This window comes from Narcine bancroftii, chromosome 6 (assembly GCF_036971445.1).
Source record: "Narcine bancroftii isolate sNarBan1 chromosome 6, sNarBan1.hap1, whole genome shotgun sequence".
NCBI lineage: Eukaryota > Metazoa > Chordata > Chondrichthyes > Torpediniformes > Narcinidae > Narcine > Narcine bancroftii.
In genome coordinates, this window is record NC_091474.1 from 97,587,422 (window position 1) to 97,709,317 (window position 121,896).

The 121,896-nt window shown below is 40.4% G+C and overlaps 1 protein-coding gene across 3 annotated transcripts; it reads right to left on the reverse strand.

Moving 5' to 3' along the window:
• Positions 1–54,351: 54,351 nt before the first annotated feature.
• LOC138736394 (paxillin-like) lies at positions 54,352–120,982 on the reverse strand. Of its 3 annotated transcripts, XM_069885865.1 has the most exons (10): positions 120,897–120,982; positions 120,429–120,640; positions 101,256–101,452; positions 83,513–83,592; positions 78,744–78,843; positions 77,594–77,776; positions 71,463–71,636; positions 60,102–60,183; positions 56,208–56,356; positions 54,352–54,905 (listed from the first exon to the last, which is right to left on the reverse strand). In XM_069885865.1, the coding sequence occupies exons 2-10, from the start codon at positions 120,604–120,606 to the stop codon at positions 54,639–54,641; spliced, it is 1,410 nt and encodes a 469-aa protein (XP_069741966.1). In that variant the 5' UTR covers positions 120,607–120,640; positions 120,897–120,982; the 3' UTR covers positions 54,352–54,638. The 3 variants fall into 3 exon arrangements, 2 of the variants coding, with proteins under 2 accessions (XP_069741966.1, XP_069741967.1); XM_069885866.1 differs by lacking the exons at positions 120,429–120,640; positions 120,897–120,982 and adding an exon at positions 112,579–112,675; XR_011340254.1 differs by lacking the exons at positions 54,352–54,905; positions 56,208–56,356 and adding an exon at positions 61,360–61,510 and having other exon boundaries at positions 60,103–60,183.
• Positions 120,983–121,896: the final 914 nt, after the last annotated feature.

Below are 121,896 nucleotides of genomic sequence, written 5' to 3' on the forward strand. Positions count from 1 at the left end.
GTAGACAGGGAATAATACAGGGCAAAATAAGTAGGAGGAATAAAATACCTCCGATGACCCACAAGAAGGTACGCCACCAGGTTCCTCCAAACCATTTGTCCATCCAATTAAATTGTGGGAAAGGATGCCAGGTTTGAACCGATACATGGGACAATGTACGAATATTATCAGCGATTTTACGAACGGCTTTTCCATTATCATCAATCTGTAAGCAGCAGTTAGTCAAATTAAGTTTGCCACATACACCTCCTTCCGTGGCTAGGAGATAGTCTAGGGCTAGACGGTTCTGATATATAGCAGAGCGCATTTGACCTTGCTGGGATGCAAGTAATTGCAGGGCTATAGCTGTTTGATTTGTAACAATTTCAAGCACTGCTTGTAAGCGAATTATGCGATTTAACATATATATAGGAGTACGATAACCCCAAGATCCATCTTGAGCCCATGTAGCGGGACCATAATATTGAATTATGCGCTCTGGAGGCCAATCATCTCTCCATTCTCCCAAATGTACCGTGGTAGAGCGGGGTTCACGATGTAATGTATCAAAGACCTTCACGCCTAATTTATGACCGTGATCGTGGGGTAGAAGGAAAAATTCTGGGCGGATTATTCCTAGGAAACAAGTTCCACTCCACTGTGAGGGAAGACGAGTATAAGCTTTATTACCACATACCCAGAATAATCCATTTGGGGATACTCCATACCCCCTTTCCCAAACTCTTTTAAGAACAGGATTTGATTGGTATGGTCCTGTGATGGTGGAAGTGGTACAATTCCAAAACTGAATACTGCTATTAGACAGGGGTAGGCAATTAGTTTTAAAAACAGTGGATAAGAACCAAGTCTGAGGTTTAGGAAACCAAGTGAAAACACCACGCGAAATGCGAATCCATACAGCCTTGCAGGGACTTTCTCCTACTGGGTATTTGCCGGCTCGTGAGAGACAATAAAAACCAGAGGGGACATTAGAGAGAGACCAGGTTTCTCTTGATCTCGTTCGGTTAGTTGTCCAAATGCGGGAAATCATGGTCAATGAATTGAGAGGTTCTCCCCACCAAGGCCATTGTTCTGACATCCGTGGACCCCCGCAGACCCAACAATTAGTTACATTAAAAGTTCCTGCAATTTTAGTTGCCAGATCTACAAAAAGGTTATCTCCCCCAATTACATTACCGAAACTTACATGGTTATTTGGATGGACTCGAACTAAGTCCGGCTGTCTTAAAGGGACAGGCAATTTCGAGTGTGGAGTGTAACTTCTCATTGGAACAGTACGTTGGTGTATGCAAAACCAGAGTCCATCAGGGCATGGTGGGCTTGAGTCACCTTTCCAACCGTTAAGAGGGAAAGGAGTGGTATTAGGAATCTGTATATACACAAGGGGTATATGGATGTTGGGTGGTATTTTCTGCCCAACATTTCTCAGGAACTGAGGTATGGGAAATGAAATTACCTTCCTTTCTTCCCCAAATGTGGTCCTGAAACAGGACCACTGTATCTCTGCATTTCTTACATTTCACACCTGATAAAGACATAGGCAAACTAAGAAAAATCAAAGAACATAACAATAACATTGTGAATTAAGTCTTTTTGCGAAATCGTAAGGTAAGAGGTTTTTCTCCAGGAATACAAGTCCAATCTGAGTTCGTATCAGGGTCCTGTGGCGCCTCTACAGGTCCCTTAAATCTGGATGCGTGTGTCCACCCCTTCTCTCTTGTTCGTGCTGCAGCTTCTGTAGTTAAGAGAACTTGGTATGGACCTTCCCACTGGGGCTGGAGTTTTTCAGTCTTCCAGGTCTTGATAAGAATCCAGTCTCCTGGTTCCACTTTGTGTAAAGAAAAGTCTAGAGGCGGTGTTTGTGCCAATAGTCCTCTCTTTCGTAAATCTGTAAGAGAGCGTGACAGTGCCTGTAAATAGTTCCTAACAAATATATCCCCTTCCCCCAAGGTGGGACACCCCTCAACTGTACTCCAGAAGGGAAGCCCAAACATCATTTCATAAGGGGACAGCCCTACATCTTTTCGTGGGGCAGTACGAATTCTCAATAAGGCTAGGGGCAGACACTTTATCCAAGGCATTTTAGTTTCCACCATTAACTTTGTCAATTGGATTTTTAGTGTTCCATTCATACGCTCGACCTTCCCTGAGCTTTGTGGATGCCAAGGGGTATGTAATTTCCAAGAGACCTGTAATGCATCACAAATCAATTGCTGGATTTTTGAAGAAAAATGTGGACCCCTGTCTGAGTCTATAGAATCCATTATACCATATCTGGGGATTATCTGCTCTAGGAGGAGGCGAGCTACTGTAGAGGCTGTAGTATTTATTGTTGGGAAGGCTTCTACCCATCGGGTAAAGTGATCTATTATCACCAACAGATATTTCCATCTTTGAACTTGAGGTAACTCTGTGAAGTCGATCTGGATACGTTGAAAAGGGCGTATGGCTAATGGTTGACCTCCCATGGTCCCTGTCCTCATTATCTTCTTATTAATTTTTGTGCATAGGTAACAATTTTGCACCTCTTGTTGGGCCAAGGTGTAGATTCCCTTACACACATATTCTCGAAGCACTGTGTCACATAAGGCTTGGGTGCCCCAGTGGCTCTGTTGATGCAGGTGTTTTAAAATATTGCGAGTTATTTCTTTATTTAGAACAATTCTTCCATCTGGTGTTTTCCATGTTCCATCAGGTAACTGGCTTGCGCCCAGCTGATCCATGTTCTTTTCTTCTTTAGCAGTGAAAATGGGAGCTGTCTTTATGCCTTGCCTTATTGGGATTAAAGTCAGCAAACGGACTTCTTGTTGCATGGCTGCTCTTTTGGCTTCTTCATCAGCCAGTTTGTTTCCAATTGCTGTCGGGTTATCTCCCCTTTGATGGCTTGGTATGTAGACCACTGCTATTTCTTGGGGTAATGTTAAGGCTTCTAGAGTCAGAGTAATCATCTGTTCGTGTGCCAATTCCTTTCTTCTTGATGTAATTAGACCACGCTCCTTCCAGATCTTACCAAAGGTATGCACTACTCCGTATGCGTATTTGGAATCTGTGTAAATCGTTCCAATTTTCTTTGCCAGTATTTTGAGGGCTCTCTGCAAGGCATATAGTTCACAGGATTGTGCTGACCAGCTTCCGGGTAGTCTCGTGGATTCTACCACTTTCCAAGTATTTCCTTCTATTATAGCATACCCATTTCTTCTCATTCCGTCAACACATCTGGCGGAGCCATCAATGTAGAATTCATATCCTTCTCCCAGCGGAGTATCGCAAAGGTCTTCTCGGGTCTTGGTCTGAAGATCTGTCAACTCGACACAGTCATGCTCCACCTCTTTCTCTGTTTCACTGCCGTATAAAAATTGAGCTGGGTTGCAGCTATTAATTTTTGCAAACTGTAAATCTTCTCCAACCATTAAAATGGTTTCATACTTTAATATGCGAGAATCAGTCAGCCATCGATGGGCAGTTTGTGTTCATAAAACACTCACAGAATGGGAGGTGTACACAGTCATCTTTCCTCCAAAAGTAAGTTTACGTGCTTCCTCTACCAACAGAGCAGCAGCCGCTACTCCCTGGATACACGTCGGCCATCCGTGAGACACTGGGTCCATCATTTTGGAAAGGAAAGCTACTGGGTGTCGCTGACCGCCTTTTTCTTGTGTTAAAACTCCCACAGCTGTTCCTTGGTTATGAGTGACAAATAGCTGGAAGGGCTGTTTTAAAGAGGGCAGAGTGAGCACTGGGGCTCGTGTTAGGCGATGTTTCAAGTCCTCGAACCATCCCTCCTCCTCCTGGGTCCATTTCAATGGATAGTCATTTTCATTTGTCAGTTTATCATACATAAACTTCACCAAAACTGAGTAGTCCTCTATCCATAACCTACAGTATCCTAAGAGTCCCAGGAATTGTCTTATTTCCTTCTTATTACGGGGTAAAGGCATTCTAGTGATTCCCGCAATTCGTTCAGGGGTAATCCGTTTCTGTCCATTACTTATCTGGTGTCCCAGATATATCACAGTTTTCTCAACAAACTGTAACTTGTTTCTGGACACTCGTAGACCCTTTTTCCCCAGATAATTCAAGAGTCTAATGGTCTCTCTCCTCATTTCTTGTTCCTTGGGTCCTGATAATAGTAAATCATCCACATACTGCATTAGTTGGGAATCATCAGATTGTGGATAGTCCATCAGGATTTGTTCTAGCATTTGTCCAAACAGGTTTGGAGATTCAGTGAACCCTTGGGGCAATACAGTCCACCGAAACTGTCTCCGTCTACCTGTCCATGGATTTTCCCATTCAAACGCAAACATATCTCTACTTTCCTCTTCTAACGGACAAGTCCAGAAGGCATCCTTCAAGTCGATAACACTAAACCACTCATGGTCTGGGGGAATCCGACTCATAATAGTATAGGGATTAGGCACCACTGGGTGGCGGGTCTGAACAATAGCATTCAAACTTCTTAGATCCTGAACTAGGCGATAGGATCCATCTGACTTTTTTACTGGGAGTATAGGGGTGTTATAAGGTGACATGCATTCTTCTAATAGTCCGTCTCGTATTAAAGTCTCAATTACCGGCTGTAGCCCTTTTCTCCCTTCCAAAGAAATAGGATACTGACGTTTCCTTACCGGCTGATGACCTGGTATTAATGTGACATGTAAAGGTGGGATGTCCAGACCTCCTCGATTTCCCTCCTTATACCAGACTCTCTCGTCAATCTGCCGTTCATCCTCTTCCTTTAAAGCGCAGAGGTGGACTCGCACTTCTCCGTCCACAGGGAGAGCACCCAAACCTAGGAGAGCCTGTAAGTCCCTTCCTCGGAGGTTAAATCCAGCCGAAGGTAATAACAAGAGGTCTTGTACCCCTTCTCTTTCTTCCAGTTTCACTGTTACTTGGGGAATTATTGATACCATTCTGGGAGCTCCTTCTATCCCAGAAATTGTCAAATTACTTTTTATAGGCTCAGTTCCGATTGGCACAGTTATTACACTACTTCGTTCCGCTCCTGTGTCCACCATAAACACCACCTCTTCTCCCTTGGGACCAATTTTTAGTTTTACCAGGGGTTCCCTCTTATATTTGGTCCCTAACATTTGGAACCCCTGACACCCCTAATCTTCTTCCATAAGTTCGAGGGCACGCAATTCCCTCTTGTATCGGGGGCATTCCCTCTTAAAGTCTCCTTCCTCATTGCAGTAATAGCACTTAACGAATCTCCGGGGTCTTCCCTCTCTTGGATATTTTGGATTGTTTAGAGGAAGGTTTTGTTTTCTTTCCCCTCTGGATTCAGCATTCATCTGTCGGATAGTCTGTACCATAACATTTGTCGCCTTCTTTTGATCTTCTTCTTCTCTCTGCACATATACTTTTTGTGCCTTTTTTAACAGTTCACTTAGGGGTTTTTCACTCCAGTCCTCCTCCTTTTCTAGTTTCTTTCTAATGTCTTGCCATGATTTGGAAACAAATTCAATTCGAATAAGCTGTTCACCCATTGGTGTACTAGGGTCCACACCAGCATACTGTTGGACATTCTTTCTCACCCTCTCCAAAAAATCAGTAGGGGACTCGTCTTTCCTCTGGTGGTTCCCAAATGCCTTGGTAAAATTGTGACCCTTTGGCACAGCCTCCCGTATCCCTTTAATTGTCCACTCTCTATATTGTCTCATACTTGCCAATCCCTCGGGTGTTCGTTTGTCCCACCTGGGTTCATTTAGGGGATATTTTTGTTCATGGGGTCTAGGGTCCCCAGGTTGTTCATATTCCCACATGAGGAGGGCAGCCCGTCGAATCATCTGCCTCTCCTGGGGTGAAAATAATGTTCCCATTATTGCCTGCATCTCTTCCCACGTATATGTGTTTGGTCCCAAGAATTGGTCAAGCTGTTCAGCCAGTCCTATAGGATCTTCCAATAACTTTTTCATTTCTTTCTTAAATCCCCGCACCTCTGTACTAGTTAGGGGAACATTCACATATCCCATTCCCCCTCCCGGTCCTCCCATAGGAACTTCTCTCAGGGGATTTAGGTTTATTGAAAACTTTGATGGTCCTGGACCAGTCTGGGATCTTGTCCAGGGTCGGTTTACCGGTGGAAGTTTAGGGTCCGACTCCCTTAATTCATCCTTTTTATCCCGGCCCCCTTCGGGGCAATCAGATTCATCACCTTTCCCCTCCGGTAATAAGCTTTCCTCGGGCGCAGTAGGCACCGGGGGAATATAAGGAGGGGGAAGGTTGTCCAGAGGTTCCCATTTCTTTTCTCCTGCCACTCTCAATTTAAAACATTCTGTTAAGGATCCTGGCCAGGGAACCCAACAAAATGCATATGCTGACTCTTCTTGATTCACCTTTGGTCTCGAATTTACATATATGTTTAATGCTTGTCTAACCCAATCCTCATCAGATCCAAATTTCGGCCACCAGACCGAGGAACCTTTAATAGGTTGTTTTGACCAAAGGAGACAATATTGGACCATCTTTTTCTTGTTTTTGTCCCGATATCTATTACTATCCCAATTTTCAAACATTCTCCCCAAAGGGCTGTCAAGGGGTACTCCCAGGAATTGTCCTGAATTTTCAGACGAGCCCTTAGATTTTGATCCTCCCATTTTCCCACCTAGATCTGTTTATCGTTGCTGAGGACCCTCTCGCTCTGGACCCTACTCCCTTCCTCTCAGACGCCTTGTCGGAGGTGCTGTCCCTCCTTCGGTTACCGCTGAGGTTTTCCTGGGGTTGACCCCTCTCTTCTCGGCACTTCGTCGGAGGTGCTGTCCCTCCTTCGGTTACCGCCGAGGTTTCCCTGGGGTCTATCCTAGAGTCCCGCGACAGGGTCCTCACACAACGACAAAAGATCTATACTTAATCTATTCCGTTAGGTTTTTATCCAAACAGGTGTATCCCGTTACACCTGTTACCCAATCCCCACACCACAATCGTAAGTCGTCACTTACCGGTGTCTTCCCGGGGATTGAACCGTCACCCTTCTCCTCTCCGTCTTGTCGTGTCACCCTGTCCGGATACCACTCGCTCAAGCCGCCCGAAGCGACGAGCAAGGGACTAGGAGCCGCTGAACTCAGCGGGGTGCACCGCCTCCGATGTCCCTCTTCTCGCCTCCCCTCACGGCCGGAGTGTAGATCCCGGACGAGCCCCCATTTGTCAGAAATAAAACTTCTCACACATGAGTCTCTTTAAAACTGATGACACGACAAGCTTTATTTACAAGTCTGCAGAGTTGGACTCAACTGGTTTCTCACCAGTTAAGCCCCGATACATACAGTGCATTGATTTTTATACCTTTATTATTTGCCCTTCCCCTTCTTATTAATACTGTTTTAATTGGTTAGTATTACAAAAACATTCTAAGTATAACTGCATTATTAATTATCACGTTCGTTACGTACGCTGTGAACTCTACATTCACTAAATTCTGTTTCTCACACTTCTTATCAATCCTTTGTCTCCTGCATGTCTCTCACTATGACCATGAAAAGATAGGTTAAAAAAACATATTCAGCAGCTCCTTCTGTCCTTGACTGCTAGTAAACTCTCTGTCCGTTCTGGCTTCCCTGTTTATGATTAATCATCACATTTTAACTTAAGTCTTTTTAACCTAAATTCTCTATATCACACAGGTCACTCGAAAATTTGTGTCACGTTAAATTGTGGCATTATGTCTATCCTTGTCCATATTTAGGGTCAGGGATTTGTGGTCACTGTCTACGAAATACACACCCATCGAGAGATGTCACCTGACAGGGTTCATGACCCAAGACCGGTCCCTCCTCTCGGTGGCTTGTCCACAACTCTTTGAGATATCCATCCTGATTAGAGCTGTTATATTCTGCCCCATCTGAACTTCTTCCATTGATTAAATGCTACTCAATATTCGGGAAGTTGAAACAAGAATAGGGCGAGAGTGCCTTGCATAAATTTTAAGTTACTGTAAAAATCCGTTCATGTTATCCGAAGGAACGTTTGACGGCTCTATTCTTGGGACTTGTTGGAATTTACGAGAATATGAGGGGGGATCTAATTTGAACATTTCTTTATAATATTTTTTTTAATTTTTCACACTATGAACCATTTTACCCAAAATAACACACAAACATTTCCCTCTTACACAGCGTTATTTTCTCCCCTTTTCCCCCTCCCTTCCCTCTCATCTCCCTCCCAACCCATTAAACGTTAAACATATAAAATACAATAAACCCATTAAACAATGTAATCACACAATGAAAATAAACAAGAAATTGTATCATCTACTTTTACACACTGGGTCAGTTCATTTCGTCTTCTTCTCATTCTATCATTTTACGGGGTAGAAGTCTGCGGTAGGCTGTCTCTGTTGTGTTCCATGTACGGTTCCCAAATTTGTTCGAATAATGTGACTTTATTCTTTAAATTATATGTTATTTTTTCCAATGAAATACATTTATTCATTACTATGTACCAGTGCTGTACTCTCAGTCTCTCTTCTGATTTCCAGGTTGACATTATACATATTTTTGCTAGAGCTAATAAATCTTTTTTGTGCTTCATCCAGTTCGAGGCCTAATTCTTTAGTTCTTATATTGCTTAGAAGAAAGATCTCTGGGTCTTTTGATATGTTGCTTTTTGTGATTTTATTTAATACCTGATTTAGATCTTCCCAAAACTTTTCTACGTTCTCACATGCCCAAATTGCATGTACTGTTGTTTCCATTTCCTTCTTACAGCAAAAACATCTGTCTGATACTATTGGGTCTCATTTATTTAACTTTTGGGGCATGATATATAGCCTGTGTAACCAATTATATTGTATCATGTCTAACCTCGTTTATTGTATTTCTCATAGTTCTGGAGCATAGCTTTTCCCATGTTTCATTTTTTTTAATCTTTAGGTTTACATCTTGTTCCCACTTTTATTTGGGTCTACAGCTTATTTCATCATTCTCTTTCTCTTGCAGTTTGATGTATATGTTTGTTATAAATCTTTTAATTATCATTGTGTCTCTAATCACATATTCAAAGCTACTTCCTTCTGGTAACCTCAGCCTGCTTCCCAATTTACCCTTTAAGTACATTTTCAGTTGGTAGTATGCAAACATTGTACGATGAGATATTCCATATTTGTACTTCATTTGTTCAAAAGATAATAAATTGTTTCCCAAAAAAAACAATTTTCTATTCTTTTAATCCCTTTTCTCTCCCATTCTCTAAAGTAAAGGTTATCTATTGTGAAAGGGATTAGTTGATTTTGCATCAATAATAATTTTGGTAGTTGGTAATTTGTATTTTTCCTTTCTATGTGAATCTTCTTCCAAATGTTGAGCAGATGGTGCAGTACTGGTGAACTTCCATATTGCACCAGTTTTTCATCCCACTTATAAAGTATATGTTCCGGTACCTTCTCCCCAATTTTATCCAGCTCTATCCTGGTCCAATCTTGTTTTTCCCTTGTTTGATAAAAATCTGAGAGATATCTTAATTGTGCTGCTCTATAATAATTCTTAAAGTTTGGTAGCTGCAAACCCCCTTGTTTGTATCATTCTGTTACTTTATCTAGCACTATCCTCAGTTTCTCCCCCACCCCCCTTTATTATTTTCTTTAGCTCATTGAAGAATTTCTCTGTTAAGGGAATTGGTAACAATTGAAATAGGTATTGTATCCTTGGGAAGATTTTCATTTTAATGCAATTTACCCTTCCTATCAGTGTTAGTTGTAAATCTTTCCAATGTTCTAAGTCATTTTGTAATTTCTTCATTAATGGCTGATAATTTAATTTTTATACATGGCCTAGATTATTATCTAGTCTAATAGCTAGGTATCGGATTGCTTGTGTTTGCCATTTTAAACTTTGTGAAATCCGAATTATTCATTGGCATTGCTTCAATTTTATTTGCGTTAATCTTGTACCCCAATATTTCTCCATACTCCTCCAATTTCTTATGTAGTTCTTTTATTGATATTTCTGGTTTTGTTAAGTATACTATGATGTCATCTGCAAAAAGACTGATTTTATATTCCTTTTATTTTAATCCCTTTTATTTTATTTTCTGTTCTTATCAGTTCTGCCAATGGTTCTATTGCTAAAGCGAGCAGTGAGGGAGATAGTGCCCTAGTTGACCTGCTTAATTTAAATTTGTTCGATATATATCCATTTACTGTCATCTTCGCCATTGGACCCTTATATAATGCTTTAATCCCATTAATATATTTCTCTGGTAGGTTGAACCTCTGAATAAATAATTCCATTCTATCCTGTCAAAGATTTTCTCTGCGTCTAAAGCAACCACCATTGTTGGTTTCTTATTTCCTTGTACTGCATGAATTAAGTTAATGAACTTACAGACATTGTCCATTGTTCGTCTTTTCTTAATAAATCCAGTTTGATCTATTTTTGGTACATGGTCGGCCAATCTGTTTCCTAATAGTTTTGCTATTATCGTATAATCTGAGTTAAGTAGAGATATTGGTCTATATGATGCTGGTGTTAGTGGATCTTTCCCCATCTTTGGTATTACTGTAATTATTGCTGTTTTACATGAATCTGGCATGTTTTGTGTTTCTTCAATCTGGTTCATTACTTCCAGGAGAGGAGGAATTAGTAACTCTTTAAATGTTTTATAGAATTCTATTGAGAGTCCATCCTCCCCAGGCGATTTATTGTTTAGTACTTTTTTAAATATATCTTGTATTTCCTCTATTTCAAATGGTTTTATCAATTTGTTTTGCACCTCTTCTTGCAATTTTGGTAGTTACATTTTAGCTAGAAACTCATCTATTTTATCTTCTTTCCCTTCGTTCTCAGTTTGGTATAATTGCTCGTAGAATTCCTTAAAAATTTCATTCATCTCTGTTGGGTTATATATAATTTGTTTATCCTTTTTCCTTGATGCCAATACCGTTCTTTTAGCTTGTTCTGTTTTAAGCTGCCAAGCCAATACTTTGTGCGTTTTTTCTCCTAGCTCGTAATACTTCTGCTTTATTTTCATTATGTTCTTCTCCATCTTATACGTTTGTAGTGTATCATATTTTTTTTGTCCACCAATTCACTTCTTTTTGTTGTATCTTCCCTTGTTGCTAGTTCTTTTTAATTTGAACATTTTGATTGTTAAAAAGCATGGACAGATGAGATGTAGGAAGATTTAAAGGGGGAAGGAGTGACAGAGGATTTAGAGGTGGTTTAGGATGATTGTTAGAGCAGGTTGCACACAACATTTTAAAACTCAGAATTTTTGCAGGACTTTTGTAGAGTGCTATTTTGCAAAAGGCAACAAAGAAGCAACATACAGCAAAAGCTTGTCTGGAACTGAACTGTAGATTAAAGAAATGGCTTGTGGATATTGTGAAAGGTGAATTGTTGATGAGAAAATGGAGACCTCTTGACATTCCTGCTGATGAAGAGTGGAGAGTGATTCATCAGGTGAATGTTCCTAAAAATTAGCAGAATTAAATATTAAATCTAGCCCACAGTATACCTTTGGTAGTCATCGTGATGCAAAGAAAACTATGAATAAATTGTTGAAACAATTTTATTTTTCTGGCCTGGTTTGAGGAAGGATGTTGTAAATTGCAAGACATATCACTTTTGTCAATTTGCAGGGAAATCTAACAAGGGTCCTCCAGTGGCTCCATTACAACATTTTAGATTGTGTAGGTCCCCTACCAAAAGATAAGTTTGTTTAACAATTATGTGTACATCATCAAGATTTCCAGAGGCTATAACCACTGAGAAATATTAGAGCCAAAATGGTGGTTAAGGCTCTGGAAATATTTTTCACAGTGTTTGGATTAATGAAAGAGATCCAGAGTGATCAACGATTTAACTTAATGTCTGGGTTGTTGCAGCAGTTGATTTATGAGTTGGGAATAAAACAGATCACTTCATCGGCGTATCATCCTAAAACTCAGGGAGCTTTGGAAAGATTTCATTCTACTCTTAAAAATATCATGAGAATTTATTTTCTGGAGAATGGAGAAGATTGGGATGATGGTATTTATTTATTGTTATTTGCAGCAAGGGAGGCTGTCCAGGATTCATTAGGTTTCAGCCCTTTTGAAATTGTGTTTGGACATCAGGTTAGCGGACCTTTAATGTTGATAAAAGAACAATGGGTTCATGAGGATCTACATCTGAACTTGCGGGATTAAGTTTCTAAATTTAAGGATAAGTTACAAAATGTGTGGACTTTGGCTCAGGAGAATTTAGAAATGTCTCAGGGTAAAATGAAGTGTTTATTTGAAAGGATAGCTCAGGTGAGGAATTTTAAGACAGGAAGTAAGGTTTTGATTTTGTTTCCAACATTTGACAATCCTTTGAAAGCTAGATTTTCTGTACCGTACGTAGTTAAATCAAAACTGAATGACAACTATGTTGTTAACACTGCAAATAGAAGGAATAAAACTCAGGTTTGTCACATTAGTATGTTGAAACCTTATTATGAGAATAAGGGTAGTGGAGAACAATCTCATTCAGAGGTGTTGGCTGTTGACAGAGTGGAGGAAATAATGGATCATAAGATTTGGAAACAAAATCTTTTGAGTGTAACCTTAAAGAAACCTTTAAGGTTAATTCAACAATTTTGGAAAATTTGGAGCAACAGATGCAGTTGAAGGAATTAATTTTAAAATAAACAAATCTGATTCCTGATGTTCCAAAAAGGACATCAGTGATGTACCAAGATGTGGATGTCAGCAGATGGAATATATGTAGATAAATTATATTATTAGGCCTTCAAACTCAGATTGGAGGTCTCCTTGTATTCTGGTACTGAAACCAGATGGAACCATTAGGTTCTGTGCAGATTACAGGAAGGTTAATTCAGTAAGTAAAAAAAGACCTTATCCTATTCTGAGAATAGATGACTGTTGATAAAATTGACAAAGCTAAATTTCTTACTAAGTTGGATTTGTTGAAGGGTTACTGGTGTGTGCCTTTAACTGAAAGAGGAAGGAATATTTTGCTTTTGTTACTCCATCCCGTTTATATGAGTATAATGTGTTGCATTTTGGCATGAAAAATTCCCCTGCAACATTCCAAAGAATCCAAGAGTAAACACGTACAGATGACTTGGTCACAAAAAGTGACACATGAGAAGAACATCTAAGGGAATTGGACAAATTGTTTGCAAGATTATCCAAAGCAAATTTAACTGCTGATTTAGCAAAATGTCAATTTACAAATGCCACGGTAACATACTTGGGTTATGTAGTTGGTGATGGCAAAGATGCACCTATTCAAGCCAAGGTAAATGCAATTTCTGCAGTGAGAAGGTTTTTAAGGATGGCAGGATATTACGGTAAATTTTGCAGAAATGTTGCTGAGATTGCCCTTCCTTTAACCAACCTTTTGAAGAAAGTGGAGAAATTTGTGTGAGCTTTCAAAAATTTAAAGGAGATGCTATGCCATTATCGTCTGTTATAATCTCCTGATTTTGACAAACCATTTTCTGTAGCAGAAGATGCCAGTGAGGGAGCAGCAGATGCAGTTTTATTGCAAAAACATCCAGTTGCCTACTTTTCAAAAAAATCAATCTTCATCAAAGGAACTATTCCACTATTGAAAAAGAACTTGTCTGCAGAATTTTGATGTATATCTTAGTACCTCCCATAAACCAATTGTTATCTTCTCTGACCACAATCCTCTGGTATGTTTGAATAAAATAAAGAATAAAACAGAAGATTGTTAAACTGGAGTTTGATATTACAAGAATATAATCTGCAAATTAATCATGTCAGAGATACAAGTAATGTGATAGCAGATTGTTAAGATGTTAAAATTGATCATTTATAAAAATACTCTCAAAATTGAATTACTGTATTATGACAAGTTATACTGTATTATAACATTGTTATCTATTCAGTGATTTTAAGATAGTTTAGTTATAACTGAATTTTAACTTGACTTAAAATTCCTTTAAAGGGGGAAGGAGTGACAGAGTATTTAGAGGTGGTTTAGGATGATTGTTAGAGCAGGTTGCATATAAACATTTTAAAACAAAATTTTTGCAGGAATTTTGCAGGGTGCTATTTTGCAAAGTAGCAACAAATGGCAGCAGTTTGTCTGGAAGAGCATGTGATCTTTGCAGGAGAGGCAGAACAGCTTAGCTCTCAGTGAGAGAGAGAACAGACAGAGGCTTTGGTTCCAGAAGGACAAGCTGGGAAGCTTTGGAAGACTGACTGGTCAAAAGAGAAGACTGGCTGTCTGAAAAGAACTCTGTGGTGACCTGAAAGAATGAGGATCATGTGGAAAATCCTGAAGGAAGCAAGTTTCATTAAAAAAGAATCAGGTGTGGATGTCTTGGAATATAAGCAATCTCTCTCTGAAAACCAACAAGAACCCTCCAGTGTGGTAACCATTTGCCTGTTAAGCACCAAAGCCTGGTGAACTTTATTAATGCTAACTTCTGTGCACAGTAAAAGAATTGCCTGCAACCAGTTGACATTGGACTGTGAACCAAAGAACTTTTCTACACTTATATACACATTACACAGGTGTGTTTAGTTTTAGAGGGGGGCTAAGTAGGTTAAGTAAATTGATAGTAATAAGTTAAAGTTTGATTCTGTTTTCATGTGCAAGGATAATTAAAAGCAACCTTTTTTTAAGTAACCCTTTGTCGTGGTGAATATCTATTGCTGCTTGGATTTGGGGTCCTCTGGACTCCATAACAATGACCTGGAACATCTCTCTCTACAAGAACCTTCTTGAGCTGTAACCATTTACCTTTTGAGTGCCAATGCCTGGTGAACTTTATACATGTAAATTCTGTGGACAGTATATGAATTGTCTGCAACCAGTGAAATTGGAAGAATGAGAAGTGAGATTGCACTGCGAACCAAATTAACTTTTCTAAATTTACCACACATTACACACACATGTGCTTAGAATTAAAAGGGGGTTAGGTTAGGTTAAGTTAAGTAAGTTAATAATAATACATAAGTTAAAGTTTGTTTCTATGTTCATGTTTAAAGATAATTAAAAGCAACCTTTGTCTTGGTGAATATCTATTGTTTCTGGGTTTTTGGGTACTTTTGGCTCGTAACAGGTAAATAGACATATAGATCAGTTATCTGATTTAAATTATTTGTCATTAATTTCTAAATTAAAATAAGATTTAAATAAATGGAAGTATTTACCATTAACTTTGGTGGGTAGGGTGAATTGTATAAAAAATGAATATATTTCCTAGGCTTCAGTATTTTTTTCAAAATATTCATTGTAATATTCCTAACAAAGTTTTTTTTTAAAGGATTTGAATACAATGGTTAGGAAATTTTTATGCACAGGAAAATTAGTGAGAGTTTCTATGCATAAATTGACATGGAAATATGAATTAGGTGGTTTACAACTTTCAAAATTTAAAAATTATTAGAAGGCTGTTCAATTAAAATTTATTAATGGAATGTTTGATTTGGATAGTCCTTTGACTTGGACAGATCTATAATTAAATAGACTCGCTGAAGATAGAAGAGATTATTTTATTTATAAATGGAATGTTAAATAAATAAGTTCTTATAAATTACCTGTTTATCTCATTTGATAGATATTTCGGAAGGGATAAATAAAGAAATTGGTGATCAGGGTAAAGTGTCTAGATATACTCATTTGTATCTGAATAAATATTTTCCTTTTATGGTTAATAATTACCTTAAAATTTGGGACCAGAAAGGGATTAAGATGATAAATGATTGTTATGAATTGTTTTTTTTAAATCATTTGAAGATTGAAGGAAAAATATTAAATACCAACTCATACACTTTTTTGTTATTATCAAATTAAATCAATGTTGTATGATTATTTTGGGAGGCATTTGCTTTTAACTAAGGAGTCAAAATTAGAAATGTTGATTCGTGATGAAGGGAAGAAAGGTTTTTTTTTCAGAAATGTATAAATTATTGCAGCACAAAATGCCTAAAATTCAGTGCATAAACCATGGTGTAAATGGGAGAAAAATTTGGGAGTTGATTTTGATAAGGGTAATTGGAACAATTTCTGTAGAGATAGTATGACAAAAATTATAAATGCTAGATATAGGCTTGAAACTCATAATTTTATACACCAATTGTATTTGACTCCAGAACATTTGAAAATATATAATTTGAGTGTTTCTTATTTGTATCTTCATTGTAATGACCAGAAAGGTTTTTTTTTACATTTAGTATGGTATTGTTTTTTTTTTGGTCTCGGGTAAGAGATTGTTTTCAGATTATTTTGAAAATTAAACATTCTTTAGATTCAAAATTTAAAAAAAAATTGGATATATTAGTGAATTGAGTTTGTTTTATAAATTGGTTGAATTTCATTGAGATTTTTTGAGATTAGCATTAGCAGTGGTGAGGAAATGTGTAGCTATTTTGTGGAAAGATCAGATGGATCAATTTACTAAGATGGCATTTGGAATTAAGGTTGTGTATTCCATTGTAGAAGAAAACATAATTTAAGGGATAAATATTATGTATTTAAAAAGATTTGGAGCCCATATTTGGATTATTTCAATTTGAAAATTTAAAGGTGCAGCGGAGTCTCTTTAATCCACATTAAGTGAATTGTGTTTAGTAGTCTCCTTTTTCTTTTTTTTCTTTTACTTTATTTCTGGTAGTTAGGGGTTTTGGGGTAGATTGTAGGGACGGTGTAGTTTTAGATCGAGGGGGGGTGTGTTGTTTTTTTTAGAAATTTCTTAGTTTTTCTATAAAAATAAACCAAGTTTGAATTTTGATATATTGTTTTATTTTATTGGTTGTTTTTCTTATCAATAAAATATTCAAAGGAAAGATCAGGAATCTAACATAATATCGGTTCCTAAATAATAATCGGAAGTTCATCACAAGGGTACAGTTTCAAATAATTGGCATTTTTTCGATAGATGTAAAATTTTTAATTTATGGCTCTGCGGGTTGCATTAATGTGCTTGGGATACTGGCAGAACCATAATAGCTTAATCGTGTCTCACCAACACTCAGCTCAGATACCTGTGCAGATGAAACGGCGTCCCTTCTCAATCACTGTGAAAGACACATACGGCCTTGAAAGATTGTCTATTGCCCAACCATCCGAGAAATCCGTTGTTTTTTGCATAATTGAATGATCGAAGTCACAGGAGATTTCACTGCGATTAAGAATTGTTCTCTGAATTTAGATTGAAACACCCCATAAATAAACGAATTGGTACAACAGCTTAAATTAAGCAGCATGTACCCTGCCTCCTCGAACCCTACCAGGGAACTATTGTAACCTACACGTCCTGTTTCTGAGAAGGTGTAGAACAAAAATTCCACAACGTAAACCAACCAAAAGAGGATGAAACTGCCGGAAATGGTGAATAGAGAAAGCACTGACCTTCTTCTGCTCCGCAACTCGGGGTCATTGCGATTCTCTCCTCTGCTCTTATAACTCAATTCCTTACGGACTCGATTAGTGACTAAAATATATCTGACAGTTAGTGCGTTGAACAGCAAAACGAAGGTGAATGGGAGCAGTGGAGTTAAAACTGTACTCAGCCAATCGTATCCCACCCACATTGGGTCGGCATAAAAACTTTGTCTTACTTTACAAAACCACGGCACATGATCAACTAACGCTCCAAACTCGTATGCAAAATAAAATGGAATATTTTTAAAACTGAACAAAATGAAGATGACGACGAGGACTATAGTCGCAGACTTGGCAGTGCAATATTTTCGTCTTAGCTTCCTGCAACATATGGCGACAAAGCGATCAAAGGTGAACGCGACAGTGAACCAGACCGAACAATTTATGGCCGAACGAACCAAAACGTCAATTATACGACAAACGGTCGTGATTTTCAGAAAGGATCCCGGGAAATAATAATTGCCAACCTGCCACAGTAGGACTTCCATTATGATGACTAGCAGGTCAGCCGTTAACATGGAGGCCAAATAGATAGTGGTGCAGGTAGACAAGCCACATTTTCCGCGGGATAGCACTGCAATTGCCACAACGTTTACTGGAAAAGGAAGTCAAAAGGAAGAGACTGATCAATCATTCATCGTCGTTCTTACATGTTGGAGATTACCTCCAGTCGGACTTCACGAGTATGGACTGTCTGAGAAACGGCAAGATTGGTAGGATATTGGTAAAAATAAAAACACAATACTGGACAAACTCAGCTGGTTGAACAGTGTAATTTATATAGAAATGATAAAGATACGTTAGCAACGTTTCGTCAAGGTACGAAACAAAAATAGGTAGGTGCCTGTGTAGATGACAATTTCCATTCTCTCCTATTTCCCAATTTCTTATCACTCCAATAAACCAAACTTCGTATTTTCAGCTTTATGCAGCCTTTAATCAGTTGATATAAACATTTAGGATAACTTCGCATCAAGATTTTCATGAGTAAATAAAGCATTCTGTATTATAATAATAACGATATTCTTCTTTAAACGGTTAAATCAACATTAAAATGATTTAAATGAAATAAGATGAATTGAAAGAAAAGTATTTCGATGCCTAGCGTCCTCCATGGTTCTTCAAAGACTGACCATAAACCGGCTGCAGACATATGTCTCATCCTAACTATGGTAACACTCCAAACAACAAAATGTCTTAAAGGGATAGTCATGAAATTAACAAAAATCAAAACACAAGGTTTCCCTCTTCACAGCCCGAATAGAAAGGGGAGGAGCACAGTCCCAAAAGCAGGAGGTGGATAAGGGAGGAGGGATGGCTCTATCAATGAGGTGGCGGGCTGGAGGAAATAAGACAAAGGGAAGGAGAAGGGAGGGAGAAAGGATGGTGTGCTAGCAGAAACCAAATGAGTCAATGTTCATACCATCCGGTTGAAGAATGCCCATATGAATGCCAATCGGTTGGTGAGGGTCCAGACGTCATGACAACGAGAAGTGACTGTTAGTTCCCAAGAAATAATTGCAGAATCACAGAGGATATATTAGGCCCTTCGATCCAAGATTAGAATCAGCCAGGGTTAGAATCCCGCACAGTCTGTAGGCTGCTTGTACGTTATCTGTGAGAATTTCTCTGGGGGCATCGGATCCTCCCACTGTTCAAAATGTACCGTGGTTGTAGGTTAATGGGGTGTAAATTGGGTGGCTCGGATCCCTGGTCCGACTTTCATTTTACCGAGATTTACGTCTAATTTTTTTTAATTGAAAAAACCCACATCCCCTTCTATGGATTGTAGAACATGGCATATGAAGGATGATTAAAAGACCTATAGCATATCTCGAGCAATGAAGGATGAGAGATGAATTTATGGAGATAATGAATGGCACGGATAGGGCAGACAGCTAAAACATATGTTCTGTGAATACATTAGCAAATACCAGAGGGCATGGATTAAGATGAGTGGAGAAACGTTTAAGGGCTATATTAGAGGTTATGGATTTTCTCAGAGAGTGGTAAGTGAAGCTGGAGACTAGTACAATAGAGATTTTTTAAAATACTCTTAGACACACGGATGCAAGGAAAAGGGAAGATTACAGGTGTCCGGTATGCAAGGTTTAGTTTGTTTTGAAGTATATTTTCCGGGGGCGTGGCAAGATGGTGTAAAGTCTAGACGTGTAATCTCGACCTCTCTAGCCAGACTTTTAAGTACCTGTTTTTTAACTCTTTGTTTTAAAGTTTAATCTTTTTAAATTTTAGTTTAAAGTATTAAGAATTATTATGGCCACTAATGGTAAAAATATTAAACCTCAAGTGCAGAAGAAGTTACATTTTCGAAGTGCTGAAGATTTGGGGCCTAGATGACTTGATATAGCCTCAGGCTTAATCTCTTCAGTGTCTAAACCTCAAAGACTGCCTGTGGGAGTTGAAAAAAAAATGTCTATTACTCACCAAGTGAAGGATGGCGCTGGAATTACTTGTTCTCTGGAAGAAGGTGCGTGTTCCCAAGAAGTGGACCCTGATTTGGAAAGTCTTTTGATTTCAACAGAGGGAGCACACAGGAAGACAACTCCATTGTTGGAAATGCATCAGGAAGTACTTCAATCTGAAGAAATTGCTTTTCTTCGTGATTTCATGAAAAAACAACGAGATAAGGGGGGGAGACCAGCGGCGACTCCCTGAGGAAGTCAGAGTGCTGCCACTGGGTGTCCAGACCCACAGTAAAACTTTGAAAATGCCTTCTGTTGAGTTGCAGCAGGAGCTGCAGTTACCTTGTTCTGTCATTACATCAAAGAGAGCAGGGCTGAGCTTTTCTGACCTACAGTGTATGCAATTAAATGATATTGTTCAAGCTGTTATTAAACCTTTGACATCTCAAATGAATGCTGGTATAAGTTCAGAATTTAATATGGTTAAGACACATGTGGGTGCATCTTATGAAGAATTTTTAAAAATTCAGACTGCTTTTTTTGGACTGTAAACAACAAGTGGCTTCTAACACATAAAAAGTGTTGTAGGTTGAAAAATCAGTCATAGAATTGGGAGAACGTGAGAAGGAGCTAGAGAGGAAAATAGCTACTTGGAGAATAAAAGCAGAAGGATTAATGTAAAAATTGTTGGTTTGTCAGAAGGTATAGAAGGACAAGATCCTCTTTGTTTCTTTAAAGACTGGATCCCACAAGTATTAGGGCAAGATTTCTTTTCTTGGGGATTGGTACTGGAAAGAGCCCATAGAGCGCTAACAAGAACACCCTCAGCTGGTCAACCACCGAGACTGGTAATAATTCGATGTTTGAATTATTTGGACAGAGAAGCAATACTTCGACTAGTAGTGCAGAATGTGAGACAACGACAAACTCCGTTATTGATTCAGAATAGCAGAGTTTTCTTTTACCCTGATTTCAGTCAAGAGGTAATTCAACGTCGACGTTGATTTAATCCAGTTAAAGAAGTTTTGTGGTGTAAAGATTATAAGTCTACTTTTGGCTACACTGCAGAGTTGAAGATGTTTTATGGAGACTATCAATTTCGGTTTTTTGAAAATGATTGTGAAGCAATGATTTTTGCTGATTCATTGCCAGATATAAGAGGACAAAGACGTAGTCCACCATTATCTTCTAAATAAAAATCTGGTTGTTCTGGAAATGGAAGAAATGCCAGAAATGGGAAAAACGGGAATGAAAAGTGTCCAAATTCTTCTGAAATGGGATCTTCGAGATTGGAATCTCTTGTATGAAAAGAAGAATTTTTTTCTTACTCTTTTTTTTGTTATTATGATATTTTGATGTTATTGATTGTTTGGCTGGGGAGGGGGAGATTTGCCCTAAGTTCTTTACTAGTCATCAGCCACTGGTGGGTGACCCACACCCAATTTTTGTTTAGGGATTACTACCTTTTGGTAGGTTTTTTTGGGGAAGGTTTTTTTAAATTTTTTTTATTATTTTCATTTTATTTAGCTTTTAATTTGTGATTTTTTTTCCTATTGGAGGGTCTATATACGTTGATTTGAGTTTTCATATAAAGATATTATTGGTATTTAGTAACAATAGTAGATATGTCAAAGTTGAGGTTTGCTACTTTTAATGTTTGAGGATTAAACAGTCCGATTAAGCGTAAGCGAGTTTTGGCATATATTAAGAAAAAGAAAATTGATGTTGCTTTTTTACAAAAATTGTGAAGCAGAGTATGAAATTAAAGAGACACTGGGTTGTGGATATATATTCTTCCTCATTTAATTCTAGGGCTAAAGGTGTAGCAATTTTGATACATAAAAATTTATCTTTTGAATTACAATCAATGGAGGAAAAGGGAGGATGTAATTCTTAAATTGAATTGTAAGATTTTTAATGAATTTTGGATTTTACTTAATATTTATGCTTCATTCTGCTCCATAAATGGTTACGGTTATGGTTAAATGCAGATGATGAAATATTTATTTCAGATGGATTTTTATGTTTGGGTCAGGCTAATGATAATATTTTAATTGGTGGTGATTTTAATTGTGTTTTGGAACCTTTATTAGATAAATCTCCGAAGAAAGTTAAGAAATCCAAGATGGCAGTTCAGGTTCAAGCATTGATGAAAGATCTTAATTTAGTAGATATTTGGATACATCTTAATTCGACAGAGAAAAATTTATCTTTTTATTCATCTAGACATGAATCGTTTTCAAGGATTGACTTCTTTTTAGTATCGGCACATTTACAAGGGAAAATACAACAAGCGGAACATAAAAGTAGGGTGATTTCAGATCATTCTTTGTTATATTTTACATATGCAACTTCTGAGAAAATCCAAGTGGCCTATTATTGGTTTAATACAATTTTGTAAAAAATCTGGAATTTATTGATTTTTGAAAAAACAAATTAATTTTTTTTAAAGAAAATTCTAATTCTGTTCAAAGTAAGTTTGTGTTATGGGATGCTATGAAAGCCTATTTGACAGGACAATAATTAGTTATACTTCTAAAATAAAGAAGAATTGATTAAATCAGAGTTTTGAATTAGAGAAACAGATTGATGAGTTAGAAAAGGAATTTCAGAAAGATGCTACAGAAGATCAGAAAATAGAATGATCTAGGTTGAAATTGGAATATAATACTTTGCAATCTTATCAATTTGAATGTGTGATTAATAGGACTAAGCAAAGGTATTATGAATGGGGAGAAAAAGCACATAAGGTACTGGCATGGCAATTAAAGAAACAACAGATTTCGAGGACTATTAATGCTGTTAGACGGAATTCCCTTATTTCTTATAAACCTCGTGAGATTAATGATGAATTTTACTCATTTTATAAAAAGTTATATACATCTGAAGGAAAACAAGAAACTGGATCGATTGATCTTTTTTAAATCACAGTTGAATTTACCACTATTAGAGGATGCAGATATACAGGAGTTAGAAGAACCATTTACTAATTCTGAAATTAAAATGGCTATGCTGGAAATGCCAAATGGTAAATTGCCTGGTGATGATGGATTTTCAGTTGAATTTTTAAAAATTGTTTATGATGATTTATGTACAGTGTTTGGGGATGAATTATGTCAAGTTGGAGAACATTATGAATTACCTGAGTCTTGTTCTAGTGCTTTAATTACAGTAATTCCAAAAAATGATAGAGATCCTTTGAAGGTATCTTCATATAGACCAATTTTGTTGTGAAATGTAGATTATAAATTAATAGCTAAAATATTAGCGAATAGATTGGCTAAATTTTTACATAAGTTGATTCATATGGATCAAACAGGTTTTATAAAGAACAGATATGCTTCAGATAACATTTTGCACGTGATTAGTTTGATTAATAGATTTCGACAATCTTCAGATCATCCAATGGTGATATCTCTAGATGCAAAAAAGGCATTTGATAGAGTTGAATGGAACTTTTTGTTTAAAGTTTTGGAGAAATTCAAGTTTGGTCCTTTTTTTATTGGCTGGATTAGGGCTCTATATAGTAAACCAGTAGCTAGAGTGTGGATGAATGATTTGATTTCGGAATCTTTTAAGTTAACTCGATCAACTCATCAAGGTTGTCCTTTATCACCAGCTTTGTTTGCGTTAATGATTGAACCTTTAGCACAGTTGATAAGAGAAAATACAAGGTATGAACATTTTAGATGAGGAGTATAAAATTAATTTATTTCCTGATGATGTATTGGTGTATTTAATAAACCCAGCTCAATCACTTTTGCATTTGAAGGAATGTTTAATACAATATGGATGTCTTTCTGGATATAAAGTTAATTGGGTAAAAAGTTAAATATTACCAATAAGTGAAGGAGATTATTCAGTTTATAAGAATATTATTAATTTGAAGTGGACTGATCAAATTAAATATCTGGGTATAATTTTGAATGTTAATTATCAATCTTTAGATAAATTAAATTATGCTCCATTAATGAAAAATATTAAAACTGATTTGATCAAATGGAAAGATTTACCTATTAATTTAATGGGTAGGATAAATACAATTAAGATGAATATCTTTCCGCGTATGCAATATTTGTTTCATTCTATTTCGTATTTACTTGATAATATTTTTTTTCGAGATTTAAATAAAATCGTTAGGGAGTTTTTATGGAGGGGTAAATTTTCGAGAGTAGCTTTGAATAAATTAACTTGGAAATATGAGTTAGGTGGATTATGTTTACCACATTTTCAAAATGATTATGAAGCAGCCCAACTTAAATTTGTTAGTTCATTGATGGATTTGGTACGGCCTCCTAGTTGGGCCAAAATTGAGATGGCAAATATTTCTGAATTTGAAATACATCAATTTTTGTTTAGATGGAATATAAATTTGTTACAATAATATAATGTGGCTATACTAAAACATTTAATGAAGTTATGGATAAAGGAAAATAAAATGACAGGCTCTAGGAGTAAATTATCGGCTTTGACTCCATTGTATAATAATCAACTTATTCCTTTTTCAATACATAATCGAAGTTTATTGCATTGGAGATTTAAAGGTGTGAAAAATTTGGGAGATTGTTTTAAAGAGGGTAGATTTTTATCCTTTAATCAGATGAGGGAAGGTTTTGGTATTGATAAGAATTCTTTGTTTTTATATTATCAAATTCGATCTTTGGTAAGATGTATGTTTGGTAGAGATATGATTTTACCTGAAATGTCTAAATTTGAGACCTTTCTTATGAAGGTACCAGAGAAGTGTTATATTTCATCTATGTATCAAATATTACAGGATGATATGGATAAAAAGGGTTTGGATAGATCTAAAAGTAAATGGGAACCAGATACTGGTTTTATTTTTTCCAAAGATGATTGGTTAGATATTTGTTATGATAGTGTAACTTGATTGATAAATGCCCATTATGCAATGATTAACTATAATTTTTTACATCAATTATATTTAACACCTGAAAAATTTAAAAAAAGTATGGTTTTCATGAATCAGACTTGTGTTTTAGATGTGGTGATATGGTTGGAAATTTTTTTAATGCCATTTGGTCATGTATACATATACAATCTTTTTGGAAGAAAATTCAATCATTTTTAGAATATCTGTATAAGATTAAAATAGTTTTAGATCCAACAGTATTTTTATGGGTAGTTTGCAACCATTGAAAATGTTGGGATTAGATAAGTTTCAGTTTGCTTTTGTATATTTAGCTTCATCCGTAGTGAAAAAATATTTTGTGTACATGGAAAGATACAAATATGATTGATATTAATAGATGGCATAATGAGATGAAATATTATTTAATAATGGAAAAAATTACGTATTTTTCACGAGATAATTATAATTTTTTTATTAATAAGTGGTCGTTATATTCAGAATATTTACATTTCAATTTACATTGATTAGATCTTAATAAGTATATTTAATTTTTCTTTAATATTTTTTTCTTTTTTCTTTCTTCCTGGCTCTCCTTAGGAGAGTTAGCTGAAGGGGGGAGGGGGGGTCTTTTCTTTTTAAAAAAAAATATATATATATAAAATAACGTTCACGTTTATGGTTAATCGTTGTATATGTCATATATTACTTGTTTTTTGAACGAATAGTTAGTTTTTAAAAAAAGTATATTTTCCACAGGTCTGCACAACAATGGGCTGAAAGGCATGAGTGGTGCTGTAATATTCTATGATCTCTGTTCAAAGCAACATCAGTCTCTGGAAGGACCTTTAATTCTCCTTTTGTCACAGCAACTGAATAGTGGGTGCCATGTTGTGTTCTACCACCTGCAACTCACAAAAACATTCATCAGTCTGTTGTTCCTTGATTACACATCTCACCACCGTATCAGTAAAATTTAAAATCAAACAAACAGACCTGAGCTGTTCACCCCTTGACTTTTTAATGGGAGAAACTCAATTATTCCGAATTCGCAACGGTAGGGGCATGCAAATGTGCGCAATGACGCGACAGCAGTGGACAGTGTTTTACCTTCAATTGTCCACATATCGAAGGACTTCTCATGCAGCCAACGCATTGATTAGACACTCTATGAAATTTCCAGAAATTTAAGGAAAAAAGTATACAGACTGATAGTATTACAGTCTGGTTTTGCAATTACATTGCCCAGGAAATCAGAGCGCTTCACAAGGTAGAACTCGATAACTGCATCACGGACTCCGATATCCCACGATTAAAGGTATTTATCCAAGGTGTTATTCACATCGTACCGGATGAACGTTACCCTGGTGATCTATTTTTTTTTAACATTAAGGTATAGAGCACATCAACAGGCCATTTCGAGCCACGAATTCGTTTCACCCAATTAACCTCCACCCCCGGTATATTTCGAATGGTGGAATGAAACCAGAGCCCTCGGGAAAAACACACACAGACACGGGGAGAAAGTACAAACTCTCGCCGCTACAGATGTCTGTACTTCGTTGTTCAAGAATTGTTTTATCCTCCGTGTAGTACCCTAACCATTACAGACACCCTCATTAAAGTCGCATTTTGTCTTGCACGAACTGTCACTGTGATTATTTATTTGTTCATCTATCCTTTCTATTTATTGTCTCTTTCCGTCCGAGGATGAATCTAATGTATTGTATGTGAAGTCAACAGAACGAATTCAGGTCAACACTATCATCCAAGGAATCCACTCCTATATACCCTTTGTGTATACGGGACCATAATTGGGCATTGTGCTCCAGGCAGTTCTTTCACTTCTGAGAGTCCTTTTACAAAGTTTCGTAATTCATACCAAAATTATGTTTATCGTCATTCCCGATTGTTTTCTGGATGCTGCAAAATTTTCACTTTAGCACCAAGACACCTCATTCCCTCTTAATTAAAGATAGCTGCAGTCTCTCTTTATATTTTGTTGATAATATACATTAGGGTGCATGCTGCATTCCATTGGGAACATCATCCCTAAAGTTAGTCAAAAAATCTAGAGAATTGTGAACGCAACACAGATCAACGCACAAGCCCCATGATCTTCTTCCACTCCATCTATACATCCAGCTGCATTGGAAAACAGCCAATATTAGGATAGCGAAGTCCTGTCGCATAATCCTCCAGGTTACTACGGCAATCGAGGGAGAAGATTGCATGGGGGTGCACGATAATCTTTATGTTATCCATGGCGAATGGAGTGTGACGGAAGCATGGGAGGATGCTTTCTTAATTGTACAAGAAATGTATTGGGTATTGTTACGCGAATTATGGATCACTGAAAGAAAACAGTGGGATTGCATTCTTGGGACAAGTTTACGATTATTTGGAGAAACCTTTTCTTAAGGATAGAGACCGTGGGTTTGTTTGTGGCATAACACTCTTCACGAATCTAAATGAGTTTCTCTAGAAGTTGAAATCTGAATAATGGATGTACAGCTATCAGATATTGAATCCATGGAATCCTGGCTGCGTGGATTGACAAATCGCCGGCCCATAGAATGCAGAGTGATAGCATTGGATCGAGTGTATTTGTTATTGCGGGTTGTGAACAGTAGTTTCTCATGGCATGGCAGCTTTCAGGTGCTCGGATCGGTTGGGGTAGTGCAGCTGGGTCATTCAGGTGACCGCAGAGAAGACGCCTTTCTGTCAACTGAAAGTGCCAGCTGAAGGAGAGCCGCTTCCGAGTGAACGCCAGCTCCTGTGGACGGTGGCCGTAGTCCCGCAGCTGCTTTCATGTGCAACGGGGGATCCTCCGAGCTGGCGAATATCCCTATCATAGAGGGTTAGGTAAATGCTCCTCCTGGCCCGGTTATCCACTTTCAGGTGGCCACCCGACAGCCGCATAGGGGTGGAATATGCTGCTTTACATCGGGGTATTTTGTCCACCTGCTCTTTTTTTTAATCTTCACAGATGGCTTGTTTAAGGAATTGAAGGGTGGGTTAATAAATTTGACCATGGAGGACAATCGGGAACTGAATGAAATGATAGAGTTTCGAAGATCTGGAGGGTATAGTTCAAGGTTAATTATAGAATTCCCAGCAGCGTGGAGGAACAGGGTGATTTTGATATACAAGTCCACCGATACGCCGTTGGTGACATGGCTAGTTTATAGGGTGCTTCAGTTGGTGAATGGGGTGTTGGTCTTCATTGGCCAGGTGATTGACATCAGAGCCGTGATGCAATGTATGAGTTCGCTAAAATATGTTATACCAAACTGATAGCGTTGGGTTCATTTATGGTAATCTTATTGTCTAAAGGATGTGTGAGCTTCAGAAAGGGGACTGTTGAACTTTACCAAGAATCTCGCTCGATTAAAGTGCATGTCCAAAGAGGAAATGTTGAGCGATCTCGGGCTTTGGCTTTTGCAGTGGCGAATATGAGAAACAAAACAAAACGCAGCAAGGTTGACTGTAAGGAGTTTGTGTTCTCGCTGAGACTGTGTGGGTTCAATCCGGGGCTCCGGTTTCCTTCCACCGTATAAAACGCACCAGGGGTGCAGGTTAATGGGGTGTCAATTGGGCGGCACGGACTCGTGGGCTGAAATGGCCTGTTACCTTGCTGAATATCTAAATTAAATTAAAATAAAAAGAGAACTATAAAATATGAGAGAACATATGAACTGATCAGCTATTCTCTGTTTCCAATGGTGATCATGGTCAATGCCAGAGGACTTTTGAAGAAAGTGTAAATGATGAATGTTTAGGGCAGATGTCAAAGGTAGCTCCAAACCGAGAATGTGCTATCAGGCGTAATGATTAAAGATGGTACAATGGGGACGTACAGACGACTCTGAGAGAGGCGAGTTAATGTACTAAATAAGGAATTCTAACAGAGGGAGGGCCAGATTGATCTGGAATATATTTATATTGGGCGCTACAACATTGCGACAGAGATAATATATTGGGCTGGAGTACAGCACGGTAACAGATCCTTCCGGCCCACACCTCAGAGAAACATAAAACATAGCAAACTAAATGCTCGGCTGACATAAATGCATCTATTCAACAAACTGAACTTTCCCCACCTCATACCAGTAACTTTTTACTTTTCAGAAATCGATGTGCCTGTCTACGAGTTATTCAAATGCACCAGCCTCCACCACCATCCCTGCCAATATATTTAAAGCAGCCGCCACACTCTATGTGAAATAAAACTTACCCGATGTCTTTCCAAACTTTCCTCTCCCGCTTGAACAGATGTCCTCTGGTGTTTAATACTTTCGCCCCGGAAAGAAGGTTCTAACTGTCGACGCTATCTTTGCCTCTCATAATATTGTAGACCTATATTAAGTCTCCGTTAATTCCCCTTCACGCCGAAGAGAACATCCTTTGCTCTGTTAACTTTACCTCTTTAGAAAAGTCATTCAATCCACCAACATTCTGCATCCGCCTTTGCTTGCTCTGCACAGCTTTCACATATTTCCTGTAATGAGGCCACTCGAACTGAAGAAATTATTGCAAGTATAGAGCTCTTCACTGGCTACCGAGACAGAGGTGCACCAAAGAAGAGATACAAGGACTGCTTAAAGAAATCTTTTGGTGCCTGCCACATTGACCACCGCCAGTGGGCTGATATCGCCTCCAACCATGCATCTTCGCACCTCACAGTTCGGCAGGAAGCAACGTCCTTTGAAGAAGACCACAGAACCCACCTCACTGACAAAAGACAAAGGAGGAAAAACCCAACCCCAACCAACCAATTTTCCCTTGCAACCGTGCCTGCCTGTCCCGCATCGGACTTATCAGTCACCAACGAGCCTGCAGCTGACGTGGACATTACCGCGAAGCCAAGTAGGAGCCATAAGTGATGCCGGTAGAGGACCCATGATTCGAAGTCGAACAGGAGCGTGGGTATGATAATGGCTCTGTACATGCTGATCTTTGTGTGTTTCTTCAGGTGGTTGTTTTTCCAGACTCTGTGTAGTCTTCCAAAGGCGCTATTTGCCTTGGAGAGTCTGTTGTCTATCTCTTTGTCGATCCTTGCATCAGATGAAATGGTGCAGCCGTAACTTGTTGACTGTTTTGAGTTCTGTGTGCCCGATGGAGATGTGGGGGTGGGGGGGGGGTGGGGGTGGGGGGCGCTGGTGGTCATGGTGGGGAGCTGGCTGATGGAGGACCTCAATTTTCTTCAGGCTGACTTCCAGGCCAAACATTTGGGCAGTTTCCGCAAAGCAGGATGTCATGCGCTGGAGAGCTGGCTCTGAATGGGCAACTAAAGCGGCATATTCTGCAAAGAGTAGTTCATGGACAAGTTGCTCTTGTGTCTTGGTGTGAGTTTGCAGGTGCCTCAGATTAAAGAGACTGCCATCCATGCTGTACCAGATGTAAACACCGTCTTCATTGTTGAGGTCTTTCATGGCTTGTTTCAGCATCATGCTGAAGAAGATAGTAAAGAGCGTTGGTGCGAGGACGCAGCCTTGCTTCATGCCATTGTCAATGGAGAAGGGTTCGGAGAACTCATTTCTGTATCTGACCTGACCTTGTTGGTTTTTGTGCAGTTGGATAACCATGTTGAGGAACTTGGGGGGGTGGGGGAATCCGAGGGGATCCAAGGCGCACTAGTATTTGCCAAAGCCCTTTCCTGCTCACGGTGTCAAAGACTTTGGTGAGGTCAACAAAGGTGATGTAGAGTCCTTTGTTTTGTTCTCTGCACTTTTCTTAGAGCTGTCTGAAGGCAAAGACCATGTCAGTAGTTCCTCTGTTTGCGCGAAAGCCACACTGTGATTCTGGGAGGACATTTTCGGTGACACTAGGTATTCGTCTATTAAGGAGAATCCTAGCGAAGATTTTGCCTGCCAAAGAAGAAAGAATTACAACTTCACGACTCGTCAACTCAACTAATGTAGGCCAACACACCATAAGCCTTCTTAACTTTGCGTGGGAAACTATCGATTTGAACCCAACATCCCTCTGATTTTCCACAATTAACGTGTTCTGTGTTTTAAATTCTATGTTCCATGTAACATGGAACAGTACTCACTCCATATCACTACCTCATATCTGAAGGAAGTGTGAGATCGATGTCAACTAAGTAAAAGGCAGTTGCGTTCCCATTGTTGAAATACTTCTGAATAAAGTTCACATGGGTAAAGTAATATTTATGTGCTCTGTAATAAATGATACCTCCCCATGTCTCTGCACTCGTGTACTGCGCAGTAGCTCAAATGCAGTTTGAGCAAACCTTTTCACTTCACCTTGCTATACGTGATTATAAACATAAAACTGAATTTAAATTCACTTGCAGATGCCTCTTTCTAACGACCTCAAACTTCGGCGCATCAAACTACATCTGTCCATTCTTCAACACTTAATGGAATCACAATTCTGTGAATCACAATTTTATGAAAGTACCAGTCTCCAATGTTCTGATCATCTCCAGCCTAGTAAACTCGCTATTTGTTCTTTCCTGCCGAACATGAAGTGCAAGAGAACAAACTGCATAGCAAGAGATCCCTCGGCCACCCAACATGCAACATTACTCCTGCTTGAAGAACATAATTGGATATAAATTCACCGTGTTATTCTCAGTTTGTATTCGTTCTAACACATTTCCTCTAATACTCTGTTCTCCTGCTTTGCAGACCAATCTCGTATCTTGATGCCTGTATCCGAGGCAGCCCATGACGCTGCAATAATGACACAGAAAATAACCTGAACAGTCAAAATAATTCTCAGTGTGCGCAGAAAACTGTACCAAATGTAAGAGGCCCAAGCTTGAGAGTAGGCGGGTCAGTGCAGCCCTTTATGTCATAAGTTCATTTCATGGGCAGGAAAAGGGCTGAAAGCATAGGAGTTAAAATTGGAGAGGGTTCTGATTTCCTGTTCTGTTGATGCATTTCCAGTGTGCCTAAGGTCATGGAGATTGAAAAGCCGGATTTGTAATATTAAAGTGAGGACTGAAAAAGCCGGTAAAACAATGCTGCAGGTGCATAACATTTAATTACAATGGCTGCATCAATGGACAATCTTTAATTGTGGGATATATCACAATTTAACAACACATTGCGCATACATCGGCATGAATTCCAAAAATTCAGTTTCCTTGAAAACTCAGTTTTCAAGAAACATAAAGTTAACATATGTTAACTCTACATCTTGAATGGTAGAGCAACCAAAGATATGAAGGGATATAAATATTTCCTATTACAAATACGCAAAATACACTACATAAAGTGTTGTGGCAGCTCACCAGGTATTCCCACGCACGCCAGAAGGGGGTAGAAAATAGCAGCAACCCGCTGTATGAAACGATATTCCATTTATGTCCGAAGCAACGACTTCGAATGCACTGTAAACAGTAGCTTAGACACCTAGGTTAATCAGATTTATTTAAAAAAGCTATCGTATATGCAGGTTAGATCATTTTTGAAGTTATTCGTTACAGTCCATTAAACAAGCACAACAGATTTGTCCCGATGGCTCTGATGTAATGAACATGCATATTTATGCAAAATGAATCAGCATTGTAAACCCAAGGGAAAGAGACATTAAAAATAATTGAGATTGAGTGGATCATGTTCGCAGGTAGCTAATTGCGGGGCAGAGGAAAGAATGGGATTCTGGCGATGCAATCAGTCAGTTGAAGTGACTGCCGTGGTGATAGGGCTGCAAAAGAAGCAATAAAAAAATTAAAATATTGCACAGTGACACCCTTGAACTCCTCGTAGTGCTTGAACCCTTTACCCAGCAAGTCACTGAGCACATAAACAGGACATGAATTTGTCTCACCTTTGTGCACAGTATGTGCACTAGGAAAGGTGCTGTATTGCATGTGACTATATTTTTGAAGCTCGTCCGAACAAGTGTACATTGGGTGCTTAAATGTTAGGGTAAAAGAGAAATAAATGACAGGTTGCATTGATGAGCGGAGGGCTACAGCTCCATGACAGAAGTCAGGCAAGCGCATCGTGTGCTATAAATGCGAATTCGATGTTTACTTTCATTGGCCGGACATTGATTGTTAAATATGGAATTAATACTGAAGCTGTATAAAACGTAGTTCCGCCGCCCTTGGGGAGATCTGTACAATTCAATGCAGCTGTCACACGAAGGGTGTGGAGTACTTAAGAGTACAGAGAAGATATTGCAGGATGTTGTTCATATTTGAGGGTGTGAACGATGACGAGAGTTTAGAATATTGCGGGTTACTGTCTCGAGTGGCTCGGAACATAACGTGAGACCTTGGTGACAGAAAGAGTAGATAGGCTGGACAAGTCAGAATTCTTTAACAGAGTGTTAATATTCCACCTTCGTTGAAGACAGGTTAAACAAGGTGCGACGGTTGGATTGGGGGTATTGTTTCACACAAAGACCACTTTGTCACTGGAACAGGCTATTACTGGCTTTGGTGGAATCTGTTAAGATGTTTATAAATAGACACAAGATGCAGAAAATGAAGGAATGTGACTCATATTCAAGTAGTATTTTCCAGCATCACCAACACACTGTGCGACTACCACAAAATCCCTCTGTTCCTCTGTATATATTTTAGTTTAATTTCGGATTCGTGCACTGTGCTGAAAAATAAGTTCATGGTTTATTTTTGCTTTATCTCGAAATGCTGTCTGACACTAGGATACGCGGGTGAATTAAATATTACAGGAAAGCTAAATGCTTGACAGGAATGAATAACTTTCCATCTGAATTCAGCAGGATTTCGGAGAGGGTAGAACGGAAATTCGATATTTGGAAAGTCCAGGTTGACGGGCTAAATGTGCTCCAAGAGTGCTGAATGTGATTCTAAAGGAACTCTCTTTCTTCCCTTTCTCTCTTGCTTTAAGGAGCGACGGACGACACTAATAGCGATTCTTGTCTGGAGCAACGGACGACACTAATAGCGACTCTTGTCTGGAGAAAGAAATTTCGTGTAATATAAAATGTTTTCTGCATTTTGTCCAGCTTAATTACACCTTTTCTGTATCTGGATGACAAGAACTTTACAGAATGCACCAAGTTTGGACTTGCTCAGTTTATAACATTGCGTGTTTGCCTCTGTGCTCAATGCCCCGACAGGTGGAGGGAAACGTGGCATTCATCTTCTTCACTGCATTGTCTAACTGGCTACTTTTTGAACGGAATAATGTTTCAGTAATTCCAAGATTATTTTTTCGTCAAAACTCTGCAGGTACCACTCAATCCTGGTAGTACACTTACCACGGTTCAACTGACCAAAGAACTGAAACCAGCACTTGTCGGAGTGAAATTCCATCTGTCTTAATGCACACTTTGCCAAGGCAAGCAGATCATTTTTTGAACTCTAATAGCCTCATCCACACTTCACGATACAACCAGATTGCCTGGGATTTGCAAATTTACTCAAGTGTTGCAAGCGAATTAGCAACCAACACGTTGATTTCGATTACAAACTACAAATCCTTGCAGCACACCACTGGTAAGAGGTGTGCAATCTCAGTAACAACATTTCATTACCGCTCCTATCAATGAGATAATATTTATCCAATTTTGTATCTTACCCTGGATCCGCTGTGAACTGACCTTGCAGAGTCCTTGTTAAATATCTCGGTAACATCCACCGCCTTTCCCTCATCAACCTACTTGGACCAACTTTTACATAACGTCATGGTCAATATTAATATTTCCTTATTAAATGCAATAATCTCTGCTAACTTGTCCAGGATTGACATGAAGATTTCTAACCTGGAATTCCCTGACTTCTCGTTGCAGAAACAGCACTAACTCTGTTTGACTCTTCTGTCAACTCATGCACGCCAAACGATGATGCAAATATCTCTGCCATGGCTCTACTATTGATTTCTTATCTTTCCATAATCTCGTCGGATACAGTTATTCAGGGCAGACGATTTCTATAACTTTATACGTTGCAGTCGTCCTGCAACTCCACGTCTGGAACGTGGGTTATCTTCAAGAAAATCACAATTAATTTTGGCGTTTTAAGGAGCGTCCAGATATTTCTTCGTATTGAATATGGATTAAAATGAATCGCAAATGATCCTCTACCATCCAGTGTTGCTCCGTGTGTATATATATATATATATATATATATATCTTCAGCGCTTGACATCCTGCTTTGCGGAAACCGCCAAAATGTTTGGCCTGGAAGTCAGCCTGAAGAAAACTGAGGTCCTCCATCAGCCAGCTCCCCACCATGACTACCAGCCCCCCCACATCTCCATCGGGCACACAAAACTCAAAACGGTCAACCAGTTTACCTATCTCGGCTGCACCATTTCATCAGATGCAAGGATCGACAAGACTCGCCAAGGCAAATACTGCCTTTGGAAGACTACACAAAAGAGTCTGGAAAAACAACCAACTGAAAAACCTCACAAAGATAAGCGTATACAGAGCCGTTGTCATACCCACACTCCTGTTCGGCTCCGAATCATGGATCCTCTACCAGCATCACCTACGGCTCCTAGAACGCTTCCACCAGCGTTGTCTCCGCTCCATCCTCAACATCCATTGGAGCACTTTCATCCCTAACGTCGAAGTACTCGAGATGGCAGAGGTCGACAGCATCGAGTCCATGCTGCTGAAGATCCAGCTGCGCTGGATGGGTCACGTCTCCAGAATGGAGGACCATCGCCTTCCCAAGATCGTGTTATATGGCGAGCTCTCCACTGGCCACCGTGACAGAGGTGCACCAAAGAAAAGGTACAAGGACTGCCTAAAGAAATCTCTTGGTGCCTGCCACATTGACCACCGCCAGTGGGCTGATATCGCCTCAAACCGTGCATCTTGGCGCCTCACAGTTTGGCGGGCAGCAACCTCCTTTGAAGAAGACCGCAGAGCCCACCTCACTGACAAAAGGCAAAGGAGGAAAAACCCAACACCCAACCCCAACCAACCAATTTTCCCCTGCAGCCGCTGCAACCGTGCCTGCCTGTCCCGCATCGGACTTGTCAGCTACAAACGAGCCTGCAGCTGACGTGGACTTTTACCCCCTCCATAAATCTTCGTCCGCGAAGCCAAGCCAAAGGGAAAAAAAAAAATTTATATATATATATATATATATATATATATATATATAAACTCAACAGGGAGAATATGCATAAATAGTGTATGGAGGCTCATTAAAAAAAAAAAAAACATGATTAAGGTGGACAAGATTGAAGTCAATAAAAATCGCTCAACAATGAGATAAAAATGAATTTGTAGGCATTGTAAAATTATATTACAGGAAAAATATTTAACAGAAAAGAGAAGCGTCCAAACTGAAGAGCAGAAATAATATGTACGCCTATATCTAGTAAGTACATAACAGATAATAAAAGAACATTTTAAATCGGCACATAAAAATAGTGTTTGTGATTGGAAGATTGGATGAAGGGGAAGCGTATATTTCAGTAATAATTCCGTTAAATAAAGACGAGTCAACTGATATCTTTGAGTGGGAACAGTGGGGAGATTCACAGTACGGGATAAGATTTATTCATTTCAGCTATTGGAGGGAAAGGAAACGTTTGCTGCGGTTTCAGCTGAGTTTTTTTAATACTCTAATTGGCCACGAGTGAGATAAGATATCATTTTAATACATTTTTAGGCACGAGTCGGGTGATGGTGTGGGGAGGGTGGGGGGATGATGTGGCTGGATATCAGAGATCTTTCTATCATCAGTGAAATACATGATGTGGGGAACTATCTGAGGGACATAATTAATTATCACTTCAAATGCCAGAGATTGATGAAGTTTTGTCGTTGTGATTTCGTTAGGGGAATATCCTTTATGATGAAACAGATTATATTGTTGATGAAGCAGTGAAGTGTTTCAATAAAACCCTTTAATCCTATGCTTTCCATGTATCTGCAAAATATGTCATTAAAAAAAATATTTGTAGTGATGACTTCCTCAATAACCACAACCGGTAGCTTGTTCTATACACCCAATATACTTTTTCTCAGGCCAAATTAATGTCTCCCCTTTCATCTTAAACCTATGAGTTTTGGATCTCGATGACCGCACTCTGACCCAAAGACTCACGGCGTTCACTCAATTTACTCTTCGAATGATCGTATAGAAGTCTCCCATCTTTCACACATACCTCATTTTTGTCTTTGTCCTTGTAACGCCGCATGAATTAGTGAGAGGATATGCGACCAGTGGCATCACCTCAGCAAAATGCATCCAGCCACCTTCTCACGCATGATCATCTTCCTTCCACAGTCTCGAAACCCATGGTTTCCCAATTCCACATCATCAAAGAATATACCCATGCAGAGTATGGCCGTCTGTGAGGGTGTTAATAATACATGCCCTGGATCATAGAGGTCTCCTGTGACCTTATGTTAAACAAAAAGCATGAGCACATTTCGTCTGCTCCAGCAAGCGTTTTCGCGATGGGCAGAACATCTTGGCAAATTTTGAAACAGAGTGAAGTTTGCATGCTCTTCATCTTTCGGAGTTCCACCTTTATATCCATCTATCGGCTGTTGGAGCAGCAGTTTCAGTCAGGTTATTTGAAGTTGCTTTCACCTCATCAAAATGCATCCAGCCACCTTCTCACGCATTATCATCTTCCTTCCACGGCCTCGAAACCCATGGTTTCCCAATCCCACATTGCACGTTTCTACCTACTACCCAAGATCTGAAAACCCATTTGCCCGGGATGATATATCGTTTCGGCCTGTTTCCGCTCCACTGAATTGGTATGCGCTTAGCTCCACACGTTTGGTCCGGCCTCGTACAGTCCTTCTGCGCCTACATACCGAATAGTTCCATGCCCTCCATCACTTCGACAGCATTAAATTCCATGAACTCCACTGCCTCATATTCACCACGGACATCCAATCAGTATAAACCTTCATCCTCAGTACCGAAAGCCTCAGAGGCCTTATTGATTCAACTCCACCTATTTGCCTTTTCCCTATATTCCTTTTTTATGTGAACATCTATGCAACTGAACCTTAAATGTGTTTAATGAAGTAACCGCAAATGCTTCAGTGGGCAGTGAATTCCATAGATTCACTATTCTCTGGGAAAACAGTTTTTCCGCACCTCAGTCTTAAATCTACGCCCTTGAATCTTGGGGCGGTCTGAGCTATCAGAAAAAAATGATTTTTTTGCATCTATCTTATCTATCCCTTTCATAATTGAATATGTTTTTATAAGATCTCTCATTATTCTGAATTCGAGTGAATACAATCCCAGGCGATTTAGTCTCTCCTGACAGATCATCTCTGGGATCAACCTGGTGAATATTCACTGGGCTGCCTCCAAGGCCAGTATATCCATCCTCAAGTATGGAGACCAGAACCGCAAACAGTCCTCCAAGTGCGGGCTCACCAGTACCTTTTATGGTTGCAGCATGACCTCTTGCTCTTGAATTCAATTCCACTAGCGATGAAGGCCAACGTTCCATTTTCCTTCTTAATAAAATATTGTACCTTCAGCCCAACTTTGTGCAATTCATGCACAAGCACTCAGGAGTCCTTTGCACTACAAATTTTAAATAATAATCTGCTGTTCTATTTTACTGCTAAAATACATGACCTCGCATTTACTAACATTGTACTTCATCTGCCAGAATTTTGTGCACTCACCTAACTTAACTATATCCTTCTAAAGCCTTTCCAGATCCTCTATACAATTTGCTTTCCCACTCAAGTTATTATCATCCGCAAACTTGACTACATTACCCTCTGTCCCCTCTTCTAAATCATTAATATCAATAGTGAACAGCTGCGGGCCCAGCACCGACCCCTGCGGCTCCCCATTTACCATTCTCTACCAATCAGAAACAAAAAAAAACATCCAGACTCTCTGCCTTCTGTCGGTTATCCAATCCTCAATCCATGCCAATATACTTCCCCGACTCCATTAATCTGCATCATTATATTCAAGTTTTCAGATGGCACCGCAATAGTTCGCCTCATCAGCATCAATGAGACGCATTACAGGTAGGAGTCGGAAAATCTCACGATATGATGCGAGAATAACAACCTGAATCTGAACAAGGACAAATCAAAGGGGATGATAACGAACTTCAGAAGGATCTGCAAGAACCACCCTCCACTACACGTTAATAATGGTCGTGGAGAGCACCAGGTTCCTCGGAGACCACTTGACAAGTAACCTATCCTGGACTCATTTGTCAGAAAGGTGAAGCAGCGACTGCACTTCCTGAGAACACGGAATCTAACAAGCCACCTACCGCCATCTACAGGATCTCCATAGAGATTGCACTGGCCTGCTGTAACTCAGTGCGGTACAGGTACTGCAGGGAGGTAGATCTCGATAAATCACGTCGATTGGAGGGGAGGACCACTCCAAAAGCACTTTGCAGTTCTTTTGATTCTGTGGATTGAATAGGATTAGAGAGTATCACAGGATTCTCTCTCGCTCCACTAATCTAAGTGATCTACTGGGATCGTTTTTAAAAATGGCTCACAAATACTTCTACCTTCCCGAACACAGCATCTTGCAGCCATTCCCGTTGGGAAAGAGGTATGGGATTATTGCACCCAGAACCCAGCCTGAGAAACAGCTTCATCGGTCCATGAGCCTGCAAAACTGTTCATTCAAACCTCCATGAATCTAATATTTAGTTAACAATAATATCAGTTTATCTTAATATTTATACATGCGTACTAACTAGGCCCATCTATTTGTGTTACCATTGTGTTGCACTGAGCACAGGACACCGCAGGTCGTACTGATCCAATCGGATAATAAATAAACTTGAACTCGATTATCATCCCTTCATTGACTCCTTTATTGGATTATATTTTCGGGGTACCCTCCAGCGGAAAGCGCACCAACGAGGCGTACAGGATCTGTTGCTCAGTAGGGAAGGAGAGAAGAACAGAAGTGATGCGGAGTTCATTGGTTGGGTGAACAGACAAGAGATTTCCAAAAGGTGGTCCAGACTCTCGGATGGCATGTACTCACCTGCTATTATGGGGCAGTACAAATGTTCATGAAACAACATTGTATTCCTCATTACTCCGGTTTTCTGGAATTGTCCGTGATTGAAATTTTAAACCACTGCAAATGTATCGAATTGAATTTTAAAAACATATGTCAGAAGCGGAGTGCTAGTGGGGAGAACAAACGAGACAACTAGTCGGTGGGCTTGTCTTTACTCGAAAAGTCAGTGTGACACCACCGCGCAGCCCGTGCGCATGCGGGAGGAGCGTCCGCTGGAGGAGACGAACGCGCTGCGCTATGTTTGATGAGGCTGCTGTGCTGATCCACGGGTGACACACGGAGCTGGTTCACCTGACCATCATTTATGTGCACCGTCACAGAACCTCCCACTTCACAGAACTGGCTGTACTTTGCCGAGCTTTTAAGTTGAGGGGTCTACCCCTGCACTTGGCCAGGGAGGGTGAAACCGGTTGGCTTAAATCCAGGTAGGCTGGTTTCAAGTGGTCAATGGTGAAAAGTTCTTTCCTATCTCCAATGTCCAAAGTGGAAGTAGAGCCGTTGCTGCGGATTACCTTGTAAGGTTACTTATAAAGTCGCTGTAGGGATGAGATTAGGCACCTCTGCAGACGAAAACAAACTCAAAGTGTTTTAATCTTTGCGTATGGAGGAGGCGCTCTGACCGTGGTGGGATGGTAGTCGTGGTGTGAGTTGCCTTTGTTGCGGAGCCATTCGAGCACCGCAGCGCCTTCTGGCTCCCAGTCAATTGTCTCTGGCAGGAATTATCCTGGAAGTGTGAGGGGGAACCGTACACCATCTCGGCTGATGATACCTGGAGGCCCTCTTTTGGATCTCAAGAAGGACCCAGGATATTTCATCCATCTAGCTGGGGTCAGCCAACCGGGTCATAAGGGTCGATTTGAAGTGCCTTTGAAAGTGTTCGACCAGGCCATTGGATTGGGGTGGTAGTCTGTTGCAGTTTAGTACCGGGTAGGCGAGTCAACTCTGTCCATCGGGCGGATGTGAACTGTGCACCTCAGCCCGTTGTCAAATGTGGTGGGATTCCAACGCGGAATATTCACGTGGCGCAGGTGTTCACCATGATATCGCTGATGGGAGCTGCACCCAACCATCTTGTCAACCGGTCGACGATCCCGAGGAGGTAGCGGTAACCCCTGGAGACGGGAAGGGGCCCCACAATGTCAACATGTATATCTTCAAACCTGCAGCTCGGCGTATCAAACTGCTGGATGGGTGCTTTAGTGTGATTATGGATCTTAGAGGTCTGGCAGTGCGTGCAACTTCTAGCACACTCACTGACCTGCTTTGGCAGGTAGTAGCTTAAGAAACGAGTAGCAACTACGCGGACCGTTTTCTTGATGTAGGGGTGGGAAAGGCATTGAATTGAGTCAAAAGCCATGCACTTCCATGGAGTGGGGATGAGTAGGCGGGGATTCCCTATGGACACGTCGCAGACTGGTGTCCTTTTGTTCTGTGCTAGCTGGATGTCCTGCAGCTGCAAGCCAATGATGGCAGTGCATAGATCAGGAGTCTAGGCGTCTGCCTCTCGTATTTGTCCGAGCTCTGTGTGGTCTACGTCTGACATTTGAACTGCGGGCCTGGAGAGGAAATCCGCTGTGTTGTTTTCTCTGCCAGACAGGTGTTGGATGTCTGTAGCGAATTTAGAGGTGTAGGTCATGTGGCACTGCTTCCGGGCTGACCAGGGCTCCGAGACATTAAAGGCTTGTGGTCGGCGAATACCATGAATATCCTTCCCTCGACGAAGTATCTGAAGTGGCCACTCCCTATAGAAAGCAGTGTATTTGAATTTTGGTGGCCTCAAGTCGCGGCTGAAGAAAGCTAGAGGTTCCCAATGTTTGTCCACTAGCTGCTTGGACCGACAGTGAGGGCGGTGGGAACATTTGTCTTGGGGTATAGAAGTAACTTAGCATTGTCCAGGGCGTGTCTGGGTTTGTTGTAAAGCTTTTGAGATCGCGACATCCCATACTAGGTCTTTCTTCATCACGGCCATCATGGCAGTCGCTGGAATTAAGCAGTTGTAAAAATAACCATGCCCATGAATTCCTGAAGGCCTTTCAGTGTAGTCAGTATGGCGCACGAACATGTGTATGGCATCCACGTTGGTCAGTATGCCTTTATCTACCTGGAAGACATCCTCGTCACCAACAGGGATCATAGGGAACAAGAAACCCACCTACTCCAACTGTGCTCCCTCCTCATTGGCTTTGGACTCACCGTCAACCTGACCAAGAGCCAATTTAAACTGGAGGTAATCGATTTCCTGGGCCACAGGATCACCAGGCTAGCCCAACGTTTCTTGTTCCCTGTGATCCCTGCTGGTGATGAGGATGTCCTCCGGGTAGATAAAGATGAAATCCAAATCCCTGCCAACTGCAAGCGCTGGAACCCCTAAGCCGCGTTATCGAGGATGCGGAGCATGTACAGGAACTCGAAGAGTCTAAAAGGCGTCATTATGGCTGTATTCTTGACATCGTCGGGGTGCACGGGGATCTGATGATAGCTGTAGGCTAGGTCAACCTTCCATAAAATTCGTGCGCTATGCAAGTTGGCTGTGAAGTATTGAATGTGGGGTCCAGATAGCAGTCGTCGTTGAAGCACCTGTAGTCCTCATACAACCACCAACCGCCGGTGGCCTTAGGGACCATATGTAATGGTGAGGCTCATGAGCTGTCAGTCCTGCAGACAATGGCCAGTTTTTTTTCATGCGTTTGAACTCTTCCTTTGCCAGTAGTAGCTTGTCTGGCGGGTAGCATAGGGAGCGTGCATGGAGGTTGGTCCCTGGGTAGTGGTGTGGTGTTGAAAGCCATGTTTCGGCATAGTGGATGTGAATTGGGGCTTGAAGATTGCCGCGAACCCGGCTAAAATGTGGTTGTACTTAGCAGTGTGGGTTGACACCGAGGCAATTTGTGAGGCTGGCATTCCAGCTTCCGAGAGTGGTAAGGTCTGGAAAGTTTGCACGTGCACCAGTTGTTTGGCTTTTAGATCGACTGGCAGGCTGTATGACTCAGGAAGTCTGCACCCAGGGGCGGTGTCTGTACTGATGCGAGTGTGAAGTCCCAGCGGAAAGTTTCATCTCCTAGACAAACTGCCATCCGCCGTTTTCTGAAAATCTTTATAGAGGTGTTGTTGGCCACTCACAGGGTGGGTATCGAGCACTGTTGGTGGGATGACACTGATTTCTGTGCCCGTGTAGACCATAAACCTGTGGCCTGTGGATTTGTCCGTGATGTGGAGAAGGCTGTCTATGTTGTCAGCAGCGGCTGGTATGGGCGTTTCCCGGAAATGCACAGCACTAGCAACATTTACCAGCATCCGCCTCCCACCTCTGGTGGTAGAAACACCCTCGTGTGACTTGTGGGGACGTTGTTGGTCACGAGGTGGTAGGGTTTTGGCTTGTAGTTCCGTTTGTGAGCGGGTCAACTATCTGACAGTAGACTCAGTCTTATGTTTGGTGCGCCAAAGTATGTTGGATGTGGCAGAATCCTTTCTGGGGTTGCTGAAATCCACGTTGGCCAGCAGCAGCTGGATGTCGTCTGGCAGATGTTCTAAAACACATGGTCGATCATAAGGCATGGTCTGTGGCCCTCTGCCAGTGCAAGGATTTCATCCATGAGGACGAATGGCGTTGTCTGCCAGGCTTTCCAGGTGCATGAGCCTGGCTGCCCTCTCGAGTATGGATAGACCGTACATGCTGATGAGCATTGACAAGCGCATTGTATTTATGGTGTTTTTTTTTATGAGGTCGTCTACTCTGGCCTGGTTTCCTGGTCCAAGGAGCTGACGACATGGTAGTATTTGGAGATGATTTGCTTTATCTGGAACTGTGCCTCCACCTGTCCGAACCAGGAGCGGAACCGAGTGTCCAAAAATAACTTTTAGTGCCAAGGCGCTAACTGCTGCAGCGTCTATGCCGAGGGGTTCAGAGATGTCTAACCCGTAGCGTTGCAAACAAACAAGACTAGCAATCGGACGGCAGGTCTTCACTCGAAAAGTTTATTTTTCCTTCACGCCATTTATTTTAAGGCCCAAGAGGTCCCACCCCCTACGCCAGAAACTGCGTCCTTGCGACGCCACCGAGCCGCCCGTATGCATGCGGGCGCGGAGCCTCCGCTGGGAGAGGCGATCGCGGCACCATGTTTTTTGCAGCTGCTCCGCGGACGCACGGAGCCGATTCGCCTGACCATGAATTATATGCACAGCCGCAGGTCAAAATTAAATGCTTCGTGATGATTCTAAGGAGAATCGAGAGTAGACGAACCCACGTGCTGGATTTCATTGTATAGCCGGTTAGCGGGCCAGCCCACAGCTTCACTCCGTCTGATAATTTTCTCCTTCATTTCGCACTGCGACACAGTCGCTACACATATATATTTCAGTGTGTGTCTGTGTGTGGATGTGTGTAGTTATGTGTACCACTCAAATGTACTGCAGAAAATCAACATCGAAAATCACATCCATGTAGCTATTTTATGGACTTTTTTCTCAGTCTGTGTGCTTCCCGTTACTTTACAGGACAGGGCTGTGTTTATATGTATAACATTTTGCTTTAAATTGTGGGATTATTCAGAACACTCAGTGCGGAAAGAGACTGGACCAAATCAAATCCCAATTACATTTTGTCTCTCTTTCTCTCTCTTACCTTTCTCTTACTTTCTCCTCTTGCACTATCACCTTTTCTCTTAATGTCCCTTCCCAGACCATTTAACTTCTCTGCCCACCCATATAATTAATGCCTCTCATCATTGTGAGCTCAGGATTGTAACGTTTTGGGCTGGATACTTCAACGAAACGTTTATTTACCACTAATGCTGTGCGACCCGCCTGGCTGAAAAAGAAAACCCGCCGCTGCTTCTATTCACCAGACTCCACAGAATTGCTGCGGAAACTGAGTAAGTGGTGCAGGACGTGTTCCTCCTCCAGGGCCTTTGACAACCGCTCAGTTCCGCCAGTTCAGGGAAAGGAAGAGTGGGGCAGTCGTTAAAGGCGATTTAATAGTTATGAGGACAGATAGGGGATTATTCGGACACGCTAAGGAGAACCGGATAGTGTTCTGCCTTCCTGGTGCCAGGGTCCGGAATGTAGCTTCGCAAGACATCATAAGGTGGGAGGGAAATGATCCGATGTCGTGGCACATATTGATACCAATGACATAGGGAGGAAGGGTGAAGACGTCCTAAAAATGAGTATAGGGAATTAGGTAGGGAGCTAAAAAGAAGGACCGCAAATGGAGTAATCGTTAGATTACTACTGGTGCCACGCGACAGGGAAGTCAGGAATAGTATAAGGTGGAGGATGAATGCATTGCTGAAGAGGTAGAGCAAGGGGCAGCGATTCGAGTTTTTAGATCACTGGCACCTTTTTGTAGGTGGTGGGACCTGTACCGAATGGAGGGACCAGGATCCTGGCGGGGGCATTTGCTAGGGCTTTACACTAGAATGGTTGGTGGAAATAAAGGAGAACAGCAAGGAGAAGGTTAGACTGCAAATGGGTTTGTAGACAGATGATTGAGTGGAGGGGAAGGGATCGAAATAAATAATAGAGTTGACTGTAAAGATAAGGAAAAACAGAGAAAAAGATGTGAGAAATCTCTGAAATGCATTTACTTTAATGCTAGGATTATTGTAAGGAAGGTGGACGAGCTGAAGGTGTGAATAGACACTTGGTAGTATGACGTGGTAGAGATTAGGGTTATGACTGGCCGCTAAATATTCCTGGATTTTGCTGCTTTAGATGTGATAGAATTGATTTGGCAAGAGTGGGTGGTGCACTTGGCCAACGAGGGTGAAATCGGTTGGCTTAAATCATTATTTGTCACAGAAAATATGACAGCTGCGCTTAGGCAAGATAGATTGGAGGACTCATCTCGGAAGGCCGTATGGGTGGAATTGAGAAATGGGAAAGGGGTAGTTACACTTATAGAGGTGTATTATACAGTGGGGAGCGAGAAATAGAGGAGCAAATTTGTAAGGAAATATCAGATATTTGTATTATGCACAGTGTTGTGTTAGTGGGGGGGGGGGTTTAATTTTCCTAATATAGATTGGGAAATACATTCTGTGAAAGGGCTGGATTATAATTTGAAAAATGGATGGAGGTACCCACTAAAGAAGGGGGACTGTCGGATATACTGTTGGGGAATGAGATAGGTCAGGTGATGTGATGGGGAGGAATGTGTTGGGGAGCACTTCGGATCCAGTGATCCAGGTACCATTAGTTGCAGTATCATTATTGAAAGGTATAGGTCTAGTCCAAAGATTGAGGCTTTGGAGTGGAGAAAAGCCAGATTTGAATAGATGAGAAAGGATTTGCGAGGAGTGGATTGGGATGATTTTTAAAAAATTTTTTTTATTTTTCACACTATAAACCACATTGATCAAGATACATACATTTTTCTTTTCAAATATATACAATGTCGTTTTCTACCCCCCTCCCTCTTCCCATCCCACCCTCCCTACCTCCCCTCCCATTCATTTAAAGTTCAGAATCTAAGATACATTAAACCCGTCAAACAATGTTGTCACTCAATAAAAATAAACAAGAAATTCCACTGAGTCAATTCTTTTCATTTCCTTCTCCTTCTGTCATTTTAGGTGGTAGATGTCCCCGGTAGGTTTTCTCTATTGTGTTTCATGTATGGCTCCCATATTTGTTCAAATATTGTAATATTATTTCTTAAATTATATGTTATTTTTTCTAATGGAATACATTTATTCATTTCTATATACCATTGTTGTATTCTCAAGTTATCTTCTAATTTCCAGGCTGACATAATACATTTTTTTGCTACAGCTAGGGCTATCCCAACAAATGTTTTTTGTGCACCATCCAAATCAAGTCCAAATTCTTTGTTTTTTATGCTACTTAGGAGGAAGATCTCTGGGTTTTTTGGTATATTGCTTTTTGTGATTTTATTTAATATCTGGTTTAGATCTTCCCAAAATTTTTTAACTTTCTCACATGTCCAGATTGCATGAATTGTTGTTCCCATATCCTTTTTGCAACGAAAACATCTGTCAGATACTGTTGGGTCCCATTTATTTAACTTTTGAGGTGTAATGTATAGCCTGTGTATCCAGTTATATTGTATCATACGTAACCTCGTGTTTATTGTATTTCTCATAGTTCCAGAGCATAACTTCTCCCATGTTTCCTTCTTTATCTTTATGTTTAAATCTTGTTCCCATTTTTGTTTAGTTTTACCATTTATTTCCTCATTCTCCTTTTTTTGCAGCTTAATATACATATTTGTTATAAATGTTTTGATTATCATTGTGTCTGCAATCACATATTCAAAATTACTTCCCTCTGGTAACCTCAGACTGCTTCCCAATTTGTCCTTCAAGTAGGATTTCAGTTGGTAGTATGCCAACACTGTATCGTGAGTTATATTATATTTATCCTTCATTTGTTCAAAGGATAATAATTTATTATCTGAAAAACAATTTTCTATTCTTTTGATCCCTTTTTTCTCCCATTCTCTAAAGGAAAGGTTATCTATTGTAAAAGGGATTAGCTGATTTTGCGTCAGTATTAGTTTTGGTAATTGGTAATTTGTTTTATTCCTTTTTACATGAATCTTCTTCCAAATATTGAGCAGATGATGTAATACTGGAGAATTCCTACGTTGTACCAATTTTTCATCCCATTTATATAATATATGTTCAGGTATCTTCTCCCCTATTTTATCTAGTTCTAATCTAGTTCAATCTGGCTTTTCCCTTGTTTGATAAAAATCTGATAGGTACCTTAATTGTGTGGCTCCATAATAATTTTTAAAGTTTGGCAGTTGTAAGCCTCCTTGTTTATATCATTCTGTTAATTTATCTAGTGCTATCCTCGGTTTCCCCCCTTTCCATAAAAATTTCCTTATTATTTTCTTTAACTCCTTGAAGAATTTCTCCATCAAGTATATTGGCAATGCCTGAAATAGGTATTGTATCCTTGGGAAAATGTTCATTTTAATACAGTTTATCCTTCCTATTAGTGTTAGTGGTAAGTCTTTCCAATGCTCTAAGTGTCCTGTAATTTTTTCATTAGTGGATAATAATTGAGTTTATATAGATGGCTGAGGTTTTTATTTATTTGTAAACCTAGGTATCGTATTGCTTGCATTTGCCATCTGAATGGTGATTCTTTCTTAAATTTTGAGAAATCCGCATTATTCATTGGCATTGCTTCACTTTTATTTGCGTTAATCTTGTAACCCGACACTTCTCCATATTCCTTCAATTTTTTAATTTAATTCTTTTATTGATATTTCTGGTTCTGTTAAGTATACTATAACGTCATCTGCAAATAAACTGATTTTATATTCCTTGTCTTTTATTTTTATCCCTTTTATTTTATTTTATGTTCTTATCAATTCTGCTAGTGGTCCTATAGCTAACACGAACAATAAGGGCAATAGTGGGCATCCCTGCCTTGTTGATCTGCTTAAATTAAATTGCTTTGATATATATCCATTTACTGTCACTTTCGCCAATGGCCCCTTATATAATGCTTTAATCCAATTAATATATTTCTCTGGTAAACAGAATTTTTGTAGTACTTTGAATAAATAATTCCATTCTACTCTGTCAAAGGCCTTCTCTTCGTCTAAAGCAACCGCTACTGTTGGAGCTTTATTTGCTTCTACTGCATGAATTAAGTTAATAAATTTACAAATGTTGTCTGTTGTTCGTCTTTTTTAAATAAATCCAGTTTGGTCTAGATTTACTATTTATGGTACATAGTCGGCTAATCTGTGTTAAGTAAAGATATTGGTCTATATGACGCTGGTGCGAGTGGATCTTTCCCTGTCTTTGGTATTACTGTAATTATTCCTGTTTTACATGAATCCGGTAAGCTTTGTGTTTTATCAATCTGGTTGATTACTTCGAGGAGGGGAGGAATTAATAAATCTTTAAATGTTTTCTAGAATTCTATTGGGAATCCATCCTCTCCTGGTGTTTTATTATTCGTTAGTTTTTTTTATTATCTCTTGTATTTCTACTATTTCAAATGGTTCTGTTAATTTATTTTGTTCCTCTATTTGTAATTTTTGTAGTTCAATTTTAGTTAAAAATTCATCTATTTTGTCTTCTTTCGCTTCGTTTACAGTTTGGTATGATTGTTCGTAGAATTCTCTGAAGTTTTCATTGATATCCGTTGGATTATATGTGATTTGTTTGTCTTTTTTCCTTGATGCCAATACCATTCTCTTAGTTTGTTCTGTCTTAAGCTGCCATGCTAGAATTTTGTGCGTTTTTTCTCCTAGTTCATAATATTTCTGTTTTGTCTTCATTATGTTCTTCTCCACCTTATATGTTTGTAGTGTTTCATATTTTATTTTTTTATCTGCCAATTCTCTTCTTTTAGTTGTGTCTTCCTTCATTGCTAATTCTTTTTCTATATTTGCTATTTCCCTTTCCAACTGCTCTGTTTCCTGATTGTAGTCCTTCTTCATCTTGGTTACGTAACTTAGTATTTGCCCTCTGATGAACGCTTTCATTGCGTCCAATAGTATAAACTTATCTTTCACTGATTCCGTATTTATTTCAAAGTACATTTTAATTTATCTTTCAATGAATTCTCTAAAATCCTGCCTTTCAAGTAGCATGGAGTTTAATCTCCATCTATACATTCTTGGAGGGATGTCCTCTAACTCTATTGTCAATACAGGGGTGAGTGGTCCGATAATATTCTAGCTTTATATTCTGTTTTTCTTACTCTGTCTTGCATACGAGCTGATAACAGGAATAGGTCTATTCTTGAGTATGTTTTATGTCTACCCGAATAATATGAATATTCCTTTTCCTTTGGGTGTTGTTTCCTCCATATATCCAAAAGTTGCATTTCTTGCATCGATTTAATTATAAATTTGGTTACTTTGTTCTTTCTGTTAATTTTTTTCCCCAGTTTTATCCATGTTTGAATCCAAATTAAGGTTGAAATCCTCTCCTATTAGTATGTTCCCTTGTGTATCTGCTATCTTCAAAAAATATATTGCATAAATTTTTGATCTTCTTTGTTAGGTGAATATACATTGAGTAAATTCCAAAATTCCGAATATATCTGACATTTTATCATTACATATCTCCCTGCTGGATGTATTATTTCCTCTTCTGTTTCAATTGGTACATTTTTACTGATTAATATAGCTACTCCTCTAGCTTTTGAATTATATGATGCTGCTGTTACATGTCCTACCCAATCTCTCTTTAATTTCTTGTGCTCCATTTCAGTTAAATGTGTTTCTTGCACAAATGCTATATCAATTTTTTTTTTCAGTAAATTTGGCAGTTTCTTCCTTTTGATTTGGTTATGTATTCCGTTAATATTTAAAGTCATATGGTTCAACGTAGCCATTTCATACTTTGTTTATCTTTCCTTTCTGTTTCCTCATCATCACCTTTCCTTCTTATCCATTTCTGCTTTCTTGTTTTGAACACTTTATAAGACAACATTTCTAAAACATCAAACATTTCCCTTATTCTGCTATCGAAAATTTCTTTAACCCCCCTATCCCCTCCCCTTCCCGAGTTGTCCTTTATCCCTTGTCGGGCAACCACATCTCCCCTCTCCATTTGGATTTGCGAATTCACTCGCAAGCATCAACTGATTTCGCAGTGACCGTAACTCCTCCCCACCCAGCCCCCCCAGAAAAGATTTTAATTTTCATATATAACAAAGGTCACTCTCTTAATTCCCTCCTTACTTCCTCTCTTCCCTTTCTTTCCCTTATTAATTCTTATCTATACTCTATATATTTTCATTTAAATATGGATACACTCATGTACACACATATATACATACACACACACACACACACACACACACACACACACACACACACACACACATATATATATATCCATATACACACATACATATAGTTCGTGGTCATTTTTACTCTCGTTACATGTCTTCATCTCTCTGTCTGTTTTGTAGATGTTCTGCAAATTTTCGTGCTTCCTCCGGATCCGAGAATAGTCTGTTTTGCTGCTCTGGAATAACTATTTTAAGTACCGTTGGGTTCTTTAGCATAAATTTATATCCTTTTTTCCATAGGATCGCTTTTGCTGTATTAAACTCCTTTCTTTTCTTTAGGAGTTCAAAACTTATGTCTGGATAGAAAAAAAAATTTGACCTTTGTATTCCAGTGGCTTTTTGTCTTCTCTTATTTTCTTCATTGCTTTCTCCAATATATTTTCTCTTGTTGTATATCTTAGGAATTTTACTAAAATGGATCTTGTTTTTTGTTGTGGCTGTGTTTTCTGGGCTAATGTTCTATGTGCACTTTCTACTTCCATTTCTTCCTGTAATTCTGGTTTTCCTAGGACCCTGGGGATCAAATCTTTTATAAATTCTCTCATATTCTTGCCTTCTTCATCTTCCTTAAGGCCCACTATCTTTATATTATTTCTTCTATTATAATTTTCCATTATATCTATCTTCTGAGCTAACAACTCTTGTGTCTCTTTAACTCTTTTATTAGATTCTTCTAATTTCTTTTTAAAGTCCTCTACTTCCATTTCTACGGCTGTTTCTTGTTCTTCCACCTTGTCCACTCTTTTTCCTATATCTGACTTGACCATCTCTAATCTATTCATTTTTTCTTCTGTACTTTTAATTCTTCTTTTTATTTCACTAAATTCTTGTGATTGCCATTCTTTTACTGATTCCATATATTCTTTAAAAAATATATATCCATTGTCTTGCCTTTCCCTTCTTCTTCAATTTCTCTATGTTCTTCTTCTTCTTCTTCTTCTTCTTCCTCTGGGTTGGTCATCTGTTGTTTCCTTGTTTTCTTTTTACTCTCTTCTTTCTTATTCTCGTTGTTTTCTATGTTCTCTTCCTGTTGTTGTGTTGTAGCTGTCATTTTCAGCTGTGGAGATCGACTCCTCAGCTGGTCCCCCCTCCCGTCAGTGTTTTTTCTGTCATGCGCATAGCGCATGCGTGAATCCTCACGCATGCGCAGTTGGGCACTTTTGCTTGGCTCCGCAAGCCATTTTTGTAGTCCCGAGCTCGGGACTTCGACTGACCTGAGGGAGCGGGCTTCTCTCTCCACAGCGGGCCTCCTCGGACAGGTAAGGCCTTCACCTTCTTCTTCCAACATCTTTTCTTCTTCTCTTCTTCCCATTGCTTTTGGCTTTTCTTTCTTCGCTGCCATTTTCTTCCCACCTTTACTTTCACTTTATTTTAATTTTTATGTTTGTGCCTTTGTGTTTTAAAAGTTTTTTAAAAACTTTTCCAAAGAGGGCTGGAGTTCCCCGACCGGCCACTACTCCATCACATGACTCCTCCCGGATGATTTGTTTTATGGGAAGAATGTAGAGGAGAATTGGAAGTCTTTTAAAGTTGAGAATTTGAGAGTACAGAATCTTTATGTTCTTGTTATGATAAAAGGCAGAACCAAAGGTTCAAGGCTTTCAGGAGATATTAGAAATTTGTTTCAAATAGAAAGAGATGTCTACATTAAATTTAAGAAACAAAGTGTAAACGATTTGCTTGGAAAATACATTGATTGCAAAAAGAATATTAAGAAATAAATTAGGAAAGTGAAAATAAGGTACAATTTAGTTATAGAAAACAGGGTGAAAATAACTCCGAAGGGGATTTATAGATATGAAAAGGAGAGAGAAGGTTAAAATTGGTCCCTTACAGAATAAGAGTGGACGACTGTGTGCTGAGACAAATGTGATTGGGGAGATATTGAACAAGTTATTTTCTTCAGTATTCACTAGGGAGAAGGATATTGAATTGTGCAGGATATGGGAAGAAAAGTGAGTAATTCTGGAAAAATATGGATTAGAAAAGGGGGTATTGGACCTTTAGAAGCATATAAAGGCAAACAAGTCTCTAGGTCCTGACTGGACTTTCCTCAGGACTTTGAGGGAAGTCAGGGAACAAATAGGAGATTTCTCAAAAGTCATTAGAGAGGAACGTAGTGACAGAGGATTGGTGTATCACACATGTAGTTCCTTTGTTTAAAAATGATACAAGAAGTATCCCTGGCAATTATTGGAATGTAGGTTTGACGTCAGTGGTCGGTAAGCTAATGGAAAATAATCTTAGAAATAACATACACAAGTATCTAGAGAGACAGGGTCTGATCAGGGTTTGTGTGTGGAAGGTCATGTTTGACAAATCTTGTTGAATTTTCTGAAAAGGCGACTAGGAATATTGATGAGGGTAGAGTAGTGGATGTTTTCTAAATGGATTTTAGTAAGGCTTTTGATAAGGTTCTGCATGGAATGTTTGTAAGGAAGGTTCAGGCGCTAGTATTAACTTTGAGATAGTGAAATGGCTTCAGCAGTGGTTATAACGTAGATGCCAGAGAGTCATGGTGGATAACTTCTGTTAGGATGGAGGCCGATAACAAGCGGTGTGCCTCAGGGATCGGTATTGGGTCCCTTGTTATTTGTCATTTACATTAATGATTTGGATGATAGAGTGGTAAACTGGATTAGTAAAATGTGGATGATACAAAAATAGTGGAGCTGTGGATAGTGAAGAAGGTTTTCAGAGATTGTAGAAGGACTTGGACTGCTTTGAAGAGTGGGCTGAAAGATGGCAGATGGTGTTTAGTACTGAAAAGAGTGAAGTGCTTCATTTTGGAAAGAATGATCAAAACAGGACACATGCATCAAACAGGAGGGCATTGAAGAATGCAGGAGAACAAAGATCTTGAAATAACGGTTCATCATTCGTTGAAGGTACAATCTCATGTTGATAGAGTGGTGATGAAGGCTTTTAGTACACTAACCTTTAATAATCAAAGCATAGAATAAAGGAGTTGGGACGTGATGTTGCGACTATTCAACGCATTGATGAGGCCAAATTTATAAAATGATGTACAGTTCTAGTCATCAAATTATAGGAAGGATATTAATAAGGTAGAGAGGGTGCAGAGAAAATTTACTAAAATATTGCCTGGATTTCAGAATCTTGATTATAAAGGAATATTGAGTAGATTACGTCTTTATTCATCAGAGTGTAAAAGATTGAGGGGGGGGGGGGATTTGATAAAGGTATTTACAAGTATGAGGAGAATCCATAGTGTAGATGTGAATAGGCTCCTTCACTTGAGGGAAGGTGAGATTAAAACAAGAGGTCACGAGTTAGTGGGCAAAAGTTTAGAAGTAATATGAGAGGGAACCTTTTCACTCAGAAAGTGATGGCTGAGTTGAATGGTGGTCGCAGCAAAGTCAATTTTGTCATTTAAGGAAAGGTTGGATAGGTATATTGACTGGAGAGGATTGGAGGGTTATGAGCAAATTTCAGGTAGGTGGGACTAGAGGAGATCACTTAGATCGGTTTGGACTAGAGGAGCCGAGATGGCCTGTTTATGTACTGTAATTGTAATATGCTTCTTCCAATTTGGCAAAGGTACAAATTCTAGGTGGCGAATAAAGCCCCAAGAAGGATGACAATATGTAAGTGCGGAGAAGCTGAATCGATTGGAGAATAGAAACGCCAATTTGTACAACTGTCACCGAAGTGATTTTTTTTCTGTTGAGCAACGATTACAGGGAGTTTCCACCTATATGGGTGTAATTTAACAAATGACCATAAATTAATACGCCAACAGAAAATTACCAAAATAAAAGGCGTGTTTTTGTTTATGACAAGGGAATGAAACACACCTCCAACACACCTCCATCTTGTCTCGCTCTCGCTCTCATAAGGAACCATTCGAACCAAGTATATGAGAGGATATCTTGCACATTTGACTAAAAAAAGAAAGATTCATTGGATGGATGCATATTACGCAGACGTTATTTATTTGGATTTCAAGAAGGCATTTGATATGTTTTCACTTGATAGACTGGTCCGGGTAGTTATATCGCATGGTTGATAGCAGAATGATTAGAAAATATCTGATATTTACAACTCTATCCCATGGATAATGTGATCTCATTAAAATCTGATCATTGCCGCATGATTCCCTCGCGGCTTTTGAATATCTTTATCTCAATGGAATACTGAGAAATGTAATGTGGTAGCTGCAGAGATGGGAAAGGGATTTGCATCTGGTGAAAAGATCCAGGCTGTTAAAAGAACAGTTTATTGAAGCACGTATTGCAATATGGCTTGTCGTTTTTTTCCTTTATTATCCCTTTTCCGAGCTGCTTGAGGCAGAAAGCACAGACCAAATGCTCAGGATGGAACCTCCTTCCCATTGCGGTGATGCAGCGGCCGGTGATGGGCTTCTGGCAGGCGCTGCACAGTGTGCCCTGGCGCTGGTGATAGTGTATTTCACAGTAGGGCAACCCAGCCACCTCGAAGAAATTGGCACTTGTGAATGGAGTCAGGCAGTCCTACGCGGGAAATAGAGGTGGGGGGGGGGGGGGAATAACAAATACGTCATGTCAGTGACACACATGCAGCAGAACACATGCAATCTTCGTGCCACGTTAATGAGGCACCATGTAGACTGTGTCATGTTCCAAACGGCAATTGGAGATTGTTTCCCACCAACTGGTAGAGATCATCCATCTTATTCAATTAAGCATGACAGACTGATTATCCCTTTGAATCTTCCACGACCACTACTGTACCTGTAGTTTCAAACTCCTTACCATTTAAAAATATGGCGATAGAACATATAAATCTCCAGCTCTTTCATTCCACAGTATTACGCCGATCTAATAACCTAACTTAACAACTTCCGCGAATAAATGCTGCACCAAACTTGATTTTCCTCAGTTACGTGTACCCGTCTAATCGCGTCGGAAAAGATCCTATTATAAGGGTCTCGCCGTCAGTTGCCGGTATAGCATTCCATGAACCTATCATTCACACCATAAAATGAGACTTTTTATCCTCCCCCACTTGCTTCCAAGCACGTTAGAAATAAACCTCATCGTGTTAGCCACGCGTCATGGGGGAAATGTCTCTGGCCAGTCAAACTATTAATGTCACGTATAAACTTACAGCTCTAACAGTTCACTCCTCGTGCTTCGCGTCGCTCTAGGGAGAAAAGACCGTTCATTCAACCTGTCATTTTGAGGCATGGTCTGAAATTCAAGTTTCAAGTATCACCTTCTCTACAGCATCCTGCTGTGTCCTTACCAGACATGAACACAAAATTGCCAGTGACATGTACTGCTGCAACCTTACCGTACGGCTCTTGAACTTGACCCCACAGTTCATGAAGAACTGTTCATGAACAGCATGCGCCGTCTTGAAAAACCTATCAAGTTGTGCATCAAAATTTAGTCTCCCGTGGACACAGAACAAAAACAAATTTCTATTCTCGACCATAATGCATGACCTACAGTGCATTCCATATGCCCTTTCCTTGCCCAAACGCTTGACCTTCCATATACATTATGCAGACGTGCTTCGTGAACATTAGTGACTTCCTCGTATCTTTGGATAATAGAACGACCATACAGAGAAGCTGACCCGCAACTTCGACTTATGTTAACCCTTTCGTTTCTCCACGGACGCCGCCTGCTATGACGACAATTTATGCCGATTTGCCCATCTCCTGACATTCAGGAATGCTATCGGAGGTCAGCTTGATGCCGGAGTACTTCAGCGTTCCGCCTTCCAAACGATGAGATGCGATACCTCCCACCCCCAACCTCCTCCGCCTTTCCGCACATTCCACTCACCCGGCAGATAAAGCATTCTGGGTGCCAGAAGTTGTTCAGCGCAGATATGTAGTTGTCCAGGACTGGTCGATCGCAACAGCCACACTTGGGCGCGAACATCTTGAAATAATCTTTGCGGCAGTAAGCCTTGCCATCCTTCTCGTGGTAACCTGAGGCGTGGAGCAATATGATCAGGAGAAGCAGGTGGGGCATAGTTGTTGGGTAAGGGTACATATGAAATTCCCGGAAGATATCGTGGCACGGTTAGCGTCCAGACTCGGCGGGAGATGAGTTATAGTGGTGGGTGGGTGACGGTAAGCCAACACTATAACAGAGCCTATGACCCGGTTTCGAATCCATCGCTTTCTTGGTCGTCATTTGGACGTTCTCTTTCGTATCTGCATGGGTTTCCTCCAGGTCTTTCGGTTTACCCTCACCATCCAAAAATGTAAGTGTTTGTTGGTTATGGGTGTGTTTGGTCCGCGCGGGTTCATGGATCGGAAGGGCCTGTGCCCGTACTGTATGTGTAAATTTAAATAAAAAAACGTGATTTAAGAAATATCGGCCAATAAATATCACAAAATTGAACCGAATGAAAATTGTTCTCTAATTTTAGATAACCACCCATTTCATTTCACGGTCCCTTCTTTGTCCTCTCGTCATTATATTACCTCCTTCACATCAGTTTCTCCATCTACCTGTTTCCCATTTTCCAGACCTTAGATAATCTCTGGACATATTTTCAGCCTCTTTACAATTTCATATATGCCATTTATGTTAGTCTTGATAAAGGGTGCAGTCGCAAATGTTCTTCAAAATTCGACAGATGATGGATAATTGGCATAAAATATCGGAATACTCAAAGATGCTGGGGAAACTCAGCATTTAAAATAGAAAGTTAAAGGCAGTCTACATTCCGGGACTGAGACCCGAAACCGGAAGGAATATTTTAGTTCCCATACATGCTGCTTCACCTGCTGAGTTTCTCCATCACTTTCGTGTATTGCACCAGATGTCAACTTATTTTTTTTTAAATTAGACATACAGCACTGTAACAGGCCACCTCGGTCCTACGAGTCCGTGCCGACCATTTTACATCCAATTCAACTACACCCCCGAATTTTTTTGAATCTCAGTTCCGATAAATAGATCGGCTATCGGAAATTTCCCTTTTTCATTTCTCGTTTGTCCTGGTGGGTTGTTATTTCCATTCGAGTTTAAAATCGAACATTATTATTCACAAAATGTGAGAGAAATCGGAATTTTTGGCTTGTAGGACGCTTGAGATAGAGAGGTAAATTTTACAAGTACGGATTTACAAAAATGTAATTTAATGCAAGGGAATACGAGGGTATCGTATTTCCGGGGTTCGACAGTGGGTTGGACTATCATGGTGAATGTCGATATCTGGGGAGCGTTGCAGGACAAGGGGGGAGGGCTGGTCTTGGAGAAAATACACATAGATTCTCCGAAGAAGAAGCTATGACAATGAAAAGCGGTTTCGGCACACGAGCCTTTATCGAGCAGGATATACAGTCGAGAAGTTCTCAGGTTATCATACAATTGTGTAAGACTTTGATGTAGCCACATTTCAATTCCTTGGCGCATAGAGGAGAAGAAGTGACCTCATGGAAGAGTACAACTTCACGAGGAAAGGATTGTATGAACGACTCTTTTTCCCCAGAGTAAGGAGATCTCTGACCGAAGGGCACGTTTTTACGGTGATGACGGGAAGATGTAATGCATATTCCAGGGTAATCTATTTCACAGAGGGCGGTGGGTCCATGGAATCAGCTTCTGCAGGAGACGGTTGAGACAGACACGCACGAGGTGCTTAAGTGAACGTGGACAGGATGGGTACAAGGTATATGGGCCAAACACGGACAAATGAGACTCATCTGTGTGAGGTATGTTCCTTGCCGTGGGAAAGTGGCGCAAGAGGGCATGTTTCCACACCGTTTTTTCAGAGTAACTGATGAAACATGATGTACTTGAATTGTCTTTAACTGAACGTTTCTCTCTATTCCCTGCATGCCTGACTTATTAAATACCATATTTCCCTATTTTGTCTGTCATGTTTATTTGTTATAACGTCACAAACTTATAGGCGAAGTGACTTGTCTGGAGAGCACGGAATGTGAAAACGTTTTCTGTCTGGTACGCTATCTCTTTATGGATACAAGTGGCAATATACAATTCAAATCATTTAAATTAATTGCAAATGTGAAATGATGCTCATTAAGATATTACCAGCGAATATCCACATAACCGTCATAATCCTCCTTTCTTTGCTTGAACGTGAACGTGCCCTCCTAATTTGAATTGCGTTGTGGGAAGATGTAAAAGAATGAAAGAACCCTACAGGTCACAACGAGAAGCCACGATAATTGGTTAACTGGGTGAATCTCAGACCAGAGAGCACAACTTCAAGAATAAAATAACACCTCTTTAAAAGGGAGGAGATATAATTTCTTCAGACAGATGGTGATTTATTTATGGAATTTGTTGATACAGACAACTGTGGAATTAAAGTCATATGATATATTTAAAGCGAAGGTTGATAGATTCTTGATCAGTAAGGGCGTCAAGGTACGAGGAGTAGGAAGGTGAATGAAGTTGCGGAGAAATATACATCAGCCAAGATTTGGCTGGATTGTCAGTCTGGATGAGTTGAATGGCCATATCATTCTTTGGTCAATAATCAATGTTATTGATCTAGTTAAATCAAATAATCCTTTCAGCAGTTCAAATTTCCCAATCCACCCACCATGTCATCTTGTCGCACCAGCGAGGCAAGTCCCTGAAATTCTTAAGGGGATTATAGTCAGAGTATGGTGAATTCTTTGATAGATCGAAGGAATTGAGTGCAAGAGAGAGGTAGTATCTGGTTATGGGTTTACGTGAGGCTGGACCAAATTCAATATCGGGATGGGCTGTTGACCAGAGGTGAATCTTCCTGTTCAAGTTTGCGCTTGTTCTTGTAGAGGACGGCCAATGGTACAATATATCGACTACAGCTGAGACCTCTCAAAATTAACGCAAGATAACGAAAGTCCAAAGGAAACACTACCTACATCTATCATGGTCGATGACACGAGGCTATTGAGTATTAACGTTTACAATGACCTGACCTGGGACAAGCATTTGACCTCCGATGAGGACATTTCAACAACGTCTTTACCCTCTGAGAACAGTATTGAGGTTTGGCATTCAGCCCTTGTCTCCAGCAACTTCTCCAGGTGCACCATCTAAACGCATCGCAGGTGCATGGCAGCTTCTCTGCTGAAGACCAAAATGAGTAGAAGGTCTTGAATGAAGCTCAAGCCATTTAGCAAACTTTCATTGCTCTTCCGGGACACTATCCACACCTTCTGCAACCCTCTAAGTAATCCACGCACTGATGTGTGCAACACATCCGTGTACACTTTCGTTACCTTCCACCCATCGAGGATAAGGATCATGTATGTGAGCACGCGCATCAACATGGTTAAATACACTTTTATCCCAGGCGCCACCGGGCTTCTTAATAACCCTACAACAGTGCCTTTGCTGGGTGTGAAGTCACATGGATTTTCATTATAATTCAATGATCTCTAAATTTGGCTCTCTACAAGGCTATATGAATGTTAGAGATAACGTTATTACGATCGCTGAGGTAAACTTTTCAAATCGTAGAAAGATAACAGTAAGACTAAATTATTGCAGAACATATTTAAAATGCTGTTACTGGAGCGTGAGGCATTCAGTTACAGGTAAGGACATTATTTCCAGGATCGCAGAAGAATTTGGGGATGATTCATTGAGTAAAACAAGAGGATTCGGCAGAATAGTAGTTCGGCACAGACTACATGAAACGAAGGGACTGTTTTCGTGATCTCGATGGCTCACTGGATGTTATGGCACAATTAAACTCACCATCCGTGTCAAATCTGTCACCACAATATGCGCAGAAAAAATGTTCTGGGTGCCAAGCCTTATCCAAAGCCATGAGGATTTTCTGTATTTGAGCAAAGAGAAACGGTGAACATCGGCTCCCTGGACATTTTGGATATGTATTCATGCTAAAATGTAATCGGCAGCTGGTCTAAAAGAGATTTAATAAGCATACAGGAAGGATGCTCTGCTCCAAGACCAACTGGAGGGGATTTCATTAATATGACAGAGTGGGACTGGTTTATGCATGGTTAGAGAATGAAGGAATATTGGAAAGGTTCCACGGTGAAGTTGATGCAACAGTCAGATGAACGGTCACCTGAATGAATGAGCGAGTGAACTCGACGGGCCAAATGTCCAATCCCCCTCCAATTTGTCATGTCAGCAGAGCATTACAGCACAGGGTGTTGTTCTTGCTACTTCACAACATTGTTAATTTTCCCTTCCTCGGATGCATAACTCTCATTTGTTTCTTACATCCGAGTGCCTGTTTGAAATATTCCGAACGTTCTTTTGTACTCAATTCCAGCGCCATCCCGTCCATTCATTCGAGGGGTCCACCATTCAAATTTAGTTCTGTACAAATTTAGCTCTGATATCTTCTGTAAACTTCCATCCAATCACCTTAAGCTGACGGGCTTTGAAATTTTCTTGTGTCTCCCCTGGGAAAAAAAAACGTGCTGGCTGTCCACCTTGTAGTCATTCATAGCTCTATTAAGTCACCTCTATATCTTTGTCGCACCAAAGAGAAAAGTCATAGCTCTGTGAATCTTGATTCATATTCTCAAATCCGGGTAATATTCTGGAAAAACTCCTCTGCACTCACTCAAAATCATGCATAGCCTTCCTATAATGGTGATACCAGAATTGAATGAAATGTGTTGGAAAATAGATTTGCAGAGCTGCAACATTACTTCTCGGCTCTTGAACTTAATCCCCCGAATAATGGAGTAGGTTAACTATCTCTTCTATTGCGTGGCATGTTTTAGGGGTCTATAGATCTGGACCACGAGATCCCTCTCTTTTGACGCATTGTTAAGAATCCTATCATTAGCAATGTATTCCACCTTTAAATTCGATATTGAAAAGTGCATCACGTCACACTTTAGAGATTGAACCTCATCTGCCACTTCTCTGCCTAACTGCACATCCAGTCTTTTCCCTGTTATAACATTCGGCACATTCGAAACAAACTACAATACCTCTAACTTCTGCATCGTCTGCAATCCGACTGACCTACCCAATATCTTCAATGTTCTTATATCCTATCGTCCAGTCATGGATACTAAGCTCTTAATTTATTTGGATTGCTTCGGAAAGGTGCCTGCAAACGAATGTTCAACAGCATTGAGCTTGGAGAACTGACAGATAATGTTGAGGAATCAGTGCGTCTATAGAAAGAAAGACAGGTTAGGAGATTTGACGAAAAATGGCAGGTAAAATAAAATTTAGAGAAGTACATGTTCTTGTCCTTTGGTGGAAGGAGGATATTTTCCTAAACCTAGTCAATATCCTGAAAGGACAACTAATTGACAAATCCGAGATGCTGGAGAACCTGAGAGTCCAGGTAGGTGCAAATGTTAACTTGCTTCTAGAGTTGATGATAAGGAAGAAAATAAATTGTGAACATTGATTGGGATAGTGGTAGAATAATAAATATTCTATGTAACGTTGATGCTTTATAAGGCATTGGTCATCTCGCATGTGGAGTATTCTGAGAATTTTTGGCTCTTTATCTAAGGTAGTAGCCGTTTCCATTGAAGAGCGACCAAATGGGACAACGAGAAATATTAATGGAATGAAAAAATGAGGTGCGTTTGATGGCTCTGGAGCTTGCTACCTGGAGCTCAGAAGAATGAAAGGGGATCTCTTCAAACGTACGGGGTGGCAGGTTAATTGCGTGTCAATGTGGGAACGGATATCAATGGACGAAAACGGCATTTATCGTGTAAAAAAACAAAAGGAGGATATCGAATAATCGAACATTAAAAGTAGTGGGGACAGTGAACATGGAGAGTATGTTTCCTATTGTGGTGGAGTCTGCAACCAGAGTTCATAATCTCAGAATATTGCGCCTTTTGGTCACAGTATCAGAATAGTGTATCCTTTTTACTGGCTTTTCATATATCTAATTGGGTTTGGTGAAATTTATTTACGTGATATCACATGTTCAGTGTCTCTGCCAATATTCCAATCGTTTATTCTTTGATCCATTTCCAATTTTTGAGAGGGTACATGAGCTTGAAAATGTGAACCACAAGATAGGACAAATTATTTGCTTCTGAAATGAACGTGTAATTAGCAAAAGAATATATCTAAATACATCCATTGATTTGTCCTACACATTCGTCTCGGCAAACAATTTCACGTTCTGACCTGCAGTGGATTGCAGAAAATGCTCGTTATCTCTGCTCTGAAGGGACGCTTTTGTATTATGAGGCTGCACTCTCTGGTCCCAGTCTCCCCCACCAAAGGAAGCATCCTCTCCACGTCCACTTCATACAGTCTTCCGATTGTTCGATTGGTTCAAATTAGCTCTAATTTAAGTTACAGTAAGTTCAGTGACATTCTTTTTTTCTTTTTTCTTCTTCTTCTTTGGCTTGGCTTCGCGGACGAAGATTTATGGAGGGGATAAAAAGTCCACGTCAGCTGCAGGCTCGTTTGTGGCTGACAAGTCCGATGCGGGACAGGCAGACACGATTGCAGCGGTTGCAAGGGAAAATTGGTTGGTTGGGGTTGGGTGTTGGGTTTTTCCTCCTTTGCCTTTTGTCAGTGAGGTGGGCTCTGCGGTCTTCTTCAAAGGAGGTTGCTGCCCGCCAAACTGTGAGGCGCCAAGATGCACGGTTTGAGGTGTTATCAGCCCACTGGCGATGGTCAATGTGGCAGGCACCAAGAGATTTCTTTAGGCAGTCCTTGTACCTTTTCTTTGGTGCACCTCTGTCACGGTGGCCAGTGGAGAGCTCGCCATATAACACGATCTTGGGAAGGCGATGGTCCTCCATTCTGGAGACGTGACCCATCCAGCGCAGCTGGATCTTCAGCAGCGTGGACTCGATGCTGTCGACCTCTGCCATCTCGAGTACTTTGACGTTAGGGGTGTAAGCGCTCCAATGGATGTTGAGGATGGAGCGGAGACAACGCTGGTGGAAGCGTTCTAGGAGCCGTAGGTGGTGCCGGTAGAGGACCCATGATTCGGAGCCGAACAGGAGTGTGGGTATGACAACGGCTCTGTATACGCTTATCTTTGTGAGGTTTTTCAGTTGGTTGTTTTTCCAGACTCTTTTGTGTAGTCTTCCAAAGGCGCTATTTGCCTTGGCGAGTCTGTTGTCTATCTCATTGTCGATCCTTGCATCTGATGAAATGGTGCAGCCGAGATAGGTAAACTGGTTGACCGTTTTGAGTTTTGTGTGCCCGATGGAGATGTGGGGGGGGGGGCTGGTAGTCATGGTGGGGAGCTGGCTGATGGAGGACCTCAGTTTTCTTCAGGCTGACTTCCAGGCCAAACATTTTGGCAGTTTCCGCAAAGCAGGACGTCAAGCGCTGAAGAGCTGGCTCTGAATGGGCAACTAAAGCGGCATCATCTGCAAAGAGTAGTTCACGGACAAGTTTCTCTTGTGTCTTGGTGTGAGCTTGCAGGCGCCTCAGATTGAAGAGACTGCCATCCGTGCGGTACCGGATGTAAACAGCGTCTTCATTGTTGGGGTCTTTCATGGCTTGGTTCAGCATCATGCTGAAGAAGATTGAAAAGAGGGTTGGTGCGAGAACACAGCCTTGCTTCACGCCATTGTTAATGGAGAAGGGTTCAGAGAGCTCATTGCTGTATCTGACCCGACCTTGTTGGTTTTCGTGCAGTTGGATAATCATGTTGAGGAACTTTGGGGGACATCCGATGAGCTCTAGTATTTGCCAAAGCCCTTTCCTGCTCACGGTGTCGAAGGCTTTGGTGAAGTCAACAAAGGTGATGTAGAGTCCTTTGTTTTGTTCTCTGCACTTTTCTTGGAGCTGTCTGAGGGCAAAGACCATGTCAGTGGTTCCTCTGTTTGCACGAAAGCCGCACTGTGATTCTGGGAGAATATTCTCGGCGACACTAGGTATTATTCTATTTAGTAGAATCCTAGCGAAGATTTTGCCTGCAATGGAGAGCAACGTGATTCCCCTGTAGTTTGAGCAGTCTGATTTCTCGCCTTTGTTTTTGTACAGGGTGATGACGGTGGCATCACGAAGATCCTGAGGCAGTTTACCTTGGTCCCAACAAAGCTTGAAAAACTCATGCAGTTTGGCATGCAGAGTTTTGCCGCCAGCCTTCCAGACTTCTGGGGGGATTCCATCCATACCTGCTGCTTTGCCACTTTTCAGTTGTTCGATTGCCTTATATGTCTCATCCAGGGTGGGAACCTCATCCAGCTCTAGCCTTAGGGGCTGTTGAGGGAGCTGGAGCAGGGCGGAATCTTGGACTGAGCGGTTGGCATTGAAAAGAGATTGGAAGTGTTCTGACCATCGGTTGAGGATGGAGATCTTGTCGCTGAGGAGGACTTTGCCGTCTGAGCTGCGCAGCGGGCTTTGGACTTGGGGTGAGGGGGCCGTACACAGCCTTTAGAGCCTCGTAGAAACCCCTGAAGTCGCCAATGTCCGCGCTGAGCTGTGTTCGTTTGTCGAGGCTAGTCCACCACTCATTTTGGATCTCCCGGAGTTTGCGCTGAAGATGGCTGCATGCACGACGGAAGGCTTGTTTCTTCTCTGGACAGGACGGCTTTGTAAGGTGAGCCTGGTGGGCAGCTCGCTTCTTTGCCAGCAGCTCCTGGATTTCCTGGCTGTTTTCGTCAAACCAGTCCTTGTTTTTCATGGAGGAGAAGCCCAGTACCTCTTCAGTGGATTGCAGTATGGTAGTCTTATGGTATGACATTATATGCTATCAAATGCATATAATTTCCATAAGACCATAGGACATATGAGCAGAACATACAGCACAGTTAGTGCCGACCCATACATTTCTTCCTAAAAGGTACTCCATTTTCCCTTCATCCATTTGTCTAAGATTCTCATAAATCCCCTTACTGCATCAGACTCCACAGCCATGACCGGAAAGGCATTACAGGCACCAACAACTCTCTATATATAAATAAAATACCCCAGATGTCTCCCCTAAACTTCCTTCCCTTAACTTTGCACATATGCCCTCTTGTGGTTGCTGATCTTTCCCTAGAAATCAGATGCAGGGTGTCCTCTCATAATCTTGTAGACCTCTATCAAGTCTCCTCTCATCCTTCTACGCTCAAAATTGAAAAGTTTAAGCTCTGCTAAACTTGCCTCATAAGACTTGTTTCCCACTCCAGACAACATTCTGGTAAATCTCCTCTGCACCCTCTCCATAGCTTCCACGTCCTTCCTATAATTCGATAACTATAACTGAACACAATACTCAAAATTGTGGTCTTACCAACGATTTGGAGAGTTGTAACATTACCTCTCTGCTCCTGAATTGAATCCCCCATTAATAAAGCCCAGCATCCCATAGGCCTTCTTAACTAGCCTATAAATTTCCTGTGTTAGTCCACACTCTTAGGTAAACTACCATTAATCCTGTACTCAGCCTTCTAGTTAATCCTTCCATAATGCATCACCTCATACTTATTCGAATTGAAACCATCTTCCACTTTTCTGTCAATCTCTGCTTTCTGTCTTTATTCATCTCCATCTAAAATTCCTCCAACATTCATGTACTGGCCCATCAATCTGACTCTTCATCCAGGTCATTTATAAAAATCACAAAGAGCAGGGGGCACAGTACAGATCCCTGCAGCTCTCCACTATTCACGATCTCCAGGCAGAATACTTTCCTTGCACTACTACTCTCTGTTTTCTCCTACAAGCCAATTATATATCGATACAGCCAATTTTCCACTGATCCCGTGACTCATGACTTTCTGGATCTCGTGGGAGGGCCTTGGCAGATGCCTTGTTAATCTCCATGTAGACCACATCTACAGCCCTGTCCTCATCAATTTCTTTTGCTACCTTTCAAAAAACTCTATTAAACCCGTGAGGCACGACTTCCTTTAACAAAGCCACCATGACTATCCTTGAGTAGACTTTAAATCCTCATAGATCCTATCGTTAAAATCCTCTCCATTAATTTATACACCACTGATGTAAGCTTCACCGGTCTAAACAAGGGGACTTTACCATTCTCCAGTCCTCTGGCTCATCCCCTGCGGCCAAAGAGGATTCAAAGATTATATCTACTCTCGCAGCTCTCTCTTCTCTCACTTCCCACAGAAGCCTGAGTTATATCGCATCAGGCTCTGGGAACCAACCAATCTTAATGATTCTAAGAAGATTCAACACTACCACTTCCTTTTTAATTCTTCCTGTATCCAATGCATGCTTCCTTTCTCCTCTTGCCTTGTTGCCTGACCTGGTTCTCTTTCCTACTATCTTTTTCTTGTGCCGTTGGGACAAACCTAACTCAAACCCTGCTCAAATGGTCCCTAAATTCCTTCTACATTACTTCTGTGCTTTCACCTTTGAACATCTGTTTCCAATTTATTCCCGTTAGTTCCTGCCTCGTCTCTTTATAATTAGCCCTTCTTCAATTAAGCACTTTCTTAGGTTGACTACTTATATCCTTTACCATAGCTATGTTGAAGTGGAAGGAGATGTGATCCCTCTCACCAAAACGCTCCCCAACCAAGAGGTCTGCCTCCTGTCCAGGTTCATTCCATTAAACCAGATCCAGTATGATCTGTCCTCTAGTCGGCCAGTCCAGATACTGTGTCAGGAATCCTTCTTGTACCCACCTGACAAGATCAGCTCCATCTATCCTTCTTGCGGTCAGTAGGTTCAAGTCAATATGAAACAAGTTGACATCCCCCATTCCACAATCTGCCCGCTTATGTGATCCTTGGTGTCCCGAAGGATATTTGGGGCTTACAGACTATCCCCAACACAGTGAAAGCTCCCTTCCTGTTTCTGACTTCAACCCACTGGCGACTCAAGGCGAGGAACCCCCGGAAGTTGTGGGATGCTGGAGACTGCTGTCGGGAGCCTCTCACCGCGCTGCGGACTGCTGGACACTGCCTCTAACTAGTTGGAGGGGTAGCAGGTATTGCAACCGGGATGCGAGAGGGTGTGGAGGCGCTGAAGATTTCCTGATTTTATCGGAGGTTCCGATATGGAGCTCGGGTGCCCAATGGTTTGAATGGAACTCTGTGCGGCTGCAGAAGCTGCGGGAGCGCTGGAGGCGAATCCACAGGCACTCTCACCGCCCTTTGATTATCTGGCTGTAAGAGGCGCTTCAAGCAATCTCTGCCAATGGCAAATCTGTCTACTTTACAGAAATTTCTTGTAATATAACACTGTTTTATTCAATGACATTAAATTGAATCTTGAAACTTGCATCTATTTTAAAACTTCCCAAATCCCTATCTACCGACAATTTTTGCTTCATTGCATGTTTTGTTTTCGCTGTAACTTTGACTTCGCAAATCAGCCAGGGGCGTGATTTTAAAAAAAAATATATACTTTCAAATATTTGTTGCTATGAATTTATATTGCACCTTCCCCAAAATAAGAAGAGAAAACTGTTGGCAATGCTCCAATGATTACGTCAGCAATGCATCGAAGACCCTTAAATTTACATCTTATCGTTTGTATTCTCTCCCTCACGACATATCCTGTGCAGATTAAGCATAGGGTGCTTATAGATGGTTCATATTCTTCATTGATATCAGTGACCAGCGGGGTTCGCTGGGATTTGTTCTGGGACGCCGCATCTTTGTGATGGCTTCCTGGATCAGGAAGTGGAGGGGTTGATTCCTAAGTTTCCAGATGACTCGAAAGTGGATGGTTTTACGGATAACCTAGAGGTTTCCCAGTGTTTAAAATGAATATTGATAGGATGCAGAGCTGGGTTCAGAAGTGGCAGACGGATTCTAACCCATAAAAATGTGGTGATACGTTTCGCAAGGTGATATTTCAAGGTAAAATACGGTCTTCATAGGAGGAATCTCAGTAGTGTGGAAGTAACTGAGAGGCATTGTGGTTCGTGTCCATCGGACACTCAGAGCTGCTGCATAGGTCGATGTAATTGTTAAGAAGCCGATGATGTGCTCGTTTTCATGAACGGTGATCCCCTTTTCAAGAACCTTGATAAGACCTTGGAATATTGTGTTTAGCACAGCTCACTTTGTTGCAGGAAAGATGTGGATGCTATAAATATGGCGCAGAAGAGATTAACAAACATGTTGTCTGGGTTGTTTTAGTTTGATCTTTGGTTTGAGTGAACGTGGTATTTTCTACTCGGAATGACCGAGGATGAAGGGTGACCTGAGTGAGATTATAAGAAGCATTTATTGACGGCATGGCCAGTGACCTTTCCAAAAGTAAACTAACACCAAGGCATAGTTTTAAGGTGCATTGGACTAAGTGTTGGGTGATTTCAGAGGAAATTTTCATAGAGTGGTGAGTGCATGAAATGCTCAGTCCACGATTGTTAGATTGGCAAAAAAAAAAAAGAAGTAAAAATGGAGGGTTATGCAGTTTGGCAATTCTTAAAGTTGGTGATGTCGGCGTTCTTATAAAGTTCTTATGTCGGCATAACAATGTGGAAGGGAGAGCCTGTATTGTACTCTTGATTTCCATGGTCTATGTTCTATAAATTCTGGCATTGCATTTTTCCTTCATTACCACCAATTCCAACTGCAGATTAACCCTTGGGAAAACGCACAAGAACTCCCAGGTGTCTCCACGTCTGTGATTCTTGAACTCACACTGTTGTTCCTTCTCCCAAAGTGCAGGATCATAAACTTCTCTCCGATTTATTCCATCATAATTTTTTGTGCCCAATGTCCGCCTGCAGACTCGGTGCTTTCTTAACACCTGTTGCCTGTCCTTCTATCTTTGTATCGTCCCAAAAATGTCCGCAAAGCCATAATATCTTCGAACTAATTATCGTCATACAACTTAAAACAGTAGTCCCAGCACAGAAGCACGGGTCACCGGAAGTACACTAACGAAGGCCCCTTTTATCCCACTTTCGTCCTGACCCAGTGACTTATCTATTCGACTGGTTTTTTTTTAAGGAAGATCCTTCAGTTCCTCTTAATCGCAACGTAGTTCAGCATATAAGATTCCATTACCTATTAATGCATCCAGTGGATGGTCCATGTATTCTATCAGGAATACCTCGGCCACACCTCAAAAATATTTCAGTAAGGAGGTGCCAGTCAATGTTTGGGAAGTGGGAGTTCCCCATAACAATGACTGCGTAATTCCAAAATTTGCCTATTTTTCTGTTCCTCAATGTTTTGATGATCATTTGTGGACCTATAGTGTTTGCTCTATTCCTATTACTGACACACCACGCCAACTTGGTAGACACTCCCTCCACTGCGACATCCCTTTCTCCAACTGTGATACTATCCAGAACCAGTATCGCTACTCTCCCCTCTTTTATCTCCCATTCTATCCCTTTATAAGGATCTCATCCCCAGTATCTGCATCAGCCAATCCTGAACTTGCCACGGCCATATCTCTTTTTTCTACAACAAAGCCATAATTCCACATATTGATCCATGCTCTGTTCATCTCCTTTATCCCTTATGCTCCTTGCATTAAAACAGACACATTCCAACCTCTGAAACTGATTATATTTATGCTTTCCCTCCTGCCTGACTTTCCACACAATCCGACAAAATATTTCAACATGTGTTACACATCTGCACTATGCTCTAACCTTACTTTCTGGTTACTATCTTGGAATGCACTATGCTAACATATACAACCAAGCTATAATAACCATATAACCATATAACTATATAACCACTTACAGCACAGAACAGGCCAGTTCAGCCCTTCTAGTCCATGCCATAACAAATCCCCACCCTCCGAGTCCCACTGACCAGCACCCGGTCCATAGCCCTTCAGTACTCTCCTATCCATGTAACTATCCAGTCTTTCCTTAAATGTAACCAATGATCCCGCCTCGACCACGTCTGTCAGAAGCTCATTCCACATCACTACCACCCTTTGCGTAAAGAAATTTCCCCTCATGTTCCCCTTATAATTTTCCCCTTTCAATCTTAAACCATGCCCTCTAGTTTGAATCTCCCCAACTCTTAATTGAAAAAGCCTATCCACGTTTACTCTGTCTGTCCCTTTTAAAATCTTAAACACCTCTATCAAGTCCCCTCTGAATCTTCTACACTCCAGAGAAAAAAGCCCCAGTCTTTCCCTGTAACTCAAACCTTGAAATCCTGTAAACATTCTCGTGAACCTTCTCTGCACTCTCTCTATTTTGTTTATGTCTTTCCTATAATTTGGTGAACAAAACTGTACACAGTACTCCAAATTTGGCCTCACCAATGCCTTGTACAATTTCATCATAACCTCCCTACTCTTGAATTCAATACTCCGATTTATGGAGGCCAACATTCCAAATGCCTTCTTCACCACACCATCTACCTGAGTATCAGCCTTGAGGGTACTATTTACCACAACTCCTAAATCCTTTTGTTGCTCTGCAAATCTCAATAGCCTACCATTTAATGCATATAACCTATTTAGATTTGCCTTTCCAAAATGTAACAGCTCACACTTATCTGTATTAAATTGCATCAGCCATAACTCAGCCCACACCTCCAGCCTTCCTAAATCACCTTTTAATCTACGGTAATCTTCCTCACTGTCCACAACACCACCAATCTTTGTATCATCCGCAAACTTGCTTATCCAATTCTCTACCTCTACTTCCAGATCGTTAATATATATAACAAACAATAGTGGACCGAGGACAGATCCCTGAGGAATTCCACTAGTCAATGGCCTCCAATTGGACAAACAATTTTCTACCACTACTCTCTGACACCTCCCATCCAACCATTGCTGAATCCATTTCACTACCTCCTTATTTATACCTCATGTCTCCACCTTTTTTCCTAACCTCCTGTGGGGAACTTTGTCAAAAGCTTTACTAAAGTCTAAATAGACAAAATCCACAGCTTTCCCTTCATCAACCTTTTTTGTAACCCCCTCGAAAAACTCAATCAGGTTTGTCAAGCATGATCTACCCCTGACAAAACCATGCTGATTACTCCCTAGCAATCCATGTACCTCCAAATATTTGTAAATACCATCCCTCAGAACACTTTCCATCAACTTGCCCACCACAGACGTCAGACTCACGGGCCTATAATTCCCAGGTTTACATTTAGACCCTTTCTTAAACAGCGGAACCACATGGGCCACCCTCCAATCCTTTGGCACTACCCCCGTGGCCAGTGACGTCCTAAATATCTCTGTTAATACATTTAAAACTGTAAAAAAAGATGGTTTGAGTTGACTCACATCGAGAATGGGTCTTTTGCAATAGGCACACTGCGGCGAGAAGAGATTCTGGTAATCCTTATTGCAGTACACGCGGCCGTCGCGCTCGTAAAAGCTGTTCTGACCAATTTCCTCCTCACAGTGAGAGCAGACAAAGTGTTCCGGGTGCCAGGTGTGACCCATCGCCGTGATAATCTAACGAGTATAATACCCACAAAGGTGTTAATAGCGGTCCCCGTTTTACTCGCTCCAGGAGTCAAGAAACTAGAAAAACAAGGGAAAGGTCTTTTGGATGCCGTCCTCCGCCAGATTACCAGGTTTGTAATCAAGGACACAGACAGCATGGCAATAGCACGTCCATCCAATTTGTCCATGGCATTCTATCGAGTAATTTTATTTATTTTGGTTTAGAGTTTAGGCTTGGCAACAGTACATTCTGGCCCACAAATTCATGCCGCTGGTATGCACAAATTATCCCACACAAGGGAATATTCACAAGAGGGCACAAATTCAAAGATACGTAGGATTTTATTCAGGCAAAGTGTGATAGTTCTATTGTATTATATTCCATATGGGTTGTGGAGGACAGTACATTGGGTGTAGTTAGTGTGGAAATTGATTGTATTTGCCAGGGTATCAAGCTCATAGACAGCAGGAATGGACGTCAGGGCAGGGGAATGCCTGTGAAAGCCGAGGGTGGTCAGGGAAGCCATCAGTATCCCTGATGGCTTCATCTTCGAGAGGTGCATCCAGCTCAAGCTCCTGACAAATTGGGTTAAGTATCTGGAACTGCAGGTGGATGAACTCTAGATCATTGAGGAGGCTGAGGGGGTGATGGACAGGTATCATTGGGATTCTATCACACCTAGGATGTAGGAGAGGGTAGCCATGTAACAGTCAGGATAAGGAAAGGGAACAGGCATTTATTTCAGGGCATCCCTGATGCTGATGCTATCAGTAACAAGAATACCATTTTGGATACTGTTGCGGGTGGGATTGCCTACCAGGGACAAGCCACGGTGATGAGTTCTCCGAGAAAAGGCACGCTGTAGTGATCAGGGATTTCATAGTTAGGGGAACAGGTTCTGTGTAAGGGATCAAAAATCCCAGGTGTTATATTAACTGCTTGGTGCCAGGGTCCAAGATATCTGCGATTCAGTTCATGGCATTTTCAGGATGGACGGTGATCAGCCAGATATGGTGGTACCTGTAGACAGCAATGATGTGGGTCGGAAGGGTGTTGATGTCCGGCAAAGAGAGTTCCTAGAGATTGGCGCAAGGCTGAAGGACTGGACCTCCAGGCTTGTGATTTCAGTATTAATACCCACGCCACGTGCTAATGTTAGAAACTTGAGGATAATGTAGCTTAGCACTTGTGCAGAAGTGAATGCTTCACGTTCCCTTCTAGGAAGGTGGTGTCTGTGTGAATGGGCAGAGATCTTTCACATTTGAATTGGAAAAATATCCTTGCGGGAAGGTTTTCTAGTGTTGCGAGAGGGGGAAATTAAACTTTATTTGCAGGGGGCGTGGGAACCACTGTCCCAGATTATATAGGGGGCTGGAGGAGGTAAGGTTTGTAAATGTGAAAATTGCAAGTAACGTGAGAGCTCAAAAAGTTGTCAGTGGTTCAAATATTCTCAGGTGTATCTATTTCAATGCAAGGAGCATTGTCGGAAAGAAAGACGAGCTTAGAACATTGATTGACATGTGGAATTAAATTATGATATTTTGGCTATCAGTGAAACTTGGTTACCGAAGGCACGGCTCAATGTTCACAATTTTCCCGGCTACCATTGCTTCAGCCACGATAGTGGGGTAAAAGTGAGAATTGCATTTCTCATCAGGGAAAAAAAAGTCACACCTGTGCTCAGGCAGGAGAGAAGAGCAGGCTCGTGTACCGAGGCTATATGGGTTGAGCAGAGTAACGGGAAATTATGAACATACTCATGGGTCTATCATGTTTGATAGACCACCCAATAGTCAAAGAGAATTTGAGGGGGTTAATCTCTAGTGAGGTTTTGTCCAATAGGAGATTTTAATTTTACACATATTGACTGTGACTCCCATAATGTAAAAGAGCTGGATAGATTGTAGTTTGTCAAATGTGTTCAGGAACATTTGTAAAACAATATGTGAAGGTATTAACTGGAGAGAGTGTAATAGTGGATCTTGTATGGGGGAACGAGTCAGGAAAGGTGGTATACGTATGCGTGGGAGGACATTGTAAAGCCAGTAAATAATAATGCCATTCGTTTCAAGTTAATTATGGAAAAGAACAGGGTCTGGACCTCAGGTTGAGTTTCTCATCGAGAGAAAGGACAATGTTGAGGAAATGAGAAAGGATCTAGAATGCATGGATTTGGGATAAATTGTTTTGTCGCAAGGATGTGTGAGGTAAGTGGAAGGTTTGTAAATGTGAAATTTTGTCAGTAAATTGTATAATCCTGTCAGGATAAAGGGCAAAGTTAACAGGCTTAGGGAAACTTGGTTTTCGAGGGAAATTGCGGATCCAGCTTGGAAGAAGAGAGAAGCAGATAGAGCCAACAAGGTGCAAAGAGGTATTTGATGAGTATGAAAATGCAAGAAAAATTCTCAAGAAATAAATCAGGAAGGCTAAAGGAACATATGAAGATCAGAGTGATCGGCTATGTGTGATACTAAAAGAGATGGAGAGATCTTAAATCGGTGTTTTGCATTGGTATTTACTCATGCAAATGCCACAAAGATAAGGGAAGTTTGGTAAACATGCCGTGAGGTCGTGAAACTGATGCAAAATACAGAGGAGGAGGTGCATGCTGTCTTAACGGGTGACATGTTATTCCCTCGGATCTTGAGGTAAGCCTTTGACAATGTCTTACATGGGAAGATAGTCATGAAGGTGCAGAGGCTCTGATTTCATGGTGAGGTTGTAAACTGGATTCATCATTTGCTATACGAAAGAAGCCAGAGAGTGGTGGTGGATGATTGATTCTCAGACTGGAGGCCTGTAACTAGTGATGTGCCTCAAAGATCTACGTTGGTTCTATTGTGTTTTTTCATCTATATCAATTATGTGGATGATAATGTCGTGAATTGAGTCAGCAAATTTGTAGAGGACACAAAGATTGCAAGGGTTGTAGACAATAAAGATAGTTTTCTAAGTTTCGAGAGTGATCTGAACCTGCTGGGAAAATGGGCTGAAAAATGTCCGATAGAATTTACTGCAGACAAATGTGAGATGCTGCATTTTAGAAGGACGAACCAAGAAAGGACATACATGATAAATGGTGCGCACTCAGGAGTGCCGCTGAGCAGAGGGATCGGAAAATACATATACGTGGTTCTCTCAAAGTAGGATAACAGGTAGATACGGTTGTAAAGGGAGCACTTTGGCATTGAGTTGGTATGCTATGGTCAATTGGTATTCGATGGTGAAGCTAAACTTTGAGTATTGTGTGCACTTATGATCACTTGATTAGAGGAAAGAGATCGATAAGATAGAAATAGTGCCGCTAAGAAAAATTAGGATGTTGCCCATACTTCAGAAAGTGAGTTACAAGGAAGGATTAAAGCAGTTAGGACTATTTTCCCTGGAGCACAGACGAATGAAGGGAGATTTGACTGAGTATAGGCAGGGTAAATGGAGGTAGGTCTTTTACACTGAGGGAAGGTGAGATACAAATTAGAGGACATGGGTTAAAAGTAAAAGTGGAAGGTTTAAGGGGTAGTATCAGGAGGAATATCTTCACGTAGAGAGAGGTAGGACTAGGCAACGAGCTGTCAGCTTAGGCGGTGAATGTGGACTCAATTTTAACATTTATAATTTGGACAGGTTTGGACGGATGGGAGGGCTATGGACGGGGTGAAAATCAGTGATACTATGCAGAAAAAATAGTTTGGCAGAGACGAGAAGACCTAGGGGCATAATTCTGTGCTCTAATGTTCCATGGTTCTATGGTTCATTAGTTATGAGAAGAAGCCCGGGAAATGGGGGAGACTCGAAGGAGTCATATAATCTCCAATGTCATATGGACTTATCGATTTAATTCTGTACAATTTTGGACGGTGGGATAAAACCAGAGCACCCACTGGAATGATTGACCAATAGAACGTACAGTGTAATAGTGAAAGAGTATAATTCACCCGGAAGTTCGTGATTAAGTCTTACATGGGGATCAATATTGGAACCCTTTTGTTTCTGAAATATAAATTTGATGTACATTTTATAGATAGGGCACAGCGGAAGGCCCATAAATCCCGCGCAGCTCAATTACAACCAAAAAACCTTCCAGACCGAATGGTGTGTGGAACTTGGGGCAACTGGAGAAAACCTGCGTTCACATAGTGGAGAACTTCGAGACTCCACAAATATAACAGAGGATTCGACCCAGAGTCGCCGGCGCCGAGAGAGCGTTGCACTAACTGTTAAATTAATCGTGGTACCCAATATATCTATGAATTATTTACATGAATAATTTGAGGGTGGATTTAAAGTCTGGTGGAGTTATGGAAAGTGTAGAGGACAATATGAACACAATAGGACTTGGACCACTTACTGGGACATGTGGGGGAATGACAGCCGAATTTATATATTTAGAAGTGTGAGGTGTTGCTCTATGCATGGGGATTGCTGCAGTTTATTGTACATAAGAACATTAAAGCACCGTGCAGGCACTTCACTACACGGTGTGGAGCTGAGGTCTGTAAACCTAATCAACTACAATCCATTCATTCCTGTACATTGTACAATGCACCAATGGACCGTGATGCTTACTTATTGAAGAAAACACGTATTGAAGAAAATGTGTATAATTGTAAAGTAAAATGAAATAAAATGAAAAGAGGCAACAAATACATAAGGTAAATAGATAATCAAACAACACGGTGTATTGTTAGCAATTTTCCTCTCCTCTCATCTGACGTAGGGCATATTCGAATTGCAGACGGTGAGACGATGTAGATGAGAATGATCCCGGGTCTAAAATACTTAGCTTATGAGGAGTGTTTAATGGCCCTGGAATGGTTTATAGAAATGAGGGGGATGAAATTTAAATCCCATCAAATTCTGAAAGATCTATATCGAGTGGGCGTTGAGTAGATGTCCCTGATGGTGGGGAGCCTGGGATCAGAGGGAAGAGACAGAATGCAAAAGCAAACATCCCTTTTGAACAGAAATGGGGAGGAATGTCAATAACAGAGGCTGGTGAATCTGTTAGATTCAGTGCCGTGGATGACGATGGAGTCAAGTGTTGACGGCATATTGAAGATAGAGGGACAGAGGATTTTGATGAGGATGGGAATCAAGGGTTGCGTGGAAAAGGGAAAGGAAATCAACTTCGGTGGAGAGTCAGGCGGACTCGATGGGCGGAAAGGCCTTATTACCGTGACTATGTGGCTGGTCTTGCAGAAATATTATTAGTTATCCCCGTGCAAACAGAGAACTGCAGCGGAGCACGCAGTCCTTGAGCTGCCGTCGTTCACTATAATTAACGCAACAAAGGAGTTTCAACAGCCAGACAACTGTGTTCTTTTATCTCGAGATTCTAGCCTTCGGGCATCTATATCTTCTGGCCGAAGGCAGCAGTGAGAAGAGGTTGTGACCAGGGCAATGTGGATCATTTATGATGCTCGCAGTCTTCTTCAGGCGGTGCATCGCATTGATGCCTGCAATTAATGTGATGGATGTGGCTATTTTGCTACCATCGAAATTTACTATCGCCTTTTCAGTAGAAATATAATTTATTCCCTTTGAGTTAGTGAATCTGTATTGGGGTTCGGTGCATCTGTGTATTTTGCACATGAAAATATACATGAAAATAAACTCTCATCTAATCTAAACTGATCAAAAGAACATCGTGCTTGTCATCCGCTGTATATTCTGCTGCGCGATTACTGAGTCGGTTCACGCCACCCCTTTTACTGTGCCAGTGCCCAGGGTTTGAATGCGGCGCTCTCTGCGAAGCGTTTGTACTAACCCCTGGGACCCTCGTCAGTTTTCTCCCGGTGCTCCAATTGCCTACTGGCATCCAAAATTGTAGGGTTGGTAAGTTAATTGTGTCTTAATTGGCCCATTTCAACGTGGATAACCACACGTGGCATCCAACGATCTCCCCGACCTCAGTGCAGGAAAAGTACATTTTCTTGTCATGCACCCAGAATTTGGGATTGCTCACCGTTCCGACTATGGGCTTTTGGCATCCGTCGCAGAGTCCTTTGGCTCCCGTGCTGACTCCGAGGCGCTTGAGATCGGTCTCCAGGGTCCCCAGCATAGTGTCTAGCGAGCCCTTGGGTATCTCCAAAGAGCTGACGAGGCTGGTATCACCCGAATGCGGCGGGAGATCGGTGGCGCTCACCACCTGCGATAGAACATGGACAGAGTTATCCAGAAGATAGAATACGCAGAGTACAGAATACTACCGGCCTCCAGGCCAGAGATTGTACAAACCCACGTAAACATACTCCACGATCAATCCACCTTAATCTTCCTGAATATCCAACAACTCCATTTTCCTTACAACAGTCCTGAAAATTGCCGTATTCTACCAAACACCACCACCACGCTGGTAATACATTTCAGGCAGCCTACACTCTCTGCGTGATAAACATACCCCTGATATCTCCCTTCACGTTTCCAATACTCGTTTCTTGCCGCTGGAATGTTCGATTGGCGCTTCAGGAAAATGGTCCTGGCTATCCACCCTATCTTGTGTAATCATGATCTTATTCTGATTCTTCTGCATCTTCCTTCATGATGGCAATTGATCATATATCCTCTGTTAGAGATGCTGGGGATCCGCGATAACTATATGAGCTAGTCATAATCTAATATCTCTCTGTTCAATCGCCATCTCATTCTTTCTTGTTCTAAAAGAAAAAAAGCACGAGCTCTTTCAACCTTGCTTCAGAAGACATGCTTTCCAACCCACAGAGAATTAATTATAGTAAATCGTCTGTTCGCACTCAAATCCAACAAATGAATGGCGATATAAGCATAATTTAAAAGTACCTGGGCAGGTGGAAGCGGTAAAGGTCGGAACAATTACGACCTTTAAAATAATCCTGGTCAGATATATAGACTGGAATAGTTCAGAAGGAAATGGGCTGATAACAGGAAAATGGGACCAGTATGAACAACTGAGGCCGATGGGACTTCATATGTGCCTTGGAATGCTTTGGCATTGGCTCCATAGGTTCCTGCTCCAGTAGCAGATGACCAAGGCGTGGGGGTGGGGGGAGTTGATTCCTTCTGAGCTACTCATGAACCTCGTCTAAAGGAATAATCGTCCACTGCAGGCGTTCGTAACCTGATATTGGACAACTTACTCCCGCCAGACATGCCATGATCTCGTCTAGTTCTCCCGTGGCGGACTTTGGACTCAAGAATTTCGTTTCTGAACGGTCCCGGGAAAGCTCCACGGACTCTCTGAAAATGAAGAGAAATGTTATGAGTTAAACACTATTTTTATCCGCCGCTTTAAACGCCAGGCCATGACCTCTGGTCATGATATAGAGGCCCAATTGCTAAGAAAATAAACATTGAATACAGCAGATTCTTGTTCTTTGATACTATGCATCCAATATAACACCGTTTTTCTTCTTAATGGAGAGGGTACTTTCGCCCTGTGACCACAGCAGCAAATCAGAGAGGGGATCAAGAGATAAGGGCCGCATTCAGGTTGTTGGAGGTCAGCAACTTGCTGTGGTAGGGGGTGGCGTCACGTATCCGGGATTCGTGAAGATTATGAAGGCAAGAAGGGCCCAATGGGCATCGGTCGCTAAAGGTGTCCAGATAATCTTGGAGCTTTGGGACTGGATCTCGGATTGTCGATTGATGGAACCGGGGTTTGGGCAGTTGAAGGCGCTGTGGGAGCGCTGGAGTGAATCCACAGACACTCAGTGCCTCTGACGCGAGCTTCTGGTGACCAAATACCGGACCGCGGCTTCTGTGACCGCTGCCGAGCATAGGCACCGCCATCTTCATCACAGACTTCGAGGTTGCAGGATTTTAATTAAAACACAGCCGTCTCCTTAAAACAGGCCGTTTAATGCCTGAACCGAGTCATCGACATTAGGGCTCCGTGGTTTGGACACTGCAAAACAACGCTGTGTCTCCACTGCACGCTGTCCTAGGGTCCACACCGGCGGCAGCGCTGCTGTTACAGCGGATACAGCGGAGCGGCTATATTTTTCAAACGTTTGTTGTCTGACCCACATCACCATTACGGCTCTTGCATATATGATCCTACCTAAGAGTATTATATATGTTCCGATTTTACCCAGCCACCAACACGCCAGTGCTGCAACCGACAACTTTGGAGAACTGCCGCTGTAGAGTTGCAAACATCGGACCTACTACCGTCGATTCGACGAAAAGACAAGGAAGAACCACCATTGCGCATTACCTTGTCCCCCGATGTTTCTCAACTGTCCGTATCGGGAGACGACGTCCCTTCAATAGAGCGAGTCCGGGAAAGATATCCGGTCCGGCTTTAGTATGCGGCCCAATATTAAAGGTTTGTGCTGACCAATTTGCCAATGCAGTTAATATCAGAATCAGCATTTATTCTGGTACAAGTTATAATTTCCGTTGTTTTGCGGCAGATTCACCGTGCAAACCTTCATATCAACCACCATACAAATAGTGCTCAAAAGGCAAAATAAGTAAGTGTCGTTGGTTGATTGATCATTCAGGAATCGGATGGTAGCGGGTCGGAAGTTGAACTTGTGCGGATGAATGCTCGTCTTCAAACTCCTGTAACTTTTTCGTGATGGTAGCAGAGTGTAAGGGGCACGGTCTTGGGTGGTGGCGTCTTTGATGAAAGAGATTACCTTCTTAGACACAGCCCCTCTGGTAGATGTCATTTATGGAGTGAAGCCTGGTACCCGTGATGTCACAGGTTGAGTTAAAACCCCTTCGGAACATTTTTCCTTCTTGTCCTGAGCGCTGGCAACACCGTACCAGACAGTCATGCAACCAGCAGAATGCTGTCTACTGTACACCTGCTGAAGTTTTCGAGGCTCTTCTGTGAGGAACCTGATCTCCACAAACACCTCATAAAATATAGCTGCTGCGATCCTTTTCCATGATTGCATCGACATGGAAGCTCCAAGACAGATCCTCGGAGATTATGAGACTCAGGAATACATGCATATTTTCAACATCTCCATCTGGCAGGGCACGGCACCTGTGCATGTATTTCTAGCGTCAATCGTACTGGTGGCCAAAAAGAATGTGGTAGCCTTCCTCAATGACTATCAACCAGTGCCACTCACATTAACAGAGATGAAGTATTTTGAAAGAATGGCGTTGACGCATATCAGCTCCTGTCTGAGCAACGACAAGGATCCTTTCCAATTCGCCTATAGTAGCAACAGGTCTACAGCAGATGTCATCTCATTGACTTGGCACACCTGGACATCAAAGATTCGTACATCAGCGTGTTCTTCATCGACTACTGTTCGACATTTAACCCCATGATCCCCTCAAAATGGGCAGCATGTTTTGGCTAGCGGTTCCCGCAACGCTTGTATAGTGCCAGCGGTTCAAATCCCGCGCTGCCTGTAAGGAGCTTGAACGTCCTCCCATTGCCTGCGTTGCTTTTCACGGGGGTTACAGTTTCCTCCCACCATTTAAAAACACATGAACCGGGGAGTAGGTTAATTGGGTGTAAATTGGACATCACGGGCTCGTGGGCCAAAATGGCCTGTTACCGTGCTGTGTAAAAAACTATCATCAAATACCAAAACCTGGAAATCAACATCTTACTGTGTAATTGGATCCTGGACTTGCTTACCTCCAGACCAGAATCAGTGAGGATTGTGATAACATCTCCACAATCTCCAACAGTACTGGAGCACCACAGGGCTGCGTATGTAGCCCTCGCTCTAAACCTATGTCTGTGAAAACACCATTTAAAAATTCACTGACGATACAGTTGGGTATTGCATAAAAAGGGGCGATGAATGGGCATACAGGAGGGAGATTGAAAGCATAGCTGAATGGTGCACCAACAACAACTTCACAGTCAATGTCACCAGAGCCATGGAGCTAATCGCTCACTTCAGGAAGGGAAAATAAGACTTATTCAAAAGTAGTGGAGAAGATGAGAAAATGTAGGTTCTTTGGAGCCACTATCTTGCAGAATCATTTCTGGACACCACACACAAATGGCATTGTATTATTTTAATTAGTATAGATCTCATTTTGACACAGATGGTTAAAATCGGTAATATTTTGTCTAGGATTAGTTTACCTGCCTTGGGCTACAGGACCAGAATGATTTAGATGCTCCATTTATTTAAGATAAATTTTTGAGGCTCTTAATTCTTTGCAAAGTGGTAAGTCACCAGGGGAGGATGGGATTCCAACTGAATTTTATAAGAAATTTAAAGATTTATTAACACCTATTGAAACAAGAAATGGGAACCCATGCTCTACCAGAACCCTTTTCAAATGCAATTTTAACTGTAATACCCAAGAATCATAAAGATTTGTTTAAAACCGCATTATTTAGGCCAATGTCTTTATTAAATGCTGATCATAGAATTATAGCTAAAGTTTTGGCAAATAGAATGGCTAGATATTTACCAAATTTAATTGATATGTATAAAACTGATTTTGCTAGAAAACATCATTCTGCTCGTAATGTTGCCAGATTGATTAGTTTATTACGTATATCTCAATAGAAGGGTGATTGAGATGCTGAAAAAGCCTTTTCTAGATTAGAATTGAATTATTTATTTGAAGTGTAAGGAAAATTTGGTTTTGAGTCTATATTTATTAATGCATAATACTTAGCACAGAATTAAAGAATCTCTTTGAACTTCTTTTGTTAATTGTCAAAAGTATACTTATTGAAGCACACGTTTACGCAATTAGCATTCTTTACACTATCTGCCTGTGGAAGTTCGTGGGGAAACTTCAGTACCCAATGTTTGAAGTTTCCAGAAAGGAAGCAACACAGAAGTTCATCACGGGAACCTAGCTTTTATCCAATGAAGACAGCTGCATGAGGCTTGAACGTCATAAACGAACCACATTACCTTGCCAAGAAACCTTTCTTGATGAATCTGTCAGTTATAAGTCTAAAAGTTCCAGAACATCTCAGTTCAAGAGCAGCCATTTTTTTTTCAACAGCTATCATGGCCTTGAATATAATCTACAACCTAAACCTGACCATAAACTATCACAGGACCACAAATACCTATTAAATTAACAAATTTCACTGCACTAAAAGCAACTATGAATATTTATCTGCCCTTTGCATTTATATTTAACATATAAATCAGCAGCACAAAAAAGGCCCTTCGACATTTAGAATTGTGCTGACATAAAGACTGCCTAGAATTTCCCTGTGTATTACCCTCCTTTTACTTCATTTCAGTGCATCTCACCAATTGTATCTCGAAAAATCCTATTGTTCCCACCTCCACCACTGTTGTCAAAGGCGTATCCAATGTACCCACCACTCTCTGTGTGAAATGCTTTCCTCTAATAGCCCTCACGGACATTAATTCCAAGTACTGGAAAGCTAGGCCCCTCATATTATTCATTTCATTGCTGGGTAAAAAGCCACTGAACGTCCATGAAATGAGGGCTTCTTATCAGCTTGTATAACTCTATAACATCAGTCAGCAGCTTCCGATGCTACAAGGCGAAAAAAATCGAGTTCACCCAATCTATCCTTATTTATTATCTTAATTCCTCTCTTGTGGTAACTATTTTCATGGCTCTTGTCTCTTTCTGTATTTCATGTACCCAGTTAGGTGCAGTGAACGTGAATTTCAGTGTCTTTGTGCATTACACTCCTGTTTGATAATAAGTCGTCATACTCCTCACATTCCAAACCACTCTTCACCCAAGCTATCTTGTTGTGTGAATTTACACATTTCGTTTGACATTTAATACTTCCCAGGATTTCATCTCATGTTTCCGTGTAAAATTAGGCCTACTAAATGGAGATAGGGTTCGCTTCACTTGCAACATACATCCAAAGAATTCTTTCATTGTGACATATATCCCCTGAGAAATCAGTGGAAAAAGTGTTTTGCTGAACAACGAATGGCCATTTTTTCAAATGTTGGGATCTCACCTGGCTGCGTCATCCTTCGGCCCTGTTCCTTCATCAGGTAGTTGGTTGGAATCAATGAGGCTGGAGCAGACAGACTGCATCTGGATATAGATATTAATAACATATTTGATAAGCAGTCAGAAATGTATGGTTAATGGTTTCACATCTTTAAAATGGCGTCAGCATAATCCAAATATTTGTAATGATTAAAAAATGTTCCACTAGTCAATTGGTGAGGGGGAGAGAGAGAGAAAGAGAGAGACAGACAGACAGACAGACAGACAGACAGAGAGACAGACAGACAGACAGTTAGACAGGCGGACAGATGGAGCGGGGGTTGAGAGAGAAGACCGGAATGGTGGAGAGGAATGTGAGAGAGGAGGGGGAGGGGAAAACAGAGACAGAGGGAAAGCTGGAGGAGGAAATGGATGGAGAAGAGATGAGCAGATTAAAGCAGTGGAGAAAGAAAATAGGCAACAATCAAGAGAGAACAATAGGCATAAGTGCAACTTTTAACAATTTGTTGGTACAGAAGACAGAGAAAAGGGAAAAAATACAGTAAGATGTCCATTTTAAGGGAGTAACCCAACAATATTCTGCAATTGATACTGTTACAGAGTTCTGTGTTGAAAAGTGATAGTTTGGCATAGAGAGCCAAGGTGAAGGTGGACAGCTGAGAGAGTGGCAAACGGATTGAGCATGTGCAGAACATTATCTAAAAACTTCTGGACTTGGAAGATAAACCACCTCTGGGGGTGCTGTGAAGTGGAAGGAGGCCCAGAGCATGAGTCATTGTCTGGAAAACAGTTTAGAATTTTGGGCATTTTAAAAGGGAGGAACATTCCAAAGGCAGCCAGAAGGATCCAGACCAAGCCATTTTTCCCCTCTCTCTCTCTCTCTCTCTCTCTCTCTCAAAGATCTTTTGGCTTCAGTTTGCCAAACAAACTGAATTTTGTTTATGAACTTTGAGATCGAAGTTTTGTGATTCTTGTGTGTTTTGTGTCTAAATTTTTCTGTGGGCTGGTTGGAAATATAATTTAGACTTTAATTACATATGATATATTTAGGCTGGGGAATTTATTAGTTTTACACTGTTATAGAAATTTGCAGAGAAACCAGTGGGCATTGTTATAAAAGGGGGGTTTTTGAATTAAAGTTTGAAGGTGAATTTTTGTTAATTAACTAATTGTTCATCTTTTCCCCTGTGTGATATACCTTTTTTGTGGTTGCTGGTTTGATCTTGGAACAATACACAAGAGGTGACCAGAACAGATAAAACATTGAGTCACGCTAAGTTGTAGTGGACACTTCGGGTCCTTAGAACGGTGGACTCACCGTTGTTGTCTATGATCGTGAACCATTGGTGACACTGAGAAATACGAACCAGGTTTTCAAACTAGCAGATCAGATTGGTAAAATACTTAGCTGTTTTAGCTTACTAAAGCAGGAGCACAGACTGTAGCCAATAGGAGACACGCGAAAGGCCGCTGGCGACGCAAAGGATATCGTAGAAGCGTTGTTCGAGAATATAGATGCGTGGCAAGCAGGTCAGCCTCGGGTTTAGTCTGAGAGTTAACCACTTGAGACCTGCGGTCCAATCTAATTACTCGCAAATGTAAGATCGCTGGAGAAGGAAATGGATTACCTGAAGCTGCATCTGAATCGAAAATAATTGCAGGGCTGCAGAGATATAGTGATTGCAAAAACGTGGCACTAAGACTCTATGCCAGGCTTAGCGATGTAGCCTGATGGCCTGATCTCCTTCAAGACAAACAGGGGCGCTGCTGCTTTTAGCAAGACTGAAGCAGGGCGACTGTGCATTTTCATCAGTGAGGACTGGTATACAAAGTTCTCTTGTAAAGAGCTGTTCACCAGAGATAGAGAACCTGATGATAAAATGCAGAACTTTTTTTTTCCTGCCCAGAGAATTCTCGGCCATGCTGATACCGCAATTTACCGTCCGTCTTTGTCTATTAATGATAAAGAAATGAATGGGATTTACGTTACGATGCTCAGATGCCACACACTGTCGGCGCCGACTTCAACCACGCCAACCTGAAAACACGTCCCGTTGTTTCAAAAGCATGGAACCTTTGCTACCATGGGAGATAACATCCTGGACTGGGTGCACACCATCGTCCCTGGTGCGGACAAGGTTGCCCCACGACCCACCATGAATACTCGTATCATTTACCCATCCTGCTAACCCCAGCATCCAGACCGCTGGTAGATCAAGACGTGGCCATGAGTGGATGGGTCACAGCAGCACTGCAGGACCGTTTTAAAACCACAGACTGGAACTGTTTCAGTAAGGCGTCCACCTATAACGGTCATCTAAACATCGAGGAAGAGTCATCTCAGTTACAGGCTGCATCAGAAAGTGCACTGAGGATATCAACGGGATTAAATGCTTCACACAATGCTGAGGTGCAGAACTTTCAATTCACGCAAGGAGTTCGCAGCCACCCTGATCACGCAAGGATTTCACAGCCACCCTGGTCACAGCCGCTTACGATCCTCCTTCTGTCAAGAGCTTTACTTGGCCGTCTGTGAAGCCCAATAAATGCACACCGATAGTCGCTAATCTTAAAAAAAAGTCCTGTCAAGGTTCCAACATCATGTAAATTTTCTGAACAAAGGAGAGAATGTGTTATATTAAGTGCACACAAATGTCCCCCGCCTCACTTCGGACACTCATTTACATTCTTCACAGGCCTGTAAAAAGATTACTGGTGAGACACACCAAACACGTTTGCAAGGAGATCAGAAGCAAGACCATGATTGAAGGTAAAATCCTTATCATAATTTATTTTCATGAACGTCGTAAAATTCTTTGTTTTGCGGTATCTTTGCGAAACAAGCAAATATCGCAATACATTGCATATAAAAATTAAAAAAATTGTGGTTCATTGTCCATTCAGAAAACTGATGGCCGAGAGGACTAAGATATCTTTCTGCCGCTGGCTGTTTGTCTTCAGGTTCCTGCACACCCTTCCTGATGGTAGCAGTGTGAAGAGGGCATGGCCTGGGTGGGAAGGGTACACCAGGATAGAGACTGCTTTGTGAAGATACCATAGAAATATGTCCTCCATGGGGTGAAGACCGATGTCCATAATGTGCTTGCCGAACTGTAATTTTGTGTGTCCTGTGCGTGGCCACATTGATATCCCACAGTGCGGCAACAGGTCTGAATGGTCCACCAAATGGTTCATAATGTCTAACAGTTTGCAGAGCAATCTTTATGAATGCATCGACAAGGAGGCCTCACGAGGAAAGTAGGCAGGTTATCACTCACTTATTGGCGCCGGTTTGAAACAGATTGGTTCCACGCCCCGTCTGAGCGAGATGTTGAACATATCATTGGCGCAAAGGTCAGCACAAGTTTTTAATACTCAGCGGGGTACTCCGCCCGGATCGGGGGCTTTTCCCTTTCACTGTCTTGAAGGTATCCCACACGTCACCCTCGGATAGGGACAGGAGAGTATAATATGAGAAATGGTCACAATATATGTGAGTGTAACTGAACGATGGTCATTTAAGCAGATTGACTCGGCTCTTTTTAGGCACCAGCATGATTTATGCCTTTTTGAAGCAGGCAGGAACCTCCGACTGCAGGAATTAGAGATCAAAAATGTCCATGAAGGAGGAGTCACGTGACGGAGAGGTGGCAGGTAGTGTAAAACCAGCCCTCTCCAGAAAAGAAGAAAAAAGTTAAGAAAAGACAAAGTTCAATAAATACAAAATATAAGAAATAAAAGATAAAGTTGCAAAGAAGAGAAAGAAAATGGCACCTAGGAAGGAAAATGTAAAAAACAACGGGGAAAAAAACAAAATATGCCAGAAAAGAAAGCCCTTATCTACATGAAGGAACAGGGAGTCATGGTGGAGACGAGCATCCAATCTCCGGGGTTGGTGCCAATCGCTGGACTGCAAAAATGGCTCTCTGAGCCAAACAAAAGTACACAATCTAAGGTGAAGGAAAACACCGACAGAAGGGGGCTCAGCCAAGGAGCAGGCAATCACTGTGCGACCAGCTGAGGGATGCCCGACACCAGGGCTCTCAGCTGGAAGATGAGGAAAGTGGCAGGAGAGGGAGTGAAGTACCAGGTGAGAAAGAAAGTCGACGGGTGAGCAGCTCAGAAGCAGAGGACCAACAGCAAAAGGCCCAGCAAGAAGAGACCCGACCAAATGAGACAAGCTACTGATCAGAAAAATCAGAAGAGACACAGATACAAAGAAGAAAAGAAGAAGACACAAACACAGGTACAGACACAGAAGAAGAGGAAGAAGAAGACCAAGATCTTCACAGAGAGATAGAAGGTAAAACAGATGAACAGAATATAGATAAAGTTTTTTGGTAAAAATGAGAGCATTAAAAGAATGGTTGTCATTAGAATTTAGTGCAATGAAAACAACAGAAGATAAAATGCAAAGATTAGAACTAGTTATGACAGAAATAGGGAAAAGATTAGAAAATGTGGAAGAATGAGAAATGGCTGTAGAAATGGAAGTAAACGACTTCAGAGGAAAATTAGAAGAAAGTGATAAAAAATTAAAGAGACACAAGAGTTGTTAGCTCAGAAAATTGATATTTTGAAAAATTATAGTTGGTGAAACAACATAAAAATAGTGGCCCTAAAGGAAGATGAAGAAAGCACAGATATGAAGGAATTTATAAAAGAATGGATCCCGAAAGTCGTGGGAATGACAGAAATGCAGGAAGGAATGGAAATAGAAAGGGCACACAGAACACTAGCTCCAAGACCACAGATACATCATAAACCAAGATCCATTTAAGTAAAATATGTGAAATATATGACAAGAGAAAATATACTGGTGTGGGCAAGGAATAAAATTAGAGAAGAAAATAAACCATTGGAATACCAGGGTCACAAGATATTTTTTTACCCAGACATAAGTTTTGAACTTGAAGAGGAAGGAGTTTAATACAGCAAAATCGATGCTATGGAATAAAGGTTATAAATTAATGTTAAGACATCCAGCTGTGCTTTAAATTCTTTATCCCCAGGGAGCAAAACAAACTGTTCTTGGATCCAGAGAAAGTGCAAATATTTGCAGAACACATGGGGGACAGAAGGGAGATGGGGAGATGTAATAAGAATGAAGAACAGTGATAAAATAAAGATGTAAAAACAATGTATATGTAAAGAACTAAAGAAGATAAGAGAAGGAAGGAAGGAAGGGGAAAAAGGGAGAATTTTGTTTTGTGTTAAAAAGTGTTTTCTGGGGGGGGTGTTGGGGGGGAGAGAATAACCGTCACTGTGAAATCAGTTGACACTTGCAAGCAGGATCGCAATCCAAATGGAAAGGGGAGTTGTGGTTGTCTGGCAAGGGATAAGGGGCAAAGGAGAGGGGTGGGGTACTTGGGGATAAGGTAATATTGGATCTGGGAGTTGATGGAGTATTTTATGTTTTAAATGTGACATTAAGTTTAAAAAGTGAAAACTGAGAGATGGAAATGGGGAAAAGAAGGATGGTGGTGGTGAGGAAGCAGAAATGAGGTGTAAATAGGATATGAGATGGCCACGTTGAACATAAATATTAATGGAAAACATAACCAAATTAAAAGGAAAAGGCTATTAAATTTACTGAAAAAAGAAAAAAAATAGATATAGCATTTGTGCACGAAACACATCTAACTGAAGTGGAACATAACAAATTAAGGAGAGATTGGGTAGGACACAGAGTGGCAGCATCATATAATTCAAAAGCTAGAGCTGTAGCTATATTAATTAATAAAAATGTACCAATCAAAATTGGAGGAGGAACTAATACATCCAGCAGGGAGGTACGTAATGAAAAAGTGTCAGATATATTCAGAATTTTGGAACTTTCTCAATATATATGCACCTAATGAGGAGGATCAAAAGTTTATGCAGGATTTATTTTGAAGATTTTAGATACACCAGTAAATATATTGATAGGAGGGGATTTTAACGTTAATTTGGATTGAATATTGGATAAAACTGGACAAAAGACAAGCAAAAAGAATAAAGTGGCCAAATATATATTTAAACAATGCAGGAAATGAAACTTATGGATATATGGAGGAGGCATCACCCAAGAGAGAAGGAATCCACATATTATTCAAGTAGGCATAAAACATACTCAAGGATTGATATGTTTTTGTTGTCAGCCCATATTCAAGGGAGAGTTAGGAAATCTGAATATAAAGCTAGATTATTATCTGATCATTCACCCCTGTTATTAGCAATAGAACTGGAGCAAATCCCACCAAGAACATATAGATGGAGGTTAAACTTCATGCTACTTAAAAGGCAGGAATATAGAGAGTTTATTGAATGCCAAATTAAAACATATTTTGAAATAAATACGGAATCAGTGAAAGACAAATTTATATGATGGGTTGCAATGGAAGCTTTCATTAGAGGACAGTCAATAAGTTATGTAACTAAGATGAAAAAGAACTACAATTGGGAAATAGAACATTTGGAAAGGGAGATAGTAAGTACAGAAAAGGAACTAGCAACAAGGGATGATATAGCAAAAAGAAGAGAATTGGTGGACAAAAAAAAATAAAATACAAAACATTACAAATGTATAAGGTGGAGAAGAAAATCATGAAAATAAAGCAAAAGTATTATGAACAGGGAGAAAAACACATTTAAAACAGAACAAGCAAAAATAATTGTATTTGCATCAAGGAAAAAGGACAAACAATTTACATATAACCCAATGGAGATCAATGAGAACTTTAAAGAATTTTATGAACAATTGTATCAAACTGAGAACGAGGGGAAAGATGATAAAATATAAAATATAAAAGATAGCCTTATCAGGGGGGGGTGTGGCAAGATAGCATAGAGTCTAGACGTGTGATCTCGACCTCTCTGGCCAGACTTTGAAGTACCCGTTTTAAACCCCTTGTTTTCAAGTTTAAAATTCTTAAATTTTAGTTTAAAGTATTAAGGAACTGTTATGGCCATTAATGGTATAAAGATTAAACCTCAAGTGCAGAAGAAGTTACATTTTCGAAGTGTTGAAGATTTGGGGACGAAACAACTTGTTACAGCTTCAGGTTTACCTTCCTTAGTGTCTAAACCACAAAGACTGCCTGTGGTAGCTGAAAAAAAATGTCTACTACTCACCAAGTGAAGGATAGCGCTGGAATTACCCATTCTCTTGAAGAAGGTGTGTGTTCCCAAGAAGTGGATCCCAATTTTGGAAGGCTTTTGATTTTAATGGATTGATTTTAATCAAGAAGCATTTCAACCGGAAGTCACGTGATGGAGTAGTGGCCGGACGGTGAACTCCAGCCCTCTCCAGAAAAGTTGAAAAAAATAAAGGAAAGCACAAAGGCACAAAAATAAAAATTAAAGTAAAGTGAATATAAAGGTGGAAAGAAGATGGCGACGAAAAAAGAAAAGTCGAAACCAACGGTAAGAAGAGAGGAAAAGAAGACAACGGAAGAAGGAGAAGGCCTTACCTGTTTGAAGAGGCCCGCAGTGGAGAGAGAAGCCCGCTCCCTCAGGTCGGTAGAAAGTGGACTACAAAAATGGCTCGCTGAGCCGAGTAAAAGTGCGCAACTGCGCATGCGCGAGGAGTCACGCATGCGCTATGTGCATGCAAAAAAACACACCGACGGGAGGGGCGACCAGCTGGGGAGTCGATCTCCACAGCTGGCAATGACAGCTACAGAACAGCAGCAGCAAGAGGCGAACATAGAAGACAACGAAAACAAGAAAGAAGAGAAGAAAAAGAAAACAAAGAAACAACAGATGGCCAACCCAGAGGAAGAAGAAGAGGAAGAGGAAGAGTACAGTGAAATGGAAGAAGAAGGGAAAGGCAAGAAAATGGATATATTTTCTCTTATTAAAGAATACATGGATTCATTTAAAGAATGGCAAGCACAAGAATTTAGTGATTTAAGAAGAAGAATAAACAGTACAGAAGAGAAAGTGAATAAAATAGATATGACCATATCAGAAAAAATTATCTTTTGAATTACAATAAATGGAAAAGGCAGGATGTATTCTTAAATTGAATTGTAAGATTTTTAGTGAATTTTGGTCTTTAATTAATATTTATGCCCTAAATGTAGATGATGAAATATTTATTTCAGATGCATTTTTATATCTGGGTCAGGCTAATGATAATGTTATAGTTGGTGATGATTTTAATTGTGTTTTGGAATCTTTATTAGATAAATCTGCAAAGAAAGTTAAGAAATCTAAAGTGGCAGTTCAGGTTCAATCGTTGATGAAAGATCTTAATTTAGTAGATATTTGGAGACGTCTTAATCCGACAGAGAAAGATATCTCCGTTTATTCATCTAGATATGAATCGTTTTCAAGGATTGACTTTTTTTAGTATCAGCATGTTTACAACAGAAAATACAGCAAGCAGAATACAAAAGTAGGGTGATTTCAGATCATTCTTTGTTATACTTTACATATCCAAACTCTGAGAAAATTCAAGTGGCCTATCAGAGGTTTAATAAAATGTTATTAAAAAATTACAGAATTTATTGATTTTTTGAAAAAACAAATTAACTTTTTTTCAAAAAAAATTCTAATTCTGTTCAAAGAAAATTTGTATTATGGGATGCTATGAAAGCTTATTTGAGAGGACAAATAATTAGTTATACTTCAAAAATAAAAAAAAAGAATCGATTAAATCAGAGCCTTGAATTAGAGAAACAGATTGATGAATTTGAAAAGGAATTTCAGAAAGATGCTACAGAAGATCAGAAAATAGAATTATCTAGGTTAAAACTGGAATATAATACTTTGCAATCTTATCAATTTGAATGTGTGATTAATAGGACTAAACAATGGTATTATGAATGAGGAGAGAAAGCACATTAAAGAAAGAACAGGTTTCGAGGACTATTAATGCTGTTAGACGGAATACTTATCACTTATAATCCTCGTGAGATCAATGATGAATTTTGTTCATTTTATAAAAGTTATATACATCTGAAGAAAAACAAGAAACTGGATCGATTGATCAATTGATCTTTTTTTTAATCACAGTTGAATTTACCGACATTAGAGGATGCAGATATACAGGAGTTGGAAGCACCATTTACTGATTCGGAAATTAAAATGGCTATGCTGGAAATGGTAAATCACCTGGTGATGATGGATTTTTGATTGAATTTTATAAAATTTTTTATGATGATTTATCTACAGTGTTTGGGGATGTATGTCAAGTTGGAGAACACTATGAATTACCTGAGTCTTGTTCTAGTGCTTTAATTACAGTAATCCAAAAAGACAGAGATCCTTTGAAAGTATCTTCATATAGACCAATTTCGTTGTTAAATGTAGATTATAAAATTATAGCAAAAATTTTAGCGAATAGATTGGCTAAACCTTTACCTAAGTTGATTCATATGGATCAGACAGGTTTTATAAAGAATAGATATTCCTCAGATAATATTCTGCATGTGATTAGTTTGATTAATAGATTTTGAAAATCTTTAGATCACCCGATGGTGATATCTTCAGATGCAGAAAAAGCATTTGATAGAGTTGAGTGGAAATTTTTGTTTAAAGTTCTGGAGAAATTTAAGTTTGGTTCTTTCATTATTGGTTGGATTAAGTCTTTATATAGTAAACAGGTAGCTAGAGTATTGATGAATGAGTTGATTTCAGAACTATTTAAATTGACTCGTTCAACTCATCAAGGTTGTCCTTTATCACCAACTTTGTTTGTGTTAGTGATTGAACCTTTCGCACAGCTGATAAGACAAAATACACAGATACAAGGTATGAAAGTTTTAGATGAGGAGTATAAAATTAATTTATTTGTGATGATGTATTGGTGTATTTAACAAATCCAGCTCAATCACTTTTGCTCTTGAAGGAGTGCCTGATACAATATGGATGTCTTTCAGGATATAAAGTTAATTGGGAAAAAAAGTGAAATATTACCGGTAAGTAAAGGAGAGTATTCTCAGTTTATAAGAACATTATTAATTTGAATTGGACTGATTGAATTAAATATTTTGGTATTATTTTGAATGTTAATTATCAATCTTTATATAAATTAAATTATGTTCTGTTAATAAAAAAAATTAAAACTGATTTGATTAAATGGATAGATTTACCTATTAATTTATTGGGTTGGATAAATACAATTAAGATGAATATTTTTCCACATATGCAGTATTTGTTGCAATCTCTCTGTATTTACTTGATAATATTTTTTTTGGAGATTTGAATAAAATGGTAAGGGAGGTTTTATGGAGAGGTAAATTTTCAAGAGTAGCCTTGAATAAATTAACTTGGAAATATGAGTTAGGGGGGATTATGTTTACCACATTTTAGAAATTATTATGAAGCAGCCCAACTTAAATTTATTAGTTTATTGATGGATTTGGAATGTCCCCCTAGTTGGGCCAAAATTGAGATGGCAAATATTTCTGAATTTGAAATACATCAATTTTTGTTTAGATGGAATATAAATTTGTTACAGCAACATAATGTGCCTATATTTAAAAAAATTAATGAAGTTATGGATAAAGAAAAAGAAAATGATAGGCTCAAGGGGTGAATTATCAGCTTTGACTCCATTGTATAATAATCAACTTATTTCTTTTTCAATACACAATCGAAGTTTATTACATTGGAGATTTAAAGGTGTGGAAAATTTGGGAGATTGTTTTAAAGAAGGTCAATTTTTTATCTTTTAATCAGATGCGGGACAGTTACGGTATTGATAAGAACTCTTCATTTCTTTATTATCAAATTCAGTCTTTGGTAAAACACATGTTTGGTAGAGATATGATTTACCTGAAATCACTAAATTTGAGAAGTTTCTTATGAAGGTACCAGAGAAGGGTTATATTTCATCTATGTATCAAATATTACAGGATGGTATGGATAAAAAGGGTTGGGATAAATACAAAAGTAAATGGGAAGCAGATACTGGTTTTATTTTTTCCGAGGATGATTGGTTAGATATCTGTTGTGATAGTGTAACTACATTGATAAATGCATGTTATGCAATGATTAATTATAATTTTTACATCAGTTATACTTAACACCTGAAAAACTAACAAAGTATGGTTTTCATGAATCAGATTTGTGTTTTAGATGTGGTAATTCTGTTGGAAATTTTTTTCATGCTGTCTGGTCATGTATAATATATATTTTGGAAGAAAATTCAATTGTTTTTAGAATACCTGTATAAGATTAAAATACCTTTAGATCCGACAGCATTTTTATTGGGCAGTTTGCAACCTCTGAAAGGTTTGGGATTAGATAAATTTCAACTTGTTTTTGTATATTTAGCATTATCTGTAGCGAAAAAAAATGTATTGCTAGTACGTGGAAAGATACAAATATGATTGATATTAATAGATGGCATAACGAGATGAAATATTGTTTAATAATGGAAAAAATTACATATATTTTGCGTGATAATTATAGTTTTTTTATTAATAAGTGGTTGTTATATTCAGAATATTTACATTTTAATTTACGTTGATTAGATCTTAATATGTATGTTTAATCTTTCCTTATTTTTTTTTCTTTCTTTATGGCTCTTCTTAGGATGGTTGGCTGATTGGGGGGGGGGGTCTTTTCTTTTCTTTTCTTTTTTTCTATAAAAATAACATTCATGTTTATGGTTAATTGTTGTATATGTTATCTACTATTTGTATTTTGAACGAATAAATAAAGTTTAAAAAAATATAGCCTTAGCAGTAGCAAAAAAGTATAATGTCTACTTGGAAAATGGAAGAGAGCCTGAGAATGCAGCATGATACATGGAAATGAATAAATGTACTCCATTGGAAAAAATAACATATAATTAAAAAAATAAAGTCACATTATTTGAACAAATTTAGGAACCATACATGGAACATAACAGAGAGGGCTTGCCTCGGACCTCCACTCCCTAAAATGACTTGATCCAGTGTGTAAAAGTAGATGACACATTTTTCTTGCTTATTTTTCATTGTGTGATGACATTGTTTAATGGTTTTATTGTATTGTTTATGTTGAATATTTATTGGTTTTGGAGGGAGATGGGAAGGGGAGGTAGGGGGGGGGGAAGGAGAAAATGCCACTGTGTATATTTAATGAGAAACCTTTGTACGTATTTTGGTTGATATGGTTCACAGTGTGAAAAAAATTTTTTAAAAAATTAAAAATGTCCATGAATACTCTGGCTAGTTGTGAAGCAGAGATTATAGCAACCCTGCCAGATACGCCATATGACCTGACGCCTTGAAGGATGTTCTGCTTTTGGCCTCGGAGACTGATTTCACAGGGTCGTCAGCTCATGGAGTGATTTACCTTGGTACCGTTGAGTTCCCCTTTTTAAATCGCGCATAAAATGTATACAGCTCAACTGGCAGCACAACCATTAATGGTATTCGGCCACGGTTTGTTGGATGCAATGGTCTGAAATGCCTGCCACAGATGGCGAGTATGCAGCTTCCCTCGATACTCCCTCTTTGCTGTTTGGATGACCTTCCGTAGGTCGTGCCTAGACTTCGTTCAGAGATCTGTATAAGGAGTCTTAAACGCCACCAAGCTCGCCCTCATCTTGTTCCGAATATTTTCTTTCATCTACGGCTTCTGGTTGGGGGACTCACGGTGTGCACATGTGTGCAAACACACTTATCCACGAAATTCTTGATACAGTCCCGTGACAGCCGTAGCACATTCATTCATGTTTGCGGGTGTGCCATTGAATATGAATTAGAAGTAGTCCTGCAAGCGGTTCCCCGCCTTCCCTGATCATAAATTCCCCGTCTTCACCTTATGCACCACTGCCGCTATAGTCTTCGGTCTCTGGTTGTAGCCAGAAGTAGGTGATCTGACTTGCCGAAGAGCGGTCGTGGGATTGCTTGTTCTTCATGTGTTGCAGCAGTGGTTAAGTGTGTTGGCTCTTCTGTTTTCGAAGGTAACGTGTTGGTGAGAGTTCGTTAGAGACTTCTACACGTTGGCCCGTTTCAACGATGATCGGAAAGTCATCAGAGTATGCTGCTTCATGGCTGCTAATACAGTGCTCAGCCCCACTGGTGCTAGCCTGATATTAGCCTGGGCGAATGTGACCAGGGTGATGGTGGTGAACTCCCTCGGCAAATAGAATGGATGACATTGGATCACCAGATGTTCCAGATCGGTGGAACTGGAGTGGGTCATAATGGTCACGTTTGTGCAGCACGATGAATTTATAGTGATGCAAACGCTACCTTCCATGTATTTTTTTTCCAGACGCTGGTGTCCGGTTTATGAACGATACAACCATATAACAATTACAGTACTGAAACAGGCCATCTCGGTCCCTCTAGTCCACTCCGATTTAAGTGATATCCTCTAGTCCCATCTACCTGCTCCCTGTCCATAACGCTCCAATCCCCTCACATCCATGCACTTATCACTTATCAAATTACAAAATTAACCCTGCTTCAACCACCTCTTCCGGAAGGTCATTCCACTTCGCCATCACTCTCTGACTGAAGCCCACTCTCATATTACTTTTGCCTCCTAACCTTAACTTATGACCCCTCGTTCCAATCTCACCTACCCTCAAGAGAAAGAGCTTATTCACATCTACTCGATCTATCCCCCTCATAATTTTAAATACTTCTATCAAATCTCCCCTCAACCTTCTATGCTCAAATGAATAAAGACCCAGTCTACTCAATCTTTCGAGATACTGCAATCCAGGCAACATTTTAGTACATCTTATCTGCACCCAGTCTTCCTGATTGATATCCTTCCTATAATTCGGGGACCTGAACTGCACACAGTATTCCAAACTTGGCTTCACCAATGCCTTGAACAGCCACAACATCACCTCGCAGCTATGATTTATAAAGACCATCATACCAAAAGCCTTCTTTACCACTTTATTCACATGAGAATCCACTTTCAAAGTACAGAGAACAGTTGTTCCAAGATCTTTGTATTCCTCAATGCCCTCCCATTCACTGCATATGTCCTGTTTTGATTATTCTTCCAAGAATTAAGCACTTATCAGTACTAAATTCCATCTGCCATCTTTCAGCCTTCTCTTAGCAGTCCAAATCCTTCAGCAGTCCCTGAAAATCATCCTCCTCCTATTTTTGTACTGTCTACATACTTACTAACCCAATTTATGACTCCATCATCCAAATCATTTTTGTAAATACAAATAACAAGGGACCAAACACTGAGCCCTGATGCACCCCGCTCGTCACTAGTCTCCACCCTGACAGCCAGTTATCCACCATGATTCTCTGGCATCTACCATCTCGCCAGCTTTGAACGCATCTGACTATCTCAGATATCTCACTTTACGAGCGCCTGAACCTTCCTTACCAACCTTCCATGTGGAACTTTATCGGAGGCCTTACTGAAATCCATGTAAACTACATCTACAGACCTGTGCTCATCAACCTTCCAAGTCAACTCCTCGAAAAATTCAACAAGAATTGTTAAACATGACCTTCCCCGCAAAAACCAATGTTGGGTGTCCCTGATCAGTCGCTGCCCCTCTTGATGCCACGCTGAAGCATATTACATATCAATATCTGATATCCATCTGCTGCTGTAAGCTTGGCTATGAGTTCATCCAGTTTATTTTCCAGAGCTTGTCTGTTGTCCAGGAACGGGGGTAGGAAGCGAAGCCGTCAGGGCCTGACATTTTAATATAATCCACTCAGTCTATCCGTGTCGTGTTTTCTTTAAATGGGCCGTGCATCGGCTGTTTGAATCTCCCACAATCTCTCAGAGTCTACCACACCTGACAATGAAGATCTACCAACGTCTTCAGGACAGCGTCAGTTACGGGAAAGATGGATTCTGTGGCTTTGGATTCGCGTTGTAATAATTCTGGACGGAATATGTGATGATTCCCGTCGGAGCTGTACACAAGGAATCGTCGCTGTAAGGCACCATTGTTAGGGATTGGAGATTCAGGGACCACATCAACATAAATGTGTATATAAGCAGGAAGACCAGCTACGTGGGCAATTTTATACAAGATGTCATGGTGACCGAACTCTACACAGCCAGGGCGAACTAGAATCCATGGGTAGAGGCGGAGGACGGTGCTCTTCAAGATGTTTGGGACGCTGCTTTCGGATCAGGCGATAGGATGGTACGAAGAACAGCAAGATCCACTGAAAACTGTGTGATACTGTTGACACGAGGCTAATGTGGCACGATTTAAAATATATCATGGCCATGTCAGAAAATAAAACAGAAATTTCTGAAATGTGCTTTAGGTGCAGTGTAGAGGTATGAACCTTTGTCCACGTCACCTGGCTGTGTAGAAGGGTGAGATGTTTCTGGGAAGACCGAGGGGACAATCTGAAAAAATTACAAAGATGGATATTCCGCACGATCGGGAGTTGTACCGACTAGGGGACAGAGGGGAATTACAGTTTAGACTGTTGAAACACCAAATTCAATTTGTGAAGGTCGCCTTATCAGTAGTCATGAAGTGTGTAGCGGTTACGTGGAAGTCTGACTCCCAACAAAATATCGCACGATGGAATATGGAAATACAAAGTTCCATTGCCCTGGAGAAAGTCGCGTACAATTTACGGAAGCGATACGGAGCATTCGTTGAAGTGTGACCACGATATGTGAAGCACATAGGTACACCGATATAATTTACACCCACTTCGCCCTACCCACACACGCCCCCGCCCCCTAGGAATAATAGAAAAGAAACAATCGATCCCAGCAGGTAGAGAATGAAACTGGGAATGCGGCGCAGACCACGTGTGTTTTTGCTCCTACCTGTTTTTATTTCACATCCGAGGTCATTTTTTAGCCTCGAGGATCGTTGTCTTTGTATATCTGAATTTTGTTTTTTATATAATTTAAGGGAAAGGGAAGGGAGGGTGTAAGGATGGGAAAATAAGGACACGTCTCCAGAATGGAGGACCATCCCTTCCCAAGATCGTGTTATATGGCGAGCTCTCCACTGGCCACCGTGACAGAGGTGCACCAAAGAAAAGGTACAAGGACTGCCTAAAGAAATCTCTTGGTGCCTGCCACATTGACCACCGCCAGTGGGCTGATAACGCCTCAAACCGTGCATCTTGGCGCCTCACAATTTGGCGGGCAGCAACCTCCTTTGAAGAAGACCGCAGAGCCCACCTCACTGACAAAAGGCAAAGGAGGAAAAACCCAACACCCAACCCCAACCAACCAATTTTCCCTTGCAACCGCTGCAATCGTGTCTGCCTGTCCCGCATTGGACTTGTCAGCCACAAACGAGCCTGCAGCTGACGTGGACTTCTTACCCCCTCCATAAATCTTCGTCCGCGAAGCCAAGCCAAAGAAAAAAGAAGAAGAAATCTTATTACGTGGAAAGGCAATGTTATGTTTTGTTTGTTGGATTTGCATGAGTATTTGGAAAATCAAAACTAAAATATTGAAATCAAATCCCGGCCACGTCAACCTTGTGGGTCAGTGATAATGACGCCAAACTTTCCAGTAGGCTGAATATTTTCTATTCGATGCAGAAAAAAAACAGGATGCTAAAGAAATTCCCCTTCCCTGAGGAATAAGCGTCCTATGTAGCCGCGGATTAAGTGAAGATGATCCTATCCAGGGTGAGCCCATACAAAGCATCAGCACCAGGTAACGTATCAGATTGGATGTTTAGGAGCAAAAAGGACCATCTATCAGACATATTCAATATCTGACTCAAGCAGTCCATTGCCCTCGCAGGATTCAAAACAGCAATAAATATTCAATAAAGAAGAGAGGATCAGAAGCTCCACATTGGTCGTCATGAATAAAAGTACTGAGTATAGGAGTTGGGATGATTTGAAAACATTGTATTTGATATTACTGAGGCCATATTTGGGCTATTATTTGCAGGTTTGGTCATATAAGGTCAGAAAAAGTTCCAGAAAGATTTAAAGGGTGCAGAGAAGATTTACTAGGACGGGTTTAGACTTTATTCGCTGGTCCATAGAAGAATGAACGGAGTTTTGATAGAGGTATAAAAATCCATGAGCGGTGTAGATATACTGAATGAAAGTAGGCTTCCTCAACTGAGGTTGGATGAGGTACCATCCAACGGGAAAACTTTAAGCAGAACTTTCGATGGAACCTATTCACTCAGGGAGTTGTGTGAGTTTGGGTGTGAGGAATTTGGAGGGATAAAATTGGTTGCAGGTCAGTGGGACTAGGTACCAAAACAATTAGGCTCAGACAGGAAGCCCCGAAGTGTCTGCTTCTGAGCTGCCATATTCTGTAATTCTATTATTATAACTACATCTGTCATTCTGTAAATAATGTATGTCATTTTGTATCCTTTAATAAACATATACCTTATCATTGCTCCATAAATCTCTAAATAGTATTCAAAATTATTGAACCATCGCCTCATTCTTTTCATGAAGGTCATCTGTATACAAGTCTATGCATGTTCATGTGCATATGTGTGTGTGTGTGTGGGGGGGGGGGTAGGGGTAAACATATAGATAAATATACAGACATACAGATAGAAGGAAAACGCAAACACCGATCCCTGTGGATCAACACTGGTGACAAGTCTCTAGCCGAATAATGCCGTTCCACTCTCACCAATTCCTTAAACGCACTTCACTGAAATAAACTCTATCTCCCATTTCTCTTCCCATGTATTCAAATGTAGATATCTTGCTGTCTCTTTGGATTTCCCTTCGCCCTGTCCACATTTTTTCCAATTGCGCCTTCAGAACATTTTCTGCTTTATCTTTTTTTTTGCAGTATAACCAGTTTACCGCTGTTCACCTCCCTTCCCCACGTGATAATAATTAAACGGTTCTCACCTGAACGCGGGAAGTTGATGCAGTTTGATCGACCCCAGAGGGAAGTGGTTTGGGCTCGCCGGTGCTTTCCCCCACTGGTAGTGAAGAGGCTCCCTTCACAAATTCTGTCAGGAAGTCAAACCCGGAGAGAGTGGAGGGATCCATGGCGGTTTCTCCATCTTTCACCGATGAATGTTCCAGTTCAGCCAGTAAGAGATCTGAAAGGCAAGGTGTAGATAAGAACCGCCTCTCCTAAGCAAGAGCGAAAGAGCAGACCCGGTATTTCCGCGCTCCTCCGCCGGATGCAAACACCTGGTCGTCCGTTACTTCGCTCCAGTACAGGATTAAACGGACTCCAGTATGAAGCCAGTGGCAGCTTTTATGACAACGAATGCCAAAGAAACCGACACCATGAAAAGAATTCTACAGTTCCACCTCATCTGTTCCCAATATTGTCCACCCTTACTTTAATCCCACGCCCGCAATGGATAAATACCTGTCCAATCCTCTATCAATATCCCATATGCCCATCGCCCTCTGAGTGAAGAATTGTTCCCTCGTGTCAATTCCAAGTCCTCTCCACTTGATTTTATAGTGTCTTATATCCTCCGGCTCGAGAGGGATGATTGTCACCATTGACGTTTTAACCATATAACAACTATAGCACAGAAACAGGCAATTTTAGCAATTCTGGTCGGCACCGAACTAAGTACTCTCCTGTTGTTCCACCTTTCTGCACCCTGCTCATTACCCTCCATTCCCTTCCCATCCATATACCTGTCCAACATTTCCTTAAATGAGAAAATTGACACTGCCGCCACTACTTCTACCAGAAGCGCATACCACACAGCCACCACTCTCTGAGTAAAGAAGGTCCCCCCATGACTTCTTGTTTCAATCTCTCAATGGAAAAAGCCGATCCACATCAAGTTTATCTATCCCTTTCATAATCTTAAACACCTCTATCAAATCCCCTGTAATGGATAAATATTAGGAGGAATTTGGTAAGATTAGTGGGTTCATACACATTTCAAAACAGGTCTTACTTGCAATACTGAAGAATTCATATTTAGGAACATTGCAGGATCTATGGAAAATGCTATGCACATTTCACAAGTACGTGCAAATTGAAATGACGTCATGAAAAAAATAGACCATTGTCTTGGAGGTGACAAACTGGCTGTTTAAAAGACAACAGCTTGACCAAGAGAAGAGAATTTCTGTGGTTTGCTGAAGAAGGTGGGGGTCTTTGCAAGTGAGAGAGTCACATTGGCTTCCTGGCAGTTGGCAGTTCGAGAGAGAGAGAAGAGAGAGAGAGAGAGAGAGAGAGAGAGAGAGAGAGAAGCCCTCTCAGCTAGTGTGTGTGACACTGTAAGAGACTGAACAGTCACAGCTGAAACAAGCCAGGAAAAGCTGGTGGGAAACAGAAAGTTCCAGAGAGGCAGGTGGCTGGAAGTGCTATCTGTCTGATGTTTCTCTTGGAATAAGCAAAACAGAAAGGAACTCTGTGTTAGCCTGAAAAAAAGAGGTTACCATCTGGAGAACCCTGATGGGGAAAGATTCATCAGCGAGACACTGAGGTGACTAATGGTGGTACCTCAGTTGTGAAAATCCTGGAACAATAAATCTCTTTCTGCAAACCCTACAAGAACCTTCTTGAGTGGTAAACATTTACCTTTCAAGCAGCAAGTCTGGTGAACTTTATACATGTTAAATTATGTGCACAGTATGGTAGTTGCCTGCAACCAGATAACTTGGAAGAAGGAAAAGTGAGATTGAACTGTGAACCAAAGAACTTTTCTTAAATTTACACACACATTACATACACATGCGCTTACAATTAGAAAGGGGTTAATTTGGGTTAGTTAAGTATAGAGATGTTAAAGTTTGATTTTGTTTTCATGTTTAAAGATAATTAAAAACAACTTTTGTTTAAGTAAATACTTGTCTTGGTGAATGTCTATTGCTGCTGGGTTTTGGGGTCCTTTGGGCTCGTAACACCCCTCTCAATTTTCTACACTCCAAAGAATAAAGACCTAATTTGCTCAAACTTTATTTATAATCCAGTTGCTGAAACCCAGGTAACATTTTCATAAATCCACTCTGCACTCTTCCATACTTTGTTGATATCCTGCCTATGATTCAGTGACCAGAACTGCACACAGTACACTAAATTTGGCCTCACCAATGCCTTGAACAGTCTCAACATCACTTCCCAGCTCCTGTATTCTATGCTGTATTTATGTATTTATGAAGACCTGTATGCTAAAAGCCTTCTTCACCACCCTATTCACATGGCACCACTATTCCTAACTATTTCAGCTCCATCGCATTCCTCAATACCCTCTCATATACTATGAATGTCCTGATTATTCCTTCCAAAATGAAGCACTTCACACATCAGCATTAAATTCCATCTGCCATCTTTCAGTCCACTCTTCTAAGCAGTCCAATCTTTGAAAACCTTATTCATTATCCATAATGTCAACTATTTAATATAATCTTGTAGCAGCTACTACGGTGGTTGCTACTAAATAAAGGCAAACACACACAAACGTAGTCAACTCAAGACTGGTTTATTGCAGACACAAAACCATCTTTTATTACCGGCCTGTTTATGAGCTCGTTAGTGAACAGCTGCTGGTCAACAGGGCCAGCAGGTTAAAGGTATGAGCCATTAGCACCCTGCGATTTTAGGCAGGAGCTTCAATTAATCCACTCACTATACTTTGGTGCCCAGCACTGCTAGCCCGCGATGTGTCAAGTAAGTCTGTGAACTGACAGTGGTGGTTTGTGCCCACTACAATATACATATTTATTAACCCAGTTTACCACCCCATCCAAATTATTAACATATTTGACAAACAGCAATGGACCCAATACAGATCCCTGAGGCATACCGTTTGTCACTGGCCTCCAGCCTGAGAAACCATTATCTATAATGACACTCTGGCATCTCCCTTCCTGCCCCTGTTGAATCCATTTGACTATCTCAAAATTAATATGAATGACTGAACCTTCCTAACTAACCATCCATGCGGAACTTAATCAAAGCCCTTACTGAAGTCTACTTAGACAACATCCACTACTCTACCCTCATCAACATTCCTCGTCACCTCGTCAAAAAATTCAATAAGTTTGGTCAAACATGACCTTCCATGCACAAATCCATGTTGAGTGTTCCTGAGCTGACCCTGTCTCTCCAGCTACTTATATATACTATCTCTAAAAATGCTTTCCATTAATTTACCTACCACAGACGTCAAACGTACAGGCTGATAATGGCTAGGCTTGCTCCTCAAACGCTTTTTAAACAAATGAACCAAATGTGCAATACGCCACTGAACTCTACCCATCTCTAATGACATTTGAAAAATGTCTCTGCTATTTTCTCACTAACTTCTTTCAAGGTCCTGTGGAAAATTACGTCGGGACCTTGATACGTACGCACCTTAATATAATCACACAACCATTTACAGCACAGAAACAGACCAGTTTGGTCTTACTAGTCCATGATGAACGCCTTCTCCCACCCAGCCCCACTGACCTGCATTTGGCCCATAACACTCCACACCTCTCCCGTTCATATACCTATCCAACCTTTCCTTGAATATTAACATCGATCTCGCTTCTACCACCCCTGCCAGAAGTTCATTCCATACCCTCTCTACCCTCTGTGTGAAGAAATTCCCCTTCTGTTTCCATTAAACGTTTCCCCTTTTATACTCTTAATCCAAGCCCTCTTGTTTGAATCTCCCTGTCCACATTGGCTCTATCCGTCCCTCTTATAATTTTGAATACCTCAGTCAAATCACGCCTCAACCTTCTATGCTCCAGGGAATAAAGTCCCAGCCTGCTCAATCTTTCCCTGTAACTCAAACATTGAAACCCCAGCTACATTCTCATAAACCTTCTCTGCAATATCTCTCTTCTGTTTATATTTTTCCTGTAATTCGGCAACCAAAATGGACACAATATTCCAAATTTGTCCTCACCATTGCCTTATACAATTTCAACAAAACATCCAAACTCCTGTATTCTATACTCTGATTTATGAAAGCCAATATACTAAATGCCATCTTCACCACCTTATCCACGTGTTATTCTACTTTCAGATTATTATGTACTGTGACTCCTAAATTCCTTTGTTCCACTGCACTGTTCAATTGTCTACCATTTAACGTGTATGTTCTATTTTGATGAGTCCTACCAAAATGTAGCACCTCACATTTATCAGTATTAAACTCCATCTGCCATCTTCCAGCCTTCTATTCTAACTGACCTATATCACCCTGTAAGCTTTAATAATCTTCCTCACTGTCCACAACATTGCCAAACGATGTATCATCTGCAAATTTATTAATCCAATTTACAACTCTATCTTCTAGATCATTAATATATATGACATACAGCAGTACCGATTCTTGAGGCACTCCACTCATCACCGGCTTCTAATTTGACAAACAATTTTCCCCCACTACTTTCTGGCATCTCCCATCCAACCACTGCTGAATCCATTAATATCTAATTATACCACCTTCCTTACTAACCTCTTATGGGGAAGCTCATCAAAAGCCTTACGAAGTCCAAATAGACAACATCCACTGCCCTCCCCTCATCATCCTTTTTAGTAACCTCCTCGAAAAACTCTTATAATTTGTTACACATGATTTACCACATACAAAACCATGCTGACTACTCCGAATCAATCTCCATTTTTCCAAATACTTGTATATACCATCTCTAAGAAAACTTTCCATTAATTTACCCACCACTGACGTCAGACTTACAGGGCTATAATTACCAGATTTACCTTTGGATCCTTTTTTGAACAGCACAACAACATGAGCCACCCTCTAGTCCTCCGGCACTTCCCCCGTGGCGAGTGACATTTTAAATATTTCTGTCAATGCCCTCACTATTTGTTCACTAACCCCCCTTAGGGTCCGAGGGAATATATTGTCAAGACCTAGAGATTAATCCATCTTGATCTTTTCAATATAGCCAACACTAAGTCCTCATTAATCCTTATATTATCCAGCAGCTCTCTACCATATTTCATCACTTAATCTGGCGCAATATTCTTTTCCTTAGTGAAAACGGAAGAAAAATATCGTTTAAAATTTCACCCATCTCTTCTGGCTTCTCAGGGAGCTTACCCTCGATCTTCAAAGGATCCAATATTATCCCTCGCTATTCTTTTACTTTTAATTTAACTGTAGAAACCCATTGGATTTATTTTTACTTTGCCTGCCAAAGCAGCTTCAGGATTCCTTAAATTCCTCAAGCAGTTCATCCATTCCCTGCTGTTTATACCTGTTATTCACATCCTTATTCCTCCGAGTCAGGTTCCCAATATGTTTTGAAACCCCAGGCTCCCTAGAGTTTCTAACTTTTCCTTTAATCCTCACGGGGACATATCAACTCTGTTCTCTCAGAACCTCTCCTTTGAATATCCTCCATTTATCTGCTACATTCTTCCCTGAAAATATCTTCTCCCATTCCTCACTCTCCAAATCTTTTCTCATCCCCTCGAAATTTGTTTTCTTCCAATCCAGAATCTCAACCTTTGCCCCACCTCTATTATTAGCCCAAAGTGTCCCCCAATACAAACCTCTGACCCCTGACCTATCTGGTTCCTTAATAGGAGATCCAATGCTGCCCCCTCCCTCGAGTCAGTTCGTATATGTATTGATAATGAAACATTTCCTGAACACACTGAACAAACTCTACCCCATCCAGCCCCCTTGCTGAATTGGCGCCCCAGTTAATGTTCGAAAAGTTGATATCTTCCACAACTACCATTATATGTTTATTGCACATAAATGCAATCTCCTACAAATTTGCTCCTCTAATTCCCTCAGCCCATTTGGTGGTCTATAATACACTCCCATTAATGTATTGATGCCTCTGCCATTCCTCAATTCTACACAAATAGCTTCCCTGGACGATCCCACCAAACCATCCTGCCACAGCTCTGCTGTAATGTTCTCTCTAATAAGCAATCCAACTCCTTCACCTTTTGTTCCCCCTGTTCTATCATGCCAAAAACAACCGAATCCTGGAATATTTAACTGCCAAACTTGCCCTTCTTGCAACCAAGTTTCACTGATGGCCACAATATCATATTTCCATGTGAACATTCATGCCTTAAACATCCTCCTTATTTACAATGTTCCTTGCATTAAAACATGTGCACTTGAGAGACTGTCCTCCACATACACTCCTTTTTTTAACCAACTACCTCTACCTTCTTCCCTTCATTTATTTTTATGTTCTGCTCCCTCCATTCCTTCCATTCTAGGTGTTCTTTCTCCCTATCCTCCGTACTCTCATTCTGATTCCCACCCCCTGCCAAACTAATTTAAACTTTCCCCAATATGCTTCAAAAGCTACAGTTCTTCCTCTTTCATAATCACTATAGTTTCCATAATTACCTTCTTTGCTTCCTTTACCCGCACAATTCAATTTACTTCCCCTTAGTGCATAACGAAGGAAATAAATTGTTCAAGATCTCTCCCATCACTTTTGGCTCCACACACAGTTGTCAACTCTGATTCTCTAAGAGAAAAATTTTATCCCTCATTCTCCTTTTGTTATTAATATATTTGTATCCCTTGAAAACCATGGTTCTCTCAAACCTTTGACTCGGCCTTTTAATCTAACAGGAACAAAGATTTTGTACCCTAAAATCTCACCTATAAAATACCTAAATTTCTCTACTAAATCCTGCACATAAAACAAACTGTCCAAACCCACTCCTCAAATCTAGCTTTTCCTAACTCGAAAACCTCAACCCAAGGCTCTGACCTATCGCTTTCCATAATTACATTGAAGCTTATGGCACTATAATCACTGGACACGAAGTGCTCCCCAGCACCTACCTCCGTCACCTGATCTATCTCATTCCCCAACAGTAGATCCAACACTGCCCTTTTCTAGTTGGCACCTCTACGTATTCCTGTAAAAACTCTATTATGCTTTTTTTCTATCATCTCCCCTCCATCTTCGTATAGAGCATTTCTCTTCTCTATCGCCTGCCTTTCCACCCTCAAACACCGTCTTCAATGTCCTTCGTGATTTTGCAGACCTCAGGCCCTCTAAACCTCCTGAGTTGCAAGGTAATCTGGCCCATTTTCTAGCCTCTGAAGATACCTCAACAGTCCAAATCCTAACAACTGCTTAAACAACTCTGTACCCATTATCACTGTATAACATCCATTGGCGACCAAACATGCACACGATGTTACAAGTGTGTCCTCAAGAATAACTTCAAAAAGAAAGTGGAAGGTAAAAGAAGGCGAAATGGCACTGCCAAAAAAAGTATAATCTCAGAGTCCCAGAAAGGGAGGATGTCATGGAAGGTTCGTCACCTGTGTCAGTGTGGGTGAAAGCGATAAAAATGAAGGGATGATATTCCGACTTATGTAAACCCATTACAACAAACTAATTCTTCCACCCTGCACACCTATAACAGTTATCTCTACTTATCTTTACTATCTAAGACTATTTTGAATATTCCGATTGGATCACTGTCCACCACATGGCCACATTACTGTAGTAATCATTTGTTTAAAAACATCTCTCATATCTCCCCTAAGGTACTCTGGTATTCGCTACAGTTACCCAAGAAAAGACCGTTGGCTCTGCACCCCATCTAAACCGTTAATAAAATTAAAATCTCAGTAAAGACTGCTGACACCTCTTCAATACTGAAACAGACATGCCCTCGTCGATCTTTAATTACAATTCTCAATTCCCACTCCTCTTTCCCCACACCACTGAAAACAAATTCATAATATATCTATTCAAGCTCTTCCCCCTTGCTGATCCGCATTGTTTCTACCCTGCCCCATTTGTCTTTTTACAAACTTGTTTGCAAAACCTATCTCATTCCTTCTTTTATCTCTCCTTATGTCGTTGTTCCATATACTCTGCAGTCCTGTGCTCGCTAATTGATTCCCTCGGATCTGTCTGCCTGTATTTGATGGTCCCTACCTGTTACTTTCCGATTTTTACTTTGTTATCAAGGTTTGCTTCAGTTTCCATACCTACTGGAATATATTCATCACACTCTTAAATGCCTCCCATATGGCATTCGCGCTTTTACCCTCCAACCCTTTTTCCCTCCGTGATTGTGTCGAATTTGACTGTGCCTCAATTTATGATTCTACCGTCATAAATAATATTAACCTTTTCCAAGATTATCATAAAGTTAATACAATAATGACTGACCTTTTCCTGAGTGGTACTGACACTATGTCATACTGCAGGCAACATGCCTGAAACACCGCACGGCCATACCCCTAATTCAAAATTTTCGGCTTATCTTTGCTTGTATTTTCTCCATAACCCTCTAAAACCTTTTGTCTAAGGCATAATGTATGTACATCAGTCCAAATGTAGCTATTCACCAGCTCCAGGCAATTCCGGCAACGCCCACAGACTGACGGGGAAAAGCTGCCCACAGCTTTCGCTTCAATCTCTCCCCTCCCAGATGCAACTTCTGCCCTTTCCTTCTTTGCACGTTGCACTATAAAAGACAGAGTACATTCCATTTAGCAAAGACGCTCCTGCTTTTATGAACGCCTACTGGATGGCCCATCATACACTTGCATTCAGAGGAATAAAGACCCCGTCTGTCGAAACTCTCCATTTATATTCAAGCACTCCCGAACCCGCAGTGTTTTGTCTATTTATTTATACATTCTTCCGGATATAATGTGCCAAATATGTCTCACCAACGACCTCTCAATAACGAATGGGAAAAAATCACTTTGCTCTCTATGTTATTTGTTTTCAATTTTCGGTTGTCCATTCACTACAAGGTGGCTGAAGAAATGACAATAGTGCCGAAAGATCGGATTCAGTCATATTCCAAATGGACCGTGGCGTAATTCACGCCCAAGTAAACCTGCCATCTTTTGGTTGACGGATATCAGTTTCAGCATTAATTTCATGCCCCTTTCCCTTGTTTGAATTCCAGGTTTGTCTTAGGTTTTACATTTTGGGAACTTTAAAGTGAATGAAGTAAATTTTCGGGGAGGCATTAGACAGGTTTTTGTCAGAGTGGTGGACGTTTTGTACAGAGAGCACTCTGCGAGGTTGGTGGTGGAGGCTGGTGCAGCGCATGTGTGTGCGCGTGTGTATGTACAGAGAAAGAAAGAGAGAGCGAGGGAAAGTGAGAGAGAGAGAGAGAGAGCAATCTGCGGGCTTGGTGGTGGAGGCTGGTGCAGTGCATGTGTGCATGTGTATGTACAGAGAAAGAAAGAGAGAAAGTAAGAGAGAGGGAAAGAGCAATCTGGGGGGTTGTTGCAGTGCATGTGCATGTGTATATATACAGAGAGAAACTGAGAGAGAGAGAGAGAGAGAGAGAGAGAAATTGAGGGAGAGGGAGAGAGAGAGAGTGGGGGGGGGGAGAGAGAGAGAGAATAGATTTTGGAAATATACTGCAAAATTCTGGACATTTTGCCCTGAATCTTGTTGCCACGTACACAAACAACTGCCTAGAAATTATCCGCTGAACAATCCTCCTTGAATTTCACCTTCATCATCACCTTCCATTTCTCCCAGTTAAAATTTTTAATCTAATAGTGTCTTAAAGATTCCACGGTACCTGCCCGCACTACAGTTTCTGACAGCAGAATTACATATCCGACCACTTCTGAATGGAGTGCTTATAACTTCCACCCTCTTTATACTTACTCCCAAGCACCTTTAAACAATGCCCCCTCGTGTAAGTAATTTCCCCTGACAGATTTGACATTGACGACACCATAGATGGGAGACAGACTTTAAAAACAGCATCTGTTCAGCGGGATATATCATTGAGAAACGATGTTACAGCTTTAACCAAAGTCAAGATCGTTAATAGTGATTATTTACTGATTATTCTTCATAATTAGACAAACCTTTTTTTTAATACACAAAGAAAAACAAATGTCGTAATGTAGTGTCGCCAGTTTATTCCATGATGTAATCATATTTCTGTAACAGGTTGTTTGTCTCTCAGTATAGGTATCCCTGTTTGTAGAAGTACATGTCGACGTCGGTAAGCAATGAAGACTATCGCCTACTCTCTCCATTATATAGCATGTGAAATAAATAAAGAGAAATGAGTCTCGACGTCTCCAATCGGTTAATTTTGTTGACGCAATCTTTCTTCATAGACTAGGGGTGGTTAAACAATATGGAAAAAAATGAGATCAGAGAGGGTAGATTACAAGTGGGTTTGAATAGCCGGTATTTCACTCAGAAGGTGTTGGGTATCAAATCGTTTCTTCAGAGGAAGAGTTGGAGAAGGGAGCACTTTCTAAATGCACTAGGACACGTCCATGGGATCACAAAGGGACACCGGTAGAGAAATCCGACATGGGTTCACTCACAGCGGTCAATTAACACACGCACTCCTTTCGGATCGGAGAGTTACAAAAAGAATGCAGGTAATATTTTGCTAGAAACTATGACTCGAGTGCTCAAGGTGTGGAACATATGGCTGCAATACACAAATCTGCTGAATAACTGGTTAACTGCTCATAAAATCTATCTATTAATTGAACAAAATATTTAATTGTTTTATATACTATGTAGTGTATATGCATCGCTTGTAAATATGTGCTCACCATCTATATATGTGTTTTGCATGCTTCATACCGAGGACTCATGAACACTGGGTTGTCCTGTTGTACTTAAACGGATTGATGATATTAATAATAATAAACTTGACCTTGGAAGTTCGTGCAACATAAGGATATCTCTTGTTTCGGGTTTGGGCCCTTCCCAGATTGAAGCAAAGTCAGCCAGGGGCCTGAATAAAAAGATGGGGTAGGGGGAGGGGAGAGCGAACATCTATTAGGCCCCCTGGCCTTTATGAGGCAGTTCACTCACAGTAAAGATCCTCATGGTTCAGCTACGCAGGCTTAACGTGCAGATAGAGTCGGTGCCAAGGAAGGCAAATGCAATGCTCTTGTTCATTTGCAGAGGGAAAGAAACGCAAACATACAACACAGTAGCATAAGCAATATGATCTTAGGCCCTGTCATGTACCAGACCAGCAGCAATATAAATTCACCAAGACAATGGTATATTCAAATCAATAATTGTTATTAATAATAATTAATAATTTTACACTTTTTATTTAACTGTAAATGTAACCCTAACAACCCCACTGTGTGTGTGCGTGTGCGCGTGCGGCAGGTACTAAAATAATTACAGTATCGGTGTGATTGTGAAAATAATCAATTTGTAATTTCAGTCAGTTTTGTGTTAAAACTCAAATTCTTTAAATTGTTGCTCAAAAGTAATTACGGAGCAGTTTCGAGCACTCAGACTTCTCAAAACTCACGAAATATTTGTACAGTTGTTTTCAAAATGTTGTTTCTTCATATGAATGATTTACCTCTCTTGCATGGAGGTTTCAGAACGTGTTTCCTTCCACGATTATTTCACAAACTTAGGTAAGAGTCTGACGAAGTAATCATAATATTGGTTATGATCCAGAAACAAGAATGATCTTGCTTTCTTTTACCCAGAAGTGTCAGTCACGTGGCTATTTAAAAACCACTGCAGCAATGCTCTCTCTCTCTTTTTCTCTCTCTCTCTCTCTCTCACTCACTCTTTGTGCGTCTCTCTCTATTTCTCTATCTCTCTGTCACTCGACCAAGATAAGCAGCAAAGCATCCATTCTTTCTGACGCCACTGCAATTTTGCGTTCCTCCCTCGACACGGAGAATACAAGCAGTTTTTTCCTCTGAGGCATTTCTGACCTCAGATGAAAAATTGTGTAAGATTAATGGTGTCTGCTTGAAGCGTCTTCAATCATATGACATGATGTCACTGCTGATTTTGTTTCATTTCTCCAAAAGAATGAATCATGTAGATGGGCACTTGCTTGTTTGATCAAGTCCTTTCCTGAGTGTCTGAAGTTTCAACTTCTCGAAATGTCAACGAGAAGATTCTTCTGAATTGTCTGCCCAGGTCACAAGCAGGTCACAAGCAGAATGCCTGTGTATATACAATAGCTTCTGAGCACAATTCACTTCTGATTCATAACTTTGAATGAAGAGACATTTTGCTGATAGAAAATCTCTTTTATCAGTTAACATAAATGTGTAATGTGTCTTTGAGTGTATTTGTCTTTCCCTGCTTTCAAACACACAAAATAATTGTGCTATAGAGTACCTAAAGAGTAATATTAATGCAACTCTGTCACATGCCTGCCTAGTTTATGCCAGACTATGATTTTTCCCAGTCTAATTTACCTACAATGGATAACAGCTGTCATTTCCCTTCCTATCCACGTACCAACGCAATTTCTTTCTTCAATGTAAAAATTGAGTCTGTATTCTTCAGTTCATCTGGCAGGAATTCCACTCTCTCACCATTCTCTGCATGAATACTCTTTCCTCAATGTTTTACTCTCATGTTTTACCCTCAACCCAGGTAATTTTTTGTCTCACCCAACCTTAGTGGGAAAAAGAACATACATGTACTCAAGGATTTAGAAGGCATTGCACAGATCGCACTTGTGAGCAATATTGGGCTAATTGTCTCAAGGATATTTTGGCATTATAGATTATATTCAGTTGAATTGAAAGGTCTATCCTATGAGTAGCTTTTGATGACATTGCCTCTGCTAGGTGAGAATCTCATTAAAAACTCTTGAATACTGCAATTAATGGAGAGAGAGAGAGAGTACATGCACAAAATGTAACCCATGATGGTGGCATTTGGATGCAGAGAGCATGGATTCAATTTTAAAAATCCTTCACGATTATCTATAGCCAAAGTATACAAAAATATTAAGAGCAAAAGGATAGTAAGGGAGGAAACTGATCGGTTTGAAGATAAAAGTGGCCAGCCTGGTGTAGAAATCATTATTAACTCATGAAAGGGGCATAGATTCGTGGGATGTAAGGAAAACAAGCAATGAGGTCATGGAACATATACAGATTAAAGAGAAGGAATTGCTTGCTATCTTAAAGCAAGTAATGGTGGATTAATCCCCAGGGCCTCACAAGATTTTCCCTAGTCCAGATATTTCAGGGGCTCTGGCAGAAATATTTAAAATTTCCTCAGCCATGGCTGTGGTGCCAGAGAATTGTAGGGTATTTTACATTATTCCATTGTTTAAAAAAGCTCCATAAGTAACCCTGGAAGTTATAGGACATTGGTGGTTGGTAAATTAATAGAAAATATTCTAAGAGATTGGATATACAATTATTTGTATAGACAGGGACTGAATAGGGCAAATCAGCATGGCTTAGTGATCAATCTTATAGAGTTTTTCAAGGAGGTTACAATGAAACATGATGAAGGAAAGGCTATGGGTGTTGTTTACATGGACTCCAATAAGGCCTTTGACAAGGTCCCATATGGGTGGTTAGTCAGGAAAGTTCAGACGCAAGGTGAAGTAGTGAACTGAATTCAACAATGGCTGGACGGGAGAAGCCAGAGAGAGGTGGTGGAAGTTCATTTCTCAGATTGGAGGCCTGTGACTAGTGGTGTTCATCAGGGATCAGAAGTGGGGCTATTGTTGTTTGCTATCTCTATCGATGATCTGGATGATATTGTGGTAAATTGGATCAGCAAGTTTGCAAATGACACTAAGCTTGGAGGTATTGTAGACAGAGAAGTTTTCATAGCATGCAGATGGATCTGAACCAGCTGGTAAAATGGACTGAAAAATGGTCGATGGAGTGTGATGTAGACATGTGAGGTATTGCATTTTGGAAGGACAAACAAAAAATAATAAATGGTTGTGCACTGAGAAGTGCAGTAGAACATAAGGATCTGGGGGGCACACAAATACATAATTTCCTTAAGTGGCATCACAGGTGTATAGGGTTGTAAAGAATGCTTTTGGCATATCAACATTCATAAATCAAAGTATTGAATACAAGAGTTGGGATGATATGTTAGTGAGGACAAATTTGGAGTATTATGTGCAGCTTTGGTCACCTACCTACAGGAAATAGATCAGTAAGTTGGAAAGAGTCCAAAGAATATTTATGAGAATGTTGCCCAGACTTCAGGAACTGAATTACAGGAAAGGGTTAAACAGGTTATGTCTTTATTCCCTGGATTCCCTGGATTTTAGCAGAATTTGATAGTGGTGTTTAGAATTATGAGGTTAGACAGAGTAAATGTAGATGGGCTTTATTTCCACTGAGGGTAGGTGAGTTACAAACCAGAGGAAATAGGTCAAGAGTGAAATTGAAAGGGCACATAGAGCTACAAAAATGCATGTTTTGTATTGATAAAGTTCTTACGATATCAGGATATAGAAAAGATATTGAATGTAACAGCGGAAGGAACAAAAGAAAGCGGTTGCCTGCTTGAATTTAAAGGAAGAAGAGAATGGCTTCATCTGGATATAAGTGCAACATTACTGAAGCAAATACTTCATTACTGAAGAGAATGTAATCCAGTTAAAGCTTCCCTCTGGCAGAAATGGTATAGATTCAAATTGCGCCATTTAGCAACTTTAAGAATTATTTTGCCAAATAATGACAGATATTTTTTCAGACTTTAAGTTTGCAGAACAATTTGAAGAAACATTTCCAAATTTTAGACCGCAAGATAATGCTGTGTACTTTTTTTTTCTTTTTATATTCAAATACTACTCTTGTATACAATTTTTAAAAATTACTTTATGGTGAATAGCCCGGGTTGGGGTGGGGGAAGCATAGTGAGGGATTGATTTATATCGCACCATGCATACTTTTGTGCCTATAACCACAACCCATACAATGGACCGGAATAGTGTTGGGTACTAAATTAACAACTCTGGAAGGGGGCGGGGGCGGGTAGGGTTGTTAATTATGATGTTTGTTATGTACGCTTCATGATATATGCTTTAAATATATCATTTTCCTTTCTTTTCTGCTTGGACTGTTGGAAGGTGCATGCCCCTACATGGAGGATGCATATTTAGCAATATATTGGAGGAGGTGATCAGAAGAACGTGTGGAGGTTGTGAAATACCTCTGTAGATATGAATAACGTAGTTGGCTAAATGGGATGGTGAAGGGGGTGGGAGGGAGGGAGGGAGGGAGGGAGGGAGGGAGGGAGGGAGAGAGAGAGAGAGAGAGGGAGAGAGAGAGAGAGAGAGAGAGAGAGAGAGAGAGAATTGTTATATAATATTGAAAGAACATGAAACATTTTAAAAGGGACTGGGTAGGGCAGGTCTTTTTATTTATTAAAAAAGCAAGAAGAGCGGGTTTTTTGATGCAAAGAACCTTGAAATTACAGGATGTGGTAATAAATCCTGCAGGTGGGCACGATGCCATGCACTGTCAAATATACCAAGAATACTGGACCCCTACGAATTTAAATGCACAAAATATTGATGATGAGCTATTTATGCAAGAAACATTTCTTAAATTAGCAAATGTTTATGAGAATATTTTAGTCAGAGAAGATTTCAATTTTTTGTTGATGCAGTTTTAGATAGATCAACGAGAGCAGTAATGAGGACAAATCAGTGGAAGTCACTTTGGTATTGATGAGAGACCTAAATTTAGAGGACAGCTGGAGAAGAATTCATCCATTTGTCAAGATCTAGTAGACAAGGATGTCTACTATCTCTGGCTCTATTCATTTTAGCTATAGAACCTCTTGCAGAAGTAATTTGTCACGATCAGGATATTAAGGGATTTACGGTTAACAGGGGAATATAAAATTTATTTATTTGCTGATGATGTGTTAATATATTTGATAGAACTAGCAAACACTTGCATACATTTCACTCAAAACTGGAAGTTGATGGAAAAGTTTGGGTTATAAAATATAAGAGTGAAATTATGCATCTTACAGGAAGAAACTATATTCATTGTCAAAGAGATACCCTATTTAATTGGCCAGAAAATTAGATAAAATACTTTGGAATACATATGAATAATAACGTTAAAAATGCTACAAATTTAATTACTTACCTTTAACCAAAAAGATTGAAGATTTAAACAGATGCACAGCCTTATCTATAACACTAGTGGGAAAAGTGAATTGTATTAAAATGAAAATATTTCCAAGAGTACAATATCTCTTTCAATTACTGCCCATACCATTATATCAGAGGTTATTTCAAGAGTTGAATAAATATGTAAGAACATTACTTTGGGAAGGTAAAATGTCAAGAGTCTCCATAGAAAAACTAACAGAAGTATGAATTGGGAGGCTTACTACTCCCTAGTTTTAAAATTTATTATCGAGAGGCTTAAATGAGATTTCTTACTTTCTTTATTTGTGCAAGGAGATAAACCTGCACGAGTGAAAACAGAACTGGATAAAATAGAAGAGATAATGGCAGAGAACTTTATATATAAATGGGATGTGAAATTACTAAAGGGTGAGAGAGAAACCCCTTTGGTAAAATACTCATTTAAAAAAGTGATATTTGAACGGGGAGTGGGGAATTACCTCCCTAAACTCGCCTGACTCATAATACAATGGGCAGTCAATTTTTTTCTTTTGAAATTTGGAAAGGAATCAGATATATTGAAGGTTGTTATGAGTGGAGACAATTGCTGTCATTTGAACAATTAAAAATAAATACAATTGTTAACAACACAATCTGTTATTTTCTAATAAAAACATATCTAAAGGATAAATTGGGCCCAACAAAGTTTTTACCAAATTGTGGTGATGTGGAGACTCTGGTTCGAAAGGGAAAAACAAATGGGAAATGTTTAGGGGAACGATGGGGCACTTCTTCAAACAGAGAGTGGTGGGATATGGAGCGAGCTTCCAGCTGAAGTGGTAAATGTGAGCTCAATTGTAACATTTAAAACAAATTTTGATAAGCGCATGGATGGGAGAGGTATGGAGGGCTAAGGGCTGAATGCACGTCAGTGGCACTAGGAATAAATGGTTCAGCACAGACTAGAGTGGTCGAGGTGACCTGTTTCTCTGCTATAATTGTTCTGTTTCTATGGTTCTACATAATAGGAAATACTCGCGGGCTTTGGAAAAAGTGAGGTGGAGGGTTACCAGTATGCTACCTGGTTTAGAGGATTTGGGTGCCAGGCAGAGTATGGAAAAAGCAGGAAATTTCTTAGAGCAGATTACAGGAATTAAATTTCTACAAAACGCAGAATTATTTTCACCTAAATTGTCACTATCTAAATATCAAAGAACATTTGTTAAAATTGCACTGGCAGTGGCTAGAAAAGGTATAAAAAGATTCAACGAGGTATGGCACGTTGGAATAACATAAGAAATAAGTATGATATGTTTTTACAAGTTTGGCGTTTATATTTACGATTTTTTCCGATTTAATTCTTTAATCGTGTTCTGCCTCACCCCCGAGACCTGTTCCAAAGAAAATTAAATATACATCATTTATGATCCGTGAATTGGGCAGCACTTGCACCAATCCAGTCTGCTTCCTTTTCCTTCTTTTTATCATTTTCTCCATTTATTGGTTTTTTTCTTCATAACTACTCTTTTCTTTGACCTTTTTCTCTTGGATGGGTGGGGGTTTTAGGGTTGAGAGAACCATCATCGAGTAAATATTTGATTTACACTTGTATTTTTTAATTGTTTCATTGACTGCATGCATGTTAAAAAATTTTGAATAAAATATTTTTTAAAATAAGCAATGCTTTCCATCACAGGGAGCATCCTTATTAATCACCTCAGTATCTTATCTGTCGCATCTATATCCTTCCTGTGATGAGCTTGCCAAATCTGAACAGAATATATTCTTCTGAAAAGTGAAACACGCCCTGCCACAGGGACGTCGAACTCACAGACTCGAGGGATATTCGCATTCATCTAAAGGCATTCGAAATCCCCCGAAATGATTATCAATCCAATTAGCGTCTGTAGGCGATTGATAATCACAATGGAAAGGGTCGAAAGGCCTGCTTCTGTGCCGGAGAGATCTGTGCGGCCACGAGTAGGCGTGGACAAGACCATTCACAGGATTGATCGGTTGAGGGAAGTCTGTAGGTAGTGGATTGCTCATCGGCAAACTCTGTTTCTCAGTAGGTTTCAGCTCCACACCAGCATCTCTCTCTCTCCCTCTCACCTCCATCTTGCTCATGCGAATAAATGTCCCAACCATACGAGTTTAGCGCATAGCACTCCCAACCCACATTTTACAAGTACACCTCAATTTAGATTAAGTATAACAATAGTTTGTGTGTGTGTGTGTCCATATGATCTGTCCAACTGTGCATTTGTGTTTTCTTATGTCTGTATCGTTGTCTGTTTTTCCACGTGTGATAGAATAAAAATGGAAATAATGCACTGAATCGAGACACCTGTACAAACTCAAACACGCACATGCAGTCATACAACCATACACATATTGCACATGCATTTTCCTACTCACATATTAAAAATATCCTCAAATATAGCACAGAAAGCTCCGCACACATGCAATCACATATACCTACCCTCAGACACAAGCGCGCACACACACATACACAAAACCAGGTGGCACTCTAGATATGAGAGTGTGCTGAAAGGAAGAGAAACGTTGCAAACCACCACAGTCTGTTCCATCCGGAACGACCGGTGATCTATCAACCAACCAACTCACTTCTTGAGAAATGCAGAACTGCTTCGTCATCGCGGGAAGTGATCTGCCCACAGAAATAGAACCCACAATGATAAGCAGTTTGCTTTATTTCTTCTTTCTTATGATTTTGGTAGTGTGTGGAGGGGGGGGGGGGGTGTCCAGTCTTAAAATTGCGATCCGCTCCAACAATATGCACTATTGTGTCAGGTTAACGATCGGTTCGCCTTGACTCTGTCACGAATCCTCTGGTGTTTTAAGTTGCGTCTGAGCCAGATCTTCGAAATTTCAGCCGTGAGCGCTCAGACCACAGTCATTTGCACATCCGTCCCTGCAAAATTGCTCTCAACACTGAAATCGCGAACAGAAGCGGCTGCTTCGTTCGGTAATTATTTTATAAGTGCACGCATTGAACCCCTTTATTTCACAATAAAGCAAAGACAGATTGGTGGGGTTTTAAAGCATCATCTGATGTCCCGCAGAAAAAACATTGCTTGCGTTTGTTTACTCGTGCTTGTTCTCCGTGTTACTCTGGACGAAATGCAAACACATATTCTCAGTAAACTTCGAGACCGAATTTCTGTACATTCTTGCTCCCCGATCCTGCGGAGAATCGACGCAGCCAGTGCTGCCAAAAAATACGATAATCGTTGGCACCCTCATCAACTTACCAAGTTCGTCCATCTCAGTCGACCCCGTCGAGCGATTCTCGAAAAGTCGCCGTCTCTGAATCTCTGAAGGGATTCTGCTCCTTCTTCGCTGCTCGACGGTGATTGGACGCCTGCCTCGCAGTCGGATTGAGTTCCGGACCCGACGTCTTGCCACGCACCAATGAACGAGCGAACACATCGCCCTCCTTTCAACACCAAGTTTAAGGTTATTGCTGCATGCAGGAAGATACAGTAACAAAGTTTGTTTCGCGAAGACCATTTAAATACCTGGAGCATAATAACACAAGGACACATCGCAGATTTGCAGGGTTACACAGAAAAAAAAAGAAAATAGTAACGATTTCACTGAGCAGAATTTTACGTTCTTCGAAATTGCTTGATCCAGTAAAATAAACAACAATGCATTAAATGACTCTGTATAAAGAAAGAATAATATAATATAGAGTTAACAAAAAAAATCACAGTTACATTTGTACAAAAAGTCAAGATAAGCTGCGGCGTTTGACTGTAGCAGCCAATAATTTTCTGTTGCCGCCGTAGTTCATGGTGATGGTTCCAAGGGGAAGTTGAAATGCGTCATAGTCGTCGGAATAAAAACTTCTCTGTAACCCCGTTCTTCTCGATGGCAGACGTAGAAGAAGTTGTGACCAGGGCGATTGCGCATTTTATGTCGTGGCTGCTCGGGGTGGGGTGTTAAAATTAAATTTGCTGGGAATGGAAACCAGGGCTGGATGTTATCACTACAAACAAATCTAGGAATAGAACGGTTGTGCGGGGTGGGAATAATGTTCTGTGGTGTAACTATTTCAATACAAGAAGAGTTGTAAGGAAGGCCGAGAGCGCGGATTGACAGGTTGAAACATGATATCCTGCCGAGAAGTGAAACTGGACTGCAGGAGAGGCAGGACTGGCAGTTCAATGTCCAGAGTTCTGTTGTTTCAGTCGTGATAGAACTAGACGAACGAAAGAGGCAGGGTGGCATTTTTGAAATAAAAATCACATATGCATTAAAACACAAACATAAATTTCTTATTCGAAAATATTGAACAAAAATACATAGTATTTAAAAAAAAATCCCCATTCCATCTTCCCCCACTCCCAACAACCCAATAGAAAATGGAAGAATGTAAACATCTGGATAGTATTTATCAAAACTTAATAAAATTTTCAAATAAAATCCAACATAACTAAATTTTAGAAGTCAGAAGGATTAAGTTGGGCGATTACAACTTAATTCCTACAATTTGTAAATTTGATTCCCAAATTTTTCAAATAATTCCAAGTTGTTATGTAAATTATATGTATTTTTTTCAAGTGGTATACAACTACCCATTTCAGTATACCATCTACCCACTCCAAAATGCACATCTGACTTCGATGTTACTGCTCGGGCTATTTTAACAAACTCTTTTTAATATTTATTTTAATTTAAATGTCAGCTCTGTGTCAAAAATATTTCCAAGTTTTA

Excerpts from the sequence above, each read along its gene's own strand:
- LOC138736394 (XM_069885865.1), bottom strand. The coding sequence starts at position 120,606 with ATGTGTTCGCTCGTTCATTGGTGCGTGGCAAGACGTCGGGTCCGGAAC. Across the intron at positions 56,357-60,101 it reads TGACAGATTTGACACGGATG|GTTACCACGAGAAGGATGGC; the intron begins GTGAGTTTAATT and ends TCCACGCCTCAG. Across the intron at positions 54,906-56,207 it reads CAGAATGCTTTATCTGCCGG|GACTGCCTGACTCCATTCAC; the intron begins GTGAGTGGAATG and ends TTTCCCGCGTAG.